General features: G+C 43.4%; 1 protein-coding gene across 3 annotated transcripts; it reads right to left on the bottom strand.

Annotated features, from left to right (window-relative positions):
- Window positions 1–33,665: 33,665 nt before the first annotated feature.
- Window positions 33,666–118,366, bottom strand: ACSL4 (acyl-CoA synthetase long chain family member 4). Of its 3 annotated transcripts, none has more exons than XM_088482852.1 (16): window positions 118,228–118,366; window positions 80,817–80,858; window positions 75,623–76,164; window positions 72,395–72,572; window positions 63,162–63,271; window positions 62,925–63,063; window positions 61,030–61,180; window positions 58,950–59,073; window positions 54,387–54,458; window positions 53,823–53,962; window positions 53,318–53,490; window positions 51,723–51,797; window positions 48,749–48,940; window positions 48,547–48,661; window positions 42,766–42,923; window positions 33,666–36,895 (listed from the first exon to the last, which is right to left on the bottom strand). In XM_088482852.1, exons 3-16 carry the CDS (start codon window positions 75,971–75,973, stop codon window positions 36,738–36,740), a joined length of 2,136 nt encoding a protein of 711 aa, XP_088338978.1. In that variant the 5' UTR covers window positions 75,974–76,164; window positions 80,817–80,858; window positions 118,228–118,366; the 3' UTR covers window positions 33,666–36,737. The 3 variants fall into 3 exon arrangements, with proteins under 3 accessions (XP_088338978.1, XP_088338979.1, XP_088338980.1); XM_088482853.1 differs by having other exon boundaries at window positions 75,623–75,862; window positions 118,228–118,365; XM_088482854.1 differs by lacking the exon at window positions 118,228–118,366 and adding an exon at window positions 85,872–85,895 and having other exon boundaries at window positions 75,623–75,862.
- Between the last annotated feature and the right edge of the window lie 25,813 nt (window positions 118,367–144,179).

Raw genomic sequence — 144,179 nt, 5'->3', positions numbered from 1 at the left:
TGTTCATTAAACAAAGTGGCGACAGTATAGAACACTGTTTTACGTACTTACCTGACTAGATTCTTGTAATCTGCTAGATATATCGTCTGTCAGTTGCCAGCATAAGGAGAAAGGATACAATACCCTTGTTCTTCATATTAAATACAAATGAATGTGCCCCTGGCGATTCGCTTATAGACCAAGCTATATAAATGGATCGTTCCAATGTGCGTATATAACCACAATACTTGAAATGGGTAAAGGTAAATCAATTTATTAAAATTATAAAATATCAATATGTGTCTATTTTGACACACACAAAATTACGTACACACATATAACAAAAAAGATATAACTGACAGTGCAACGTTATGTAGTGAGGGTAAGATACACCTTTGGGCGTTTTACTCTTCCCTCTTACTGAATGGAGATTCTCTCCTAACAATGGTCTTCACACTAAAGCATGAGTGTTCAAAGCAGTACACAGTATAAAGAGTCAGTGTCTTTGGTATAGATACTGTCTTATCACAAATATGGCAGCTGATACCTGAATCAGGTGTATATTCACACAGGAGTTGGAAAGAGTAGTTCTCACCGTTGGTTGCGCTGAGCTGGGTCGCTTGCGGATGGAGGTGCACGAAGGTGGTTTGCCGGCAAACACTTACCTCGCTGTCAACAACATGTTTCACCCAGTAACTGGGCTTCATCAGGATGGCGAGTCTCTCTAACCTCCACACTATATATACCTTAATAGGTCTTCTTCCTCACTGCACGTTTTCCTGTTGTCATTACCACCCTGCTTCAGCGCTGTTTGGTTCGTCCAGCGGTCTGTACTTCCGCCCAAACTGTGACGTCACTTCTGCCCTGATTCGGCGCTGGTCGGTCTGTCCGGCGGTCTGGACTTCCGCCCAAAATGTGACATCACTTCCGCCCGTCTCTGTCCCACTTTACTCCGCTAGATCTTAGATTGTATTGGTTCACGGTTAAGGTGGTGGGGGAGGTTTCAATGACCCTCAGCAAAGTCATCATAGAGACCGGTGACATATTCGATAAATGCCATCTTATATAAATCACATCTTGTAAGTGAATAAATAATTAATTCACTATGTTTGTGGACATCATATCACAATACTGGGACAATAACAGAGACAATAACACAGACAAGGACAATATTTAATATGGAAATATAAATTAATTATAATATAGAAAACTACTAATAGGTATAAACAATTGGTCTATGTGAAAAGGGGAAATTCAAACAAAAATAAAACCAATCTAATAGAAATTTCGGTATCAGAAGAAACTTTGTGATTTATACACTAAGTTAGAAATTCAAGAAATTAGACAATGGTGGGAAAGAACGACCCTATCCAAATATATTGAAAAAGGGATGATACCAAGAGGCCTTAGAATTATAAAAAAGGCCTCTTTCTCATAAAGAAATGAGGATTTTTAAAAAAAGTGGAATGAAACTTTAGATACATGCTCCTTCAAATTAATGAGACTTATAATAGAAGAAAGAGAATTATCAATTAAGACTCTAGAAGATGATATATTAAATATCCGCCGGAAGTTGAAACCACTAGAAAAACTACCAGACTTTAGAAATTTGGAAGAACTTACAAAGAATAAACTCCGGAAAATTGAGAATGATATAATAGAGCAAAAAATAAAAAAATTCACATGTGGTGTGGAAGATTACAAAGGGGACTATAGAAATTGGAATGAAAAAAGACGAATTCCCAGTCTCCATTCACAGAAGGGGACAAGAAATAATGAACAGGAACAACTAGATAAATCAAGATACAGGAGAAACATTCCCTACCAACCACGGAGTATAAGGCCGGATAACAGACATTTACAACCTCACTCTGGATCAGTCCCCTGCACATCACATCTTCCCTCAACATCTTGCCCTGCACTCTCTCTTCTCTCTTCTATATATTGATAGGAGAGAGACTTTCTTACCTAAGAACCCCCACGTCTTCAGGAAAGAAGCAAGAGATGAATCAAGAAAAGGGACTAAATACCCCACCACCAAAACCTTGGTCAATAGTTTCAATCATGGAAGAGAGGACCAACAAGAACAACTGGATTTATCCGCAAGAACCTTGATGACACGTCTGAATGTTGCCCACAATAAAGAGGAATCATGGAACTCAGAAAGAGGAGCAAAAGGTCCAGACCAAGTGGATGAAACTGAGGATTTTCTAGATGCTTTTTTAGAATTGGTGCACCAAAACGAAACATCAAGAAATCTAGGTACCACCGAGAAAATAAGTCCAGATATACAATCGAACAGAAAGAGGGACAGCAGAAAAAGAAGCTCCACCACACCAAGCATGGAAAGCGGGGAGGACAATAGATTAGAGCAAAGGATGAAAGGAAAAAAAAGAGATCAATAAAGAAAATAAAACGCAGGGGATATTCAATTTGAGGCAACATGTATTGACACCATCAGAACTGAATGTACTCAGAAAAGGACTGAAATTTTCCCCCTCCAACGCATTGAACAAATTCAACACCTTCATAGATCTACATAAGTTTCTAAGAAAGGTAACTTTGAAGAAATTCTTCAAGAGAAAAGAGATTTCAGTAACCATCCAACCAGATGAAGATGCCTTCAGTCATACAAACCTCAGAGATAAATCCACATTCTACCCCCAACACCTTAAAGGTGAACTGTTGAATAAATTTCAGAAACTAGTAGAAAGGGATACTCAGAATATACCTGAGTATCCTAGAAACTCTTCTAAACAGAATCTATCTCCAGCAGAAAGAAAGGCTCTCATTAATTTGAGTAAAAACGACAGAATTGTTATCAAAGCAGCGGATAAAGGGGGGGAATTGTAATCCAAGATAAAGAGGACTATATAAAAGAAGCAGACAATTTACTGAAAGAGCAAAACACCTATCAAACCCTAAAGGAAGATCCCACAGAAACATTTAGTAAAGAACTTAGAGGGATTTTAAAGAAGGGGAAAGAGATGAATATCCTGACCAAAAAAGGATATGAATATCTCCATCCGAAATGTCCAAAAATTCCTTTGTTTTACCACCTCCCCAAGATCCACAAAGACCCAATCAAACCACCGGGAAGACCCATTGTGGCAGGGATTAACTCCCTAACATCAAACCTCTCTACATATATTGATCAATTTTTACAACCTGTAGTATCTTCACAACGTGGACATCTGAAACATACGACACAAGTTCTAAAAATCCTTAACAACATTATTTGGCAGGAAACATATCTTCTAGCCACCTGTGATGTCAAATCCCTATATACTTGCATTGAGCACGAGAAAGGATGCATAAATGTAAAACAAATTTTGGAGAATAAATCTATACTCAAGCAAGAATAAATCAACTACAGTCAGGTGCATAAATATTGGGACATTGACAGAATTTTCATATTTTGGCCTCTATTCACCACCACAATGGCTTTGAAATGAAACAAACAAGATTTGCTTTAACTGCAGACTTTCAGATTTAATTTGAGGGTAATTACATCCAAATCAGGTGAACGGTGTAGGAATTACAACAGTTTCTATATGTGCCTCCCACTTTTTAAGGGGCTAAAAGTAATGGGACTATCAACTCAAAAGCCATTTCATGGACAGGTGTGGGCTATTCCCTCGTTATTTCATTATCAATTAAGCAGGTAAAAGGACTGGAGTTGATTCTAGGTGTAACATTTGCATTTGGAATCAGTTGCTGTCGACTCTCAATATGAGATCCAAAGAGCTGTAACTATCAGTGAAGCAAGCCATCATTAGGCTGAAAAATCAAAACAAACCCATCAGAGAGATAGCAAAAACATTAGGTGTGGCCAAATCAACTGTTTGGAACATTCTTAAAAAGAAAGAACGCACCGGAGCAACATCAAAAGACCCGGAAGACCACGGAAAACAACTGTGGTGGATGACAGAAGAATTATTTCCCCAGTGAACAAAAACCCCTTCACAACAGTTGGCCAAATCAAGAACACTCTCCAGGAGGTAGGTGTATATATGTCAAAGTCAACAATCAAGAGAAGACTTCACAAGAGTGAATATAGAGGGTTAGCCACAAAAACAGGAATACCAGTTTAGAGTTTGCCAAACAACATCTAAAAAAGCCATTACAGTTCTGGAACAACATCCTGTGGACAGATGAGACAAAGATCAACTTGTACCAGAGTGATGGAAAGAGAAGATTATGGAGAAGGAAAGGAACTGCTCATGATCCAAAACATACCACCTCATCAGTGAAGCATGATGGTGGTTGTGTCATGGCGTGGGCATGTATGGCTGCCAATGGAACTGGTTCCCTTGTATTTATTGATGATGTGACTGCTGACAAAAGCAGCAAAATGAATTCTGAAGTGTTTTGGGCAATATTATATGCTCATATTCAGTCAAATGCTTCAGAACTCATTGGACGGTGCTTCACAGTGCAGATGGACAATGACCCGAAGCATACTGCAAAAGCAACCAAAGATTTTTTTAAGGCTAAAAAGTGGAATGTTATGCAATGGCCAAGTCAATCCCCTGACCTGAATCCGATTGAGCATGCATTTCACTTGATGAAGACAAAACTGAAGGGAAAATGCCCCAAGAACAAGCAGGAACTGAAGACATTTGCAGTAGAGGCCTGGCAGAGCATCACCAGGGATGAAACCCAGTGTCTGGTGATGTCTATGCATTCCAGACTTCAGGCTGTAATTGCCTGCAAAGGATTTGCAACAAAGTATTAAAATGTGAAAGTTAGATTTAGGATTGTTTAGTTTGTCCCATTACTTTTGGCCCCTTAAACAGTGGAAGGCACATATAGAAGCCATTGTAATTCCTACACCATTCACCTGATTTGGCTGTAATTACCCTCAAATTAAATCTGAAAGTCTGCAGTTAAAGCACATCTTGTTTGTTTCATTTCAAAGCCATTGTGGTAGTGAATAGAGGCCAAAATATGAAAATTCTGTCAATGTCCCAATATTTATGCACCTGACTGTATATTATGGATGGCATATACTTTATACTAACACACAATTTTTTCTGGTTCCAAGATAAATTCTATATTCAACGAAGGGGTACAGCGATGGGAACTGTTTTTGCACCATCGTATGCTAATTTATTCCTCTCACAAAGGGAGAAAGAGAGAATTTGGTCCAACAACACATACCACAAGAATCTAATTTTATGGGCACGTTAAATTGACGATGTCATAATCATATGGGACAGTGAAGAAAATAGACTAGAGGAATTCATCTGCTCTATAAATTGTAATTAAGAAAATTTAGAATTCACAAGTGAAATAAGTAAAAGTAGTATAAATTTCCTTGATCTTAACATATTTATCGAAGATAACAGAATAGAGACAAAGGACCTCATTCAGAGTCGGTTGAAGCGGCCGCACGGTCGTACGCCACCGATGCTCGCTATACTGTGCATGCGTAAAGTTCGCAATGCGCGTGCGCAAAGTAGCCGCTATGATCAGAAATTTCTCTCTCCTTGAACACAGCCAGGTCGGTTGTTTGAGTGACAGATTGAGGCGTTTGTGGGTGGTAACAGGGGAAGGTGCTTGAAAACGGGGGAGTGGAGATCCGAACGCAGGCGTGCCTAATTATGCGAACGGCATTTTATGAGGGTGCATACAGTTTATGGGAGTGCATAATTAACAAAGTAGTGTCATGGCACATGTGACATGGGAGGTTTTTACACTGACATGATCGTAGAGCTTAAGAGAGGGTTGGTCAACCTTAAGCTCTACGACCAGTTCCGATGGTCTCGATTAATCCTTATGTGCCCGGAGATGATGTGCAATGCGTACTAGAAGGGGGCATATTTTTTTGAATTCCGGCCGCTTCCTCCCCTTGGTCGGCCAGCTACCGATCCGAACTTAGGGACGCAACTTGCGAGGGAATCATTTGCATATCCGGCCCCTTTTCCCGTACAACCATGCGGCCGCTTAGACCGACTCTGAATGAGGTCCAAAGACCTATATCAAAAAAGTGGATTGTAACAGTTATCTTCATGCTAAAAGTAATCGTCATCGCCAATGGATCTCAAACATTCCAAAGGGTCAATTAAAACAAATTCGAAGAAATTGCTCCAAAACAAAAGACTGGGAGGAACAGTCCACATATCTTTTGGACCAATTTACAGAGAAAAAATATGATTGATCTAAGCTAGAAAGAGACCTACTGGGAACTCACATATGTTTGACGACAAAGTTATTTTCCTTACAGAATTTTCCGGACAAAACGCCCTGGTGGAGAAATCTCTTAAAAGACACTGGCACATATTCATGGCGTATGATGAATTAAAAAAACTGCTACCCAAGACTCCAAGAATCATTTACAAAAGAGCACCCACAATAAAAACAAGATTGGTCAGAAGCCACCTAACAAAAACAGGAAAGGAGAAAAGGGACACATGGCTTGAGGATAACACTCCAGGATTCTACCACTGTGGAACATGTAATGCTTGTAAAAAAAACCAATATACATACTACGAAACCAACTCAACAAATCACTTCATATACAACAGGCAAGGACTTCAAAATAAGATAGAAACTTACCTGTCATTCTAAAGCAATAATTTATCTCATCGCCTGCCCATGCGGTTATCAATATATAGGCAAAACCATACAGAAGTTATCGGTATTAATTAATGAACATCTTAATAATATCAAAAACATGAAAGAAAATCACAGCATTCCAAAGCACTTCAAGGAATTTCATAACCGTGATCCATCTCAAGTTAAATTTGTAGGTCTTAAACAACTGAAAATCCCATTGAGAGGAGGAGATCTCAACTACAACCTCCTTAAAGAAGAAACAAAAATGATTTTTGAAATCGGAACCCTAAAACCAAAGGGCCTAAATATCGATTTCAAACTTCTAACTTTTATTAAAAAAACGAAAGACTATAAAATCCAAAACCATTATATCAAATTTAAGACAATTATACCTACTGTATATAGCATAGTATAAATGTCCCCCTCCTATATAAGAAGGGGAACATATTCGATTCTCCACACAGTCCTGTACACTATAGATCTTTCCCCATAGACCAATTGTTTACACCTATTAATAGTTTTTTATATTATAATTAATTTATATTTCCATATTAAATATTGTCCTTGTCTGTGTTATTGTCTCTGTTATTGTCCCAGTATTGTGATATGATGTGCACAAACATAGTGAATCAATTATTTCTTCACTTACAAGATGTGATTTATATAAGAAGGCATTTATCAAATATGTCACTGGTCTCTACGATGACTTTACTGAGGGTCATTGAAACCTCCGCCACCACCTTAAACGTGAACCAATACAATCTAAATGACTTTTGAAGATCTAGCGGAGTAAAGTGGGACAGAGATGGGCGGAAGTGATGTCACATTTTGGGCGGAAGTCCAGACCGCCGGACAGACCGACCAGCGCCGAATCAAGGCGGAAGTGATGTCACAGTTTGGGCGGAAGTACAGACCGCTGGATGAACCGAACAGCGCTGAAGCAGGGCGGAAATGACAACAGGAAAACGTGCAGTGAGGAAGAAGACCTATTAAGGTATATATAGTGCGGAGGTTAAAGAGACTCGCCATCCTGATGAAGCCCAGTTACTGGTGAAACATGTTGATAACAGCGAGGTAAGTGTTTGCCGGCAAATCACCTTCTTGCACCTCCATCTGCAAGCGACCCAGCTCAGCGCAACCAACGGTGAGAACTACTCTTTCCAACTCCTGTGTAAATATACACCTGATTCAGGTATCAGCTGCCACATTTGTGATAAGACAGTATCTATACCAAAGACACTGACTCTTTATACTGTGTACTGCTTTGAACACTCACGCTTTAGTGTGAAGACCATCATTAGGAGAGAATCTCCATTCAGTAAGAGGGAAGAGTAAAACGCCCAAAGGTGTATCTTACCCTCACTACATAACGTTGCACTGTCAGTTATATCTTTTTTGTTATATGTGTGTAAGTAATTTTGTGTGTGTCAAAATAGACACATTGATATTTTATCATTTTAATAAATTGATTTACCTTTACCCATTTCAAGTATTGAGGTTATATACGCACATTGGAACGATCCATTTATATAGCTTGGTCTATATGCGAAGCACCAGGGGTACATTCATTTGTATTCTGGTTCGCCACAATTTATAGGGAAGGTGAATCCCTATTCACCCCCAGGCCTGCATCGCATATAGGTCATATAGGTGTAGCGCAGCCTTAATCTGTTTTTCTTCATATTAAATAGACTCTAATACAGACTGCAGTACTGCTAGGATTCAAATTATTGTGACTTCAGAAAATATCCCGGGCACCGTTTGCAAACACTATGATAAGCAGACACTCTCTTGCATGCAGAGGTAGTGAGAAATTATTCTTGGTTTTGTGCACAAAATAATAGAGTGTTAGAATTGATCTAATATGGGTATTGCATATTTTCTTTATTGGCCGTTTGCATGTCTATTGCTTAACCCTTCTTTCAGCATTCGGATCCGAGATTCCAGAGTTGCAGTCATAATAAAATACAGGTTGAGTCTCCCATATCCAAATATTCCGAAATACGGAATATTTTCAGCATGGCTGAGATAATGAAACTTTGATTTTTGATGGTTTAATGTACATAAACTTTGTCTAAGGCACAAATTATTAAAAATATTGACTAAAATAACCTTAAGGCTGTGTGTATAAGGTGTATATGAAACATAAATTAATTTCATGTCTGTACACAAACTTTTTTTGATGCACAAAATTATAAAAAATATTGTATAAAATGACCTGCAGGCTATGTGTATAAGGTGTATATAACACATAAATGCATTCTGTGTGTATATTTGGGTCCCATTCCCAAGACATTTCATTATAATATGCAAATATTCCAAAATACGGAATATTCCAATATCCAAAATACCCCTGGTCCCAAGCATTTTGGATATGGGAGACTCAACCTGTATATACGGATGTCAGCGTACTTTCCGGTTTTAAAGTGTGTGTTTGTAAATTGCATTGTACATTGTTGAACTATGTTTCTGATGTAGAAGTTGACATTTAGCCTAACTTATATTGTTGAATAAATGTACAAACTGTTTGCCCATTATTGCCTGTATCTATTTTGTAACATTCTGGAAGATCCCAAGGTGATCCGGAGACAGAGTACATGGTAAGGAAACACCCTAACACACCACTCTTAGAACAGTACACACTTAGCGGGGTGTCACACTTGTATCGGACTTCTGTTCTTTGCCATTTTTTACCCAGACTGCATACTTTTACTGCATATTGCATCTTATTTCAATAACAGTTTCCTAAGTACTTGGATTTACTATTTTTTACTGACCCTTTTATACCCGACACTACATCACTGACCCCCCCTATACCCGACACTACATCACTGACCCCCCCTTATACCCTAAAACTACACGACTGACCCTTCTATACACTACACTACTTTATTGACCTTTCTATACCCTACACTACATTACTGACCCCTCTATAACCTACATTACATTACTGACCCCTCTATACCCTACATTACATTACTGACCCCTCTATACCCTACACTACATTACTGACCCCTCTATACCCTAACACTACATTACTGACCCATCTATACCCTAACACTACATTACTGACCCCTCTATACCCTACACTACATCACTGACCCCTCTATACCCTACACTACATTACTGACCCCTCTATACCCTACACTACATTACTGACCCCTCTATACCCTACATTACATTACTGACCCCTCTATACCCTACACTACATTACTGACCTTTCTATACCCTACACTACATCACTGACCCCTCTATACCCTAACATTACATCACTGACCCCTCTATACCCTACACTACATTACTGACCCCTCTATACCCTACACTACATCCCTGACCCCTCTATACCCTACACTACATCACTGACCCCTCTATACCCTACACTACATCACTGACCCCTCTATACCCTACACTACACCACTGACCACTCTATACCCTACACTACATTACTGACCCCTCTATACCGTACACTATATCACTGACTATTCTATACCCTACACTACATCACTGACCAGTCTATACCCTACACTACATTACTGACCCCTCTATACCCTAACACTACATTACTGACCAGTCTATACCCTACACTACATTACTGACACCTCTATACCCTACACTACATTACTGACACCTCTATACCCTACACTACATAACTGACCCCTCTATACCCTACACTACATTACTGACCCCTCTATACCCTACACTACATTACTGACACCTCTATACCCTACACTACATCACTGACCCCTCTATACCCTACACTACATCACTGACCCCTCTATACCCTACACTACATTACTGACCCTTCTATACCCTACACTACATTACTGACACCTCTATACCCTACACTACAAACCCTAAAGGAAGATCCCACAGAAACATTTAGTAAAGAACTTAGAGGGATTTTAAAGAAGGGGAAAGAGATGAATATCCTGACCAAAAAAGGATATGAATATCTCCATCCGAAATGTCCAAAAATTCCTTTGTTTTACCACCTCCCCAAGATCCACAAAGACCCAATCAAACCACCGGGAAGACCCATTGTGGCAGGGATTAACTCCCTAACATCAAACCTCTCTACATATATTGATCAATTTTTACAACCTGTAGTATCTTCACAATGTGGACATCTGAAACAAGTTCTAAAAATCCTTAACAACATTATTTGGCAGGAAACATATCTTCTAGCCACCTGTGATGTCAAATCCCTATATACTTGCATTGAGCACGAGAAAGGATGCATGAATGTAAAACAAATTTTGGAGAATAAATCTATACTCAAGCAAGAATAAATCAACTACAGTCAGGTGCATAAATATTGGGACATTGACAGAATTTTCATATTTTGGCCTCTATTCACCACCACAATGGCTTTGAAATGAAACAAACAAGATTTGCTTTAACTGCAGACTTTCAAATTTAATTTGAGGGTAATTACATCCAAATCAGGTGAACGGTGTAGGAATTACAACAGTTTCTATATGTGCCTCCCACTTTTTAAGGGGCCAAAAGTAATGGGACTATCAACTCAAAAGCCATTTCATGGACAGGTGTGGGCTATTTCCTCGTTATTTCATTATCAATTAAGCAGGTAAAAGGACTGGAGTTGATTCTAGGTGTGACATTTGCATTTGGAATCAGTTGCTGTCGACTCTCAATATGAGATCCAAAGAGCTGTCACTATCAGTGAAGCAAGCCATCATTAGGCTGAAAAATCAAAACAAACCCATCATAGAGATAGCAAAAACATTAGGTGTGGCCAAATCAACTGTTTGGAACATTCTTAAAAAGAAAGAATGCACCGGAGCAACATCAAAAGACCCGGAAGACCACGGAAAACAACTGTGGTGGATGACAGAAGAATTATTTCCCCAGTGAACAAAAACCCCTTCACAACAGTTGGCCAAATCAAGAACACACTCCAGGAGGTAGGTGTATATATGTCAAAGTCAACAATCAAGAGAAGACTTCACAAGAGTGAATATAGAGGGTTAGCCACAAAAACAGGAATACCAGATTAGAGTTTGCCAAACGACATCTAAAAAAGCCATTACAGTTCTGGAACAACATCCTATGAACAGATGAGACAAAGATCAACTTGTACCAGAGTGATGGAAAGAGAAGAGTATGGAGAAGGAAAGGAACTGCTCATGATCCAAAACATACCACCTCATCAGTGAAGCATGGTGGTGGTTGTGTCATGGCGTGGGCATGTATGGCTGCCAATGGAACTGGTTCCCTTGTATTTATTGATGATGTGACTGCTGACAAAAGCAGCAGAATGAATTCTGAAGTGTTTTGGGCAATATTATATGCTCATATTCAGTCAAATGCTTCAGAACTCATTGGACGGTGCTTCACAGTGCAGATGGACAATGACCCGAAGCATACTGCAAAAGCAACCAAAGATTTTTTTAAGGCTAAAAAGTGGAATGTTATGCAATGGCCAAGTCAATCCCCTGACCTGAATCCGATTGAGCATGCATTTCACTTGATGAAGACAAAAATGAAGGGAAAATGCCCCAAGAACAAGCAGGAACTGAAGACATTTGCAGTAGAGGCCTGGCAGAGCATCACCAGGGATGAAACCCAGTGTCTGGTGATGTCTATGCATTCCAGACTTCAGGCTGTAATTGCCTGCAAAGGATTTGCAACAAAGTATTAAAATGTGAAAGTTAGATTTAGGATTGTTTAGTTTGTCCCATTACTTTTGGCCCCTTAAACAGTGGAAGGCACATATAGAAGCCATTGTAATTCCTACACCATTCACCTGATTTGGCTGTAATTACCCTCAAATTAAATCTGAAAGTCTGCAGTTAAAGCACATCTTGTTTGTTTCATTTCAAAGCCATTGTGGTAGTGAATAGAGGCCAAAATATGAAAATTCTGTCAATGTCCCAATATTTATGCACCTGACTGTATATTATGGATGGCATATACTTTATACTAACACACAATTTTTTCTGGTTCCAAGAAAAATTCTATATTCAACGAAGGGGTACAGCGATGGGAACTGTTTTTGCACCATCGTATGCTAATTTATTCCTCTCACAAAGGGAGAAAGAGAGAATTTGGTCCAACAACACATACCACAAGAATCTAATTTTATGGGCACGTTAAATTGACGATGTCATAATCATATGGGACAGTGAAGAAAATAGACTAGAGGAATTCATCTGCTCTATAAATTGTAATTAAGAAAATTTAGAATTCACAAGTGAAATAAGTAATAGTATAAATTTCCTTGATCTTAACATATTTATCGAAGATAACAGAATAGAGACAAAGGACCTCATTCAGAGTCGGTCGAAGCGGCCGCACGCCACCGATGCTCGCTATACTGTGCATGCGGAAAGTTCGCAATGCGCGTGCGCAAAGTAGCCGCTATGATCAGAAATTTCTCTCTCCTTGAACACAGCCAGGTCGGTTGTTTGAGTGACAGATTGAGGCGTTTGTGGGTGGTAACAGGGGAAGGTGCTTGAAAACGGGGGAGTGGAGATCTGAACGCAGGCATGCCTAATTATGTGAACGGCATTTTATGGGAGTGCATACAGTTTATGGGAGTGCATAATTTACAAAGTAGCGTCATGGCACATGTGACATGGGAGGTTTTTACACTGACATGATCGTAGAGCTTAAGAGAGGGTATGGTCAACCTTAAGCTCTACGACCAGTTCCGATGGTCTCGATTAATCCTTATATGCCCGGAGATGACGTGCAATGCGTACGAGAAGGGGGCATATTTTTTTGAATTCCGGCCGCTTCCTCCCCTTGGTCGGCCAGCTACCGATCCGAACTTAGGGACGCAACTTGCGAGTTAATCATTTGCATATCCGGCCACTTTTCCCGTACAACCATGCGGCCGCTTAGACCGACTCTGAATGAGGTCCAAAGACCTATATCAAAAAAGTGGATTGTAACAGTTATCTTCATGCTAAAAGTAATCGTCATCGCCAATGGATCTCAAACATTCTAAAGGGTCAATTAAAACAAATTCGAAGAAATTGATCCAAAACAAAAGACTGGGAGGAACAGTCCAAATATCTTTTGGACCAATTTACAGAGAAAAAATATGATCGATCTAAGCTAGAAAGAGACCTACTGGGAACTCACATATGTTTGACGACAAAGTTATTTTCCTTACAGAATTTTCCGGACAAAACGCCCTGGTGGAGAAATCTCTTAAAAGACACTGGCACATATTCATGGCGTATGATGAATTAAAAAAACTGCTACCCAAGACTCCAAGAATCATTTACAAAAGAGCACCCACAATAAAAACAAGATTGGTCAGAAGCCACCTAACAAAAACAGGAAAGGAGAAAAGGGACACATGGCTTGAGGATAACACTCCAGGATTCTACCACTGTGGAACATGTAATGCTTGTAAAAAAAACCAATATACATACTACGAAACCAACTCAACAAATCACTTCATATACAACAGGCAAGGACTTCAAAATAAGAGAGAAACTTACCTGTCATTCTAAAGCAATAATTTATCTCATCGCCTGCCCATGCGGTTATCAATATATAGGCAAAACCATACAGAAGTTATCGGTATTAATTAATGAACATCTTAATAATATCAAAAACATGAAAGAAAATCACAGCATTCCAAAGCACTTCAAGGAATTTCATAACCGTGATCCATCTCAAGTTAAATTTGTAGGTCTTAAACAACTGAAAATCCCATTGAGAGGAGGAGATCTCAACTACAACCTCCTTAAAGAAGAAACAAAAATGATTTTTGAAATCAGAACCCTAAAACCAAAGGGCCTAAATATCGATTTCAAACTTCTAACTTTTTTTTAAAAAACGAAAGACTATAAAATCCAAAACCATTATATCAAATTTAAGACAATTATACCTACTGTATATAGCATAGTATAAATGTCCCCCTCCTTTATAAGAAGGGGAACATATTCGATTCTCCACACAGTCCTGTACACTATAGACCTTTCCCTATAGACCAATTGTTTACACCTATTAATAGTTTTTTATATTATAATTAAGTTATATTTCCATATTAAATATTGTCCTTGTCTGTGTTATTGTCTCTGTTATTGTCCCAGTATTGTGATATGATGTGCACAAACATAGTGAATCAATTATTTCTTCACTTACAAGATGTGATTTATATAAGAAGGCATTTATCGAATATGTCACCGGTCTCTACGATGACTTTACTGAGGGTCATTGAAACCTCCCCCACCACCTTAAACGTGAACCAATACAATCTAAATGACTTTTGAAGATCTAGCGGAGTAAAGTGGGACAGAGACGGGCGGAAGTGATGTCACATTTTGGGCGGAAGTCCAGACCGCCGGACAGACCGACCAGCGCCGAATCAGGGCGGAAGTGATGTCACAGTTTGGGCGGAAGTACAGACCGCTGGATGAACCGAACAGCGCTGAAGCAGGGCGGAAATGACAACAGGAAAACGTGCAGTGAGGAAGAAGACCTATTAAGGTATATATAGTGCGGAGGTTAGAGAGACTCGCCATCCTGATGAAGCCCAGTTACTGGGTGAAACATGTTGATAACAGCGAGGTAAGTGTTTGCCGGCAAATCACCTTCTTGCACCTCCATCTGCAAGCGACCCAGCTCAGCGCAACCAACGGTGAGAACTACTCTTTCCAACTCCTGTGTAAATATACACCTGATTCAGGTATCAGCTGCCACATTTGTGATAAGACAGTATCTATACCAAAGACACTGACTCTTTATACTGTGTACTGCTTTGAACACTCACGCTTTAGTGTGAAGACCATCATTAGGAGAGAATCTCCATTCAGTAAGAGGGAAGAGTAAAACGCCCAAAGGTGTATCTTACCCTCACTACATAACGTTGCACTGTCAGTTATATCTTTTTTGTTATATGTGTGTAAGTAATTTTGTGTGTGTCAAAATAGACACATTGATATTTTATCATTTTAATAAATTGATTTACCTTTACCCATTTCAAGTATTGAGGTTATATACGCACATTGGAACGATCCATTTATATAGCTTGGTCTATATGCGAAGCACCAGGGGTACATTCATTTGTATTCTGGTTCGCCACAATTTATAGGGAAGGTGAATCCCTATTCACCCCCAGGCCTGCATCGCATATAGGTCATATAGGTGTAGCGCAGCCTTAATCTGTTTTTCTTCATATTAAATAGACTCTAATACAGACTGCAGTACTGCTAGGATTCAAATTATTGTGACTTCAGAAAATATCCCGGGCACCGTTTGCAAACACTATGATAAGCAGACACTCTCTTGCATGCAGAGGTAGTGAGAAATTATTCTTGGTTTTGTGCACAAAATAATAGAGTGTTAGAATTGATCTAATATGGGTATTGCATATTTTCTTTATTGGCCGTTTGCATGTCTATTGCTTAACCCTTCTTTCAGCATTCGGATCCGAGATTCCAGAGTTGCAGTCATAATAAAATACAGGTTGAGTCTCCCATATCCAAATATTCCGAAATACGGAATATTTTCAGCATGGCTGAGATAATGAAACTTTGATTTTTGATGGTTTAATGTACATAAACTTTGTCTAAGGCACAAATTATTAAAAATATTGACTAAAATAACCTTAAGGCTGTGTGTATAAGGTGTATATGAAACATAAATTAATTTCATGTCTGTACACAAACTTTTTTTGATGCACAAAATTATAAAAAATATTGTATAAAATGACCTGCAGGCTATGTGTATAAGGTGTATATAACACATAAATGCATTCTGTGTGTATATTTGGGTCCCATTCCCAAGACATTTCATTATAATATGCAAATATTCCAAAATACGGAATATTCCGATATCCAAAATACCCCTGGTCCCAAGCATTTTGGATATGGGAGACTCAACCTGTATATACGGATGTCAGCGTACTTTCCGGTTTTAAAGTGTGTGTTTGTAAATTGCATTGTACACTGTTGAACTATGTTTCTGATGTAGAAGTTGACATTTAGCCTAACTTATATTGTTGAATAAATGTACAAACTGTTTGCCCATTATTGCCTGTATCTATTTTGTAACATTCTGGAAGATCCCAAGGTGATCCGGAGACAGAGTACATGGTAAGGAAACACCCTAACACACCACTCTTAGAACAGTACACACTTAGCGGGGTGTCACACTTGTATCGGACTTCTGTTCTTTGCCATTTTTTACCCAGACTGCATACTTTTACTGCATATTGCATCTTATTTCAATAACAGTTTCCTAAGTACTTGGATTTACTATTTTTTACTGACCCTTTTATACCCGACACTACATCACTGACCCCCCCTATACCCGACACTACATCACTGACCCCCCCTTATACCCTAAAACTACACGACTGACCCTTCTATACACTACACTACTTTATTGACCTTTCTATACCCTACACTACATTACTGACCCCTCTATAACCTACATTACATTACTGACCCCTCTATACCCTACATTACATTACTGACCCCTCTATACCCTACACTACATTACTGACCTTTCTATACCCTACACTACATCACTGACCCCTCTATACCCTAACATTACAACACTGACCCCTCTATACCCTACACTACATCACTGACCCCTCTATACCCTACACTACATCACTGACCCCTCTATACCCTACACTACATCACTGACCCCTCTATACCCTACACTACACCACTGACCACTCTATACCCTACACTACATTACTGACCCCTCTATACCCTACACTACATTACTGACCAGTCTATACCCTACACTACATTACTGACACGTCTCTACACCCGACACTACATCACTGACCCCCCCATACCCTAAAACTACACGACTGACCCTTCTATACACTACACTACTTTATTGACCTTTCTATACCCTACACTACATTACTGACCCCTCTATACCCTACACTACATCACTGACCCCTCTATACCCTACACTACATCACTGACCCCTCTATACCCTACACTACATTACTGACACCTCTATACTCTACACTACATTACTGACCCCTCTATACCCTACACCACATCACTGCCCCCTCTATACCCTACACTACATTACTGACCCCTCTATACCCTACACTACATTAGTGACACCTCTATACCCTACACTACATCACTGACCCCTCTATACCCTACACTACATCACTGACCCCTCTATACCCTACACTACATCACTGACCCCTCTATACCCTACACTACATTACTGACACCTCTATACCCTACACTACATTACTGACCCCTCTATACCCTACACCACATTACTGACCCCTCTATACCCTACACTACATTACTGACACCTCTATACCCTACACTACATTACTGACCCCTCTATACCCTACACTACATTACTGACCCCTCTATACCCCACACTACATTACTGACCCCTCTATACCCTACACTACATTACTGACCACTCTATACCCTACACTACATTACTGACCACTCTATACCATACACTACATTACTGACCACTCTATACCCTACACTACATTACTGACCACTCTATACCATACACTACATTACTGACCACTCTATACCCACCCTACGTTACTGACCACTCTATACCCACCCTGCATTACTGACCCCTCTATACCCTACACTACATTACTGACCCCTATATACCCTACACTACATTACATTACTGACCCCTCTATACCCCACACTATATTACTAACCAGTCTATACCCTACATTACATTACTGACCCCTCTATACCCTACACTACACCACTGAAACCAGGGGAACGATGTTCTATAAGCTGCATGTGAGGTGCTCACCTCACTTGAGAGAGTGGTTCCCTGTGTGGTTAGGTACACAGCCGCCTGCAGTCTGTCTCAGGAGTGATGCTGCTGTGGTCTCCTTGCCTGGCTGTGCCAGGGTGGTTTGTCCAAAGTAGCAATTTTCAGTCAGTGAGCAAGATAGTACACAGTACTTGTCCAATTACCGGTATTCATTAAATGGGCGCAACATACTGAGAGGTGAGAAGCGCAGTAACCTTAACGCATTTCTCTGCATGCAGCAGTTTCTTCATAGATTGTAAGCTCTCATGAGCTGGGCTGTCTTCCCTCATGGACCCTTAATACCCTCACTTTTGCCATTGTCTCCCCCTATGCTTACAGTAGCCTTGAACCTGTCTGCTGCACCCATCAACTATGGTACAGGTTTCAGCCAGCACTGACATTGTTATTATGTCTGTATGTATGTACGATTGTTTATATATTATCTAGTTTGTTTGTATCATAATGTTATGCACTATGGCAGTGGTTCCCAAACTGTGCGCGTCAGCACCCTGGGGTGCCTCAGGTTGGTGGTCCAGCACCAAATCAAATTCTTTATGGTCAATGTAATGTAAATATGTGCACAAACAGACACACAAACCTGTCCACCACTATATAACCAAACCTATGGATGACAGGTAAGCACAACTTACTTCACTGTACTACTTCATACATTTTTTTCAGTATTTCTCAACAACAAACTTTTGGCTTAGGGGTGCCGTGAAAACAATGCTGATGCACCAGGGTGCCGTGATTCAAAAAAGATTGGGGAACCACTGCACTATGGGGATGATTTACAGGTGGAATAAAGCCATCAGGCGCAACTTGCCGATGGTTTCCCTCTGCGGATGCGCCCAATGGATACTGCACAGAGACGCAAGTGAAAGTGGCATGCAGATCAATACAATTTCAATGGGCATTTATGGGTGGTGACTGGGGGGATGACTTACAAACACGGACGTGTCGGTGTCTGTGACTGTGTCTAATGTCCAATGGTGTGGCCAATGATGCGCCAATAGTGCGTGTTTGTACACACATCGGCGGATTGCACCTCAACCTGTGGGCGTCTCAATAGGACACTCATCGGCAAAATATTAGAATAAAGACGCAGTCACAGCTGCGACAAAATACACAGCCGCTATTGTAATAGTGTGCACCACTGAAACAACCCTTATCAGAGCCAGTTTAAGGGGTTGGGGGCACAGCGAGCAAGTAACTCCGGGCCCCCCTTGACCCATTGGAACCTCTCAGTTCCCAAAATCACGTAGCTGCATTGCTGGCTGCCATCATAGGAGCTGGCACTGTCCTTCACACTCTGCCACCAATGGGCTGCGGTGAGGATGTCTCTGCTCCATACTCTCAGCTGAGACTCCGCCCTTCTGTGAAGCCCTGACCCTTTTTCTCATCTGCCCTATGTCTGGACTTCTCCTCCCCTAGTCTTCACCCATTTCTCTCCTCTCCTTACCCTGTCTGAGTCAGGCTGTCTGATTGCTCCTCCAGAGCTCTGCAGTGACAGTGGGCCTGATCATAGGCGAAACTAGACATTTGGTAATGGGTGGTACCCCTTCCAACCCATTACCAGAACTTTGGCACTGTGTTTTGTGATCATTATTTAGGCAGCTAAGACATCTAATGTTATTCCTATTAGTGTTCATGTCAGACTGGGGGTAGGGCAGGGAGCTGAGGTGGAAGCAGTCTTCATGTGTGCGCCGAAGGCGCGCATGCTCCCGGAAAGGGGGTGTGGCTGACTGGGAGGGGATGTGTCCTTATGACACGCCTCCAATTAGTCACTCTTGAGGACAGGGAAACTGAGGTGTAGTTACAAGAAGGGTGTAGGCAGAGCACTGAGGTGAAGTTATGAGGAGGGTGAGGGTAGGGACACTGAAGTGAAGTTACAGGGAGAATCATTATAGAGACACTGAGTGGGAGCTACAAGGAGGGTGAGGGTAGGGGGACACTGAGTGGGAGTTACAAGGAGGGTGAAGATAGGGACACTGAGGGGGAGTTACAAGGAGGGTGAGGGTAGGAACACTGAGGGGGAGTTACAAGTAGGGTAAGGATAGGGACACTGAGGGAGAGTTACAAGGAGGGTGAGGATAGGGACACTGTGGGGAATTTACATGGAGGAAGAAGGCAGAGGCACTGAGATGAATTTACTATGAGGGAGAGGGTAGGGACACTGAGGTGAAGTTACGAGGAAAATGAGGGTAGGGACACTGAGGTGAAGGTACAGGAAGGGAGAGTGCAGAGACACTGAGGGAAAGTTACAAGGAGGGTGAGGATAGGGGCACTGGGGGCTTACAGGGAAAGTGAGAGCAGGGACACTGAGGGGTACCTACAGGTAGGGTGAACACAGAGGCACTGAGATGAAGTTACAGGAGAGTGAGGTCAGAGGCACTGAGGTGAAGTTACGAGGGTAAGTGCAGAGACACACTTAGGGGGAGTTACAAGGTGGGTGAGTATAGGGACACTTTGGGGGACTTACAGGGAGGGTGAGGAACTGAGGGTACCTACAGGGAGGATGAAGGCAGAGGCACTGAGGTGAAGTTATAGGGAGAGTGAGAGCATGAACGCTTAGGGGGGAATTACAGGGAGGGTACTCAACACATATATACTGTACATATATACACACTAGTCCACAGTTCTGCTGACACTCATTCTAACATAAGAACTGTGTCCAAATAACCGTATGTACCACTCAACAAAAAACGGCACTAGAGAGCACTATTTAAATGTATTAAAAAGTTGTTTTGACAAGGCCATCAACGTTACCGAGCTGCCACTCCGTCGTCAGGACCAAACAGATTATACAAATTAATAACATAACACTAACATATATACTAACACCAAACACTTCCCGTCACTGTTCCCACGCTGGTGTCCTGCTTCCAGAAGAGTCAGCAACAAGCAGACTTCTGGTCATTCACCCGGCCATAACCAGAGGAGCCGCAAGCTTGCGTTCCATCTGGTCCAATCGGGCAGGTTCCAGATCGCTCCCCAACCTCCACCCACACAGGAAATCCCAGATCAAAAATTAGAACAAGTAAATAAATGCTAGCTGTTTGGTCCTCACGAGTGGCAGCTCCGAAACATTGATGTCTTTGTCAATACAACTTTTTGCTACATTTAAATAATGCTCTCTAGTGCAGTATTTTCTGGAGTGCTAATATGTATATAAAATGAGGAAAGGTTGTCTCACTGGGACCTTACCTGCTCTGCCGACCTTGGCGGACACAGAAGGGTACCCTCTGCGCCAGCCCTTCTCTGAAGAGGTCAGCACCGCTCCTCAGCATGCCAAGCGCTGGATCCGCCTCTTGCTCAGCGGTAGCTTGACTTCACCGGCTACTTGACTCACGACGGCTTTAACGTGAACAGCAAAGAAGCCGTTATAAACGCGCTCTCGCTTATGTGCCCTCATTCCCTCATCTCACCCACACTGTCCTCCCTCTTCCCTTATCTTACCCACACTGTCCTCCCTCTTCCTACCCACACTGTGCCCTCATTCCCACATCTCACCCACACTGTGCCCTCATTCCCTCATCTCACCCACACTGTGCCCCCCTTCCATCATCTCACCGACATTGTGCTCCCCTACCTTCATCTCACCCACTTACACTGTGCCCTCATTCCCTCATCTCGCCCACACTATGCTCCCTCATCCCACCTACACTGTGCCCCCTTTCCCTCATCTCACCCACATTGTGCTCCCTCATTCCACCTACACTGTGCCCTCCTCCCTCATCTCACCCACACTGTGCCTCCATTCCCTCATCTCACCCACACTGTGCACCCCTTTCCCTCATCTTACCTACACTGGGCCCCCTCCCCTCATCTCACCCACACTGTGCCCCCTCCCTCCCCCCTCACTTACCAATAACAACGCTGGGCAGAGAGTGAACTTCTTAGTCCTGCTCCTCTGAGCCTGGCTGCTCCAGCAGCCATCAGGTAGCCGGGCTCCGCCCCCACTCCAGTGCTGCTCTGCTTCTCCAGGACACGGACACACAACACGGCTGCTGATGCTGGCCTATACTGTCTGGGCCGCAGGACCCCCGAGTGTCCGGCCGTTATGTAGGCAGAGCCGGAGGGCGCCCCCCAAGTGTCCGGCCCGGGACTCTAGTCCCAGAATACACCCTCAATGGCGGCCCTGAGTGGCTACATTCCGCTCCGCACAAAAGATTTTGATCGCGCACGGCTCAACGTCATGACATCACCGTGCGGTTGTGCATCAACAGGATGACTGATCCTATTGGTGCCGAATTCCGATGCAGGGGAGGCAGAGCTGGAGAAGGTCCTCCCGGTCAGGAACGGAAGTAACGCCTTCCTGACCGGGTGCCCATTATTTACAAATAAAATAAAATGTTGAATTGGCGGTGGAGGCTAATGGGTGGTCCGGTACACCCCCGGACCACCCCTTAGTTTCGCCTATGGGCCTGATTCAGACCCGTTCGCTAAGCTGCGGACGCTCGCTATGGGCGATTATCGCACGTTTGTGCATGTGTATGCGTCAAAGTACGCATGCATGAACCAGTCACTGCGGCCGGCAATCGTGCGCTCATAGTACACAGACTGGACACTACTTTTAGTGACAGATAGCGCCGTTTATGGGTGGTAACAGGGGAAGGTGCTTGTGAATGGGTGATTGGTGGTGCGAACACAGATGTGTCTGGCCATCAAAACGGAGTTTTATGGGTGTGCATAATTAGCAAAGTACACGTCACTTGGTTGTTTTTCAGCCTGCAGTGATCGCAGTGCTTGCAGCGGGTAAGGTCTACCTCAAGCGCTGCGTGCAGCTCCGATGGCTGTCCATGGTTACGATTGTTCATATACTTCCTGGAGATGACGTGCGCAAGTGGGCATCTTAAGATAGGCTGGTGGGCGTCTGCATACACAAAGTGAACGAACGGCAAGACATAGTGGGCGTCCTTATGCGTTGCCGTGCGATCGCCTGCATTGCTGGGTGTGTTCCGAATTTGCATGCGCTGGGTGCAAGCGTAAGCATCTAGCGTGCGGGTCTGAATCAGGCCCAGTATCTGCTGAGACCAGACAGCCTACTTCCAGCTGAGGTAAGTATATGGGAAGGTGTAGGGGGGCATATTAATGCAGTCTGGGGGTGGGGTGTATTAATGTTATCTGTGGGGGTAATGTTAATGGGATGGGTGTGTATAAATATTATGGAGGGTACATTACTGCTACAGTATCTGGGTGGTGGGATGGGGGGGGGGAAGTAGTAATACTGGGCCTGATTCAGAAGTGGGTGGATCTTCAGTAGCATCTGCGACAAAGTGGCAGCCAGTTCTTTATGCTAATGTCACGCTCGGTAGGCATCCTATTGAGACACTCACTGGCCACAACGCGAATCCGTTGAAGTGTGCATGAAGATGAACCATCAATCGAGCATTGGCTGCACTATCGGACATTTGAGCAACCCCATGGTTGCTCAGAATGTCTGTCGGATCTCTGCAGATCTGGAGGCTCGGACTTAGAAAACAAACTGTCCAGAAGAGGAGATAGGTGGATTAGAGCAGATGCACTCAGTTGTAAGTAGCTGTAACATGCACCCACTCACATATTATATTGTAAAATAAAAAAAAAAAAAAAAAAAAATCATACAAACTTATTTAACTTAAATAGTGTGGTAGGCACTGCAGATGCTTGAGTGACGTGGATTGAAGCCAATTGTTTATATACAGTTTTTGTGGTCACACTCTCTACGGCTCCCCATTTCCCATATGCAAGTCCAATTTAGTCAGCCAATTCCCCAGGTGCTCATTAATTGATAGGCTTGGGTGAGGTTCTGCCTCTTTAAGCCAGTACCTGAACCCCATTGAAGGAGCATAATTTGTATTTAAAATCTGTGAGATTGCTGGAACCAAATGTGACAGAGCAATGCTCATATTTTTTAGGTCTGTGTAGGGACTGACCAGATGGGAAGACCATGACGTGATTGGACAGCTTGACAAATTATTGCAATATTTTGGAACTAACATTCCCCAAATTTAAATAATTACAGTTTGGAAGTAGGTGAGTGCAGGTTTGTATGATTATTCTTATTTATAGTGCAGTCACATACCAAAGGCACTTTCTTATGAGCATTGGTACCTTGGATTGTACTCCATGTTTTCTTGCTTTGTTTGAAATAATCTAGTGGGTATTTATATATACCAAGGCCCGGTGGGCTGAGTGGGCAATTTCTGTCCTAATGTTATAACTGCATAGGAGTTGCTATGGATCGCATGTCTTCAAAAAGGTCTTTTAACTGGACCGAAACGTTGATGCTGTACTGCGACCAGTGATTGTCCATTTGGAAATAAAACTCTAAAGCATTAATGGACAAGTCTGGTGAGTGCACTTGGATATCACTATTGGTGATGAATTTTATCAAGAGAGAGATTTGCAAATTCATCTACCTACCTATTTAATAAGGGCCCCCCCCCATAGCCTTAATCCGGCCATGCCCCCTATATCTGGTTACGCACTATGTAAGGTACTGTGAACCCTTTGTGACCACCTATAAAGGTTAATAATAATATTCTGTACAGTGTAGTATTCAAGCAGTAAGGTATAATGTGGAATATCACCTGAGACGGTTGTCCTTACCATCCATGCCATCCACTGTTGTGTTTTTCATTTGGACCTTTAAAGATGCTGATATGGAGCCCAAAAACCTTAAGTCATACACCAGCCTGGAATTAAAAGTTTTAGTGTGATTTTCAAGCACGAGAATTCAGGAGACCATGATGTGCTGCAGAGAAGGCATTCCTGCACTTGGTATAGGTACGTTCATAAATTGGTTTAGTTGCATGTGTTTTTGTTACCTGTGCATTTTATATTTTCATTTCATATATGTATTAGCTGCATGTTAACATGTGTATTTTATGAAAATATGGTAACGGGGCAATTCATTTGATTTAACATGTTACCTGTATATTTGACTAAAAAGGTGTTAGCCTCATTTATTGTTATCACAAATATGTATGTAAGTATATGTTTTAATTAGTTTATTGAGACATAAGAGGCTGGTAGATCACCTTGCAGTGAGTGAACCCACAGTAGAGATCCCATACTACTAAACACCAGCCACCCCTGCTACATAGTATGATGGGAAGTTAAAAGCAAAAAAATTAAAAATAAAGAAACCATATAATGCAGCAGGTGGCGGGAGAGAGCCATCTGCAAGCACAGCCACCTCTAACTATGAGCTCTGTCTGATTAGCAGGAAACCTGGCTTTGAAAGATTTAAAAAAAAAATTCTGACAATTGTATTTAATTGTACATATACAGATGTGTCCTCATACACTATTGCCCTAGTCACACCAAACAGCCCTTCTCCACGCCAGGCCCTATGGGACTCAGCTTGCGACAAGTGTTTGTTTGTTTTTTGCTCAAAAGTGTATTTTAGTCGCAACACAATTTGACAAAACTACTTCGCAAGACTGCACGGATTAATTTGATATGTCACACACAGTGCTACAATGCAGATTCAAACTCAATCGCACACAGATATGCAAGTGTGAAATTAATCAGTGCAGTCTTGTGAAGTGGACTTGTCACATCGCGTCGCGACTTACGCTGGGTATACACTGGCAGATATATTGGGCGAGCAATTGATCGGCCAATATATCATGTTGTCAACCAGTGTGTACCAGTGATATGTCTGTAAACGACGTATCGCATTGGCTGTGCTGCACAGCCAATGGCAGATACATCCGCTTATCATGCTGTGTGTACGGACAGTCGACTGCCCGTACACTTGCTGCAGAGGCCGTGGGCGCGGCGCCACCCACAGATAGATGATGGTTGTTCAGTGTGTATGAAAAATCAGTGAAAAGAAGCTATATCTCTTAGCACAGCTCACAGGGCGTGCTGCAGGATCTGTTAAATTATCATTCATAGACACCAATAGGAAAGTGACAAGTAGTATAATCCATCATAGACTATAACCATCAGACAGCAAATACCTTTCTGTGTGGCAGCAACAATCAGGGCCGGCTCTAGGGGTGTTCGACCAGTGCGGTCGCACAAGGGCGCCACCCCTAGAGGGCGGCACGCTTCCCCAGCATCCCGATTTCAGCGGGACAGTACTGTCCCGCTGCTCCATCCGCGGGCCGAATTGGCTCGCGGGTGGTCTAATTGGGAGGTTGGGGACCCCCGGAGTGTGAATGGCGCGCGGCATCCATTCTCTGACGGAAGAGGGCAGAGGGAAGCCCAGCCAGTGACGGATTGCTGGGCTTTACCCCCAGCCAGACGTTATTTGGAGGCGTGTCATGCGGGTACGCCTTCAAATAACGTCACATAGGGGGTGTGGCCTATGGTGATTAGGCCACGCCCCCCAATTCGGTCACGCGCTGCTTCGCCGCGTGCAATGAGAGCGCGCCATGTGATGGGCCGGCACAGGGTGCTCTGACCCCTGGAGCCGGCCCTGGCAACAACAGATTGTAAATCTACAGCAGTAAGCTCACTATGGGCCTGATTCAGCAAGGATCGCTATTGCAATTCCGAACACAAGCAGGCAATAGTTGCGTTCTGCGCATGCGTGAAAACTCCACTGCGATCAGGACTGCGACCGCAATGACTACGCAGACCCACCGTAGAGTGATTGAGAGGAAGCACCGTTTGGGGGGAGATGACAGGGAGGGGGGGGATGTGGTCGGCGAAACACAGATGTGCCAGTGCGTTTCAACGCCGTTGCAGGGGCGTGCATAAAATTAGCCACTGCATGCTATGAGGTTAGCAATTTCTGAGTAGGGTCAGAGCAAGTGTGCGTGAGGCTCATTTTGTACTCAATGTTACCGATGGTTTCGCAGTCTTGACAAGTATTATGGATGTGTGTAATGTAAGGTGGGTGTCCTTATGTTATGCTAATGATTGCAATGCCATACGCAGCCTATCTTCGCAGTGAGACTGCGTGTGCGATCGCAATAATGATCCTTGCTGAATCAGGCCCTAAGATCATTCATATTATTCGCACTGGGCAAGCTATGTGTATCAACATCTATTTCCCTATTGCTTACAAGCAGGGCCATCTTAACTTTGTCTGTCTGTTACTACCCAGTTTTGTTCTATTAATGTTGTGTCCAATTGTAAATCACAACGGAATAGGCTTCGCTATATAAGAAACTGTTAAAATAATAAATAAGCAGTTACTAGTGTTCTGTAAATTCAATAGATGTAGCCAAAAAAGGGCACCAAATTTGTGGCAGACTAATCTATAGTGGAGCTGAAGGTTTCCATAAATCCACGGTATTGTGTAACGGAATGGGTATGAAATACCGGCGGCTAAACAGACGCCTGAAGACTAAACATCCCCGACTGGGGCTGGTAAGTATGCAAACCCTCTCCTGGACCCCTCTAACACTAACCCCCCCTTCCCGCACCCTAAACCTAACTGTCCCAGGGGGGTGCCTAACCGTAATCTCCCCCCACCTACGGGGAAACTAGTATACTTACCAGAGTGTGGCCACTCGAGATTCCGGTGGTTCGGGATGCTGCCGCCGGTATCCTGATATCCTTCGGGATATCAGCGTCTGCATTATGCTGGTCGGCATCCCGTCCGTCGGCAATATACCTGCATATAAAAAGTCACATTTGTTGCATCAATGACAACATACACCACATGCCTTCTTTCCTTCCACGGCACTTGGCCCAAAGGTGTTTAGCATTAGAAACAAAACTTTACCCAAGAGAGAAGCGCACCCCAAAAAGTTACAGGTGCCTGAGCAACTTCTATAAAGGAGGTCAGGTAGTATAGACCTGCTCGTGTGGGAGTGTTGCCCTGACGCTTTCTCTGTTATTGGTGTGTAAGTAATAGAACTTCCTCTCAGCAATGTGGCTATAAAAAGAAATCAAGATCATAGGGGGCATATTCAACTGTGTGCGAGAAAAGCAAAACACCCGCACCTGCAAGGTTTTGCCTGCAGGTGCCGTTTTTTTGCTATTCAATTAGGTGCGTTTTTTATTCTATTTTGCGCGCCAGGAGGTTTTTATTCTCGCACCTCCAGAGCAAGTGTTATTTTTTCTAAAGTCGCTAATTTTAGGAAAAATCAGAGGGACTTGCTCTGGGACCCTGGCAGCACCCCTCCTAATGAGTAGTTCAGCTTTTGGAAGTTTCCAATTAGCTTAATTACAACACTTTTACACCGAATTCCGAGTTGGCAAAGGAGTTCCAATCTGGATCAGACCTGGAATTTCCCCAGCGCCGACCCAAGATATTCCTGAGGTGGCGCCATTCACACCGGAGCCGGGTCTGCGGCTGTTGCGGCATTGAAGTGGACGCTTGGAGATGACGTCATCTCCAAGCGCCACTGAGGCCGGAACAAATCAGGCGTCATGTGGCGCGCTACAGGTCGGGACCAGGAGCACGCCGTTCACACTGCAGGGTTTCACCTCTCCAGTGAGAAGATAGAGGGGAGGCCACCGGGCAGGTAAGTGCAGATTTTTTTTTTATTTTTTTATGCGGCGCATGGTTTTCAGAGCTGAAAACCCCACGACCAATTTTTTTTTTTTTAATTGGCTACCGCAGGGAGCGCGCATACCCGCGGTAATCCAAAATTGGGCACAAGGTTTTTTTTTTACCTCACGCCCAATTAAATATGCCCCATAGTGTATACTGTTGTACAGTTGTGTCGGTGCATGGTGAAATATAAAAACTCACCATATAAATGACAATAGGTAGGCGTTCGACAATCTTAACACACTTGTCCTGCAGTGGTTGCTCAGCAACAGAGTGTCCTTGTTACATCTGGGGGTTCAGTATCGGTCCAATATTCCTTAGTGAATATCCAGCAGCCTTGCATAGGAGGACAATTACATAACTTCTATGTTGACTGTTCTTGTGCCATGAATGACTGTTCACATTGCCATTCATTTCACCTAAGTATTCAAAGACTACAGAAGCCCAGATGCTTTAGCCAACATCCTTAACCAGGTCGATCTCATGAGTTAGTGCCGTCCTGCCGTCTCCCTCTTGTGTAATGGAGGAAATCCGTTCTGTACATGTGCAGAACAGATTTCCTCCTCCTGCTTAGGCCCCCTGGGAGTGATGCTGCAGTCTATGACTGCGGACATCATTCCCGAAATCGTGCCCCAGAATGCCATGCTCCTAAAGTAAAAGTGCTGTGCAGAGATCAACTGCGCTCTGCAATAAGGCATGGATATGGGGTGGGTCACCTGTTGGCACTGGGGAAGGGTTGGTTATGCTACCCCACAAAATATTTTTGACACTGGCGGTGAGGACTCTTCCACTGGGATCTTATCACTAGGGGGATGGGGGCTGATAAAGCTTTTGCCACTAGGGGAGCTATTTCTGGTGGGGGTTGGGAAGTGATATTACAATGGGGACTTATGGATATGGGGGTACAAAAACACCCTCTAGGATATATATTTTGAAATAAAATATTTAAATATATTTTAAAAAAATACTTTTTTAAATTTAAAAGAAAAAAAATAAATTTGAGTAGTTTTGGTGAAATAAATGTGTCAGTTAAGGATTTATTGTTGACAAATACGCTGCAAGTGGTTCCAGCAGAGCAGTGTTAGGAATGCAGTTTCCTCCCTTCATGATCAGATAATCTTCCAGGGCTTTCAGAAATCCTGGGTGTCAGGGAATTGGACAAGTTCAATGGTGTTTGCAAAGACTATAGCACACCAACAAAGATGGATTGGAAAGAATTATCTACATGTGCCTCACTGATCAAATTCTATATGATGAAAAGGCATGACCATTACAAATCCATTTCCTTTAGGTTAGCCACCTCCGAGAACTTTATCCAAACTATTAGTTGTATTTTTTGCAGTACTAAAATATCCACAATAACCTTCAAATCAAAGTGAACAGTCCAATCCAATTACACGGCATCTTTGAACAGTTATCTCAACTCTTGAGAATCATGGAGGTCACTTACACCTCAAAAAAAAAAAAAAAAAACTGCAAACAACCTAGAGAATCCTTTATTTTGGTTTTATGCTCAACTCGTGTCTTAAAGAAGATATAACTACTTGGCAAACAGACTGATGTTATGGTGTTCGCCCAGTACTTCTGTGTGCACTCAGCCAGAAAATGCCAACAGATAACAAAAAATGGCAAGATAGACAAAGACCCATGTCAGGCCAATAACATTCACATTCAACCCATTGGAACAGACACTGAAAGCATCCAAACAAATACATACCCACAAAAACCTGGGGTCAAGGGGCAGGCTAAATTAGTTCAGCAACCTGAATGTAGAACTGTCACTTCCCAAATGCCAACCATTCTGGACATTCTGCTCACCATGCAGCAGAAACTGATTTGGTCTCATGTAGACAGACTGTCAAATTCTCTCTGATTGGATGAATTCATATTTAAACAAGGAGGCACAAAGATTGCTGCTTTGTGGTGTATCAGTTTAGAAAGCCTGAATCGGCTAGAAACTAATTTATGAACACTAACATTCATTATATTTCACTAGAACAGTGTTTCATCCATGGCAGCTGGCTCAGGTCAGTGGCAAATCAAGGTCAACATATAACAACAAGATACTATATAGTTTCCAGATTTTGACTCCAAAGCTCTGAATTTAAATGCAACCAATATACTTTGAAATCTCTGATTTACCAATAGATTTTCACCAACTCCCTTAATTCCAAAGCTGGTCAGCAAGACAATGGAGAACAGAGCAGAGACCATCTACAGTCAGGTGCATAAATATTGGGACATTGACAGAATTTTCATATTTTGGCCTCTATTCAATGAAACAAACAAGATGTGCTTTAACTGCAGACTTTCAGATTTAATTTGAGGGTAATTACATCCAAATCAGGTGAACGGTGTAGGAATTACAACGGTTTCTATATGTGCCTCCCACTTTTTAAGGGGCCAAAAGTAATGGGACAAACTAAACAATCCTAAATCTAACTTTCACTTTTTAATACTTTGTTGCAAATCCTTTGCAGGCAATTACAGCCTGAAGTCTGGAACGCATAGACATCACCAGACGTTGGGTTTCATCCCTGGTGATGCTCTGCCAGGCGTATTCCTGCTTGTTCTTGGGGCATTTTCCCTTCAGTTTTGTCTTCATCAAGTGAAATGCATGCTCAATCGGATTCAGGTCAGGGGATTGACTTGGCCATTGCATAACATTCCACTTTTTAGCATTAAAAACCTCTGGTTGCTTTTGCAGTATGCTTCGGGTCATTGTCCATCTGCACTGTGAAGCGCCGTCCAATGAGTTCTAAAGCATTTGACTGAATATGAGCATATAATATTGCCCAAAACACTTCAGAATTCATTCTGCTGCTTTTGTCAGCAGTCACATCATCAATAAATACAAGGGAACCAGTTCCATTGGCAGACATACATGCCCACGCCATGACACTACCACCATCATGCTTCACTGATGAGGTGGTATGTTTTGGATCATGAGCAGTTCCTTTCCTTCTCCATACTCTTCTCTTCCCTTCACTCTGGTACAACTTGATCTTTGTCTCATCTGTCCATGGGATGTTGTTCCAGAACTAATGGCTTTTTTAGATGTTGTTTGGCAAACTCTAATCTGGTCTTCCTGTTTTTGAGGCTCACCAATGGTTTACATCTTGTGGTGAACCCTCTATATTCACTCTTGTGAAGTCTTCTCTTGATTGTTGACTTTGACACATATACACCTACCTCCTGGAGTGTGTTCTTGATTTGGCCAACTGTTGTGAAGGGGTTTTTCTTCACCAGGGAAATAATTCTTCTGTCATCCACCACAGTTGTTTTCCGTGGTCTTCCGGGTCTTTTGGTGTTGCTGAGCTCTCCAGTGCGTTCTTTCTTTATAAGAATGTTCCAAACAGTTGATTTGGCCACACCTAATGTTTTTGCCATCTCTCTGATGGGTTTGTTTTGATTTTTCAGCCTAATGATGGCTTGCTTCACTGATAGTGACAGCTCTTTGGATCTCATATTGAGAGTCGACAGCAACTGATTTCAAATGCAAATGTCACACCTAGAATCAACTCCAGACCTTTTACCTGCTTAACTGATAATGAAATAACGAGAGAATAGCTCACACCTGTCCATGAAATAGCTTTTGAGTTGATAGTCCCATTACTTTTGGCCCCTTAAAAAGTGGGAGGCACATATAGAAACCGTTGTAATTCCTACACCGTTCACCTGATTTGGATGTAATTACCCTCAAATTAAATCTGAAAGTCTGCAGTTAAAGCACATCTTGTTTGTTTCATTTCAAAGCCATTGTGGTGGTGAATAGAGGCCAAAATATGAAAATTCTGTCAATGTCCCAATATTTATGCACCTGACTATGTTCTACCATTGAGACAATGGGCTCGATTCAATTCAGCAAGACGCTGTATTTAGACTAAGAAGAGTGCTAGAAGAGCATATGGCTTCTTTGATGTGTTGGAAAATAATATTTTTCCTTTCCATGATCACTTTTTTTTTAAGAACAAGACAGTTACAAATGCTTTGAATAATATGGTACAGGATCGAAATCTCAACATAAAGGATCAAAATGAGGGTGCCATGCCTAAAGCATAGGGAGAAAACAAAAATAAAAGAAAAGGTTCACTCCTAAAGCAGTTCATTTTAGATTGCTGTAGGGTTTATATATTTAATATTCCAGGAAATTGAAGTATTACATGTACTGTTCTCTTGTGTGTTCAGTTTGTTCCAGCTGGAAGGTTCCCGATTGCTTGGTAACTGACGGTAGAGCAGGAATACCAGGAAGAGCTCTTTCAGAATGTTTTGAACATTTTGCTATTGGAATGTAGTTATGGAATGTATCATTTCTGATTAAACCTCTAGTGATGTGCTTAACCAGTTGTTGCTCTTGGACCTGTAATCACTACATATGCTGGAAATTCCTGTGCAAGATCACCTCATATCACTTAAGATGTAACTACATGTTCAAACATGGTTAACAGTGGTGTAGTTATTTTATATAGGCTTCTACATCTACAGTATATGGGTGCAGGCAGTTGCAGATAAACACGTCTAGACTGGTGTTTTCCCCACAGAATGTATGGAACATTTTGCTACATGATTTGCATAGATCAGCATAGGAAATAATGATGACCTAGTGCTATACAAATTATACTGGCTAAAAACCCAATTGAGCAAGCCCTGATAAGTCTGCATTTGAGACATAATAGACATCGTGTGTACAAATCAATGAATGGAATCTGCCAGGATGTAGAAAACCCTTGTAAATTCAGTTATAGACAACAAAAAGTAAAAGCTTTGTTTCTGAGAATTAAAGAAGTATAAGAGATGGAAATCCTAGTGCTTTGTATACATACTGTAGATCACTATATATTTAGCCTGCAGTTGTGTAGGGAGTAAAATGGAACAATATTGATCATAAGGACATAAAATAAACACACATAGCTTTGTAACCAATTGTAACCATTTTATTCATCCTGGTTTGAATGCATGTTTCACTTTCCTGTCCTCAATGGAGGCATTAATCCTGAGACAATCCGAAATATAGACACACAAAGGCAGTTTTTAATACACAATTTGTAAAAAAAAAAAAACACAACCTCTCGAAAAAGTCAAGCATTTTACACTATCAAATGCATTCATGTCATGTCAATGACATGCTAACATCTGTTCCACCATATTCATCTAAACCTGGAAAATTGTAATAAATTAACAGGTAGGAAAAGACTCCAATTACTCGATATGTTCAGAAAACAAAAGTACACAAAACCATAAACCCTTTTGTTTTTTTCCCCTTATAAGTTAAAGTGGTCCCTTCTTTTGTGGCAGTGGTAAATATAAAAATCAGTTCCATTTATTATAAAAAAAAAAATGGCTGCCTGTTTTTCTTGAAGCTTACAAGAACACCAATCATCTATACACAGTGGAAGCAATAGGACTAAATAATATTCACAAGACCACTGGCTATCAATAAAGCAGGAATTAGTGACATCACCACGGCACTGCAGGACTAATTCTCATGAGGCCGGACATTCATGAGTCACTCGGTCCTAGATAATGGTCATGAATTTCAGTTACGACAACAAAATGGCTGCCTCCATTATGGGTAAATGACTGGTGCATTTTAAGGGCTTGTTTTGACTGCAGATTTTACACCATTAGTCACTGGTAAGGAAAGTTCAATTACATCTTAATGGTATAAAGGTTCATTCTGATTTTTGTGTACACCCCCCACAGACTAACCGATCCCTTTAAGGGCCATTTAAATTAACTTGCTGTCCCATGTGGTTGCAACAGGCATCAAGAACATCGTTTGACTCACGTTTACTCAGAATACAGTACTACTGGATTAGTTTGGGGAACAAATAAGGCCGCACTGTTTGTTCAGAACTTCCGGTAACTAGTCTGTAAGAGAGAGGTCCAGCTATAGGGTAACTGCAGCAACAACTATACTTAGCCAATGGTGCACCGCGAGTCGTAACAAACCTCATTGGGTTGCCAAAACTCGTACTAGAACAAAAGCTTCATATTAAGTACAGACTAAATATCCTAGTTAAATACTGGCTATAGAAGATACCATAGAAAATATGTCCTGCTTCAGTAACAAACAAGTAAAAAAAGGGAAAGCAAAACAAAAATCCATAAAACCCAGTTTCTATACAGTGACAATAAGACATTTCAAAACATCATATACATATGATTTTAAATAGGTTTCAAAATATACTCCACCCTAATAAATAGTTTAAGATCTTACAAAGACATGTTCTGTGGCTAGCGGAAAACTGTACAAAATCATTACAACACCAGTAACAATCCAGCATCAGAAAAGTGCCAAGTACATCTGCATCAAGAATCATCCTGTTTTACAGCAGAGGTAGGCTAGCTATGATTTGTGCTGCTGTTGAGTGGCTGGCTGGCAGGGTATGCTGGGAGTTGTAGTTCAACAGCAGGGGAACATCAGCTAGTCTAATCCTGTTTTATATTATTTAAATTCTTCACATGTAAGATACTAACTACAGATGATGGCTAAATTAGACTATTGGAACCAATATAAAAAAAAAAAAAAAGATAAGCCCATCAACAGGGAGAATTGTTGGCCTATGTAGCCAGCAGTACAGCAGCCCCTATTAACGTGGGATTATCTCAATGTACAATACACACAGAATTTCCAGTCTATATACACACACACACACACACACACACACACACACACACACGAACAACAACATTCTAGTGATTGAGCTTTGCAGCAAAACCCGTAGCAGTCTCTTAAGATTTGCAGACCTATCTTTGGGATATTTTGGTTCATATAATGATCTTCTCATTTAAGATTGAACTAAATGGATTTTAGAAGCAGTACTATAGAAACATTGTCAGTCCAGATATGTAAAGTCATAAAATAAATACAGTAATACATAACATAAATTGGTTACACCCATATCTCGAATGAGCAATTATTGTTGTGTTTCAATGTTTTGTCTCAAAAAAGTTACCAATTATTTGCTCATTAAAAAGCACAGAACACTTTGGGATGCCCCATAAAGCTGCTCCTTGTTTTTCTTAAAGCCATCCTGTAAATAAATGATCATATTTTCAGTGTATTACATTCTGCAGTGTTATGGAAACGACAGTTACTGAATATCTGGTAGGACTGGCAGTAGGAAGAAGATCCAATGCAATAATAAAAAGTTATGATCACATACGAATCTGTAACAGAAAACACACAGCAAATGCTATGATAAAGTCATATTGGGCTATAAGACGAGCATTGATTATCTTCCATTTAGAATGGCAACAAAAGCCCATACCCTGTACTGCACAAGGGGATTGTCTATTATGGTGCCAGCATCATGCCAGTGATAGCCAACACAGAATGTGCTGCTCCTCAGAAGAATCTGCATATGTAGTATTTCAGGGCAGGTTAAGCACAGAATATCATAAAATAGATTGATCACAAAGTGTGGATGTTTGAGAACACTGCCACCATATACATAGCAAGCAAAGACTACAACAACTTTGAAAACCATATGCTTCCACATAGTGCAACAGCCAAGAGTCAGTCAGTAAAGGTTTTGCAATCCCTTTCTCCCTCTAAGACCTAAGACAGACCTAGAAACAGATTTGGAATGCACGTAGAACACTTTTTTGTATTCCACACACACATTTAGGCGTGTTTGGTAGAAGGTAATGAGAAAACAACAACAAAAAAAAAAAAAAGATTTCCATAACCCAGACACTTGTGTTTAAATACCCTTAACTAACCAGTTATTTTTATGACTGCAGAAATAAAATGTTACTTTCATATTGGTAATATAACAAGTTAAGGTGGAGGGTGTTGTGTGCAAAGGATTTGTTCAAATAAATAACCGCTGACTAGTTCATTATTCAGGTGAAATCATTTTACATTTGAGTCATTAAAACCTATAATAATTATTCTTCACTTTTAACTGCACAAACATGCATAGTCACAACGTTCCCAATAGATGTATATCCAGGCTGGAGAAAGTCACACACTGTTACTCTTCTATTTTCCTCCATACATCCGCTCTATGTCAGTTAGATAGTGGTTTTTCAGTTCTTTTCTCTTCAGTTTAAATGCATCTGTAACAAGACCAGTTTCAGGAGTCCAGGGATCTGGGCTTAATCGTACCTTGATGGGAATCTCAAACCGTTCCAATTTCACTGCAAAACAAGATAAATACAATTTAGTAAGAAGCAGTTATGGAACTTATCACCTAGGTCATATTTAGGAACAAAACATTGGGTACAATGCAATTGTGTATAATTTTTTTTACCAAAAAGATTATTTCCATATAGTTAGGACACCAAAAACTTCATATCTACTAAATAACTAGGTTTAGTCCCTAATGAGGGTTAGTGTCTTACATTCACAGAGATGAGCCTATAATTCCACTAGGAACCAGTGACTCTAGGCGCTTTATGCCCAGTACTTATGAAGTACTGGTTCTTCGCCAAATAGATTACAGTGATAGAGTAGGCATGGCCAAATCTGGGAGGCGTAACCACAACCATCCTCTAAGAAAAAATAGTAAAAATAGCATTAACTCTTTAAATGTTGCATCAGAATTTACATAAACATGGATGATCAATCTCCCTTGTAGTCCACTCTATCCACCTCCTCAACCCCATTCAGCTCCAGGTTGCAGTAATCTACCGCCTCCCCCAGTCCCTACTCACACTTGCAAGATAACTATGCTGCCTGGCTTCAGCGCTTCCTTTCCTCCAACCTTCCTTCTCTTATTCTGAGTGACTTCAATTTCCCTCTGGACAACCCCATGCATGCCGCTGCTTCCAAGCTGCTCTCCCCTTAACTCCTCATTTGACCTCGCCCAATAGACATCCTTCCCTTCCCACTCCAGTGGTCACTCACTTGAACTAGTCTCCCATCGTTGTGATATCTCAGCTATCACCAAATTTCCCCCTCCCTTTCTATGACGCCATCTTCTCTTCTTTAGTCTCTGCCTCCCACCTTCAGTTCCCCCCTCCCAAGGTCATGCTCACCTTGCTGCTCTTGACCGCACCCTCTTCTCCTCCTCTCTGGACACCCTCTTCTCTCCCACCTCCACCCTAGCTGGCCCTGACCAAGCTGTCTCACACTATAACTCAACCCTCCTCCAGCCATTATGCTGGGTCTTCCCTAGTCTGTTTCCCAGCCTGGACACTCTAAGTTCACATCATACCTTCAGACAGGACAGCTGAACAGTATTGGAGGAAATAACATTCACGTTTATTAAATGCATTTCAAGTTAATGCTCACTTCCTCCGCTCTGTCTCATTGCTTCAAATCTCTTATCTCCTCCCAATCCCCCAACCCACTCCATCTCTTTGCTACCTTAAACTCTCTCCTCTGCCCTCCAGCTCATCAGTTTCCCTCCTCCCTCTATACACTTGACTGTGCTACTCACTTCTCTACAAAAATCAAAGCCATCCACAAAGGTCTCTCTTCTCTCCAACCTCCTACCCCCACTACCTGCCTTCCCCACCCCTAACTGCCTTCCACCAGCCACCCTAGTTCCTGACACCTCCCCGCATGCTTGCTCCTCCCATACCCATTTCTTTAAATTGATCCTATATTCTGGCTTTCACCATTTCCTTCAAACATGAAGAAAATAATACTGCGCCTTAATATTTAAGCTGGGACACCAATATAGCATACATTTTATATCTATAATATTTATGTGTAAGTATTTTATTCAAAGGCTAAATAACATGCAAATCACACTGAATGTGTAAATGAATAATTAAGAACAATTAGCACAATGAATCCTGTTACACATAAAAACGATAAATACATTCAGCAATAAGAGTTGATCAGACTCTTATAGAGAGTATGCAAAGAAAGAGAAAAATGAATAAAAATCAGTAGAAACATAAAAAATATATCCAGAGTTTGATGTAGCCAAAAATGTATCCAATTAAGGAATATGTATCTAAATGGCTGATACAAATTAGTGACTCCAGCTGGTAACCCCAGAGATCCTTTCAGGGGAATGAGTGTGTAACGGTTCTCCTCTGATTAGTAATGATAAAGATAGCCCGGAATTAATAAATTGAAAAATGTGCAGTCTTATAGGAGAGTCTGTATACTTATATATCCACTGCTGGGTATTAGAGTCTCGTATATCTGTATCTGACCACAGCAAATAGTTAGTAGTGAATACTCACTGACACCCTGTAGTCAAGGCTGTACCATAAGGCAGGAAAGGACGAGTCCAGTATATCATCCGCCACAGGACACTCAAGGACTCAAAAGAAGGCTGCGGCGCAAATGTAATTGTTTGCTGCGGGACGCTCACAGCCACTGTCTTGGTGCACTGGAGACAGCGTGGGCAGCACAGCGTGGAGGGCTGCTCCCACACTTGTGAACCGGAGATCCACATTGGGCTTGTTACTTTACACTGACCACTACCTGACTGGCTGACAGACTGATGCTGCAATTCTACCCCAGCCTGAAATATAGAGCGACTGGGCAGCTGTGACACGTGAGCTACCCTAATTCAGGGCAGCTCTACATGATCAGCGCTTCCGGCTCCCTCCATGCTATGCTGCCCACGTTGTCTCCTGTGCACCAAGATGGTGGCTGTGAGCATCCCACGGCAGACCATTACATTTGTGCCGCAGCCTTCTTTTGAGTCAAGAGCCGTGAGTGTCCTGTGGCGGATGATATACTGGACTTGTCCTTCCCTGTATTATGGTACAGCCTTGACTACAGGGTGTCAGTGAGTATTCACTACTAACTATTTGCTGTGGTCAGATACAGATATACGAGACTCTAATACACAGCAAAGGATATATAAGTATACAGACTCTCCCATAAGACAGCACATTTTTCAATTTATTAATTCCGGGCTATCTTTATTATTACTAATCAGAGGAGAACCGTTACCCATTCATTCCCCTGAAAGGGGCTCCGGAGTTACCATCTGGAGTCACTAATTTGTATCAGCCATTTAGATACATATGCCTTCATTGGATACATTTTTGGCTACATCAAACTCTGGATATATTTTGTATGTTTCTACTGATTTTTATTCATTTTTCTCTTTCTTTGCATACTCTCTCTATAAGAGTCTGATCAACTCTTATTGCTAAATGTAATTATTTATAGTTTTTATGTAACAGGATTCATTGTGCCAATTGTTCTTAATTATTCATTTACACATATTCAGTGTGATTTGCATGTTGATATTTAGCCTTAGATATAAAAAATTTATAAGTATTTTATTCAATAATATTTGTGTGTGTTATATGTTATATTGGTGTCCCAGCTTAAATATTAAGGCACAGTATTATTTACTTAATTTTTGTATGTGGGGTTGACAAGAAACTCTTTCTTTATACTGCTGCATTTTTATTTGATCCCCTTGCTCATTTAGCGCTAGGTTAATCTGTCCCTTTATTTCTTTCAAACATGTCATAGTCCAGTGGTCTCCAACTTGTACCAATTTTGGTAGCTCACCTAGCTGCAGTACTGCCTAGTCAACTGACCTCTGACGTGTGCTCCCCCCGTGGCATCGATGCCACGGGTGGAGTCACGGGGAAACAAGTCAGGTGATTGCAGCAGCTTCTACAGCAATCACCTGACGTGCTTACCCGTGGTTCCATCCACAATATTTACGCTACGGTGGAGAGAGTGACTCCCGCCCACCCCTGCAGGAAAATCACACAGCAGCCCTGCCTATATCTTCTGCTCCTCTACTGCACTTACCTCTTTGGAGCCGGTAATTAACAGTGAAATGTGCCTGTGCTTACATTTTATTTACAAACTACAACAATATCACTGTAATAATTAAATGCATTGTTATTTTCTATAAAACATTTTTTTCATTTTCATTAAAATTACCTTCAGTTGTTCAGTTATTAGCCAGATATTTATTTTTCTACAATTTTAGTAGCTCTTATTTTCCTAAACTAGTTCACACCTCAATTAACGTTGGAGACCACTGTCATAGTCTCACCTATCCTTAGAAACACTCACTTTTTCTCCTCCATTCCACTAAAATTTGCCTCACAATGTTTATGCTCTCTCCTCAACCTGCCATCTTTGACACTCCGCCAACCTTCATGACTCTGTCCTTTCATGGGTCATTTATTGGTGTCACCCAATGGTCTGTCCTCAGCCCTCTTTTTTTTCTTCTCAATCTATAACTCCTTCCTTGGAAACCTCATCAACTCCTTCGGCCATCAATACCAACTTTACGCTGATGGCACTCAAAGCTACCACTCCTTTCCTAGCCTCTCACCCTCCATTCTCTCACGCGTCTCCCACTGCCTATCTGCCATCTCATCCCATCCCAGCACTTCCTAAAGCATAACATGGCCATGATCAAAATTATTATTTTTCCCCATTCAAGGGAACCCTCCATCTCTCCCTCTTGCTCTCTGTTGATAATATCACAATCTCTTCTATCATCCAAGTGGGATGTAGTCAAAATACCAATGGCCGGGATGCCATCTGTTGAAATCCTGGCGTCGGAATCCCGGCCCGGGACTAAACATGCGCTGCATAGATGTGGAGTCTTATAAATAAGTTATTAACATATCCTCTGCATAAACTATGCGCTGCATAGATGTGGAGTCTTATAAATAAGTTATTAACATATCCTCTGAACACAAATAAGTACGTTTTCTTCCCCCATGGTTTATGGTACATAGGGACAGTTCTATTTCTATATGGTATATGAGAATAGGAGCATATGAACTATATTGGGAGCAGAATGATGATGATATGGAACATTATATAATTAAGCTACATGTTACAAAGTGGAAGCAGCAATGTTATACTGGGAACAAAGAGATAGATTTATCTATCTATTAGTCGGTCGGTGGCACTCTGGTCAGTCAATAAATGATCACAAAAGTGTTGATATTACTTAAACGTTTCAGCGCGTGATCATTTAATGACTGACCGGAGTGCCGCCGACTAACTATACATATACCATTTCAGCCACCCAGCTGTTTCTACGGAGGCCAGCTGGGGAAGTAATATATGGGAACCATTTGAGTGACAGAATGTACGTATATATATATATATATATATATATATATATATATATATACACACACACACACACACACATACATATATATATACACACATACAATCCAAGGGTGGCATTCCCAATAAACAAAGTAGGGAACGTCCAGGTGCCCTCCAATAAGGTCAGACAGCAGTCTGCCCAAATATAACTCTGGTGTGGCTGCACTCTAGTCAAAGATAACAGCTGGACACAGGGATATCACAATGTTTCGGAGCTATTTACTGCTCCATCATCAAGGTCAAGATTATATATATATATATATATATATATATATATATATATATATATATATATATATATATATATATACACACACAGAGAGAGAGAGAGAGAGAGATAGATATATATATATATATATATATTTATTTATTAGTTTTGCACAAGGGGGGATCCACAGATGTTATATACATATTCAGACAAGCAGAGAGGTCATGGGAGATCATATATATATGCTAAACTGCTTTATTAGTTGTAGCATTTTTACTAAAGATTACACTGATGAGAATATATAATATCTTAAAGTAAATCTTCATTTGTGCAATCTTTCCTGATAAGCATCATTGTCCCCATGATGTGATATGTTAAATTTATGAGGCTAATCTATAACAGAATCTGTGTTTAAGCTGCTTTGAGGGAGTAATATGTACGGTGTACATGATTATGACGACATGATTAATAGTACTATGTCTAGGAGATCTGATATGGCATGTTTTTGAATAGATTATGGAGATCTATACAATTAACGCAACGAGATTATAGCCAGAAAATATACATTATGTCAGAGTAAATTGCTTTTTGAGTGGTTATTATAGGTGACAAGGTCAAATTATTTGACTTAAAATTATGATATATTTCAGATACTCTGAGCTGCCAATGTGAATAATAATTATTATTATTGGGAAGTTGCATAGGGCACATTTCTGGAAAGCATTAGCTTGAAATAACTAGGCCAAATCAAGCAAGAGATTGAACAAACAGGATGTCACTTACTTGAGCTTGCTACTTCTTTAATCTCCTTTAATACTTCTGCCTCCATTGTCGGATTGTTACAGATTTCCTCCCAGGTTCCTTCGATCGCTTTCTGTAGTGCTAAACTAGTCAGCTTCTTCTGATTAGGAACAACAAAGCTGATCACATAAGACTGGTAACTGAAACAGGATACAAAGGAGATTAGTCACTGTCTCCAAAGCACAGATAAATGGTGAAAACATCCCACTGAGTAAAGAACAGCAAAAACATGGAAGGTGCTTTTTTTTTTTTATCTTAAAGGACATTTTTGTCACATATTCATGTGACTACATAAAATGAATGACAATATGACCAATGAAAAATATTACTGCTCTTCTATCTATAAACTGCTATTGTGCTGTAATGCATAACCGCCAATCACTTGTCTGCTCTTTCTAAACTGCACTGCAAAAATGATTAGCACCTGCTGCTGCAACACATTTTGGAACATAACTTCCAAGTATTATCCCAATGAGCTTGCATAGAAATAAATAATTTGAAAGCATCTTATAATCACACTGTCTAGAAATGTTCTTGGCTGCAGACGACATAGCCAGGAGACCAAAAAAAAACAATTTTTTTTTAAAAAGAAATTATATGTATATACACATGTATACAGAAATATACAATATAATATATATTCATAATCCGCTCCAACGACTTGAGCCTTGCCCCTGACTGCTGCACTATAGCACATGCCTCCCAGTCCCCACCCGAAGTCCAGTGAAGAAAGTCTTGCGAGATGATGTCATCATCTCGCAACTTCAGTCAGTAGCTCTTCAGCGGCAGGCACAGTAATCAATAAGTGACCACAGAGTCCCGGTGACGCCACTGCCCTCGTAGAATAAGCAGACACCCTGGCAGGTGCCAGTCGTCCTGCATCAGAAAAGCCCAGACAAATGACTGATCGGATCCAACGTGCGATGGTCTGCTTCATAGCCGGCCAACCACACTTCTGAGAGACGTAGAGTACCAGTAGGGAATCCGTCCGACGGAGGGCCGAAGTCCTGTCCAAGTAGATCCACAGGGCACGGACGACTTCCAACAGTCAGATTGTCCCGATCCCGGGAAGTCTCCGATGAGGAAAACACAGAAAAAGTCCTTGTTTAAGTGGAAAGCCGAAACAACTTTCGGTTTCAACGAAGGTACTGTTCAGAGTACCGCCCTATCGTCATGGAAAATGAGGAACGGTGGTTTGCAAGATAAAGCCCCCAACTCTAAGACCCGCCGAGCCGAGGCAATGGCCATAAGGAAAACAAATTTTCACGTGACAAATCGAAGGTCCACAGAATCCAAAGGCTCGAAAGGGGCCTGCTTAAGAGCGGAGAGGACCAAGGTCAGATCCCACAGAGCCACCGGCGGCTGAAACAGAGGCTGAACCCACAACATTCCCTGCAATAAAAATCAGAACCTCTGGCAGGAGGGCCAGACGTCGCTGGAAATCGGCAGAGCCAAAATCTGAACTTTTAAGGAGCGAAGCCGCAAGCAGGCTTCCAGACCTCCCTGAAGGAAAGCTAAAAACCTTGGCAGGCAAAACCGGGATGTGTGATCCTCGCGCCGTTCACACCACAAGATGTAGATCTTCCAGACCCTGTGATAGTTGCGCGACAAAAATCGGTTTCCGGGCCTGCAACATAGTACGGCCACAGAAGGGGAAAACCCCTGAGCCCTTAAGAGCTTCGTCTCAAAAGGCAGGCCGTTAAAGCCAATTGAGGAAGGTCCTTGTGCTGAAACAGACCTTGCAGGAGCAGATCCAGCCTCCGCGGAAGGCACCAACCTGGACCTACGGCCAGCTGGAGAACGGCGGCGTACCACGACCTGCACGGCCAAATTCGGAGCCATAAGGATCACTAAAACCGGTTGCTCAGTGATCCGCCGGAGTATTCGAGGTAACCTGGGAATCGGAGGAAAAAGATATGCCAGCCGAAACTGCCACGGGACGGTCATGGCATTCACTGCAAAGGCCAGTGGGTCCCTGGACCTCGCACAAAATCTGGGCACCTTGTAATTGTGCCGAGACGCCATCAGGTCTACCTCTGGAAGACCCCACCTCCGTACCAACTGGTGGAAGACCTCCGGATGGAGAGACCAGTCCCCCGGCAGGAAGGTGTTCCTGCTGAAGAAGTCCGCCTCCCAATTCTCTACTCAATAATAAACACTGCAGAGAGTGAGGGAACAAAGGTCTCTGCCCAACTGAGAATGTGGGCCACCTCCGCCATTGCTGCCGCCCTGGTAATTCATATACACCACCGCCGTGGCGTTGTTCGACTGGATACGCGCCGGCCTGTCGGCTAGGATAGACAGGGCTCCCAACAGAGCCAGAGAGATGGCACGGAGCTCCAGCACATTGGTCGTCATCTGATACTGCCCTGTCAATCAAAGACCCTGAAAACAAAGGTTCGACGTCACAGCTCCCCAAACGAGGAGACTTGCGTCTGTGGTCACAATGACCCAGTCTGGAGTAGCCAAGGAGCGACCTCAAAACAGGTGATCGAAAACCAGCCACCACTGAAGGGATTGCAGAGTGCGGTCAGACAGAACCAGATGCTGACAGGAGAGGCCTTCCATGCGACCCGTCCAATTGTGGAGAATTTCCCACTGGAACTCCTGCAGGTGGAAACTGGCATATTGGATGGTCTCGAAGGTGGAGAACATCATGCCCAACAGATTCATGCACAGCCGGATGGACGGGCGAGGTACCGACAGCACAGTCGTGACCAAATACTGAAGGGCCCGGGCTTTGGACAGGCAGGAAGACTCATTGGAGAGAGGTGTCGAAGAGGGCTACTAGGCACTGGCAAGGCGTCAGGTAAGATTTCTCAAAGTTCAGGATCCAGCCATGATCCTGAAGCACCTGCACAGTGTGGTGCAGATGGGCCTGCAACTGGGAAGTTGAATCTGCTTTTACCAGCAGATCGTCCAAATAGGGAACGACCGTTATCCCGTCCTTGTGCAGCAGGCTCGTCATAGCCGCCATGATCTTAGTGAAGACGCGTGCGGCTGTTGCCAAGCCGAAAGGCAGAGCCTGGAACTGATAGTGTGCCAGGCCGACTGCAAACCTGAGGAGAGAACGATGATCTGACCAAATAGGAACATGGGAGGTACCCATCCCAGACGCTGAGAAAGGCCAAAAACTCATTAACAGACATTCCCTTGATCACCGAGCGGAGAGATTCCATGCGGAATTGGTCCATCCCCAGTCTGGTGTTCAAGGCCTGTAGATTCAAGATCGGGTGATTGGTGCCGTTGGGCTTCCGAACAAGGAAGAGGTTGGAGTAAAATCCCTGTTTCCGTTCCAACGCCAGATCTGGAACCACAACGCCTTCCGCAAGCAGAGAACTAATGGCTGGTCGAAGGGGAAGGGCCGTAGCGAAGAAACGTTGCAGCGGCTGACCCGAGGTCGATGACATATCCTTGGAGACAATGCTCCGCACCCAGGCATCGGCCATCGACGCCACCCACCGGTCCCTGAACTGGAGCAGGCATTAGCCTACCCCTGACCGGACTGGGTGGGCCAAGACCCCGTCAGGCACCAGGCTTCTCCAGAGCCCTGGCTCCTGAGAGAACCTGCCCTAAGGAACGGAACCCCTGCTGTGGAAAAACCGGCCCCGGGCAGACTGACTTCTAGTAGATGCTCCCCCTTGAAGGAGCAAAAGGCCCGAAACCGTGGGCCCCGCTGTTTTTGGACCACCACGGGCAGTAAGTTCTTTTATCCCCCGTAGCCTGGGCAATAATGGTGTCCAACTCAGCCCCAAACACAATTCCTCCGCCGAAGGGGAGAGATTCTAAAGACTGCTTGGATTCAGCGTCAGCCTCCCATTCACAAAGTCAGACTGCCCTCCGAGACTAAATGGCCATCGCCGAGACCCTGGATGCCACCTGAGCACCGTCCTGGACGGCCTCACACACATATTCAGCTGCCCTGCGAAGTTGTTCCGCCAAATCCATTAATGCCTCTCTGGACAAGTCCCCCTTAAGTCCAGCAACAAGCTTGTCGGCCCAGGTTTCCATGGCCCGAGCGACCCACGCTGAGGCCAGCATAGGGCGAATAACGACCCCCGAGCCAATAAATATGGACTTAAGGAAACCTTCCAATTTCTTATTCAGCAGATTCTTGAACGCACCCTGAACGGGAAGCACTTGGTGACAAGGTCAGACGGAAGCGGGTAAAGGGACGTAAACTTGCGAGGGACAGAGAACTTCTTATCTGGGGCCTTCCACGCCTCTTCCATGACATCGGAGAGATCCGGATAAGTAGAAAAGGTAACTGTCCTCTTGCGCCTGAACGGTCCCACCGCTTGGGCCTCCAAGTCCAGGCAGTTTAGAGACTACCACACTGCAGCAATTAGATCTTCCACGCCATGATTCAGAGAAGGCTCTGGGTCCTCCCCTTCGGGGGGAAATGCCTCTTCTGGTAGTTCACCTTCCTACTCCTCGGACTCGGAAACCTCTAGCGGCCCCATGGAAGAAGACGCTTCTGCATTTTGCGCAGCTTAGGATCCTCAAAGAAACATTCCATATAAGAGGAAACTTTCTGGAATCCCGCCGAGCGTTCCATGGTACGAAGCCAAGGTGATTCGGGCTGCAGCAGAGAAGCTGCACCAGCTGCCACTGACAATCCAGAACTCTCTATGGCCGAAACGGTTGCAGCCACCGCAAGAGCCTGTTCCTCCTGCTGACGCGTCATAAGCTGCACCAAATCGGAGAATGACCGACCCATAGACTGTTCTCACACTGGCGCGTCCAGAGGGTGGACATGGTGCCACCTGACGGCTGCGCACGTGCCTGACACGCTGCACACAGTGCCCCGGACTCCACATAGCAATATTGCCTGACAATGGGCATGTGTGAAAAAACGCCATGGTAGTGCATTTTGCTCTGACCGCCTTCAGTTTATCCGCCATAGTCTCCACAAGGTCACCCTGATTACAGTGGACGCAGGCCAGGTCACTGGGAACGGTTATCCCAAACCCTGAGCAAACCATATAAATAATGGGATACTTATCTGTCCTTGACAGGCTAGCAGCCGCAGAGGAGCTGAAGGAACCACCACCGGATAAACACTGAGCCCGCAGAGCAAAGTTCTCTCTCTTCCAGCATCCTATGCAGTCAGTAAGACTGAACCAAGCAGCCACAAGCAGGGGGGAGTCCAGCGGTGACAGGCTCTGCGCCCTGCACTATGCATCCTCTCCTTGCACTCTCCAGTCAGCAAGTGCTACTCTCCCCCCTCAACCCCCCCTATGTGGGGAAAGCACTTGGAATGCACCACCGTGGGGTAGCCTGTGGTCTGGCACGCCTCACAAGGGGGCCGCCCTAACAAACCTGGCAAGATGGCTGCAGCCATCCAGGACAATGCAGCTGCCTGGCACCCTCTATAAGGGTAAGGGGCGTGCTTTGTGCCCGGGTCCATGCACTCTCTGAGGAGAGTGGAGTGCTAAGGGGGGAGCCGCAGTTGCGCACCCCCCTACTGGCACCCGCCGAGCTATGCCTTCCTGCCGCACTGACACTTTAGCAACTCTTGCTAAACTTAATAAAAACATGCAGAGCAGCCCCTACCACTGCCGAACTTCTCAGGCACTTAATTTACACTGACATCATGGGGTTGCAGACGTGAGGAGCTTAGGGTTAAAGCTACAGGTTTAATTTAAGTGCCAGCTCCTGCAGTCCCAGCTACAACCTCATGGTCCAGTGTCCCCCAACATTGAGGAAAGAGAAATGTAATTTGGGGGAAAAAAAATAAAAGGAAGGTAAGGGGTATCTTACCTGTTGGCATAAGCACAGATATTGTCAATGAGTGGACAATTTTTCAAAGCAGCTTCCACTTTGCCCAAAGACACATACTCTCCAGCTTGCAACTTCACAAGATCCTTCTTGCGATCTGTAAATAAAATGACACAAAAGGCAAGTTTAGCTTCTGCAATGTCTAAAAATGAACAGCAGCTATTGGTACAGCTGGATGACATACCAATTATCTGCAAGCAGCCATCTGGGTGGATCTCGCCGATGTCCCCAGTACAGAACCACCTCTGCCCATTTACATCCACATAGAAATCCTCTAAGCTTTTTTCTTCATTTCGAAAATAACCCATCGAAACATTTTGCCCTCCAATGACAATCTCTCCCCGTGGGTGTGGTTTGTCTTGATTCGTATAGCCACCTATGAGACCATCAACAGAAGAAAACAAAATAAACTGTTTAGTTCTAGCTGTGAACAACAACATTTGTATACAAAGTTGTTTTTTAGGTTTTAATTTTATTACGGTGGCATTTTCTAACTTTCATGCACATATGGAGTCACACTGGTATGCTGGCCCTTGTACCGCCTTACTGGATGCTTTTGGTGTATCTACTGGTAAGTTAGCCCTTACTTTCTAAATCACTTGAGTGAATGACTTAATATAAAGACTCATTACTTAGAGTTAGGACCACTCTTACCAGGAGTGCTATGAAGTGGCTTAGCATATATGTGCAAATGTGTGTAACAAAGTCAGCAATTTATTTACAAGTTGGTTCACAGCAATGTACTATGGAGGTTTCCATCTGTGTTTATTTTCTAGATAACCTCCACTTTCTAGCACCTGCTGCCACCTAAAAATTCATTGAGCAACTTCCACTGTGTACACATGGTGTTTGCCAGAGCCCCAGAGTAACTTATTCAACCTACTTTGTGAGGAATTTAGAAACTGGAAGCAGATATGGATTTTGCATAATGCTCTATCTTCAGTATGTTGTGCATTAAAAAAAAAGAAAGAGTTAATCTCGATCAAAACCAACCAGTATGGCTGCATTGAGCATCTGCTATAAGTGCAACTCTGCACAATGATGTTCCCCAACATGTCATTTCTGGAGTGCTTTGCTAATCAGTAACTGGGAAATCGCACATCCAGCCACTGAAGGTGTTTAGGGCAGGAAGACCCCCTTTCTGGATTGCATATCAAACATAAATTGACACAGCAGAAGTATTCTGATATTTATAGACAGATGAGGTTATTTAAGGCACAATAAGTGGATGTTGCCAGGAAGGCTGTTTCTGCAGTGTCCTAATAACACATGAATAGAAGTTAATATAGGAACTAAGACAGCACCAGCAGAACACATACATCAAAAAGAGGAACAAACGCGGTTTAAGTTTTAAACATTTTTGAAAGTGATAAAACAGCAATGACTGAGTTGTGTCTGTATTACCAGCTTTAGTAATGAGGCTTGTGTGTATACTGCCTCCTCTTCATTTACAAATGCTTATGTGGGAAACAATAAAATGAAATGTGTTCTTTACCTTCTCTCATCAGAGAGCCCTAACCAATGATTGCTAGCTGTGCCACGACAGGTGCATATAGCTCACAGCGATTACATATTTTCAGTAAGAGGGTTTACACAAAAATTTAGAGACTGGAATAAATGAAATGCTGGACACTTGAACAGGATTTTATACAAAGGTTTTCTGTTCAAAATGAATCCATTATGCTGTTCTGTGGAACCCTGCACCGCCAGTGTTAACCCGACACCTTCCCAATATCTACTCCCACACAGCCCTTCCTGTGCCAACAGTGCACTTAGATCAAACTCATCCTGAGCATGTTTATCCTGCCATTTATAGTTACCTAGGTGCCCTAATCCCAAGACAATTATATTCTGACCCCCAGCTATTTGGATCTATTCCACCCTCACCCTCTTCATTTCTTTGGTCTTCTAGCCTGATTATTTTGTCTGGTAACTAGTTTCAAATTAACAAATAGTAACATTACATTGGGGCATACTGTAGGCTGTACATGCCACACCCACGTTTCCACTACGTCACGTCTGCCACACGCATCAGGCGACATGTAGCAGAAACATGCATTGTACTGCTGCATGCATCTCTCTCATGCTACCAGGTTACAAAATATCCCCATCTGACAATGGGCGGGATACAGCAAGGGGAGAAATGTGGTCAAACCGTGAAAATGCGGCTTTGACCGCATTTCTCATATGCACCAAGCCCCGCAATGTGATGACTCCGGGGCTTGGATGCGGTGGGTAACACCATCTCCAGATGGCCTAAGGACTTCTATCGGGAGAGTGCTGTAAGAGGGATCCAATCTGATCCCTCCCAGCACCCCCCGTGGCGTGTGTGTCCTTCCACGCATGTGCAGAAGGACTCCAGAGGGGCTTCTGGGTCTTAGACATGGAAGTCCCTAATTCGCAAAGGGCCGCTCTTACATAGAGAGCGGTCCTTTGCGTATTCCTTCATGCATACCGGCATTACTAACGACGGCATGCATGCGAAGAGCGGCGGGATGCATCACATCCAGATATCTTACATACGCTTTTTGCATTCTCCCTTTATCACATTTGCAGCGGCGACGGGAGGGGGCACGGTGAGCGGGTAGTAATTATCTGGACTTGTTGAAGAGACCTGGCTGGAGCTCGGTTCAGTCACTCCTTCATTACCTGTTAGCACCAGCAGCCAATCACCCCAGCTCAGCACACGCAGTTGTGAGGTGTCCAGAAAGGTCGAACATACTATTTTTGAGATTTTTCTTTCTGTAGGGGCCATGGCCACACCTCCACAATTAGTCCATGTCCCCACATTACCCAGGCCCGGCCACATTCTTTACGGCCCTGCACATTCACTTCAATACCTAACCTCCTTCTACAGAGATCTGGTCTTCCCAGCACTTCCCACCGCTGCTGCATGTAGGAAGGAACTCCAGAACCCCTTATTCTTCAGGGCAGTGGAAGAATCTGTCCCTATTATAATACGTATTACTGGAATCGGTCATTCCTACCAAATTACAATACAATACACCTAATTTTAGTTCAGTGCCTAAATTCAACTACATAAATTGCAGATTGGCAGCTATGGTTCACCTTCATACAAAGTGAATAAATGAACTACAATGTTAAAAACCACAGTAACTATTTACAAGACAACAGAACATTAACAAAAATCGGCCTACCTTCCAGCCAGTCTCGCAGTTTAAATTCGCAGCAAGTAAGAGGAGCGCCCACTCTGCCAGTGCTGTAGTCACATACTGAAGATGAAAAGGAAAAGAATAAGGTTTTATTTCACTGCTTGCCAAACAAATCAAATCTGCCAGAGGAATGATATATTGTTTAACGTGAAGTGCAAGCAGGTATGAACAGATGGGATATGGCAAGCTGTAAGGTATGCACATTAATAAATACAACAATGCAGAGGAAATCGGCACTGAGCAAGAACTACAAGAAGAAAAACATGATCATTTTAGATGTCTTCTTTAATTAGAACGTAAGTAATCACAAGCAATAGTGATATTACTCATAAAATTCTATACAAACCCCTTTTTGGATTAGCAGCACTTAATGCGAAACCACATGGAACAAAACAGGAGTGTGCCACCTGATACATTCTTCCAGCAAGGGATCTATTGATCCCTATGCCATGCAGTGTACATTGTACGCATCTATTTCACATAATTACTTCTATGTCACTTATTTTATGGTCTATGTGGACACTGTGTAAACTGTATAAAAATCAGTATATCTCTTGCTGAACATATTTATCGAACGGTATCAGGAATGGAAATCGAATGAGGTTTCATTTGAACCATCGATGGATTGGTTCCGATGGGTAACTCCTAAATGATAAGGATCCTATGTTAAATCAATTTTCTACAAATGTATTGAAGGGCTTGGCGGACAGCTCATTTCATAGGCTCCCGCTCCTAGCGGCTAAGACCATACGTACAGGAGATGTGTATCATTTAGTTAAGTCCATCGCTTAAACTGACAATTACAACTAGCTTCATACAATTACTATGCTTGCAACACAGGAGCATATAGCTCATGTGTTAAGTGTCTGACTGTGGTGTATGAGGTTAGGAGTTTGAGTGCCCTGTATGGCATACTGAGCATTGAGTGTTTTAAGTACAGGGGGCTTTAACCGAATGACAAGGTACTCACAAACTACACTAATTATTAGCTCACAAGTTAGGTGTATGAATATGGTACATCAGGTTTCGTGTTCAAATCCATTGCCTGAGTGTTAAGTAGCTAGATCACTTAAAAACAAGTACAGTAGAAACATCGGCTAATATCAAAAATAGTCAGTGTTCCCAAAACACTGTTTAAGAATAATTGTTTTTGGCCAATATTAAAAACATCGGTACTACCAATGTTTTCTTTTGAGGTCTCATCCCTAGGCGGTATGCTTCCAACACATTCTGCTGTGCTTGTGTAGAAAAAACAAAAACAAAATAAGGCCCAAAACCTTAAATTGCAGCTAGTCCAGGAACTGAAATTATGAATTATAGTGAATATGATTTGACAATGTACTCCAATAACATAAAAACTTACATTACTACTGTGCAGGCAGGACAATTCGTTTGATTTACATATTGGAGAAATACTAAACCACTGCCTACAGCATTTTTTCACTGCTAGTAGCAGGAAGTGAAGTATTATTGTTGTATACTTTTCTGTAACCAAATTTAGCAGTAGGAAGTGGTTATTAATCATTAAACAAGGCAGTCATTGTTAGTCTTGTAGCCAGTGCCTATAGAGACGTATTTACCTTCGGTGATAGTACCAGCTCCACATGTTTCTGTTAATCCATAACCCTGGCCGACAGGACAGCAAAAACAGATATTCATAAATCTCTGGGTCTGTGGAGACAAAGGAGCACCGCCACACAGCATCATGCGCACATTCCCTCCTAATAAAGCTTTCACTTTTTTGAACAGTATCCTGAAAGGGAAAACACAATGAAACAATGAATTAGGAGAGGAACATATTTATTTATAAATGTACAATATTAAGGATAGTAAGATATACAGTAAGTGGTTGCTATATGCAGTTCAAAAAATTAAATTCCCATCTCTGTTTGAGAAATCGGATTGGCTGATTAATCTCATACCAATTACAGTTATCATAGTAAAAATCCTTGTGATGAGGCTGTAATGTAAAATCCACAAGACAAACAAGATCATAAAGCCAAAATGTGTCTGTCTTTACCAACTGCCTCAATGTGTGTGGCCAGCTGCAACACTATACAAATTGCACAGAACTGCTTTGCTTACATATTGCATAATGGAGCATCATATCCCTTCTTTATCTGCTCCAGCTTGTAATCATAGCCCAGCTTAAACAATGTTCTCTGGAAAACATTCATTTCTTGCACTTTGCTCATGACATTCTTATAAATGCGATCCATGATTTCCTGTGAGATAACAATAACTTATTAGAGTAGCAGATGAGTTTGCAGACTGTTCAATTCAAGACACATTAGTGCACCAACAACCATGAACCATCAATGTCTGGGTAACGCACATGTGAGTAGAGCTGTAGGAAGCAGGGTCACTGTGGTTACAAATTAATGAGATCATAATAAAGCTGTGAGTATGGCTTATGTGATACCTTTTCCTACCCGACTAACCCATATTTCATAGATTCACTCCCTTACAGGGCGCCCGAGGAGACCTTAATTTCTTTACAGAGTAAAAGAGGACACTTGGCCACAAACGGTCATGGTTCACTTATTTTATCATTAGTGTACAATTTAGGACAGCGGGTTAGTAGTTACCAGAATGCCCCTATGTTTGTGTTCATGGTCTGTCAGACAATACACACAGTACTACACTTACAGGAACAGCAGCCATCAGGGTGGGCTTCAGAACTGTACAATCACCTTTGCTTCCCTTCTTAATTTTACTGGACTGTAGAGACAAAAGAAAAATAATCAAAATTGAAAACCCCATGTGATTGGCGCAAAGCAGTTTCAGAGTATTGGGCTCTGACAAGATCATTTTATGAATCATGTTAACAATTGGCTCGGTCCATCATCACATCTACCAACAATTTATATACGGTAGTCACAGATAAGGACAAGTCTCAACTGTCTTCATAGATCGCCATGTACTTCAGGATTTTAGACGTAATACAGCATAATCCAATCTTATTAAAAAATAGCTTCAGATGACCGCTCACTCAAATCCAGAAATATACAAAAGGTAGAATACAATGGCTTGGCCTGGCTGCTTGTGTGCCTTAATAACATTTTCCGTGACACCAGCCTACATGCGAGACCCAGAATTGGGGTAACTAGGATTTCAGTCCATGTAAGAGACGGGCAAGATTTATGAAATCTCTAACATGGCATTTTAACGAAGATAAGGCATCTTTTACATTATATAGCATATAAAAGAAAATAAAGCGCATTAAATTGTATACAGGACACTGCTACACATAACCAGTAACACTAGCAGATCATTTCTTTCCTCATATTCCTTAACTGTACTAACATATGAAAAGTTGTAGCCTGATTGCAGGCTTTCCCACATATTTGTGACCTTTAAAATCTACAAAGGGGAGTATCCTATTACCCGCAGTAATTTGTCACATGGGGAAAAATGATATAAGCCCGATGGTCATCATTGGGCTATCCAATTATAGCCCTTTTTTCATGCTGAAAATTACCGTTTCGCGCCCGAAAACACATAGGATCAGTGAAAAGCCGCATACTTATGTGCTTTCGCGGCACTGACCGCCGAAAAAAAAACCTTACTTATTGGAATTTGGTTTGCCTGAGGCAGGCAAAACAAAACCCCCCTTAAGTGCTGGCATCGGGGCTAATTGGATTGATTCATCGGGGTAATTAATTGCCACAGCTAAATAGGGTATCGCACTAAATGTTATCAATGGCAAAATATAAAGGTTCCTATTATCAAAACAACAAGTGTAAGTCAGACCTAAAATACAGTACTAGAATCCCATAAACAATTTTCAAGGGTCAAAATAATGGCAAGAAGGAGTTTGCTGTTGAAGGGATAGAACTGCTAGATCCATACACACACACACACACACACACACACACGTAAGGCAGCATTCCATTACTGTATATGTCCCGGAGGGTGGGGGGGGGTTTGGAGAAAGAGAGAGAGAGAAAGACACACACACACACACACACACACACACACACACACACACACACACTAAAGAATTTTCCAAGCAAGACTTAGCCTGTCAGAGAGCGTAAGGCTGAGAACAGTGTGAGCATATTGCAACATGGAGAACTAACAAGCCTGCTGACATTCTCTAGGGGTCTTAGCATTTTACAAAGTGCAAATGTTTAGTAATCTAAAAGGACATCACTTTTCTGGTGAGCTGCCGTTGGGTGAATCACTTGTTTTGGATACACACTTTTTATAGACCGAGATAACGCTATTTATACATCAGCAGAGCTGAGGTTAGACACATTAGACTTTTTAAAACAGTTTGATAGGAAAGAGTGCATTAAAGTTGCTTTATGAAAGGAACCAAATGCTCCAGCTGTCAATTCAATAGTAATGTAGGAGAACTGTTGTTAAGCATACCATCTCTAGACATCTCAATACAATTGGCTAGCAGTCGCTTTCTTAACAGACATTTTTAGTGTAGTAACAGGAGTAAATATTTCAGGAATCTCCCCTTCAACTCTGGTTGTGTGCACCGCATGGTAATCTAGCTCCAGGGTGGTTATCCATTTTAAAATATTTATATCCTCCCCCTTCCTGGCTGGCAGAGAGTCCGATTATTCTGCTGGTTTGGCTGTAGTATAGAGCTGTGTGTAAAACCAGCTATCACACAAACACACACACACACACACACACACACACACACACACACAAACACACGCCAGAGAAAGAAAGACTGATTATTCAGAGGGCTAGTCGATGAGTGAAGACTTTCTTCTGGGTAAATTTGGCTTTGTGCCTTGAAGTAGAGACACTTGCCACATTCTAGTGCAGTGTACGAGAACAATGATGCCCTTCACGCCAGGGTGCATTGTAAGGGTGCAGTTCAGAATCAGTTAGTCAACCTTCTCCTACACAAGTAGAAATGATAAAGACCATATAGTCCTGAATGTCTTTTGACTACATTAGGCCACATCTGTATATGATGTACCCTGGACATCAAAATTAAAGAGAGGATGATTCAATGTATCTCCTTGCCAGTGAAAATACTATACAAAGACCTGGTTAGCTGCTTTATGCATAGCAAGACCAACACACCAGAAATAAGAAAAACCATATCCATTCAAATGACACAATTGTGCTGTAGCCACAATATGTATTTATTTCTAAATAAAACTATTTAAAGAGGCAGCTAAGAAACACCCCAATCACATGAACAGCATACTGCCATTCGCCAATCATGACCACCTATAGGGGGCAAGAACTGTTAAGCTAAGTTATGAAGAGAATGGAGGACCGACCAACTAATGACAATAACAATAAAAATAACAGATTAACAAGGAGAAGACCATGCATGCAATGCTATAACAAATTATACTAGATCAACATTTCTCATCAGTGTACACGTTCACAACACACCTGCCCAAAGAGAAACACTGAAGCAGGAAATATAGATTATTATTATGACCATACCAGCCCCACCAGCCTTTCCCTTGTGTTCATTGTCATTGCCAGACTACAGCAAACAGGGGTGGGGCAACCATATCTAAGCAGATGATGACATTTAGGGCTTAAGAGGCGAGAACAAACCTGTCCCAAAATTGCAATCTGGAATTGTTGTTGTTGTTTCCTCCTTTAGGGAGGTGTCGCACGGATACCTTGAACACCATGGTTAACTCACAGCATAGTACTGCTCCAAATGACAATAATTCAGGCGTTTAGTGAGGAGGACGTAACGCGAGCATTGAATCACTGGAACAGTTTTAAACAATGACAGAAGGGTCCACTCTACAACTGCAATCCATTATATTCACAGCATTTTAGCTGCCCAGTAAAAGTTGCGAGTAGTAAAAGCTTTTCCAGCCACAATAAATAACTAGGCTTGAATGCTTCAGACACTGGAAAATTGCCCATATGCCCTCAATTTCATTAACCAAAGACATACACAAGAAAGCTTACACCAGAGATTCTGTAGTCAATATAGAAAACAGAACATGTGTGATATACAGATCATACAACAAGGGATACCCGACTGGTTAATGATATATGCCTGTAATGAGTATATGGATTCTAATAGTCCATTAATATGTATTTCGTATTCACATATGTGGCAGCTTTCATTAATATTGCAGTCAAATAAAATTTTTGAATACCTTCATACCTTGGAAAAGGGACCAGGAGTCCCAAAATGCGTTGGCAGACAGTAGGAAGGGGCTGCCATTTACACCAGGCTGATGCAGGTTTGAGGAGATCCGGACCACCTCCTTGCTTTTTACGTCAATGCTCGTGACTTTCTACCATCTGGTAAAACAGCCACCCGGCAATATATCCATTTTGCTACACATATGATTTTTATATGCTTGATGTTTTTATGCTTTTTGTTCTCATGTGTATATGTCACATTAAATAGTGCATGCTTTTATTCAAATATCGAATTTGACTGCGATATTAATGAAAGCTGCCACATATTTGAACACGAAGTACATATATTAAGGGACTATTAGAATCCATATACTCATTACAGGCATATATCAGCTACCAGTCAGGTATCCCTTGTTATATGATCTGTATATTACACATGATCTCTACTCTTAAGGGTAGCGCCTAGGAACGATTTACCTACATGTTTTTCTACTGCCTATAGAGGTCTTGGGTAGACCTAAAATCGTTTTCTGGGCTGCTCTCCGTCATAACTTTGCAGCCCTTAGGAACTCCCCTGAACAGCTTTATTTCATAGAAAACAGAACGTCTAATGTCAAAAAGCAAGTACTTGGCTTTATCTGCACTGACAGAGGATCTCTGGTTAAGTACCCACCTTGCATCTGTAATGTCATTGGTCACTGCTGTCCGCACAGAACATTCACACACCACGACACCCGCGTTACCTAGCCATATCTGCCAAGTCAGTTGCTGATAACAGACTTTATTATGAATGTGCTGCCAATATTCTGTGCATTATCCTTTTTTTTTTTTTTTTTTTACAAAAGAAAAGCACAATACTGCTAAAGGCTTATACTCTGCTGTTTTGGAAGACATGGGGGCATGAAATCCAGACACCAATGCAGTCACCATACATTCAAGTTACCAACAAAGAACACCACATCAGATTATTCCTTTCCCCCATCATATTAGTCCAACACACCAGCTCAGAAGTCATTTTAAAGTAATCTCTCCAATACTCCTGTTAAAAGGATCAATGATCAAAAGAAAAGATACAAATAGCATCAATCAACTTCAGAGAATACATGTTCCCACCTGGTCTGACAGTGTTAGTGGAGAGGAGTATCCAATCCTACAGCCATAGGTTACACATGATATCTCTGCAGTCATCTCTAGCACATGTGCTAAAGGCAGGTAGCCAATGTAGGTATCTTTGGGCCTGCAAGAAGAGGAATATGAAGATTATTATTATGTTCATGTATTTTTAAGAATAAATGGATAAAAAAAAAAGCAAAAAACAGAACTCAGACGGAGCATTTTGTAGAAATAATCCTATGATCAATATAAATACCATTATAGTGTTTAACCAATTATTTGTACATACTTTGATATGCTTTGTTACAGTTAATAGATATTCACTCATGTAACTATATTCTGTATATAAAATGTGTCAGACGTGTGCGACGTTGGGAGGAGTTTCCATAAAGGAATTCGGCTTTAAGTTCTGTAATTGTACAGAAACTTTTACATATGTAAAACTGCCATAGGCACTTTAAGGGCTAAAGAGAAAGGCTCAAGCTTTGTGTAAAGCCACAGAAATGCAGATTGCTTTGTGCAAAGAATCCAATATCAACAGATTTATAGAAATCGCATTTAGCCATTCCTAAGATTTTGTAAAAATAGCTAAACTGAAAATGAATACATAATGTTTATTTAGGAGAGAAAAAATAAAAACAATCCCAAAAAGTAAATGGAATGCCACAAGTAACTATGGTCCTGTATGTTTTCTTCAATACTTTATTGCTTTACAATAAAGTTACTGTCAGACATGAAGAAAATGGACTATAAAGTTATTACTAAACAGTAATAATCATTAGCAATAATTCAGAGAAGTTGGTGTTGATCATTGAGTCTGGCTCCTGCCAGTAAGAGATAGAGATAGAGATATATATATATATATATATATATATATATATATATATATATATATATATATATACACATATATATATATATATATATATACACATATATATATATATATACACATATATATATATATATATATATATATACATATACATACATATACATACATACATACACTTTTTTGCAGCAGACTGAAACACTTGTCAGCAGTATTTTGCAGGAGTGGAACAGGATTATTGCTTCTGAGCAATCCTTACCTGGGAGTATAAATCCATCCACTATATAAAGTGCGTCTACTCTAGTTTATTCTCCGCAAACAGATCTTAGGATCGTTTAATCAGTGTTCACATTGTCCTGACTATTAATAGGACTGATAATACAGTCGTTTGATGATGTACCCTTGATGAAGTCCCATGTGGGGACGAAATGCGTTGGGTTTCCATCGTATTTTGACTAGTGTTTGATGTAAGCTCATCAGATTCACTGATTTTATTGAATAAATATTGTTCTTTTTTATTGAGAGTGAAGTGTTTTATTCAAATAATAATAGTGGCCTTTTGGGTGTATTTTTGGTGGAAGGGTATTTTTCAGCAACATCACAAGGAATCATTGCTAAACCCTGAAAACAGGATTTGTGACCTCTACAAAATCATTTAAAGACCAACAAAGGACTCATTAAATGTACTCTCTGTGAAACGAAAGGGAGATTCATCCTTTGTGTCGACATTTAGGACTGATCATTGTAGTAGCTTCATTGCTGCATTAATTGTTGATTTTTTAATTATTCAGTTTGTGTTATTTACACATTTTGTATTCTAATATATTTTAAATTTTGTACATTAGAGCGCCCTTTCTCTTCTTTCTTGGTTTCCATTTCCCTCCATATCTGTCTAACAGAGATATTAGGTGAAAGGTGCAGCCATCCACTGTATTAGATTTAAGTGTTGGTTACATATCAGTATCATCAATAATTTTAGCTCAAATAATAGGGTATCTTTGTGTATGTATGTATGTATGTATGTATGTATATATACATATATACACATGTATACATGATATGTGTGTGTGTGTGTGTGTGTATGTATATTATATATATATATATATATATATATATATATATATATATATATATATACACATACATACATACATACATATATACACATACATACATACACACACACACATATCATGTATACATCAAGATAAAGCATTATAAAGCAAACATGCAGAAGTGGAAATTTACCCCAGCCCAGGTATCCGTTCACACTGTCCTGCCATGCCAGCGATTAAATTACTATGAATCATCATCACTCCTTTGGGTCTGCCAGTGGAACCGCTGGTGTACATTACAACTGCCAGGTCTGTAGGCAGCGGTCTGTTTGGAGGATTGTTCACTGTGGACAAAAAAAAAAATATATATCCCCAATTATTGTTAGGGGAGCTAGTGAAATATCAAATTATCAAACTCAACTTATTTGGTCATTTATGATTTATAAGTCATGAAGTGGAATATTGCATGCATAGATATACCAAGAAATAACACAAATCAAAACCTGACATGAAAGATCCACAGAAGTACAAATATTGCCAATAAATAGTACAAGATCACTTTAAGACACTACAAACTGAGGGCCTGATTCAGACCCGGTTGCAAGCGCTTAGCGCTCGCAACAGGGTTGATGTTTGCCCACTGGGCATGCGCACGACGGAGCCGGCTCCGTCGTGCGCATACGCGATAACCGGCTAGCTACGGGTGCTCCGTCGCTCCGGGTCTCGCACCAAAAGGGGAGAGCTGTCGATGGCGAGTGACAGCTCACCCCGTTTGGTAGGCGTGGCCGAGGTGTGGCTTCACAAACGGAGGCGTTCCCATGCTAACGCTTGCCGTTTGTGGACGGACCCACTGACATCACCAGTGATGTCAGTGGGAGAGCTTCCGGCTCTATTAGAGCCGAAAGCGCTCTGGGGCTTGCGGCCACAAGACCCTACCACAAGGGTCTCTTCGCAAGCCCGATTGTCGCGATGGTCTTGACCATCGCGACCATCAACCTGGCCGTTCGCTATAGCTGTGGGTGGTCAAAAAAAAAAAAGCCCTGATTCAGAGCGAGCGCTCTTTCAGAGCGTCCGTCTCTGAATAAGGCCCTGAGTCCACTGGGAATCAGCAACTCAAAAGTTGCTACATAATCAATTTCAGTGGTTCTCAAACTCGGTCCGCAGGACCCCACACAGTTCATGTTTTCCAGGTCACCCAGCAGGTGCACAGGTGTATTCATTACTCACTGACACATTTTAAAAGATCCACAGTTTGGAAATAATTATTTCATTAATTCTGTGAGGAGACCTGGAAAACATGCACTGTTTGGGATCCTGAGGACCGAGTTTGAGAACCTGTGATCTATTTCATGCATTAAATGTACTCATTTTTGGAACAACCTGTATCCTGTTAGTAAAACATTTAGCAGTCTATCTGCCCCAGCACATTCATACACACACTAAAATCACACGGTGTGTTTTGCATGGAATGTACATGTATCTATAGAATACATCAGTCCTCTGGCTTACACTAAACAAGGTGTGCATTTAGAAGACCCAGACACACCTAGTTGAGGACACATAAAACAGCAAGTGGGTTGTGAGATGTACAGTATGTACGTTTCAGTAAGACTAACTTATTCGGCTCTGTACATTGCATTGCCCAATGTTCATATAATTTACATAGAAATTAAAACATTGTGGGTGTCAATGTAATTATATTTTACAAGTCTATCACTTTGCTACTCTTCATTAGTTAAACTCATGTGTTCCAGTTACAGAAGATTAGGGGCCTGATTCAAAGCTGCACACAGCTGCGAATTTTTCGCACTGCACATATATCCAAGGCCGTCGTGACAATCTTTGTGTAACTGTGGGTTTAATCTGTAACACTAGAGTCAGATCTTTCACACATCTATGATAGGGCTGGTACATATCTGTGTGTTCATAGCTGCTCTCACAAACAGGTGTATAGTGATGGGGTGGCTAATTGAATACAGGCGGAAGACCATTGCTATTTTGAAGCAAGCAATACTACTTGGCATGGGGCTCGGTGTCCAGCCTTAGAAGAGTTGTTCGATATATTATAGAATATATAACCATGCTTACAATTCTCAGGTTTGGCACCCATATCTTCCACTGCTTCCATGTTATGGATCTCTAAAGCTGCAGGATATTCCGATTTGTCTAGGTTTTTCTTTCCCACATAGATAATGTGCTTAATGTTGCCGATTTGTGACAGTACACTCTGCGAACGCAAAGAAGGACAATAAGGCACCCTGGCTGTATAGGTACCAACAATGACATACAATACTTGTGTACATTACTCAATCTCATGTAACATACCTTCAGCTTAGTTTCTAGCAGCTCGGCACTGGTAATGAGGTGCGTGGCTCCAGATTCATTCAGACCATAGGTCACCGCTTCCTCGCCAAGTGTAGCGTACAAAGTAACCACTACATACAAAGAAAAATATAGCACCTCAGTCAGATTCTATGCATAGTGCCACTGGGTAAGTTGTTTCCTAAAGCTGTCAGATATACACAGTATGACCAATAACTTGTAGCACATCAAAATACAAAAACTTTTATAGAAATAAAAGAACAATTTAGAGTTATGGGAAGACTAAAGACAGCTAGGTAACATTTGAATGCACATGACATTTGAGATCTCTTCATTCTATGCAAGTGGTACCGAACATAAGAAGGGATAAAAATATTGCTTACTGGGGTAACACAATTATTGGGCACCACAGGAGAAGGGTAATGTACATTATTACATTGTGTTGGCATGTGGATCAGGCAAGGGATTGTCCTGCGAGTTCACAGGAATAGTTAGGGTGGGGGATTTGTTACCTCAGCAGATTCTACAATACATACTTATGTGGAGTTTGTCATTTATCAGGTCAACAGTGTTACCAGATCAAGCCCATACCTTATTTACTTTATTTGACTATAAACATGTGTATATTGCATTGACTGATTTGATCTTTTCAGGGATCTTTGTAATGCTGGGCATGCATGGTCAGATAAAATGCCTGTCAGACCGACAGACATTTTATCTGGCAGCCTGCCAGCCGCAGATGTCGCCGGCATACACTGAGATTTCTCTCACAGTGCATCAGCCCGACATCCGCGCTCCGCCCCCGGGGGAGGAGACATTTCCGTAGGAAGGAACACAGGAAATGTCTGTCTGTCGGCCACGGCTGGGCATACACTGCCCGATGCGGCCGACAGTTTACCGGTAAATATCGCATCGGACGGGCATGCTGGACAATCCGGCATGCCCAACCGAGCAATATTTAACCCTCGATCGTCCCCCCACACGCTACAATTATCGGGGGGATCCACCGATATCAGGCGGATCGCCCCGATAATTGTAGCGTGTATGGCCAGCATAAGAGAAGCAGAATCTTGTGAGTTGATGCAATTTAGCAGGAAAAAATTTATCAGTCTGAATAGTTTAAGAATGTAAGGATTGCATCATTTTTCCATGATTAGTCAGACTAGACAATATCATTCTGATCAGAATTCCAAGACTGTTAATGTTAAAACAAACATCAGCTTTAACTTTTACGAAATGCAGTCACCCGTACATTTTAAAGGATGCCATTTGTGACCAAGCGTGCAGATGTTACATTTTACTGAATGTCTAATTCAAAGCATATAAAAAGGGAACTGAAGCCTGACAGTGACTGGTCTGTTTTAAAGAATGAGGAAATCTGTGGAACTGAAAGTTCCTCCAGTACAGAAATTACACACGCGAAAAAAAAAAGTAGACCACTGAGTATGAAGCATTTGGCCTCAGATAAAGCAACTTTACATAGGTAATACTGGGCATACACTATATAATTATCTGTCAGATATCTGTCAAATCTGTCTGGTGGGAAGGAAAATCTGGTCCATTTTCTAGTGTTTGGGAGCAAATTTCTATTGTCATTTGCTCCCATGCATTACCAGGTTTTCATTCCAACCAGCCAGATTGGACAGATATCTGACAGATAATTGTATAGTGTATGCCCAGCATAAGTGTCTTGGCACCAGAGATAGTTTATGGAAATTTTTGGGCCATGGGTGATTTTTCTATCATGCAACAACACACATTGGTCATTCTGGACTTAGCGGCAGAAAACTGGTTTCTTTACTTATTTTATTATTCTTATTTAAAACTAGGGATGTGCAGGCTCGGATACGTTCGAGTTTGCACGCAGAGTTCGGATTTTTCCCTCCAAAAAAACGGAACTCAGAAAGAGGCTAAACGTCATCTTGCATGGACAAACATCATCATTCCTGGACAAAAGTCCTTGGGCTCCCCTATTTGCTCACTGTGTTTGACGATCACAGAGTCAGGAACACTGCTGGTCACCTTTAGCACAGATTGGCTCTCTGTAGCATGGTAGATCTGGTACAGTGTCTCCTTGCGGTTTTCAATTATAGCCACTGTGTGGGATCTCCCCAATTACAAAATTAGACAAGCATTCCGGCAGGTGATTGGCAAGTGCAAGGGCTTGTTAAATATAGTGTTTCTCCTTGGATTCCACCAAAGTATTAGGATTCGTAATAGAAAGGATTTAGACAAAGTATTTTTTTTAAATGAAAAGCCCCTATAAGAACTACAAATGTAAAATTGTATATATAATGTAGTAGGTTTAGTGGTTACTTAGCATTTCAATTGAAGTCAAGTAAATGATTGTAGGGAGGTTGTGTTTGGGTTAGTGATGTCCAGCTGGGAATAGTTTTGTTTTATAGCAGTAGCCAGAGTAACAGAGGAATCTTATGATGAGATCACCAAATGCAGAAAGACACCCAAGTTAACAGACTGGGTAGGCAAGCATTATTATTTATTTTTACTTTCTTCATTGCAAACATCCGTGACGGCAGTGATGAGAATTTCCTTTTTACATCGCACTTATAAACTCTTGTAACCTTGTGACTCACAGCCAGTTAAGGCAATAACCAGTGATCCTGGAACCACAGATTTAATAAACTGCTTGAGGACATAAATATCATTTACAAGTAACAACCTTATAAATGGCCTAACATGGGAATCGCTTTAAGGGTAACGTTATTTGTGATTGTATTTCAGACTATGAACTACAGTGGGGATTAACGCAGAATCTACCATTTTGTAGGACACGTAGAGGGTGATACTGGGCAGTGGTTTAGTGCACGAATGGAGATGGTCCATCTTTTGCCGCAATAGCGGCTAGATGTGTGGGTCCCATTACACCATGATTCAGAACTGGGTGGAGTGGAATAAAATCAGTAAGTAGAATGGAGAGTCCATGACAAAAATAAATAGTTGCATGTATTTTTCACATTCTGAACTACTTTAAAAGGCATACCCCCACACAGGTTAGACAGGCAGCGAACATGTATTACATAAGGAGTATTTCTTTACTAGAAACTAAAATAATGAACCCACTTAAACTTGATATCCTATCTTGTTCAAACCTAGTATATTATAGGTACTGTTTGAAGTGAAAATATTAAAATAAGAGCATGGTTGTTATGCTACATTAAGTGTTCTTAATGTATTAGTGGGTTTCAGCTTCAAAGCTGTTATAAGACCCCACCCTCCCCTTCTTGGTTCTAATACTAAAGGAGGACCAGTTACCAGAACTGGTGACCAGAGATGCCATTGGTACAAACAGGAGTGGTATAATTGTGTGCAATTTTTCTTGTGCAATATTCATATCCTTATTATATAGTGAAACCTTTGCTTGTTGATTGTTCAATGTACACAGACCACGTTTAAAGCAAAAATTATTTAAAATATTGTCTACAATTACCTTGAGGCTTTGTGTATAAGAAACATAAATTAATTACATGTATGTACGCTGAGTCACAAAATTATTGAAAAATAAAATTATATATATATCAAGGTTTCAAGACTTTAATGGTCTCGTCATCATCCTGATGACGAGACCATTAAAGTCTTGAAACGTTGATGTTTAAGTAACCAGCTGTGTACTGGCATTTATTTCCGAGTGCCGCCTGCGACCCTTTACTATATGTTGGATCCGGACTGGATACCTAGGAGGGCACCAGCTATTGGTATTATATCTGGAAGGGAGTGCTGCTCACCTGCATTGTGGATAGATTATATATATATATTAGGGGTGAGCGGGTTCGGATTTCTGAAATCCGAACCCCCCCGAGCCCCCCCGATCCGAGTCAGGCTCGACTTTTCCCGCCTGACTCGGATCTGAAATCGAGGCAAAACGTCATCTTCCCGCCTTCCGAGTCTCGCGGGTTTTGGATCCTATATAAGGTACACACGTCGGCGCCATTTTCTCACTCGGCTGTGGACAGTGAAGAGGGAGGGTGGGAGTTAGGGCTGTGTAGTGTAGTGTAGTGTAGTGCTGCTGTTGTCCACTACTTCAAAGTCCATAGGGGCTGGCTGTGTTGTGCTGTGCTGCTGTTGTTAATAGGGGCTGTGTCCACTACTTCAAAGTCCATAGGGGCTGGCTGGACTGTGTTGTGCAGTCAGTTCTCCATAGGGGCTGTGTCCACTCCAAAGTCCTGTGCAGTGTCCCAGCCCTAAAGGAGTGCTGTAGTGTTGTCCAGGGGGTGCTCTGTCCATCAGGGGTGCTCCCCCCAAGTGCTAAAAAAATAATATATTTTCTGTGTTTGTGAATTGTGTGCGCAGTAGCCGCACGTGCATCAACAAAGTAGTGCCAATCGTGCGCCTGTGTCATAAGTAAAGGGCCGGCTGGCTTGACCGTTAAGGGTGCTGTAACCCCCGAAAGTACACTCCAGTCCAAACCAAAAAAAAAATTATTTTCTGTGTTTGTGAATTGTGTGCGCAGTAGCCGCACGTGCATCAACAAAGTAGTGCCAAGCGTGCGCCTGTGTCATAAGTAAAGGGCCGGCTGGCTTGACCGTTAAGGGTGCTGTAACCCCCGAAAGTACACTCCAGTCCAAACCAAAAAAAAAATTATTTTCTGTGTTTGTGAATTGTGTGCGCAGTAGCCACACGTGCATCAACAAAGTAGTGCCAAGCGTGCGCCTGTGTCATAAGTAAAGGGCCGGCTGGCTTGACCGTTAAAGGGTGCTGTAACCCCCGAAAGTACACTCCAGTCCAAACCAAAAAAAAATTATTTTCTGTGTTTGTGAATTGTGTGCGCAGTAGCCGCACGTGCATCAACAAAGTAGTGCCAAGAGTGCGCCTGTGTCATAAGTAAAGGGCCGGCTGGCTTGACCGTTAAAGGGTGCTGTAACCCACAAAGTACACTCCAGTCCAAACCAAAAAAAAAATTATTTTCTGTGTTTAGCCGCACGTATATATCAAATCGATATAACATAAATGGAGGACCAAACTTTCTCCGATAAAAATAAAATAGAGAAAGATCAAGAACCACTTCCTCCTAGTGCTGAAGCTGCTGCCACTAGTCATGACATAGACGATAACATGCCATCAACGTCGTCTGCCAAGGCCGATGCCCAATGTCATAGTAGAGGGCACATACAATCCCAAATGGCAAAGTTCAGGAAAATGACCTTGAAAAAGACATTTAAATCAGCTGAAGAGAAACGTAAACTTGCCAATATGCCATTTACGACACGGAGTGGCAAGGAACGGCTAAGGTCGATCCCTAGTATGTTCATGACTAGTGGTTCAGCTTCACATGACGATGGAAGCCCTCCTCCCACTAAAAAAATCAAAAGAGTTAAGCTGGCAAAAGCACAGCGAAGAACTGTGCTTTCTAAGAAGATATCACAAATCCCCAAGGAGAGTCCAAGTGTGGTGGTGGTTGCGATGCCTGACCTTCCCAGCACTGGACGGGAAGAGGTGGCTCTTTCCACCATTTGCATGCCCCCTGCAAGTGCTGAAAGGAGCACCCACAGTCCACTTGCTGATATGCAAATTGAAGATGTCACTGTTGAAGTACAACAGGATGAGGATACTGGTGTAGCTGGCGCTGAGGAGGAAGTTGGCGAGGAGGATTCTGATGGTGATGTGGTTTGTTTAAATCAGGCTCCGGGGGAGACAGTTGTTGTCCGTGGGATGAAAAAGCCCATCACGGTCATGCCTGGGCAGAAGACCAAACATTCCACCTCTTTGGTCTGGCAATATTTCTATCCAAATCCGGACAACAACTGTCTTGCCATATGTACCATATGTAAAGGTGAAATAAGTAGGGGTAGGGACGTCAACCACCTAGGAACATCCTCCCTTATACGGCACCTGCAGCGCGTTCATAAAAAGTTACTGTCAAGTTCAGAAACTTTGGCTAAGACCGTAAGCAGTCCAGGGACACCTAAATCCCGTTGTCCTGTTGTATCCAAGCGCCTGCAAACCACACCGTCAACTCCCTCCTCGTCAATTTCCTCCTTAGTCAGGATCGGAAGTAGTCCTGCAGGCCATGTCACTGGCATGACTGACTCTCCTATCCGGGATTCCTCTGGAGGATCCTGCATTGCTACGCCTACTGCTGCCGCTGCTGCTGTTGCTGCTGCTGGGAGTCGTTCATCATCCCAGAGAGGAAGTAGGAACACCACTACTTTTACTAAACAATTGACCCTCCAACAGTCCTTAGCGAGGAGGATGAAGTACGACAGCAGTCATCCTGAAGCAAAACGTATAACTGAGGCCTTGACTGCTATGTTGGTGTTAGACGTGCGTCCGGTATCCGCCATTAGTGCAGTGGGATTTAGACAATTGATGGAGGTAGTGTGTCCCCGGTTCCAAATCCCGTCTAGATTCCACTTCACTAGGCAGGCGATACCGAGACTGTACAGAAACGTCAGAAAAAGTGTCCTCAGTGTCCTGAAAAATGCCGTTGTACACAATGTCCACTTAACCACGGACATGTGGACAAGTGGAACAGGGCAGACTAAGGACTATATGACTGTGACAGCCCACTGGGTAGATGTATCACCTTACGCAGCAACAGCAGCAGCGTCACCAGTAGCAGCATCTCAGAAACGCCAGCTCGTTACAAGGCAGGCTACGCTGTGTATCACCGGTTTCAGTAAGAGGCACACCGCCGACAACCTCTTAGAGAAACTGAGGGAAATCATCGCCCAGTGGCTTACCCCACTTAGACTCTCCTGGGGATTTGTGATATCTGACAACGCCACCAATATTGTGCGGGCATTACATTTGGGCAAATTCCAGCACGTCCCATGTTTTGCTCACACAATAAACTTGGTGGTGCAGAATTTTCTGAAAAGCGACAGGGGCGTGCAGGAGACGCTTTGGGTGGCCCGAAAAATTTCTGGCCACTTTCGCCATTCAGCGACTGCTTGCCGAAGACTGGAGCGCCAGCAAACACTCTTGAACCTGCCCCGCCATCACCTGAAGCAAGAGGTTGTGACGCGGTGGAACTCAACCCTCTATATGCTTCAGAGGATGGAGGAGCAGCAAAAGGCCATACAAGCCTATACATCCACCTATGACATAGGCAAAGGAGGGGGTATGCACCTGACTCAAGCGCAGTGGAGAATGATTTCCGTGTTGTGCAAGGTTCTCCAGCCCTTCGAACTTGCCACACGTGAAGTCAGTTCAGACACTGCCAGCTTGAGTCAGGTCATTCACCTCATCAGGCTTTTGCAGAAGCAGCTGGAGAAAGTGAAGGAGGAGCTAAGACGGAGCGATTCCGCTCGGCATGTGGGACTTGTGGATGAAGCCCTTCATTCGCTTTGCCAGGATTCCAGGGTGGTCAATCTGTTGAAATCAGACCACTACGTTTTGGCCACCGTGCTCGATCCTAGGTTTAAAGCCTATGTGGTGTCTCTCTTTCCGGCCGACACACGCCTGCAGAGGTGCAAAGACCTGCTGGTGAACACACTGTCAGCTGAAGCGGAACGTGACACGTCAACGGCTCCTTCTTCATTTTCTCCTGCAACTGGGGCTGCCAGGAAAAAACTTAGGTATCCTAAGCAACCCGCTGGCGGTGATGCAGGGCAGGCAGGACCAAGTTTGGACATCTGGTCCGGACTGAAGGACCTGGCAACAATATCTGACATGTCTACTGTCACTGCATATGATACTGTCACCATTGACAGAATGGTGGAGGATTACATCGGTGACAGCATCCAAGTAGGCATGGCAGACAGTCCATACCTGTACTGGCAGGAAAAAGAGGCAATTTGGAGGCCCCTGTACAAACTGGCTCTATTTTACCTGAGTTGCCCCCCCTCCAGTGTGTACTCCGAAAGAGTGTTTAGTGCAGCCGGGAACCTTGTCAGCGAAAGGCGTAGGAGGTTGCTTCCACAGAATGTGGAGAAGATGATGTTCATCAAAATGAATTATCAGCTCTTCCAGGGAGACCAGCCTCCAGAAGGTACAGAGGGACCTGTGGTGGTGGATTCAAGTGGGGACGAGTTAATACTTTGTGAGGATGAGGATGTACACACTGAAGAGGGTGAGGAATCGGTGGATGAGGAGGATGAGGATGACATCTTGCCTCCATAGAGCCAGTTTGTGCAGGGACACATTAATTGCCAGCTTGTTTTGTGGGGGCCCAAACGAACCAATCATTTCAGCCACAGTTGTGTGGCAGACCCTGGCGCTGAAATGATTGGTTTGTTAAAGTGTGCATGTCCTGTTTATACAACATAAGGGTGGGTGGGAGGGCCCAAGGACAATTCCATCTTGCACCTCTTTTTTTTCTTTGCATTATGTACAGTTTGGGGCCTAGTTTTTCAAACTGCCATCCTGTCTGCCACTGCAGTTTCACGCCTAGATGGGTCACGTGTTTGTGCCGCCCACTCGTGTCGCTTAGCATAGTCATCCAGCTACCTCGGTGCAACGTTTTGGACATAAAAACACTATTGTGAGGTGTGAGGTGTTCAGAATAGACTGGAAATGAGTGGAAATTAAGGTTATTGAGGTTAATAATAGCATAGGAGCAGAAAAACCTACAAATTCTGTGATTTTAGCTGTTTTTATGCTTTTTTAAAAAAAAATACAGATCCAAAACACAAAACCCAGAACCCAAAACACGGAAGGGTGGTTTTGGCAAAACCAATCCAGATCCAAAACACGAAGAAAGATCCAGATCCAAAACACGAAAAGTGGCCGGTGCACACCCCTAATATATATATATATATACACACACACACACACACACACACACACACACATATATACATATATACACACACACACACACACTCTCTCAAGGATAAAGTGGATCACAATATAAAACAGGTTGCTCAGCTTAGATACAGTTTGTAAATTCAATCATTGGGGGGGGATTGATTCAAATGTTTCTCGCATCCCCTGCTGGCCATCTATACGAATAGACGCCCGACGGAGCAATTTAATGGTTTCTTTGTTTGGCACCCAATAGTACTTAACACTGCTACAAGAGCCAGGTTTAGCTGCACAAAAGCGGCTAAACCAGTCTGAAGTGGTTAGGTCGCCCCCCAAAAAACAGACTTTACACACATTTCTTCTCACACCTCAGAAGGCTGCGAAAAATGTGTCACCCCGCACCTTTTGGTGTCCGAACGGAGCAACAATTGAATTGCTCTGTCGGGCCTAACCAATTGATTCACCCCCCCCTTGAAGTGAAACTTATTAATCAAATATTAATAAAATATAAGCATGGGTTCTGTGCTACTTACAAGGAAAGTTGTATTTAAAACAGGCTTGTGCGGTTATCATCCACTCTGCTCTGGTCTCACAGAATATGGCAACTGTGCTCTTCGGTTTCAGCCCCAGTGCAGCCAGACCACTACCAAGATGGCTGACTCTTGTGTTAACCTCTTCATAAGTCAGCCATTTATACTCCCCTAAAATTAACTGAAAGAAAGTACATTATAATAATTGTTTAAACACACTCTATAAAGTTTAGAAGTAACTCAATAGCATAAATTATTGTTTTTTTTCATTGGGTAGATGTACTAAGCCGAGGAGAGAGATAAAGTGGAGGGAAAGAAAGTATCAACCAATCAGTTCCTAAACGTCACTTTGCAGGCTGCGTTTAAAAAATAAGTTAGGAGCTGATTGGTTGGTACTTTATCGCTCTCTCCAAGGCTTAGTACATCTACTACTTAAGATCATATAGATGCATAAAGCAATAAGAGCACAGCTCCAAAAGGGGCCAATATTCTATGGAAAGGTGACAAAACAAATAATTGTGTAACTTTCACTTTCAGTCCAGCAGCTAGGGTCCAATCCACAGGATCACCTTTTCTATAAGCATACATACAACAAAAGGGGAAGGTCACCAGTGCTGATCTATAAAATATTTCACAGACAGGCAAAAGAAAAGAAGGTCTTTAGTAAACGTTCATAAAGGTAGGTTGAATCGATGCGGTATCCTATTCAGAACAATGCTCACCTGAAAAAGGTGAACTATATGCACAAAAAAAAAAAAGTATCTTTGGTTTTCTCTTGCAACTGAATAACGTTCTTTTCATGTGTAAACAAGCCACTTTAAAAGCACTTCTACTTTATGAAGAACCTCCAAAAGAAACCATGAACAGACAACCTCTCATGGTGTAAAACAGTATGAGCAATTTATTTTCAATACAAATAAATATAAAATCGTGCAAATTTCTCAGAACGGCAGCGGTCCTCCCCACACCTCTCTCAGAACGGCAGCAGTCCTCCCCACACCTCTCACAGAACGGCAGCGGTCCTCCCCACACCTGTCACAGAACGGCAGCGGTCCTCCCCACACCTGTCTCAGAACGGCAGCGGTCCTCCCCACACCTGTCTCAGAACGGCAGCGGTCCTCCCCACACCTGTCTCAGAACGGCAGCGGTCCTCCCCACACCTGTCTCAGAATGGCAGCGGTCCTCCCCACACCTCTCTCAGAATGGCAGCGGTCCTCCCCACACCGTGCCTTCCTCTAGGCCCACTCTAGTATACAGGATTTCCCTTAGGAAATGGTTCATACTGTTTTACACCATGAGAGGTCGTCTGTTCATGGTTTCTTTTGTAGGTTCTTCATAAAGTAGAAGTGCTTTAAAAGTGGCTTGTTTACACACAAAAAGAACGTTTTTGAGATGCAAGAGAAAACCAAAAGATATCTTTTTTATGTACATAATCTCACCTTTTTCAGGTGAGCATTGTTCTGGATAGGATACTGCATTGCTTCAACCTACCTTCATGAACGTTTACTAAAAGAACTTGTTTTTTTCTTTTGCCTGTCTGAAATTTTTTTATAGATCAGCGCTGGGTGACATTCCCCTTTTGTTGCATGTATTCTATGGAAACGTGTTGCAGTAATAAGGTGACGGCTGTTATAATTGATACCCAGAGTCAGGATGAGGCATTTCTATGCCTGAAACTGCTACTCAGAATTACTCCACCACCAAAGCCCAAAGAAAGTAATGTAATAAATACTATATTAAACCCAAATCTAATCTAGTAGAACTTAAAAGGCTGATCTGGACAATCAATATTTGTCACGTTGCACAAGCTCACACATTGGATTAAACACGTCTCCAACCGTACTTTTGATGCTGTGTAAGCTACCGGTTCCTGGAAACGTACAACGGACAGCATTGAGTTTGCAGCTATTACTGAGCAGAGATTTTATTACAAAACATTACTAGAACACACACAAATTTATGTTGTACCCTATTCCTACTTTGTACCAATCTTGCCCTGCTTCTACCAAGTTCTTCCTTGCTCAGCAAATAGTGGACAGTGGTTCAGTTCTACCTTAAACCATCACTAAACCCATTCACTACATTACTGTTTCAACATAAAGCAATAGCAAATCCTTCCATGGAAAACACATCAGATATTGGGAACAAGATCTCTCTAGCACAGAGGCTCTCAAACTTGGTCCTCATGACCCCACACATGTCACGTTTTCCAGGTCACCCAGGCGGTGCACAGGTATATTCATTACTCACTGACACATTTTAAAAGATCCAAAGATGGAGCTAATTATTTCACTTATGATTGTGAGGATACCTGGAAAACATGCACTGTTTGGGGTCCTGTGGACAGAGTTTGAGAACCTGTTCTCTAGCAGATGACCCTGTGCAACAGTCACCCACCCATTGGAGGCTCTCTGGCATGCTGGCAACGAAGACTCTCTATACAGGGGAGAAATCGCATTTTGCCCTGAACTAACGAATTGGTAGCCACGCAGATTAAATCACTGAAGATACTATTTAATAGCTATCTCATAAAACATGTCCTTATCTGTGAATACCACGATGGCTTAAGGTAAGTTTAAACCCCAGTACTACAAAGTTTTGAGATATGAAGTCTGTTGGAAGTTGTTGAATAATAGCAGCTATATAGCTACAGGTTAAATAGAAAGAAAGGGCTGTCACCGCCAATTATCCTCTATATATGTTACAGCGTGAGGAAAAGGGTTGAAGCCTCGAGCTTTAACGCCCGGAGCTATTCAATTAGAAGCCCCATTCCTCACGCGGTAAATGAACGTGCGTTAACCCATATATTCTGGGATAAGTACCTGGAGCTATGGGTTAACGCACTTGCAGTGGCACGATAAGGGCAGAAAGCCCAATTTACCGTGGATTTCTGTTCAACTCCTCCTGAGGCTCGAACAAAAATCAATGTTAAGTACAGCCTGCAGACTTATCGCGAATGCAATTGAATAGCCCAGATGCAGCATCGTGACTAATCCTCACTTTGAGAATAATTGAATTCGGCACCAAGATGCAAATATATGAATAAAAACTCTATAGGTATACACATGCACATTGTATTGTGCCATTATTGTTTTTTTTCTACACAATTTAGCTACAGCTTATCTATTCGCTGTAAAGAGTTAGCACCTAGTAGACACATTGCCATGTATTCTATTCCTCCAAAAATGAGCTCTTCCAGTTGTGAATACAAAGGAAATATGGAACAATTACCTTTTTAAACACTTTGCCATTTGGCTGCTTCTCATTTTCCTCACTCAGCAGCTCCCGGGTGCCCAGACAATCTTTTGTGCCAAACTTGGATACCGCATGTTCAAACAGTTTGTCCAGCGTGTCCGCTCCTGGAATGTCTATGGTGGCCAGTGAATCGAAGTGGCTAACAGCCCGGTAAGGGCTTTCAGGTGTGTCCGAGACAGGTTTTGCTTTTACTCTTTTTGCCATAGCCTTTCTCTTCTTTGCATTAGTGAGAAAATACCATGGTATAAATGTGAGAGTGCTGTACACAAACATTAACAGGTAGATAGGCAGCAATACAAAGGTGTACACTTCTGCTTTAAGCTTCATGATGGTGGTGGTATTAAAATATGGGGTCTGTGCTTGCCTCCACAGAATATTCTTTGGGTTGGTAAGGCAATACTGAAAAGCGGCAGTAGTAGTTTATCAAAGGCAGCAGTACAAACATATAAGCATTACTTATCACTCTGCATGAGCGGCAAAACTACTGTTAGTTTGTGGAAGCCGAGACTTGTGAGCATCTGTGCAGTCAGCCAGAAAGCAGGAAAGAAGAGAGGGGAGAAATTAGTAAAACTCTGTGCCCATTAATGATCTAACAAAAAGGTGAGGGATGGCAACATAACCAGGCTGTGTTTCTAAAGCACTATCTGCAGAGGTGACCTTGCTGTTCTCCAAATCTCCGCATATATTTACACTCACTGGTGCTGTCCCAGTTCACATTTTGATGCTTTTTAAAGCTCCTGTAAATGGTGGAGGAGGTATAACGGATGTAGCCATGAACTCCAGACAAGGATAAACACTGACAAAATGGTTAATATTAAGGAAGTTAAATATTTATTCTAATCACAAAATCATGTGGTGAAGTTGGAGCTCCAGTTTAACTCATGCTAAAAAGAATGTTTTTTACTCAATTGTTCATTGAAACACATACGCCTGAAGCTGCACTCCTCCAAGGTACAGAGGGAGTTAACAGCCACCTCCAGTTTTGCATGTGCAGTAATACTAAACAGGACAGCAGATGTACTTCCACCCGGCAGTGTATAAACAAGTCCTCCCTTTGCAGTTTACTAACTATACGCGAGCACATCTGGATGCTTCATCCATGCTTTTAGCTACGCAGGCTTGTTATGTGCCCCAGTCACGGCATAACAAGCACAATGTCATGCATTCATAATTCCAGCGTTCTCAGTACTATACAGCATTTACAATGATTGGGGCTTCTAGGGAAAGGTTTTCTCTCTCTTAAATATCAAGCAACATAAACAAAAAATATTCTAAGTGACATAAAATGACCCCACTCACCCGCCACCCGCCATGAGAAAAATAATACCAGGCAGAGAGTTTAGCATTGCTCCTCCTGGTCAATATAGGAGAGCATTGATCAGGTCAATATTACAAAGCCATGGAGCAGCAGCAATTATTAAAAGCTTTTGCCCTTTCGGGCTCTTGATAACTGGTTTCTGGATGAGAGATCGCATACCTGTAGTAATAAGTTATCCATACATGCAAATATGGCACAAAATATGCTCCTGTCCACCCAAAACACAACTTTATGGTGAAATGCTGCCCATTGCTGCACAAGCCCTGCTCCTTTTGTATCCCGCAGGACAATTGGGAGGATTGGAAACTTTGCCTTTTACATGCAAAGAAAATGCAGCTCCACAGTTTCCATAGAAGGAAACACATATTTACCCATTTAAATTGGGAAATATCTTCTTATTTTAATGTACTTTAAACTATTTTCCTAAATATAACATGTACTCTTTTACAGTCGCAGTTAGCAGCAATATTCAACATGTTTGATTTTAGGGATATTCTAAAGCGGTTTGAGAGAATTCAATTCGACAAACTACAGATAAAACATCTGTCAAAACCAATCCCACAGCAAAATGACAAACATCCAATTACACCATGGGACATGCTTAACTCACATGCCAGACAGTATTTTATCAAATGGAAAAAAAAAACCCCTATAAAAAGGAAGCAGAGGTTTCATTTTTCACAATATAAGACATGACAAGTTACAGAACCCAAATGTGGTATTCATATCTGCAATTAAATGGAATTGGTTGGTTGGTTGATTCAAATTAAGATTGCAAGATATAAAGTGTTACTAGGAAATTACACACAACCGGTTTATCGAATATACTAGTTGTGAAAAGCAGCTTTTGGCAGAAAACATTCAGTAACCAGCGACAGACTACATACTAGTTCTACATCTGGGGAATTGTGCTGTGTGCTAACCAACAGTGTAGCTAACCTACTTTTTACATGTCTTAAGCTGACTATAGATTGTGTAGTATATGGAGGCGCTCCTATTATCATGCAATGTATATATCGGCGATCTCCATTCACTGCCTGGAGTTGGCCGTACAATGGTTAGGACTTTGAAGCTACACCTGCTGTAGGGCTGGCACAAGCTTTGATGGTACGACCGACGGTGCGTCAAAACAAGCACCAATCAGTATTTTAACATCTATGAACGCGGAAAGTGGGAATCTCAGTCCTTGCATATTCGGACGCAAGGGTGTACAAGATGGAAGAACTTTATAGCAGCACTTGCATAAAGTCACAGGCGGGCGACCACACATTGATGCAGACTCGGACAAGGCAGACTCCTAATCAGCCCCTGTATGGCCACTTTAATCTGCCATTGTGTCTGTATGACCAACACTTTTCATTTAGGGCTATCCGGAGAAAACCTTCTATATATAATGCTAGCTGAATCTGACAGTACATCAATATTAATTCTTCTCAGATTAACATCAATAAGAAGACCTGTGAAAGATGTATCTATATGTATCTATGTAAAATAGCAGTATATTTGGATATTAGTGAGGTCACATAACTTCTTCTGAAAGGCCAATGGAGGGAACACACTTAAGCTGGGTAGACATTAGACGATATTACAGACGATCCTACAGATCAGTCCGATATTGTCATTATCGTTTAATGTGTATGCTCTAGGTCGGGCCATGTGCGCTCTCATTAGCCGCATTGTCAGGTTGTCCCTACATGCAGGTCAATCTGACGATGCAACTGATGACCCAATGCAGCGGGATGCAGGAGGGTCGACAAATCAGGCGGTCAGGCACCGGATAGTCTAAAAGGTGCGTATCCACTAGCAGATAATCGAACGACAGTACTATTACAACATTGTAATCATACAGTCATTCCTCTTCCCCTGCAGTGCCTACACTGAATGATATGTCTATCAGTGCAGGCTCACTCCCCTCATCCCCGTACATGGTCAATCTGTCATTATCAGCAGATTGACCAGCATGTTCAGGCGATGAGTGATGTCGGAAACGACCAGCAGGAGCGCACATAGCTGCTCGCTTCAGACATTTTCATGCCCGATTTGTGCCCGATTAATGAGCGATTAAACGATAGCGTTAAATCACTCATTTTAAATCGGCAAGGGGATACCCGCCTTTAGGTGTCACTGGGTACACATCGTTTAATGTGTACCCATTTTAAGATTATCTCATTCTGTTTCAAATTGAATAGTGTTACAAGGAATAGTCTACCCCCTTACCATACAATAACAGTATAATTTAATGTAGTGTCAGGACCACTGCTTGCTGGCTTCTAATATCCTTGTTTTATAATTGAGGTAAATTATTCCCATTACATGTATTCTTTAAGACCTACGGCTTCAAATTACTGAACATTATCCTAATCTTTCATGGATATAAATGCACCTAGCAGTGGGAAGACATACTTGTTATGTACGCCACTGGATAATAGATTAAGCATTTCCAGTCCTGGTTATGTTGTTCATCCCATCAAGTACAATAAAGTAAGCACATTTCTATTTAACTGACAAATTAACTTCACACAAAAACAAGAATACTCGTCTAAAATGTATTTGTTTATATACAGCTAAACACAACACAACCACAAACAGAGCCCAGAGGCCACCCACGAAGCAGGTAGGAGTCAGTCAGCAAAGAACAGCTTGTGGAATAGTAGGAGTCAGTGAATGGGAACAGTGTCTAGAAAGGGCCCATACAGGCTGTGATATTGCATCATGTATATGAGGAAAACTACTATGATCTATGACAAAGACCATCTAAATTCCGGTTACGGTAAAATGCAGTAAGAAGATGACCATCGATATCCCCTATTGAGTTGTGTACGTCCATCTGACTGCATAACAGGCAGCAAAGGACCCTGATATATCCGATTCCTCACCCAAGGATTTTGGCCAAATTAAACAATAATCTTGTTACTGAACACTAAGATAGTCCCAAGTGCAGCAAGCTTTAGTTACAGAAACTAATTAAGCTGATTATATGCAGGTCCCCATTAAGATCTACTGAAACAATTAACAAGTCCAGTTCCTCCAAGTTATATATTGTTTTGCTACATGATTTTTACATTTTTTTTTTAAGATCTCAAAAACTAACTTTAGTTACCACAGCTTACAGTGTTTTGTGTCTCCCCCCAAAAGAAATATTACATATAAAAAAAAAAGTCCCAATAGACCACATGAATAAAGTTATTTTCACATGGCATTACCAATTCCCGAGCACAGTTGGTAATTTGTCATTTACAGAAGAGACCTGCATGTAACAGGGAAAGCAAATTCCCCCCCCAAAAAAAATTGACCAGGCAAAACAAAAATCCTGCTTTGTCACATGAGACGAAAGCCCCCCATACACGGTGCGATATGCACCTTACCATGTGATAAGGTTTCCGACAGCCAACATAACAGGCGGTCCCCATACACAGTGCGATCGAGTGGCCGACCATCCGATATGCCGGCACCCCCCGTATAGCGCTGCATGGGATCGCACATCACATCCCCAGATCAACTGAACCTGCAGTAAGATCTGGAGGTGCGATTAACGACCCCACGGGTGCGCGCACTGGCTGATATCATGCCATAATCGTACCAATCCGTCAGATCAGCGGCTATATCGCACAGTGTATGAGCACCTTAAAATCAGTATGGTCTTTTATGGGAGTTGCCCAAAAATCCAAATAACTTACTAAAATATAACATTCGTTCATAATAAGGGACATGAATAGTTCTGTATACACATTATGCTGAGATAGATTTTAACTACTACAGCCTATGAGGGTCACTAAGACCATGGCGCACATGACTAGTATTCTGCCATAATCAACTCAAGCAAAGCAGAGACAATGGTTAAGATATACTTACAGAATTGTCTGCACAGATTAGTCTTCAAATATTTTGTGGAATCTAAATAGAAATAAGAAACATTTCAGATATTATATAGAGAACACATCAAAACATTTTCAGTTGCAAACACTAACTAGTAGCAAAGAACATTATTGGAAGACTTGTATGCTAATATTTACAATGTCAGGTCAATTAGTCCTAGCAAACTTAGCTTTGCAAATACTCAGTATCAGAAAGTAAACTGCTCTATCAGGTGAGGTTAACCCATTGGCCGTAGGGCATGAGCCTCAGCCAATCAGTGCAGTGTAGCGAGGCTTGTGAGCACCCTACAAGAGAGAGAGACACACAGAGACAGGCCAGTGCCACACACAAAAGAGCCACACGAGAGAGCACTAAATGTACTCCCTAACACTTGCAGATTTTACAGAAATGCTTCCCCTCCTCTAACAAACTATAAAAATAGTTAAGCAAATCATGATAAATCAATGAGAAGGAGGAAAAGAAAGACTTCTATCTTGGTATCAAAATGGATTTTACAGGAATTCTTATCAAAGGCCAAAAAAATTCCTTATACCCTGTGAACATAAACACTAATAATGACATTTTACCACTATATGGGCTAAATGGCTGGACTCCCCCGATTGCATCTGCCCGGACAGGCTCAGGTCTGCTCTCTGCAGTTTTGAAAGTGGACTCTGGACATGTCTGACTCCTCGCTCTCTATTGCTACTGTTTTAGGTTTTATTATCACCTGGACATGCCAATACGTCATCAGTATATTTGCCTTAATGGCACCAAGTTTTCCCATCCTCTTAATTTTCTTTTAATTTATAACTGATTACAACTAGTTTACTTTGCTATATGGTGATGTATACCTCCTTAATTTCATGTTAACTATACATTGTGATTGTATCATTTTATTTTTCTTATATGTAAGATTAAAATGGTCAAAGATTGAAATTGCAAAAAAAAAAAAAGTATATATCATAATATTCCATTATTCAGAAGTCTCATACTTCATTGGAGTCCACTTGTGTACAATTAAAGACGTGTGTGTGTGTAAATATATATATATATATATATATATATATCTCTCAATGCGGTGCGACTTATTTGCCATGTCACAATGTCAGGCGGCATCTGGAGGCACATATAGCCGTGGCCAAGAACAGTTTGGTAAAGAACAATGCCAGCATGATGGAGCACCTTGCCATAAGGCAAAAGTGGTAACTAAGTGGCTCGGGAACAAAACATCAAAATTTTGGGTCCATGGTCAGGAAACGCCCCAGCCCTTAATCCCATTGAGAACTTGTGGTCAATCCTCAAGAGGCTGGGGGAAAACAAAAACCCACAAATTCTGACATACCCCAAGCATTGATTAGGCAAGTTCTGTATATGGCCCAGAAGTTGATTGACAGCATGCCAGGGCAAATTGCAGAGGTCTTGAAAAAGGGACAAAACTGCAAATATTGACTCTTTGCATAAACTTAATGTAATTGTCAATAAAAGACACTTATGAAATGCTGGTAAATTTACTTCATTATACCATAGTAACATCTGACAAAAAGGTCTAAAAACACTGAAGCAGCAGACTTTGTGAAAACCAATACTTGTTTCATTCTCAAAACTTTTGGCCATGGCTGTAGAGTATGGCATTTCCCTTCACGAACTACGGCACAACCCAACCGACCCCCAACGGTCCGCGGAAAATCCTGGCCTATTAAGTCAAAGCTCACTTTGCAGATTATTTTTGTGGCAAACCATGTTGGACATGGCCTATTAAATCACACTTCTCATCTTTTATGGTTTATGTGATTAGAACACATTTAAATGTTATGATGACAGTTTTGCTCTAAATCAAGCATAATCACATCTGATAGAAGGGCCAAGGATCAGTTCAATGCCAGCCAAACACAGATGACAAATGTAAGCCAACAGGTCAAGTGTTTCAAGAACAACCATTTAGTCACTGTCATTTGACCCTGCGTTAAATAGGCAATTTTAAAAATGAACCATGAAAATATTAACCATGGCCAGGTCTTGAGACACAAATTGCTCATAGAAGTGATAGTTTAGGTAAGCAAGTTCTCATTAGATGAAACATTGCATGTGTTTGGATATATGCAGAAAGTCATCACAAAGCTTTTGAAGTCAAGAGTGCAGCCTTTCTTTTGAGATTTGGTAGACTATATATATATATATATATATATATATATATATATATATATATCTCAAAAGAAAGGCTGCACTCTAAAGTGCAAAAACTAGCTGTGCTTTATTCAACGTTAGATTAATTAGTTAGACAGATTTAAAGAGAACATTTTCTCATATTTATTGTTTTTTATTTTTCAAAGAAATGGCTTTGTAATACTGTTCAATTAAAAAAAGTAAAGAAAAGCTCTTATGTAAGGTGTTCATCTTTCTGTGTTTTTAACTTTTCTATATACAAGTATAGAAACATTAATTGACTAATCCACCAGGTAGATACAAACAGCACTATGGAGGTGTGCTATGTTAAATTTTATGATGCTCCCCTCCCCAATAGCCAAACTGATAGTCAAAGCTGGCTAGCTCTACAGTGGGTAATGTAATTTGTAAGTGGGTCATGCTGCCTATTTTTAAAACTTTTTTTTCTTATTGACAGCACTGATCCTGTGTCAAACAGTGGTGCTTCAACATCAAGGTACTTCTATTGATATAGGTCACAGGTTCTCAAACTCGATCCAAACCGTGCATGTTTTCCAGGTCTCCTCTCATAGAATCACAAGTGAAATAATTAGCTCCACCTCAGAGGCATTTCTAGAGAGGAGGGGGACCGTGTGCAGTCTCCGTCATGGGCCCCCTCCTCTCCATCCGGCAGCGCACTGTGCAGGGTGCGCGATCAGCTCCGCACTTATAGACTCTGCGCACTAGAGTCTATAGCGCATGCGCAGGTCACTGTGAAAGTGGCCGTGGCGGGCATTTACCCTGTACAGCTTATACGACAGGAAAATGGGCGCGGCGGTCATTTTCCAGCAGTTTTTTACAGCGCAGGCACCGGCGCCGATGTGGGACTCCAGAGAGGTAAGTATAATACGGGTGCAGGGTGTGCGGTGCGGGCCCCCCCTGGACCCAGGGGCCCGTGTGCCCCGCTCACCCTGCACCCATTATAAATACACCCCTGCTCCACCTGTGGATCTTTTAAAATGTGTCAGTGAGTAATGAATACACCTATGCACCTGCTGGGTGGCCTGGAAAACGTGACCTGTGTGGGGTAATGAGGACAGAGATTGAGAACCACTGATGTAGGTAATAGAAGAGCATACTTGCTGACTTTCTGGTAGGTAGGCGATGAGGGGGCGTAGATTAAAGGTTGGTGTTGCTGTAGCTGAACAGAGATTGAAAACTGTGTGGCCTAATATGTAAAGGGGGCATTACTACTGTGTGTGGCCTAATATGTAAGGGGGCATTACTATTGTGTGTGGCCTAATGTGAAAGAGGCATTACTACAGTGTGTGGCATAATGAGTGAGGGGCATTACTACTGTGTGGCAAAATGTTTAATAAGCACTACTACTGCATGGCATAATGGGGCCTATTCACTAAGCCTTGGAGAGAGACAAAATAATGGAGTCCCAGCCAATCAACTCCTGTAATTTTTCAAACATAGCCTGTAAACTGGCAGTTAGGAGCCGATTGTCTCTATTTTAGCTCTCTCCAATTCTTTGTGAATAGACCCTAATGTGTTATAAGGAACTACTACTGTGTGGTGTAACGTGAATAAGGGGCACTACTTTGCGGTGTATGTGCCTAAGGTTGAATTAGCGGTACTATTAAATGCCAGGGCCTATTTTTAATGTGCTTTAAATGCCAGGGCCTATATTTAGTCCCAGTCCGGCCCTGGCGCCCCCTGTCCTGCAGTGCCCTGTGCCATGGCACAGGTCGCACCACCCTAGTTACGGCACTGGCTGTGATACTTGTAGTTTTAGCCAACATTTGTACAGTACCACAAACTTTCCAGTTCGGCACATGCCAGTCTGCTGCTAGAGTTCTATTAGTGAACATTAGACAAGTCCTGTGTACAGAAACATGCTCCTTGCAGGAGTGCTGATAGGTGACAGTAGTGTACAGATAGCCTAATTGATCTTCTGTGCTTTATGTACGCACAACAAGGATGTCGGTCATGTGGTCATCACTCACTCGAGTGAGTACGTTGACCTCACAATACCAGTACCTTACAGCATTTTATCCATGCGGGTGTTATAGCTTTAAACATGCCGCTTAACAGCATGGTTGATGTTATAACACCTGCACGGGTAAAATTCTCTAAGCATTAAACCCCAGTTAGTATTTTGAAGCACTTAATACAGATGAAACACAAATTGATAACAAAATGCAACTACTGTGGTCTTGTCCAAGGAAATTAATTGCACAGTTTACAACAGTATTAGTAAAGCATTGGTTCACCAGCCTGCCATGCTGCCCGCCTCTAAATGATGGGATTTGGGGATCTCCACCTGTGAAACCAGCTCTGGTATACAAAATAAGGGACCAGCAGAATACCTAAAACTTGTTCTACTGGTCTACAAAGGGCCTTTATTAAAGACTACATTTTCCTTTACTGCTGAAGGTTACTATATACTTTACATAACTAAAACAGACTAGAAGCCAGTCTGACAATTTAATTGCTCCATTAATTTGCTTTCAAATGGACGATTATATAAATGTTGAAAACCAGGTTATTCTAAAATTTCCTCTCTAACCAGCACACATATAAAGATGACACAAGTATGACAGGAGTTATAGACCAGCCATGTTCTTGTCCATTTACATGTGCTACAACTGGATACAAATGTTAGCACAATATTTCTGTTATTGATGTTTATTTAATTTGCTTCAAAGTTTAGTCGAGAGAGAGATGAGAGACACACGAGAGAGAGAGACGGACGAAAGAGTCAAACGAGACATACAAAAGAGAGACACAAGACACTAAATGCTTCACTAACTCTTGCAGCTAATGAAGTTGAGCAACATGAATCAGTAACAGTCTCATGTTTAGAGGCAGCAGAGACAGAAAGCTGCAGCGTCTACTCACCGATGCCTGTGTACTAAGTATGAGCCGACAGTGACCAGCCTCTGACATGGATAGACTTATAAGGGAAAGGGACCGCCCACTTCTGAATCCTCGTAAGAGTGTTTAAACTTTAAAGTAACATTACCCCCAACTAGGTGAAAGGCCAGCAGTGGAAAAGTGTTAAGGGAAATGATTCACTTCAGTTTTTATCCATGACGTCAAAGTGCAGACGAGAAGGGATTACCTGTTACAGAATGTGCATTCGGCCCCTCTGTAACCAAGAACTGTCCTTTCATTAGTAACCTCTATTAAGTAAGATGTACAAATCTTCAGACAAATTAACCCTTTATATGGCAAGCATTACAAATTCCAACTTTTTTTAAATTATATTTTCACCTACAGTAATTGTGAATGTTGGATCTTCTGAAACTGCAGCCTGATCTAAAAGTGCACTGAACTGTAACGATGAGACAGAGGACAAATTAATCATAAGTGTACGGATAATGACTAATAGTCACTGTCTCTGGACAGCTTTTTAATGACAGACTGCTAGAGTGTCAAAGACCACCGGTACAACTATTAATATGGTGTAGGGTGAAAAGATATTTCAGCAGAGGTCTATCTAGGGGTCCGAGCGCCCCTAGCAAAGTAAGGGCCTGGCGCTCCCCCCCATATTTTCAGAATAATTACACAATGTACTTATAACGTTACACAAAAAAAATATTAATGTAATACCCTTATACATGCTACACCACACATATAATGCTCACAGTAGTAGTGCCTCTTATGCACATAATGCCCACACTAGTAGTGCTCCATACCAGTGGCGTAACTTCATCCCAGGTGCCCGGAGGCAAGATAAATGTTGGTTCGCCCCCACCCCCCCCCAACCTAAAATGTACCACCCCCCAGCACCTATGCCACCCTTATGCAGTTCCTTTTATATAATGTCCCCAGTAGTGGTCCGCCTATGTAGTGCTCCAAAGTAATGGTCCCCCTATGCAGTACATCCAGTAGTGAGCCCCCAGTAGTGAGGCCCCTTGTAGCTGCCCCCTGTAGTGAAGCCCCCTTGTAGTGAGGCCCCTGTAGTGAGGCCCCCAGTAGCGAGGCCCCTATAGTTGCCCCCAGTAGCGAGGCCCCTATAGTTGCCCCCAGTAGCGAGGCCCCTATAGTTGCCCCCAGTAGCGAGGCCCCTATAGTTGCCCCCAGTAGCGAGGCCCCTATAGTTGCCCCCAGTAGCGGGCCCCTATAGTTGCCCCCAGTAGCGGGCCCCTATAGTTGCCCCCAGTAGCGGGCCCCTATAGTTGCCCCCAGTAGCGGGCCCCTATAGTTGCCCCCAGTAGCGGGCCCCTATAGTTGCCCCCAGTAGCGGGCCCCTATAGTTGCCCCCAGTACCGAGCCCCTGTAGTTGCCCCCAGTACCGAGCCCCTGTAGTTGCCCCCAGTACCGAGCCCCCAGTAGTGATGGCCCCCACCGCGCGCGCACACACAAAAAAAAAAAAACACTTACCTTTATCCCCGCTGCAGTGCTGCTGCCGTCCATCCCTGGTGTCTGCTCCTCGGCACTATGGGAGTGACGTCATTACGTCACTCCCATAGTGCACTGCGGGACCCGGAAGACGGAGCTCACTCCTGAGCTCCGTCCCCGGCGTCCGCTCCTCGGCACTAAGGGAGTGACGTTATGACGTCACTCCCATAGTACACTGCGGGACCCGGGAGACGGAGGGAGCTCCGTCCTCCGGCTACCGCCAGAAGGATAGGAGCCGGGCGCCCGCTGGTAACACACTCAGCGGGCGCCCGGCAAATGGAGGGTGCAGGGGTGCGACCGCACCCCTTGCACCCTCCGTAGTTACGCCAATGGAGGTGGAGCGCCGATCAGCGGCGTTCCTTCTCCATGCAGCTCCCGGGGACAATGGAGCCAGGTGCCCCCTTCAGGGCTGACGCCCGGCGGCAAATGACTCCATTGCCTCCGGGAGTTCCGCCACTGCCCCATACACATAACGCCTACAATATGCTGCTTACACATTATGCAAACACAGACCCCTCACTGTACTTACCTGAAGTCATGCTCCTGTATCCGCCGCCATCTGACAGCTCCTTATGCTTGGCACTATGGGAGAGACGTCATGACACCTCTTCCTACACACACTGCAGGAGCCGGAAGGCAGAACTAAGGAGTGAGCTCCAAACAGCAGGGAAGGAGGCAAAAGCGAGTGTTCATTCTAACACCCTGCACCTATCACAACCTGTGCAGTTCCTCTTTCCAACCTGCGGTGTCACTCTGTTCTGGTGCTTCCAGCACACTCAGCTGAGGCAACAAACTAGACCAGAATGTGCTAAAAGCACCAGAACAGAGAGTGACACCCCAGGTAGGAAAGAGGAACTGCACGGGTTGTGACAGGTGCAGGGTACTAGAACGAACACTAGCAAAAGCCCTAAATATCCTATTTGCACCTGAACACTATGTATTAGTAATCACAGTAGTGACAAGATTATTACCAGTCTGTACTGTGTCATATAACATTTTTTTACATTTACAGTTATCCCTACTATGTATTCAAAATCTCGTCAGGGACAGTGGTTTGCGAAACTGCCCCTGCGCAAAACATCCTGGCACGAAATGAAAGACTCTTCCTCACCATTGGACACTGCGAATGTGCATTGTGTAATGAGGAGTGCAGACTGAAGTGCTAATTAGCCTGTTGCAGGAGATTTCTGGACAATTTTCTGCATGAGGCTGTTGCTCCGATACTTAAATCATGCGGAAAATGCAGTTTCCACGTGATTTTAGTTATAAAGGGCTCGATATATATATATAGACTCCTCTGTTAAGATTTCCTTGATGAGTGGAAGCTGCTACATTAAACACTGCTTTATCTGTATGTACTCTTTGACCTTCAAATGGATGTGGCTACATGGGAAATGCAGTATTTGAACATAATAAAAGCTGCAATGGGAGATTGTACTCACTTTAAGGGGTCACAATAAAAATCAACTTGCTTAAAACAGGTCAAATGTGTAAAATTCAATACAAGTAACCTTTTTGCCTTTTATGTTAAACCTTAGTTATGCCATACCAGACAACAGTGTATAAAAGTGCCCAGGGAAACAGTAGTGTGCATACCAAATAGTGGTCACGTTACATTGGGAGCAAGCAATACCCCTACCCCTAGAGCGGCTTACTTAGCTTCTGTGACCAGAATAAAGTCCATCACAGCTGCCTTGGAAGTCAAAGTGGAGCCTAGTCATATTCTGGGTCAATGCCAGAATGATCTCGCTAACAAATGCTGGGTCTCACTACGGCTGAAGGAATGATCCTCCACAACTGCATAAGAGTGTATAACAGTAACATGTGTGTCATAACATGGCACAAAAATACTGTAGTTTTATATGTCGAGTGTCTCTGTAGTACTTCCCAGGGGTTGTAGGTTGTGCATCACCTCTTTAAAAGGTTAGACACCGGTGTGCACGAATTACTACATACCAAAAGCTAAAAAGTTTAGAATCTTGCATGACAAGTGTTAAGCAGATAAATCAAATATACTATACTACTCATGGTTTGCATTTGAACTTCAGGAACTGGCTGCAATGTGAAAATTGCTCTCCCAGCATGCAAGTAGTGCTAACAGGAGAAAGGGTGGTAGATTGCCGGCACTCGGGATCTCGGCGGTCAGAATCCCAACGCCAGCATCCCAACCAAGTTACAATACTGATGCCTAAAGGTAAGTACTCCTAACCTAACCCTACCCGGTGCCTAAACCCAACATCCCTCCTAGTGCCTAAACCTAACCCCTCCCCCAACCTAGTGCCTAAACCTAACCTCCCCCCCAGTGCCTAAATCTAACCCTCCCTCCCCACACCCTAAACCAAACCTTCCCACTAGTCCCTAACCCCTTACCCTCCCCCTAACCCCAATACTTACCTTTGGGATTCTGGCGGTCGGGATGCCGGTATCCTGATTAGGGTCGAGACTCCCAGCATCATCATTTTGACTGTCGGAATCCCAGAGGACGGGATTCTGACTGCATCCCCACAAGCTGCAGTAAAAGTTACTATAAAGTCTATGGTATATTTTGTTGTCCTATGGAAATGGGGTTGTATTAGATCAGTGGTTCTCAAACTCTGTCCTCAGGACCCCACACAGGTCATATTTTCCAGGTCACCCAGCAGGTGCACTGGTGTATTCATTTCTCACTGACACATTTTAAAAGAGCCACAGGTGGAGATAATTATTTCACTTACAATTCTGTGAGGAAACCTGGAAAACATGCCCCGTTTGGGGTCCTGAGGACAGAGTTTGAGAACCTGTGTATTAGACAGATCACAAAATACTAGGCATTTTCTCCTCGAGACCAAAATAATTGTAAAGCACCAGCAGGATTATATAAAGTTTATTGCTTATAGTCCCATGTCTTAGTGTTCGACTCCCCCAACCCATTTTTGGGTTCATTAAGAGAGTACCAACGCTGAACGTCAATATACAATGCTAAATAACAGGCAACAGAAACACGTGAAGTTCCTACTCGCAGGGTCATTCGATGACGTGGAATGGACCAAACTGGCGGATATCGCATCCACAACTATCCCCGTCCTTTCTATTCTATGGAGAAGTAAAGAAGGCACCGGAGGTGTCGCCTGCACATCGAGAACTTACTGAAGCGACTTGGGTTTCGGGCGCGCATGCGCGAAGAGCAGAGGTGACGCCATGACGAGAGTGTAAAAGCCGGAGGAAAACTATGGGCATCACACATCCTGGCGAAAGTGACGCCTGAGCGAGAGGACCAGGGATGTAGTCGCACATACTGGCGGAAGTGACATCGGGACCCGGGGCGCTAGACCACGTGGTTTTAATATTTATTTTTGGTTTCCACCTTGAATTTTACCATCCTTGTCATAGCGGCCACTGATATTTTTGATCCCATACCTAATATATTATGCCGACACTTATTTTTTTAAAGAGGAGCTAATGGGATGGAGGCGGGCACCGGTAAAGACGCTTAAATTTGACCTAATCAGCCCCTATCAATGGGGTATAAATATGGAGACACCCCAATGAAGCAATATCCCCTTGATGAAGTCTGTTTGAAACGAAACACGTTGGGAGCTCCTATCACTTGCCTCATGAACTTTTGTTATCTCTTGAACTCAGATCAGCATACCTACCCCCCCCTTTTTTTTTTTTTTAAGATACTTATTTCCTTTGTGTACAAATAGTATTTATGCCGGTCTTTGCCGCTACTTTGATCCAATAGTCAATGAATTGTTTATTTTATTATTGTGTCTTACTTGTAATAAAGTTACATTGTTACATTTTATTCTTAATTATTTCTTATTCACGCTTTGCACTTTGTCCACTCTTGATTATCACATAGTTGTATATGTATATATTTGGTAAACACGCTGGTCGCTTTGTAATAAATATATTATATACATATATATATATTTATTAGCTATGGTAAGAACTTACCCTTGTTATCTCTATTTCTGCAAAGTCCATAGGGTTCCACAGGTTACCTTGGGGTATAGGCGGATGATCTCAGACATTGGGCACCACAGAGTTAAAGTTTTAAGCCTCCCAGGATGCACTGGGGTCCCCCTCCTATACCCTGCCCCCCGAGCCAAGGCAAACCAGTTACGTAACAAGCCATATGCCGGAGGAGGAGAAGAAAGAAGAAAGTCTGGAACACACAAGAATCACATTCTCACCAGAAGGAGACGGAAAAACCGGTGACCAGATCAAAGCCCATCTGCAGTACTGGTGCGACAGGGCGGGAGTCCTGTGGAACCCTATGGACTTCGTAGAAAGAGATAACAAGGGTAAGTTCTTACCATATCTCATTTTCTACTAAAGGGTCCATAGGGTATCCACAGGATACCTTGGGGATATCCCAAAGCAGTATCCTTTAAGGGTGGGGACGCTCCTGTGCTGGAAGGAGAATACGCCGCCCGAAGGAAGCATCCTGAGAGGCGAAAGTAACGAATGCATAATACCTTACAAAAGGTATGGACAGAAGACCAGGTGGCTGCCTTGCAAAGCTGAACAGCAGAGGCACCATGTTGAGCTGCCCACGAAGGACCCACAGACCTAGTGGAATGAGCCCTAACAGAGGATGGAACAGGAAGGCCTTCATGAATATAAGCTTCAGAAATAGCCACGCGAATCCATCCTGCTAAAGTTTGCTTAGTGGCAGGCCAACCCTTCTTACGGAAGCCATAGAGGACAAACAAGGAGTTCGACTTCCTAAAAGAACATAAATCCTTAGAGCCCGTACCACATCTAAGGTGGCCTCACCAACCGAGGGGTCTGGAGAATTAAAGCACTATGACTTCCTCGTTAATCTGAAAACCAGATACCACCTTCGGGAGAAAACTAGGGTGAGTGCGAAGCACCACCCTGTCCCTATGAAAAATTAGAAAGGGAGGCCAACAAGAGAGAGCGCCCAATTCTGAAACCCTTCTGGCCGAAGCAATGGCCAGAAGAAATACACAGTCTTAGCTGTAAGCCACTTCAAATCCACTGAGCCCAGTGGTTCCTTGGAGAGCCCTCAGGACCACAGCCAGATCCCAAGGAGCCACTGGAGGAACAAAGGGAGACTGAACACGAAGTACACCTTGCAGAAAGGTGCGGACATACGGAAGAATAGCAATCCTACTCTGAAACTACACTGACAGGGCAGAAACCTGCACCTTCAGAGAAGCAAGGCGAAGACCGTGATCCAAGTCCACCTGCAGGAAAGCAAACACCCTGGATATCCGGAACACCTGAAGATCATAGCCTCTAGGACTACACCATTCAAAGAAAGTATGCCATGCTCGATGGTAAATTCTTGCAGACGCAGGCTTCCGAGCTCTGAGCATGGTGTTAACTACAGAGCTGGAAAAACCCCTGGACCTTAAGAGGACAGTCTCAACAGCCACGCCGTCAAAGACAGACGACCCAGGTCTGGGTAATGGCAAGGACCTTGAGACAACAGGTCCGGATATAGAGGCAACAGCATCAGAGTGTCTACGGAGAGACTCCGAAGATCGTGAGTACCAGTGCCATCTGGGCCATGCTGGAGCTATCAGCAGGAGCGTGCCGCCTTCTTGCTTAACTTTGCGAATCACTCGAGGAAGAAGGGAAAACGGAGGGAAGAGGTACGCAAACTGGAAAGTCCACCGGACCGACAGAGCGTCTACCAGAAGTGCCTCTGCATCTCTTGACCGTATACGGGAACTTGGTGTTGTGTCGGGAGGCCATGAGTTCTATCTCTGGAAGGCCCCACTTGTTCAGCAGCAGTTGAAACACCTCCTGGTGAAAAGACCATTCTCCTGGATGCACGTCTTGACGGCTGAGAAAGTCTGCCTCCCAGTTGAGGATTCCGGTATGAACACTGCCAATATGGCAGGGAGATTGCCTTCCGCCCAAGCTAGAATGCGGGACACCTCCATCAGGGCCGCCTGACTGCGGGTCCCTCCTTGGCGGTTTATGTAAGCCACTGTGGTGGCGTTGTCTGACTACACCTGAACGGGTTTTCCATGCAGGGCATGTCTTGCTTGCTGGAGAGCTTTGAATACTGCCCGAAGTTCCAAGATGTTTATCGGAAGCGCAGATTCTGCTGTCGTCCACCTTCCCTGGAAGAAGTGCGGACCAGTCACCGCTCCCCAGCCTTGGAGACTGGCGTCCATTGTCAGAAAGACCTAGTCAGCAATCCAAAAGGGGCGCCCCTTGTTCAGGTGAGCAGTGTGCAGCCACCAGGCCAGAGACAGACGTACCTCCAGGGAAAGCACCATTGTCTGTGTCTTTATCCGATGGGGCAACCCATTCTATCTGGAGAGGATCAACTTCTGCAGAGGTCTGGAGTGAAATTGGGCGTACTCCACCATGTCGAACACAGTAACCTCATTGCCGAGTGAATAGACACCTAGTGACTCTGCAGGCAACTGCGTACCTTTGTCTATAATGCAGAGATCTTTTCCTCCGTCACAAAGATCCTCTGTTGGTGAGAGTCCAACAGGGCTCCGAGATGGAGCATCCTCTGTGAGGGAACCAGAGAGGACTTCTTCCAGTTTGCAAGTCAGCCGTGAGTCTGCAATACAGAGACTGTCAGTTGCAGATGGCACTGATGTATCTCTGGAGACCCTGCCAACAACAGGAGGTCGTCCAGATAAGGCAACAAGCAGACCCCCTGCATCCGCAAGTGGGCTGCCATAACTGCCATGACTTTGGTAAACACTCGAGGTACCGTGGCCATACCAAAGGGTAGCGCCTGAAACTGGAAGTGTCAGTCGACCACTGCAAACCTGAGGAAACGTTGGTGTGCTGAAACAATGGGGACATGCAGGTAAGCGTCCTGAATATCTAGCGACACCATAAAATCCACAGGCTCCATCGCTAAAACGATGGAACACAGGGTCTCCATTCGGAACCCTCAAGCATTTGTTGAGGGATTTGAGGTTGAGGATGGGCCGGTAAGACCCTTTGGGTTTCTGTACTAGAAAAAGATTGGAGTAATACCCCGATCCCCTCTGGGACAACGGAACCGGCACTATAACTCCAGCCTGGAACAGATAGAGTGTAACACCTTCCGGAATTCCAGTGCCTTGTCTTGATCCGACTTATGGCCAGTGGTGAAAAATCGTCTGAGAGGCCTCCACCGGAAGGCGAGGGCGTACCCCCGAGAGACCAATTCTCTTACCCAAGTTTCCGTGGTGGTGAGACACCAGCACTGGGCGAACTGAAGAAGCCGGCCTCCCACTTTGGGGTCCCCCAAAGAGAGGCCGTCCCGTCAGGCAGAAGCCTTATCGTCCGACTTGGGAGCAGGACGTCCTGTACTCCAAACCTGCTTCTTAGGCTTGGCAGATTTCTTGACTCCTGACTGTCTAGGAAAGGACTGTACTTTGGACTTACCCTGGGCCCTATAGGGCCGAAAGGACGAAGAACCCGACCCTGATGGGACTGTAGCCGATGGCAGACACGCAGACTTAGCTGCTGCCAGAGTGGCCACAATTTTGTCCAGATCAGGGCCAAACAGGACCTGTCCATTAAAAGGCAAGCATTCCAAACACTTTTTGGAATCCACGTCCGCTTTCTAAGAGCGCATCCATAGTGTGCGGCGAGCCGCCACTGCTGCAGAGGAGATTCTGGAAGTGAGGAGACCTATATCCAAGGCTGCCTCATTAATGTACGTGGCTGAGCCTCTGAAATTACAAACTAACTCCACCTGCTCAGGTGAAGAGTCAGTGTCCAGAGACGCCTCCAAACTATCAGCCCAACGCTCCATGGCTCTGGCAACCCAGCACACGGCCATAGCCAGTCTGGACACCCCCCAGCAAGGGAATAAATGGATTTCAGGCATATTTCAACCTTGCGATCCATAGCATCCTTTAAGGAGGACATGGAGGGCATGGGCAATGTAGCACTCCTCACTAGGCGTGTGACATGAGAATCCACTTGCGGAGGAGATTCCCACTTGGAAAAATAATTATCCGCAAAGGGGTATGAAAAAGCCAAACATTTTTGAGGCTGGTACCATTTACCCGGATTTTTCCACGCCTCCTCTAAATGATCCACTAACTGACCAGATAGAGGAAATACAGTGGCATCTCCCTTAATATCCTTAAAGAAGGCGTATTTGGATTTAGCAACGGGGGATAGTCATCCTCAATAACCAAGGCCGCACGGACTGCCCGTATAAGGCCAGGTATATAGACTTTAGACTTAGACTCCACCTCCTTACTACGGAGGGGCTCCTGGTCTGAAAAGTCAAATATCTCACAGTCATCAGACACAGCATATCATCCTCATCATACTGACCCGTCTAAGACACTAAAGGCCGCAATGACGACTCCCCCTGTAAAATGTCCAACAGGTGTTGCACCGTATTGGACAATGAATTCACCCACACAGGCTCCTGCAAGACCTGGGGGGGGCGAAAGCGGGAGACACTGGGGTACCATCAACTGTCTGGGGAACCCCTGCATGGATGACGACACAACCGACTGCTGTGATAACTCCATCTGGGGGAACGCAGGGGGTGTCGCTAGCTGGCCCACAAGGGTTGTAAGTGCCTTAGCAAAACAAGCACAGGCGCAGTGACAGAAATTGGGCGTGATATAAGATAACACGCCCTACATAACCCCTCAGTGTTTCCATCACCCTCCGCTAATGGTACATTACATGTGGTACACTTTAGCTGAAGAGGAAAATCACGTTCACTCTCAGACATGATGAGTGTATGTGGCTCCCCTCACAGATAAATGATTTTACAGTGAGGCAATGAACACCCTGCAACACCGTACCATAAGGGTTTTAGCAGAGGAAGAACAGGGATAGTAAAATGGCTGACAGTCAGAAATGAAAGTACAGGCAGCAGCGCTAGCAGTAAGTCACATACAATGCAGAAATGAATCCCTGCACTACAAGCACTATAATCAACTACACAGACACAGAAATACAAGTTGGAAGCTGCTCAATCACTTCAGTAATATCACTCAGGTGCATGTAAGGGAGGGGTTAGTCTATACAAGAAACAACAAAAAGTATTCCCCCAGCACTCAGAATGATAGGGACCTCCGGTATCAGAGACGCCGTGACGCGGCCCGGAGGCTTAGCCATATCTTTGCAAATATATGCAACTGAGATCTCTGAATTATCTACCACCATGTAGTTTTTCAAATCTTATTGCTGATTTCATTCTGAGTGCTGGGGGAATACTTTTTGTTGTTTCTTACACAGACACAGAGCCTGGTAGGAAACAGTGCTGCATACTCTCACCTTAATCGCAGGAGAGGTATGCGGGGGGGGGGGGTACCCGGACCGCAATGCCACCTGTAAATTTCCGCCGAGGAGCAGAGAGGAGACGGGCACGGGGGAGGAGCGCTGACCCATCCCACCAGACCGCTATGGAGAGGCACTGTGCAGCGGGGGAGGCGCGCTCCCCTGGCATGCAATTGACCCCTGGGATGCCGGAGCTTTGCCGCTCAGCCGCGGCCCGCTGTCCCTGGTGGTCTAGTGAAAGCACAGGTTAATACCAGGCTCCACGTGCAGACAGTCCCCAGGGAGCCCTCTGCCTGGGGACTTAGGTCTGTATCGGCTGGTACCCTCCGCGGGACCCCGCCGCTTACCTGCCCCCTTGAATCCGGCCACAGTCCAGGTAATCCAGGGTCACCGCTAGCTGTGAAACCAGACATCCACCAGCATCCCCGGAACAGTAACGGCATTGTGGTCCGGCGGGGTGGAGGAGCGACAACATAGACGTCAGTACTGACTGTCTATGCTGTGCAGCTCATCTTGTGCAGCCACAGATGCCTTAAAAGAACTTCAGGGGCCATTATAGCCCCCCTCTGTTAAATGGTGATCCGACTCAGAGCCGGGCACCTTCGAAACTGGTTTGCCTTGGCTCGGGGTATAGGAGGGGGAACCCAGTGCATCCTGGGAGGCTGAAAACTTTAACTCTGTGTTGCCCGATGTCTGACGTCATCCACCTAGACCCCAAGGTATCCAGTGGATACCCTATGAACCCTAAAAGTAGAAAATATAATATATCTCTCATTGTTGCAAGTAGCCAAGCAAGGAAATGCAATCTGCAGACAGAAAGATAGCTTCTGTGACACTGAAACACAATGCTATCTGGGATATTAGGTTACCTTTTCTCTAGATACATTCCTTCAAATGCTCTGTGTACTCCTTGTAATCTATGTTGGTTCAGTCATTAGTTGCATCTGATTTTCATCCACTTGGAAAAGTGATGCAACTGGCAAATGTAACTCACAAAACAGCAATAGTTATGCATCAGAATTGGTGGGCAAATTCCAATTGAAGGTGGTGGCAATCTTGCCAGATTATTGTGTTCCCTATGGGGCGGATTCGGAGTTATTTATTTATTAACAGTTTCTTATATAGCGCAGCAAATGGAGCAAAGCGATAAAAAGCAAGTAATTGTAATAAAACAAGATCAATGTTGCACTGCAGGTGGGGCAGATTTAAAATGAGAGATTTAGATTTAAGTGGGGAGTGTCCAAACTGAAATCTAACTTAGTGTAAAAATAAATAGGGTTCGTTTAAGGTGGATAGTTACTTGCTTTTTTTCCCCTTTGCCTCCAACTCAGAATCAACTCTTATGCCTTTAACCCAGTGATCTACTCTGTCCAACCTCCAGTGTACACCTGGCTTACATCCCGGACTACGATTTTTATCTACTCCACAGTATTCAGCTATTGCCATCTCCCAGTATTACACTGTTACATTCCTACAGCGCTCCATCAATCTCAACAAAACTTTAATTGGTTGCACGATAACAGGAAATATCTACAAATAATTCCCTAATAATAAATGCATGCATCCAAAAGAGATAGCTGAAAATATTACCAAGAAAAGGGAAAAGTCCCATGTATCAAGACACTGGCGCATGAAGTTAAGACTTACAGGAAATGTTATGAAGCAAAAACATTAGTAAGGTAAAAGCGGATGTGAAAATCATGTGAGCTGTGGAATAGCAGCATCACTGATAAAGACTGTTGTACAAATGCTAACATCTGTATGGCTGGTTGCAGACTGTACTGTCCATAGCCCAGGAAGAGGTATGTACCAAATTGTGTAACCTGCATTAAAATATAAGATGCAGGTTACTGTTCTTGTGGCGTTTGGGTGATGCAAATTTCTGACAAAATTCTGATGAAAGAAAAGTATCACAACATCCTGCCAAATGATGGACATATTAAACCAAGATTGTGTATACCTTACGTGGAGAACAAGAAGGACGATGGTGACAAAATGATGCAGTGGCCGAGTTAGATAGTCATGAACATTCTCAAATACCTTCATGGGCTTTATCTACCAAGTTGTCACAAGTCAATGATTATGGTTTGGTATATGACAAAATTGCTGTAGTAAGCACATTGTATTTTTACTATAATCTTCCTTAAACATCCCATATCTTTAGTCAGCAATTAAGCAATCAAGACTCACAGTCATTAATTATATGTATGCCAAAGGGCATTAGAAGTAAAATAAGGCTACATGTCATACATAACCAGACAGCCCAACACACTGAAAACAATACAAAGGTTATTTTCATTTGCAAATAAGTTACAACATTAGTTAATGTCTTTTATGGCCCAGACTTAAAATGTCTAATTACTCTACCACAAACAGTATTGGATAAACTAGATAAGGAGATCACTTTTGAGTATGATCCTGTTGCTTAGAATAAATCCTATGATTAAACTGCTTTAGAGTACTAACTAATTGTACAGTACTCCTATATATTCGTCATTTGCAGGGAAAACATTTGGTAAGGCCACAGAGCCAATGGAATGGTAAATACAGCCCTGGAGAAGACGCAAATTGATGCATGTGTGATTGAGAGCAGCAAGCATTACTTTGCAAAAGAAATGTACTAATCAATATTTAGCACAGCTAACAGTTGAAAACTAATGCAGTTTATACTTCACTAAATATATCCAGGGTGATATGTTCAATTTAAGATCTTCACTGGCCATATACTTTACAAGCTACTTAGTTTGTATGCTTACCACATTATTTTGTCTAAATTAACATTATTATGCTGGGTAAATACTGCCGATTATAATAACTTGTGAGATTTGAAATGGGACGTGTTTGAAGTCACCTATTGTCATCTGAAAGACTTTGCTGCTCAAGTGAGACAGATCGGTTGTAAATAGTGGACTATCCTTAGCTACAGAGGTAACCATGGAAACAGTTATTTATAACATCTGTCAAATGAGGGGAACAGACTGAAGTCACACCTGCCAATTTCACGTATCAGGAGCTATTTAAAAAAAACTTAAGTAACCAACATAATTTTAATAAGGGAAGATATTTTTTTTCAAAAAGGTAACTCCACTCAAAAATAAATGTATGGACGACAAATCGAGTCAATACAGATCACAAATGAGTGATATATCCACACACGTGCCTGATTATAATCAGGTAGGTGTGTGTTCATGTGTGTTGTGTTTTTTTTTTAATTCTTACCCTATTAAAAGCTCTCAAAAAAAAATAATCATACGCATCATAAATGGAGTTTGGGTGTTACCCATGGTAAGAAAGCTGTAATGAGCAATATCCGTGCTTTTAACCACATACCTGGCATGGTCGCATGGGATGTGACTGCAGCCAGCTGGGCTTTCGCTGACATGGTTGAATCCCATGCGACAGTGTATGCTGCTGTGTCGGGGTGGACCCAGAAAGGACCTGGGCAATGGTGCAGTGTAAACGGTGCAACCCGGGTTATCCAACCTGGGTCATGTCTAAAATGAGCTGATTGGTGGTTGTGGATCAGTCACCTCCCACTTTATATGACCTCACAAGTTTAGCAGGGCAGACCCAGGTTCAGTGTGAACGGGGCAGACCTGAGAATAACCCAGATCGATGGTGTTGTGTAAATGGTGTCTGACCTGGGTCTGTCCTGGGTTGGAACCATATCTGAAAACCCAAGTCGGACCCGGGTTTTTGGTAGAAAAGAGGTATAAATAAAAAGGTAAAAAGGATTCACATAAATTCCTTTTGCGGTTGATAGCAATGCATATACTTACCAATGTCACTTTGTAACGTGAGCACGACCATTTTTTCCTAAAATCCATATTTTTAGGAAAAATGGTTGGGAATTGCTCTGGGGCCTCCGGGACACCCCTGTCCCCTAATGACTAATTAAGTAATCGGAAGTTTCCAATTAGCTTATTTAGTCCACTAATTACTCACCTTCTGGCAGCACTGTTCTTCTGCGCTTCCTGGCATGCCTGAAGCTGCAGTCTTTTCTCCGGAGTCTTCAAAAGCTGCAGGGTAGTGTTGTTGGTGCGCAAGACCCCCCTGTCAGTGTGTGTGTGACCACCAGGAGAATGTGCAGTCACTTACCTTCTCTGGTCGGCTTCCACGTTCATGCAGGGGAGCACAGAAGCTGGTCCAGCGGTCGGAGGATGCAGCAGCCGGGCACAGATGACAGCAGAGCACCCGTAGCAGGTGAGATGTTCTTTCCTTAGGTTTTCTCACTCTGAGGCGTTTTCAACAAAGAAAACCAGCGTGCATTTTTTTAAAATTGGAAACTGCGGGTATCAGGAACACGTATACCCGCAGTATTCCAAAACTGGTTGCGAGGGGAGGGGGGGGGGGGGAATTCATCACCACTAAGGGGTGGGAGGTAATTTCACAATAGGGGGCCTATGGGCACAGTGAGGATAGGGGGGTTATGAGAAACCCCCTAGGCATATATGAAAAAAAGTTTTCAATAAAATATTACATTTTTTTTTTTTGGATGACAATTGCTGGGTGGTTTCCGAAAAAATAAACCAGCTAAGTGGTTAAAGAATTCACAATTTGTCACAAGAGGAACATTTCATGTATAATCTGTTGGTTCAGTGACCTGCAATAACCCTATAGTGCTGGCAGCCAGGATGCACGCTTTCAGCTTTAATTGCATTCTCTGTAGCAACTTGTGTGTCGCCATTATGCAGAGTATATAAGCAGGGTCTTTAGTAAACAAAGTAGAAGTATCTTGTGTTCTATATACCTGCAAATGAGGAAACTAAACAGTTACAATATTTTCAAAATACAAATAAAAATGTTTAAAGCACTACATTCATTAGTCCGTGCATACAGTCATTGTAACAAAGTTCATGTTAATATATAACGGCAAGATTGAAAGAGATAAATAGGGGTATTCAATATGGGAGCGAAAACTCCATTTTTGCGATGTTTTCGCACCTATTACGTCATTATCGCAGGTTTTGCTTTTACACTGTATTCAATTTCAAAGATTTTTCGCAGGTTCGAAACTTTTCACCACTGAATAGGTGGCGAAAAAGTGCAGAATTGGGGTTTTGGGGTGCAGGCTTAAAAAAAATAGCCTGCACCCTTCAGAATGACCCCTTGAAACGATCTGTGTCAAAAAAAAAAAAAAAAATCAGGACACCCCAAAAAAAGCACTTCGAATTTTGGGTGCCAAAAAAAAAAGAAAAAAAAAATGTTGGGGAACAAAGTTAAACAATAGCGAACTTGACTCTGGGGGGGTCCCCAAGTATGCCCCAGGTGTTTTTTTCATTGCAGCTCCTTGCGACAGGTGGGTTTTTCACGATTTTTTCAAGTCTCTTTAGCAACTTTAAAATATGCTGACCCCCATTTTCAAGTACCCCAAATTTGCTGGGCATAGTTATTTCCCCCCCCCCCAAAAAAGTCTAAATGCTCTTCTGCACCACTTTCTTCAAAGTCGCATTTATGCACTTGCTGCGGCTATTAGAAACCCCGACTTCCTTCAGGAGTTAAAAATGGGGGTACCCATAGTGATCCCCCATGTGTAGACATCTTCAGGGGGGTCCCTAGAATATTTCCCGAAAATTCCCGTTTTTGTTATCCTGTAAGAAAAAATTAGTAAAAATTTACAAAAAAAAATAAAATAAAAAATAAATGACATAAGGTCCCCACCCCAAAAGCCAAACCAGCCCCAGGCTTGCAGCCAGTGGTGGTTTCTAAAAATACGGGGAACAAAATGTGTAGGGTTCCACCGTATTTTAGAAACAAACACCAGGCTGCAGGGACTAGTGCTGGTTTTAAATATAGGGGGCAAAAACGACGTGGGGTACCCCCTATATTTAAGACCAGCACCAGACCCAACCGACCGGGGTGTAATGCCACAGCCCGGAGACCCAATCACCGGGGCTCCAGGTCCAAAGCATTACACCCCAAGTCGGTTAGCGCAAGCCGGTGATCTCGGGGGAGTTGGGGACCCCCCAAAAAAGGGTCCCCCCCTCCCGAGTACCACAGGCTTACGCTGAAGCCTGGGGCTCATCCCCATACCCCTGGAGCGGTGGGTATGGGGGTAATAGGGGGGCCAAATAATGTAACACTATTGTACTTTACTGTGGAACTACAAGTGTCAGCATGCCTGCCATTTTGCACTTGTGGAACTACAAGTGCCAGCAGACATGCGGCACCTGTAATTTCAAGATAAAATAAATAGTTAAAAAAAGACAAAACACACACACCGTGCTCAGTATAAGTTTATTACATACACCTACCCATTCACACATGCTTAACTATACCAGAAGTTTCTGTCCCCTTCTCCAGTAGATCCTTACAACTTGGCCCTGCAAGGAAGATTTCATACTCGCGTACATCCAGCGCTGGTCTCTGCAGTAATCTTATGGGAAAATACGAGCGTGCAAATCTGTGAAATTTAACATGTATAAATTTCACTGATCCTCTGATGGATAGTGGAACATCGATGGCAGCCAGTCGGCATTTCCGATTGGCGGATCAGTGTTAACGATCCAATCGCAGGAACGGACAATCATTCGTTAGGTGTATAGTGCAGACTAGCAGTGTATTCACTCAAGATTTCACACAAGTTAATTTCTACTTATACTGTGTATGAAGTTTCGCCAACAGCACTGTCATATATAAAACACCATCATATCAATGTTTCTGTATTGCTAAGTGTACAGAGAACACAATGCATGTCAATCAGCTCACACAAAACCCTAGAACACGCTACAGGAATGTGGCGCAGCCATAGTCAGAACAACAGGAGGTATGACAACAGAATGATACCCAATATATGGGTGTCAAGCTGCAGGCCCTTGCCACAGACTTATGGCAACATCAGATCTTCCTTTAAGACAGTAGTGGGGAACCTTTCTACTGCAGAGGGCCATACTGATATATATAAAAAAAAATTCTGCAGCATCCTGAGGATGCTCTGGGGAGCTGTATAGGCAGCTGTGTGACCGTCTGAAGCATCCAAAGGAAGCTCCAGGTGGCACTGCTGCATAGATTCTGGCTGCAGGGTGCCATTCTAAGCACCCTGCTAGCCAGATGAGGCGAACAGAAAAAACTCTGAGGGCCACACCAAATGATTCCGGGGGCCTTATACGGCCGCCCCAGGCCTGATGTACCACATCCCTACTTTAAGAGGCGACAGCGCCGCACAAAAAGTACTCCTGCTTTCTCCACCCCACATATACAGGCAACAGCTGAGAAGTACCTTTTCCACAAACTGCATGGGAACTGTGGTACTGAGAAGTACAAAGTCTTTGGCTCCTCAGCACCTAAGGCTGCAGCTCCCCACATTGCTTCAATGTAGTAGCTTTGGGTTATTAACTAGCTGACAATAGCCCTCTCTTAATTGGGAGTTCCCTCTTCCTATGGCACAGACTGTAGCTGTGCACACACTTTGACCAGATACGTGGGGAGTTACACAGCTGTACTGCCTGCAAATATATGTAAAGAAAAAAAAAAATACTTTACTTGCATTTTTAACACCTAAAAAAAAAAAGCACGTTGTTCGTATCATTTCAACATATCTAACCATGTATTTTACTTGCGTTTGGGTTCATTGCAGTTTTACAAACATTTCTTACTCCATTTATTTCTATAGCAGAGGTTCCCAAACATGGTCCTCAAGGCTGCCCAATAGTTCATGTTTTAGAGATATCCATGGCTGAGCACAGGTGACTTAAGGTGCCCATACATCTGCAACGGATCGTCGCGATGTAGCGATGGAAGCGGAAATGCTGATCCGCCGGTCGGAAATGTCGAACGGGGCCCATCGATGTTCAGCGATCCATCACAGGATCGCTGAAATTTCACATGTTACATTTTTCCGATTTGACAATCGCGATCATGTTTTGATCGTGATTGTCATATCGGTGAAATCCAACATGTGGGATTTCTGCGATCCTGTGATGCCAGGTTGCAGCATCGCGGGAATCCATTGCAGATGTATGGGGCCCTTTAATTAGCACCAATTTGATTTAACTACCTGTGCTCAACAATGGATATCTCTAAAAGGCCCACCCAATACATCAGCAATCTGAAAACCACAATTGAACATTTTGAAGTTTTGTTGCCCGATCTTAGGTTTTCCCAATCTAGCAATCCGCGCCCATACATTACAGATCTTTTTCAGTTATTTGCAGATCGATTGCAGCAAACAAAGATCTGCCAATCTTGAAAGGCCCATCATTTTACTGGTAACGGTCTGCAAATCTGCTGATCATGTCCATACACTAGCAATTTACAGCCCCAATCCATCTGTGAAACCCAACATGTTGGACAATCTGTTTTAACAATTCCAATCACTTTTTGGTTGCAATCTACGATCTGTGAAGCCCATATATTGTAGATTTTCATACACAAATCGATTGCAAATTGCAGAATTGCCACAATCGATTGCTCATGTATGGAGGTCTTAAAACCTGAACTGATGGAGAGCCTTGAGGACCACGTTTGGGAACCTCTGTGCTATAGTATGACATACCAAACTCATGTAGAAATGACAAATGCAAATCGGAACCCCATCAAATATAATGTACATGAAAATACATCATTTGCATGACATGTGTCATGATATTATATTATATTAGAACTTAACCAATTGTAAGTCATCACTACAGCTGGTCATTCCTATATTATTGTGAATTGCAGTCTCTGAGGGGCAGACATTTAACAAGTTATAACCATAGTAACACACAGGAAACTGCTATGTGCTATTTTAATACCTACAGTTTCAACTATTAAGTTAAAATGATGTGCTTAGTATGAGTGGGGACAGAGTAATCACCTTATCAAGATCATCATGTTCAAGAACAAGCTGTAATGAATAGAACAGAGATGCCTATATAGACAAGCTTATATTTCACTACAAAAAAATATTAGCTTCGGTTAAGAACAAAAGAGCAAATCTGCTTGGCTTAAAATTAATGTCAAAGGTAGCTTAATCTATAATATATTTTGCTCATTTTATAAAGGAGCGGTTACGAAATTTGCATGAAACTTAGAACTACATTTCTCTTACCAAGTGTACATACCATATCAGATATACAGTACCTCACAGACTTTGTACAGATTTACACCATTTGCTATTTCAAGGTCACTGCCTGTGGAATGAACATTATGAAGTTGCCCACTTGGATGGGATTACTAGTAGGCGACCTATGAGGCAAGTCCACCACTTAAAGTAGCTTTATTAAATGAGAAAAATAAACCATTAGAAGGAAGTAAGGATCAAATCCTGAGATGGAAGGGAGGAGTCATAGGTCTGATTATATAGGCTGTCTGGCGCCATAAGTTAATGGTAATTAATGAGGACGCAGCTATAATGATAGTGCGGTACAGTCATCTCTTTGCTGCACTCTCACTAGTGACTCAGCCTCAATCACCAGGGGTCAGAGGAGGATATGCTGAAACTTGATTGGAGGAGTTCAACATATGCTCCTCCAACTACTGGAATGGGATAACCTTTTTTTTTTATTTTAGGGGGTGTGGGGCACCATGCTATTTCCATATAGAGACAGCAAATGAAAACTCTGTTTACATAGGTGGTACAGACTCTTCCTGTGCTCAAGCACAAACTATGACCACACCAGTACTTCCTACTCCACTGGGTACGTAGGGCCTGACTCAGACCCGGTCGCAAGCGCTAAGCGCTCGCAAACCAGGTCGATGGTGGCTCACAGCGCATGCGCACGACGGAGCCGGCTCGGTCGTGCGCATGCGCAAGACCCGGCTAGCGACGGGCAATCCGTCGCTCCGGGTCTCGCACCAAAGTGGGCGAGCTGTCGATGTTGAGTGAGAACGCATGCCGTTTGGGGGCGGCCCCACTGACATCACTCGTGATGTCAGTAGAGAGATTCCGACTCTGTTAGGGCCGAAATCTCTCTGGGGCTTGCAGCCACGAGACCCTACCACAAGGTCTCGTCGCAAGCCCGATGGTCGCGATGGTCAAGACCACCACGACCATCATCATGGCCGCTCACTATAGCTGTGGGTGGCAACCCACAGCTATGCGAGCGGCCAGGGGGCCGCTCCATAAGAAAAAAAAAAGACGCCCTGATTCAGAGCGTCAAGCTCTGAATCAGGGCCACAGTTCCTGACCTTCTCTTTCCACCCCGCTTCTTTCATTGTTGCATTAGCTGAATTCACCATTGCTGCCTCCCATCTAAATGGCAAATTTATCATAAACCATGAGTGTTGTATCTCAATATACATAATTCAAAGGCATACCACGGGATGGATACGGGATGCCGGCGTAAGTATCCCAACCCTCCCCCTCTTCCTATCCTAACCGGTGCCTAAACCTAACCCTCACCACTTGGTGCCTAACCCTAACCTGATTCCACCCCCTAAGCCCACTACTTGCCATCAAGATTCCAGAGGTCGGGATGCCGGCGCAGAGATTCTGACAGGTTTTGGGATTCTGGCACCGGCCAGGGGCGGAACTAGCGGCGGTGCAGCCGGTGCCTTGCACCGGGGCCTGCTGTGGTGCAGGGGCCCATGGAAGCCTGCATCCGACAGCGCTGCTGCCCGCCGACCTGGTCCCCATTACCTAAATGGTTGGAGCTGGAGCGGGCCCGTTTTGGCCGCTCCAGCTCCAACGTGAGAGACACCCGCTGCGGCCCGGCCCCTTGCTCCAGCAGCCGACCCCTTGTTATGACACAGCACACGTGACATCATGATGTCACATGCGCCGTGTCATAACAGGGGGCCGGGCTGCTGGAGTAAGAAGATCGAGAGGAGCAGAAGAGGAAGAAATAAGATAAGTGGTGGTGGTATGCAGGGGGGGGGGGGATGGGTGAAAGACTGACACACGCTGACACGCTGGCGCTGGGGAAAGAGGCTGACACGCTGGCGCTGGGGAAAGAGGCTGACACGCTGGCGCTGGGGAAAGAGGCTGACACGCTGGCGCTGGGGGGGGGAAAGAGGCTGACACGCTGGCGCTGGGGGGGGGGGAAAGAGGCTGACACGCTGGTGCTGGGGGGGGGGGAAAGAGGCTGACACGCTGGGGTTGGGACACACGATGGTGGGAAGAACGAGGCAGAGACATGCTGGGGATGGAGGGAGAATGAGGCTGACACGCTGGGGCTTGGGGGGAGAATGAGGCTGACACACACGGGCTGGGCAGACTGAATTTACTGATTGGGGGGGCAGTGAGGGGTGGTGAGAAAACAAGGCTGGGCAGCAGGACAGACACTATTTAATTACTGGGGAGGGGTGAGGGGTGGTGACAAAATGTTGGGGTGCCAGGAATGGGTGGGGGGGGCCCAAAGAATATTCTTGCACCTGTGCCCACCACTCTCTAGTTCCGCCACTGGCACCGGCATTCTTACCACCGGAATCCCCGGGGTCAGGATATTGACCGCATCATCCCCTTACCATAACTGATATTCATGCTATCGCCAAGAATAACTTAGTATGAGCTTAGATCTTCCTTTGCACGGGGAAGCCTATTCAAGACCACTGAACTTACAATCCTGCAGCATGCACTTCTACCCAAGGTTTTCCCCTACATGGCCAATGCGAACATTACTTTAGATACAGTTGTTCTAAAATGATTAGCAAGCTGAACTCTCCTAGTCACTGATGATACAGACAAATGTGCCCAATAGTCATCTCTTCTTCAGAGTCACTGTTTCTCTTGCATGCATGCTTGCCATAATTATATACAATCAGGGCAACACAACATATTTGTAAAGACCATCCGGAATGTTTTGCTTAATGCATGCATGACCCACACCCATGTGTAAGCCCTGGCTTTTAGTAATTTCCACTGTTCTGAATGTGTAATAGTTAGATTACTAGAAACAAAAGGGTGCCCTTGACACTACTCTTAGCAGCAAGTGATAACTAGACTACATTATATTATAGATTAAGAACCTAAATTGTTATTTTAATTTGACAAACAAGGGGGAACTATATGAACTTGGATTCTGCCATTAATGTACAACTTTGTGACCGCTTGAATGTAAAAATAAAAAAAAAGATTGTACTATGACACATTTTGTTTTTTCTTTACATCCACTAATCAATTCCAAATAAACTAATCAAAACACTAAGGGGTACATTTACTAAAGTGAGTTTTTAGAAGTGGAGAGGTTGCCTATAGCAACCAATCAAATTCTAGCTATTATCTGCTAGAAGTTGCTAGTTACATGTTAAGTAGAATCTGATTGGCTGCTATGGGCAACTTCTAAAAACTCTCACTTTAGTAAATTTACCCCTATGCCTCTCTATTATACAGTGCATCCAGAAAGTATTCACAGCGCTTCACTTTTTCCACATTTTGTTATGTTACAACCTTATTCCAAAATGGAATAAATTCATTTTTGTCCTCAAAAAATTCTACACACAATACCTAATGACAATGTGTAAAAAGTTTGAGATTTTTGCAAATTTAATTAAAAAAAAAAAATACACACCTTAGAAATCACATGTACACAAGTATTCACAGCCTTTGTTCAATACTTTGTTGATGCACCTTTGGCAGCAATTACAGCCTTAAGTCTTTTTGAATATGATACCACAAGCTTGGCACACCTATCTTTGGGCAGTTTCGCCCATTCCTCTTTGTAGCACCTCTCAAGCTCCATCAGGTTGGATGGGAAGAGTCGGTGCACAGCCATTTTCAGATCTCTCCAGAGATATTCAATCGGATTCAAGTCTGGGCTCTGGCTGGGCCACTCAAGGACATTCACAGAGTTGTCCTGAAATATCTTGGCCGTGTGCTTATGGTCGTTGTCCTGCTGAAAGATGAACAGTCGCCCTAGTCTGAGGTCAAGAGCGCTCTGGAGCAGGTTTTCATCCAGGATGTCTTTGTACATTGCTGCATTCATCTTTCCCTCTATCCTGACTAGTCTCCCAGTTCCTGCAGCTGAAAAACATCCCCACAGCATGATGCTGCCACCACCATGCTTCACTGTAGGGATGGTATTGGTGAGGAGCGGTGCCTGGTTTCCTCCAAACATATGCCTGGCATTGACGCCAAAGAGTTCAATCTTTGTCTCATCAAACCAGAGAATTTTGTTTCTCATGGTCGGAGAGTTCTTGGTCATCTCCCCGACTAGGGCCCTTCTCCCCTGATCACTCAGTTTAGACAGCCGGCCAACTCTAGGAAGAGTCCTGGTGGTTCCGAACTTCTTCCATTTACGGATGATGGAGACCACTGTGCTCATTGGGACCTTCAAAGCAGCAGATATTTTTCTGTACCCTTCCCCAGATTTGTGCCTCGAGACAATCCTGTCTTGGAGGTCTACAGACAATTCCTTGCTTGGTTTGTGCTCTGACATTCACTGTCAAGTGTGGGACCTTATATAGGCAGGTGTATGCCTTTCAAAATCATGCCCAATCAACTGAATTTATCACAGGTGGACTCCAATTAAGCTGTAGGAACATCTCAAGGTTGATCAGTGGAAACAGGATGCACCGGACCTCAATTTTGAGCTTCATGGCAAAGGCTGTGAATACTTATGTACATGTGAATTCTTAGGTTTCTTTTTTTTTTTTATTAAATTTGCAAAAATCTCAAGAAAAATTTTGCACTTTGTCATTATGGGGTATTGTGTGTAGAATTTGGAGGACAACAATTAATGTATTTCATTTTGGAATAAGGCTGTAACATAACAAAATGTGGAAAAAGTATAGAGCTGTGAATACTTTCTGGATACACTGTACATACCTTGGTATGTAGAGACGATTTTAGACAATTTTTTTCATAAAATTGACAATGATTTCTTATACTGGACTTATATAGTGTAAAGGTGGATTACCTGTAGAATAGGATCAATGATACAGAAAATATTCTATTCAACAATCTTACTTCATACCATAGGTTACTTATTTTATTGTTTCTCATTGCTGCTCAATGTATTAATTCAGCTGCTCATTTTCTACTTTCCAGAGTTCTTCAGGTCTGATTAATTTTCTTTTATATTTAGGGTTTGTTATCCGCTATACTTTCTAATAGACAGTGGTTATTTTCCCTCCTATGAACAGATAATCTTCCTTACAAACTATATCATAGGATATCAGAAGCAGTGTATCAGCCAAACTAATCACGTTATACATTTTGGATTCAACAGAGGAAGGAATAGAATGGTTAAAACCGGTGTGGTGGGAACGGAAAAAGGTATGCAAGTGTGTTTTAGGGGAGGCGCAAAACCTGAAATAAAATTCGAACTATATGCATTTACATATGTGTTCAAAAATCTAAATGTAATAGTGAATATGCATTTTTCACTAAGCGTGCACATTTTTTTTTTATTTTAGTCAAAACCAAAAGTAAGAACATTACAAAATGAAAGCGTGCAGATCGCTTTGTGGAGAATTCCATTCACAGCTGCTTTGTGTCTAGCAGTACATACAGTGCTCACACACATGACTAAAGTCTCCGGGTGTATAGTATTAGGAATGTTTAAACAAATCATCAGAACTACTTGTAGATTTAATATACTTATGCTAAAAATATACAGTTACCTTCTTGGGAGAAATAAAAATAGTTAAAGTTTAAAAAGGCGGTTCTTTGTGTAATTATCATCTTTAAAAAGATCAGCAAGGCCTGCTATATTCCTTGCACTAATAGTGGAATGTGTAATGTGCCAGCTGCTTTTAGCATATACTACTTTGCAGGCAGAGGAATGATAACCTCAAGCACTTGTTGAGGTTGCTTGCCAGGAAGTGTAGATATGTAACTAGATGCAGCTATGGATCACAAACTGCTGTATCATCAATATCTAGGTAGCCATACACAACAGTGTGACTGCAAAGCGTGATGTGGACCTTAAATTGTGACAACACACTTGTACAAAGCATTCCTACGTTCTCATTGTATAGTCTCATTGCTTCTATCGTATGTCAACTTTTCGAGCCATTACAAATTTTCAAGGACATTCACTTTCCAATATGGAGTACACACTAGATCTGGATGGTTCCACACGGTCAGATTTTCCTTCAGATTTGAACAATAACGATTTTAAAAAAACGTTCATATCTGAAGGAAAATCTGACATGTGTCCCTGCACAATGAACGATGCGCGTTCCCGTTTGTCAGATAACGATATCTGACATCTGATGTGTTTGCAGTCAGATTTGGACGATACCATTCATTTTATTACTGTCAAAAATCATTCAAATAGTTGGTAAAATCGTTCATCTGACCATGTGCATGCACCATAAGGGAGCGATGGGTGAAAGTACTGCCCACTTAGTTTCTACTCAATGTTTAAGACAAGCACTCACTGGTTTGAAGTATCAGTTGGGTGGCAGCGATACCTACCAGCCAAATTACAACATTGTTTGCTCGTGTGAAGCCTGGGAGGAGAAAAGGATAATAAATTAAGAGCTATAAATAACCTGCTGTTATGTATTTCTATGTGACCTACCATCACGGTTATACAAATGTAAATATTAATTCTGTAGATTCAATAAGAGAAACTGGTTATGATTTTTTTGCCATCAAAATGACTAGAACAGAAGAACACAAGGACGCAATGAAAACCACAGTAATAAGGTATAAGATCAAATAGTCTGCAAGGGCAGTTACGGATGAATAGCAAATATTATAAAATGTATGAGATTAAAGCAAGCCGGGTAGCATTAAGGGTGCCAGTGAAAGGCTTCAGGAGAGAGAGCAGAGTGGGGTTCTATAATTGCTCCTCCTCTTTTCTATCACCCACCATGGCTGCTGCAGATATGACATCATGAAGGGACTGTCCCCTGTGTGGTCACTGCAGTGTACAGAGTGACAGCATGCAATGGCTTGTACAGCAAACAAGAGTCCACTACAGGGGGCGTTTATGACTAAAGATAGAGCTAGCAGGTTTCTGCACACTGTGGTGGTACATAGCAGGGGGAGATAAATAAAGGGTATGGGCAGAGACCTCTCTCCTACATATGTCACCAAGATTAACTGCGGTAAATTGGTGCAAGAAACGTTATATATGCACCAATAGTGCGGACAACAGTGCTTCATATATACCAATACAAAGAGCATGGCAGATGCCACTTAGTAGCCACAGAACCCAACAGTCTGCAACTTTTGAGAGTTGATTTACATGTATTTCAGTTGGGTGCCCATAATTGCTTGCTTCCTTAAACAGGGTGTCAGGAAAGCCTTTGTGAGGTAGAGAGAGGCTTTGAGAAGAACCTAGGGTAGATATATAGCTTCATTTAAAAAAAAAAAAACATGAATTGTATTTTCATTGAAAATAAAACATTTTCGAAAACCAGTCATTTAAGTGAATTTGTATTATAACATAATGCCTGGCTACTATATGCATGTGTAGAACAAACTTCAGCTTTTCTATGCTCCACTGACCAGGTAGACTCTACCATCAGCATGAAACCTGCAGCATGTACCATGATTTGCTATGACAGCTGGATGCATAAACTACACAACTCCTCGATAGCTTTGTTCATATATTTCCTCAATCTCACAAGAACTTGACACACAAGCAAATTCACCCTGGGTAAGGAGTATAAATCAGCACCGTGCCAGGCTGCAAGGTATGCATGATATGTGCACACTGTTTTTCTATATATCTATCTCAGGGGTCTATTTACTAAGCAGTGTTAGGAGACAGAGTGAAAAGTGATAAGGTGACAGACAATCAGCTCCCAACTGTCATCTCACAGGCTGTGTTTGAAAAATTACAGTTAGGAGCTGATTGGCTGGCACCTTATCACTTTTCACTCTGTCTCCTAACACTGCTTAGTAAATAGACCCCCTCGGTCTGTTAGTGGAACATAGTGTTTCCACCCCACATTTACAGATTATTAAATATAATAATTTTTGTGTACTGACAGTTTTAAGATTTACCATTGCTTTTACATGCATTTATAGTGGTCAGGACTGCGGTTTTATATGTATAATAGATTTAAGGTTTGCGGTTCACAAAATAAGAATGTGTTGGCTGCTGCCGCTATTTCAAAAGTTTACGGATTCAGTTATCAGTTCTAATCATACATATATAGTATATAAATACACAATGAAATAGTGCAATTAGTGGGCTGTTTATATGAGGCGTCTTGAACTGATAAGTGACAAATGCCAGAGCTTCATACGACCACTAACCTGGCAGAGGTTGCTTTGTTTATTTTATGTCTATTTACCAGCTTGGCAATCCAAACTGCTATCAAACAGCATGGATAACATGTAGCGGTCACATTGACAGAGGAATAAAAATACCTTGGAAACCAACAAAACTATGCAGCTTAAGCGTCACATTTCAAAATAATTTAAAAGCGATGTAATAATTAAAGTTATAGTGGTATATTAATAAAACTATAATAACACGGGTAGAACCAAGCCTGTAGTAAACCACAGACACAAGAACACATTACTACATGGTCTGCTAACTTGTATAAGGCTTGCATAAATAAGGGCTGCACGGAACACTTGTCCTATGTCAGGCTTTCCACATAGGTAGTCTGCACAAAAACACCCAAAGGGATTTTTTCTTTTATTATTATTACAAATTTCCAGTAGTAGCAGTTATTTACATATAAATACTTATTGCTCAAGCCTACAATCCGCTTTAATGTTCTCTCCATAATTTATTTTTTTCCACAGGAAATGATTACGTCATATATGCTAAAAAAAAACCAGTATATTTCAAAACAAAAATTACACAACCCTATTAGTAATTGTTCTAGTCATAGGCACAAAAGTGTCAAAAAAAAGGAGACCATCCCTGCAATGTGTAAAAGTGGACGCTGTTGCGTGCCACTGAGCATGTGCCATTTCCTGACCAAGCATGTGCGAGCAGTTCGTGCGGGAGGATCCTTCTCCCGGTCATTCCTGCGTAATACAGCCCATAGGCCACAACAGCGGAAGTAAAATGTAAAATATATTATATATATATATATATATATATATATATATCTCAAAAAGTTATTTCTAGGACAGGAGTATTTTCTTCTTCAGGGTCCATTGGGATCCACAGGGATAATGTGGTTGGAGTGATCCAGGCACCATACAGTTAAGCTTTCAGCTCCCAGGATGCCTCATTTTCATGTGGATGGCCAGATGTATATGCGTCATTTGGGTTGCGTACAGAATGCTGGCCCTTGGGATCCCAGCGGTCAGAATCCTGACGCCTACAGCCCAACCAGGTTAGAATGCCGACGCCTAAAAGCAAGTATGTGTAACCCAACCCCTAACTGTAACCCTCACTTCCCTAGTACCTAAACCACCCTCCCCTCACCCTAAACCTACCCCACAGCCTGACCCAAACTCCTTAGCCTAAGCCTCCCCCTAACCACAGTACTTCCCTTCGGGATTCCAGCGGCAGGATGCCGGTGCTGGTATTCTGACCACTGGAATCCCAGCGGTCGGGATTCTGACTACATCCCGCATCATTTACCTGAGAAAGAGACAGCACCAAGGTGCACTATGGGAAGAAGGCAAGTCGGCAGATGCATTGTGATACTCTGTGCAATCTTCTGCTGGTAAACCTTGGGTCCTGGCATTCATGTGGATGTTACTTTGACACGTATCACATACCCAAACATTATTGCTGACCAAGGACACCCCCCTGCATGGCAAAAGTATAATGTGCCATGCCACACTGCAAACATTGTTCAGGAATATTTTGAGGAACATGACAGAGTTCAAGGCATTGACTTGGCCTTCAAATTCCCCAGCTCTCAATCCAATTGAGTATATATGGGATGTGCTGGAAAAATAATTCCAAGCCATGGATGCCACACCTCAATTTAAAGGATTTGCTGGTAACATCTTGGTGATAGATACCACAGGACACCATCAGAAGCACTGTGATTGGTGCTGCGGGGGGGCGGCTATGTGACTGAAAAATCGGTGCTCAGTGACAGCCTCTCTAGTACTGTGTGGTGCTTTGGGCTGCCGGCTGGCTGTATTCATTTCTAACAATACTAGCATTCTTGACAATGACTCAGAATCTGAGTCAGTGCCACTGTTGGAGAAGAGGGTACGGAAGGCCTGTGTCGGGAGTGGGTCGAACTCATCTCCTCGGCTCAGCTGTTCTCAAACCTGCCTCGCAGGCCACCCCGCTCCTTGCTCACTGCCACTGGTGTTGCTGAGTAAGACACTGACTGCTGGGCTGGCAGAGTGAAAGACACTTAGGTCAGCCAATTAGCAGCAGCACATAAGACGAGGGGCAGGCTGGCACGCATCTACTGGTAATTGACCAGTGAGAGAGTGTCAGTCACTCCGTGGGTGTGCTATATCTATATATAAACACTGTAAGCCTCATAAGAATGAAATCAAAATTTATTAGTGTATTATATGTTTAAGTAGCCAGTTAACATAATAAAAAATTAAAACACTGGTTAACCTCGGTTCTGGAACCAATGTTTAGAACTAAACAATGTTAAAAACATTGGTACTACTGATGTTTTCTTTCAATGTCCCATCCCTATCTTATACAACTGTAAAGGGAAAGGGCTCACAAGCAAATGCCATTTTTGAAACAAGCTCTTCTAGAAGTAGAAAACTTAACTCCTAAAGAACAAATATATATTCACGACTATTTCAGGCCTCTTTTCCTATACACTAAAAGTAACTTCTGGTTAAATTGTCATTTCCTCAAACTACTACAGGTAATCCCCAGATGAACCCAAATAAAGTAGACTACAGTTGCACGGACATGCTTTTCAATCAATACATATTTAGGGGAAAACACCTAAACAATATTTATATTGATTATTAATATAGCCCCCTATCCATCTGTAGTATCCAGTGTTCACTCCTCACTGATGTATTTAATGGAGTTTTTCTGCTGCTACTTAAATGTGGATGTCTTACTGCTAATCCGACAGCTCTATTTAATGTACAAATCACCTATCGGAGGCTATATTCTGTCAGCTATACAACAGAGGGATTTACAGTACCTGGCACATGCACCATCTGGGATACAAGTGACAACCTCCAGGATATAACACAATAATGAGCTTGGTTTAAGGAATGAATGATACAAACCATTCATTTATAGTCAATGTTATTCAACCCCTTCAATAAACCAAATGAGTCACTCGCGCTGTTTTGCATTTAGGTGCTTTTGCTTATGATACCAGCCAAATATGATTACTAGACGATAATTATTATTATTAATCATTAGTTAAATCCACACTAGCAAACAGTACGCATAGTACACTAGTTAAAAAATGTAAACTATCCAAAAGCAGTAGTATAGCAGTGGCTGGCAACATGCAACACTCAAGCTGCTGTGGGACTACACATCCCAGCATGCCATACCACAGTTTTACTGTTAGGGCACACTATAACTGTAGCAGGACATAGTGAGCGGAATTAAATTGTTTTAGCACACCCGATCTCCCGTCTAAAGTGACTGAAGATCGCGGACGCTATTCAATTGATTACAATTATCACACCGATCGTTCCCATAGAAGTCAAGTTTAGATGCATAAAACAGCTAAACTTGGCCAAAGTGCTGAGCACAATCGAGAAAAGTGCTGTTTGGGCACCCAAACGGGTCACATATTTGCACATTTCAGGTCGCCACCCATCCGAAGGGAGCGAGCTGAAATGCCGATGCTGGCAGCTGATCGCGTCCGGCAGGAACAAAAATTGAATAGCTCCACCTGGCACGAGGCGGGGGTGGGGATGGGAGTCAGCTGCCGGCAAAAAGAATTGCGCCCAATGTTAGGCGTAGTTCCACAGCAGCCAGAGTGTAAGATGTTGCAAGACCCTGGTCTATAGTTCTTCCAAATGGTTTCTGTTCTATTTCAAAAAGACTACCCCAATTTTAAAAATCGACAGAGCATGTGGCACAATTACATCAATATTCTGCACCTGAGTAGCATTGTTACCAGAGAAGTCTAATGCTTAACTGATGTCCTTATCCTCTGGGTGAATGATTTACGTATCGGACAAAAGGGAAATGTTAATGTAGAACCAGCATTATGCAGCACAGTAAAGCACCGCACATGTAGCACAATGGGGGCTATTGAATTAGCAGCGAGGATCTGTGGTATCCGGCATCCCAACCGCCAGGATGGTAACTACATCCTGGAATCCGCACATGTAAGGATTGTCTAATAGAAGGTACTTAATTAGCTAATTTTTGCTCACACCATGAATACCATAAATCATGCAGAAACATAATGTTGCAGCTAACTGAAGCACAATAAAAAATAAGTTTATAACTAATTATTTAGTGAGATGCATTCTATTACTATTAGCACTGCTCCCATATATTTATATAACGAGGAAGAGCAGCATTTGGCAGCCAACATTTGATTGCCAGTAACAGGTGTCAGTAAGGTAAGTGTAAACTGCCCTGGCATCACCCAGATATAGCACAGGTAGTGTGGCACCGACCAAAGACAACTCAGTCATCTCTCAAGAATATATCATAATATCAGTTTCTGACAGATACCTGAACAAAGCCCCTAACAGGACCATGTGACTATCTGCCAGTAACAGCCTCATAGTAAGCTCTCCCAGCATCTTCCCAGTACAGCATCCTGCCCCCGGCATCCCTGTACCAGGTAACTGCCGTCTCCGCCCCACACCCTACCTCCCACAGCCATGTGACTAATGGCCCGTCACCGATCCGGGTCACACCGCCCTGTAACACCATCACCCTGACCCCAGCTACTATGTACGAACCTATGAGCAGCAGCTGTGAAGATAAGAGATAGGTCAGCAGTTCTCCCAGGCAGTACTGCAGCTCTGTATCACGGTCACTACGATCTCCCGGTACCCCAGGCGCCGCCTCCTCAGGTAAATGACCGACAGTAACCCCCAACTCCGGAAACCCGCCGGCACGTCATCTGATTCGATGGGGGGCAGCCAATCAGCGTCACCCCCTCACTCCCGCCCTTTCATTTGCCATCGTACATCAGCAGAGGGGGATTCCAGTACGCGCATGCGCGGTTCCGCTATGTCATATGGCGTGAACACTAGACAGACAGAATGACCAGCACTCTATCGCTCTGCCTGGCTGCGTGTGTAATAATCGGTATATACAGATCATGTTGCTGGATTATTCCCACAGGAGCACAACGTCCTACTACTGCTCCTTTCCCATTTGTCAATGTTCCTGCTCTTCTTTAATTTATTCACACGTGATTGCTGCATGTAATAACCATAGAAAGGACCTGCACACCCAGGCGCTATAGAGCAGAGCTATTAAACTTATTCATTTATTTATTACCAGTTATTTATATAGCACACGCATGTTCCAGAGAATATTTCACCATTCACATAAGTCCCTGCCCCAGTGGAGCTTACAATCTATATTCCCTACCACATACACACACACACTACGGTGAATTTTTTGTTGGGAGCCAGTTAACCTAATGGCATGTTTTTTGGAGTGTGGGAGGAAACCCATGCAAGCAGAGGGAGAATGTATACAAACTCCACACAGTTAGGGCCAGAGTGGTAATTGAACCCACAACCTCAGTGCTATGAGGCAGTAATGCAAACCATTGTAGCTTCTTAAATTTTGAGCTGATCACGCTGAAAAGTTTTTGAGATGTTGGGGTCCACCAGCATTTGTCACATATCCCCATGCACATCAGCCGGGCACTGACAGTATTGCCCCTTAATCACATTATGCCACACAGTAGTAGAGATGGACATTGGAAGGTGATGCCAGGCTTCCGACATCAAATAATGCGATGCGATGGCAACTAGCCATTGCACTGCAACAATTCATTAGCATCGCAATGGTTATACTAGCACCGAAAATTCGTGTTGAGCCTGTGGGAAAGGGGTGGAGCCTCGTGGCATCCCCCCCCCTCACGGCGGAGGCGTGCCCAGCACTCCGAGATACTGTGCTGCCCACAGACTCCCGCTACACTGAGAATAGATGCCATGCGCATGTGCACTTCATCTACTCTCCTGCTGCTTACCCTCTCCCACAGCCAGCCATCAGATGGATATTGGAAAGCTGCATACAATGGCTTGCAACCATAGAATTCCCGGTATTCGATGAAAAAAGTATTCCTTCAAATCGGAAACATCGATGGTTGCTAACCATTGGCTTCTGATGTCCATCCCTACACAGTAGTGCCTCTCATTCATGTTATGCCACACAGTAGTGCCCCCTGTAATATATTACATTGACATTAGCATGATGTCAAATGTTTACCTTTACGTGTCTGGAGAATGCACTGCAACCAGGGGCGAATACGAAGATCATCGCATGCCCCGCTATTTGAAGTTCGCACTGTCCTGACCCCAATTCACCTACATGCCTAGCGTGAACACTAGTAAACTAGCGCCAGGCAATAGAGGCTGTTACATGTGACAACATAGATATGCATTCTTAATAGTGCCCTACTGTATATGCCTTTACAGAAATGTGCCATACTGTATGCCCCCATACTGTAGTGCCCTTATATGCCAATGCCCACACAGTTCCTCAAAATTCTATTACACACAGTGCCCTAAGATGCAAATTCCCCCTCAAGTGCTCCTACAGTATATGCCACTGACCCCATAGTAGGATGGTGGTTAGTCACAACATAAATAACAAGTAAGTGCTAAAGATAGCCAAAATCAAAATAACAGACATACCTGAAATTCTCTTCTCCTGAAAGACTTAGCAGAGCTGCAAGCACAAGATAGAATAAGATGTCATTGCTGCTCCAGTGTAAAACAGAGACTGGCCGGACTGCCTTCCTGGCTCCTCCTGCATCCAAGACTGGCAGGGGCAGATCTTCTTTAATGTCATTCTGATGTGTTCCTGGCTAGGAACACATCAGAACGACGTACAAAAGACGAAATGGTCGTTCCAATTCTCCTTAATTCCAGAACACACAATATAGGGTGTACACGCTATGCAATATTCTGAATGATGGCACAATATATCATGGGGATGCAGTCAGGAAGCCGACGTTCGAAATGCCGTCCGCCAGCTTCCCGACTGTCAAATCCCGGCAAGTTACTGACAGGCGTCAAAATCCCGACGCCTGTCATTAGACCTACACCGGGAGCCCAATGCCCGGCATACCGAACGAAGTTAAGCCGGGCACGGACAGCCATGGGGGGGAGGCTTAGGTTTATGGCTCCCAGGGAGACTTAGGGTTAGGCACCCCCCTGGCGGCTTCGGGGAAGGGGAAGTTAGGGTTAGGCACCCCCCCGGGAGACATAGGTTTAGGCTGCTGGGAAGGGCGGGTTAGGGTTAGGCACCCCTAAAGGAGGGTTAGGGTAAGGGGTAAGGTTAGGGGTACTTACCCAAATTATCAATCAGGATCTTCACACCTCCCGGGTTTCCGCTGTCGGGATTAGAACCGCCGGCCGCATTACATACTGATTCCATATCATGACAGTGCATTGTATCCAATTAATATTTTCTCCTGTACACACTGTGCAATCATTGTGTAGATCACTGGCAATTCAGGTGATGTCTTCAGAGGTAATATTGGACCAATATATCTTGTAGTCTTCTGGTTGAGCATGATACTGCACGATGTGCACCATATCGTTCACGACATCTTCCCATATGATGTGCACCACATCAGATGAGAAGATGAACGGTGCACGTGATAGAGTGTACAAACTATGCAATGTAAACAATATGTCATTCCAATTTGCCTGAAAACGACATATCGTCCAATATATATATAGCTTAATGTGTACCCAGCCAAAGACTTGCAGACATCAGCAAGATGCTGGCAAGTCTGCCCAATGTTTTAAAGTGGCAATCATTTTAAAGGCAAAACCAACCTGGTCATCGCAGGCCCCATAGGGGCCTGCGATGAGCCGGTTGGTTTTGCCTTTAAAATAGGGCCTATTTTTATGGTTGGTTTTGCCTTTAAAATAGGGGCCTATTTATGGTTGGTTTTGCCTTTAAAATAGGGGCCTATTTATGAAAGTATATTTGCGACATATCCCCACAAACATTAAGTATCCCCAAGATGTAACAAGGAAGGAACACAGCAGATATTTTTGATATCTACAGCAGTCCTTCCATTGCCGCTAGAAACAGGAGCCCCTATAGATCTCCAAATGACGTTGGCCTATAGTAGCCTATGAGCTATCATTCTCAGTTTTTTCAGGAGAGGTGGTTCCTTTTGTGCATGCGCAATGTGATCACTTTATTTCTAACTGATCGCTTGGACCAGGGGTCAGGGAACTTTTTTACCTTTTACCCCAAAATATATTTAGATACGCCGACGTTACCCCCTTGATGTCACGACCAGGGTTTCTAGGCATGCCGGCCAGCAGGTATTACCTGTGAGAACGCTATGGCGAGGGGCATCTGGCGGTGGCGCTGGTATCTGGCGGGGTGCATTGGCTGCGCGTAGTCCTGTGCGGGCATCCTGTCACTTTGGTCTGGTTAGGCCTGGTGGTGCTTCCGTTCCGCTCTGGCATGGGCGCCGCCATCTTGCCTCCGGTCATGTGACCTAGTCGCCCTATCCTAATGTGTCACATGCTCCCTATGGCCTGTCACAGTGCAGCATGGGGTATTTAAGGGAGTGCCGAGCTCCCTCTCATTGCCAGTGCAACGTGTTTCTCAGCGAGAGCTGAGAGAGAGAGTTCCTGTGCTCATTCACCTGTCTGTTGGGATCATTACCTAGCCTGCTTCACCCTGCCTGTTCCAGCCCCGCTGGCTCCTGCCTCCCCCTTTGCCTCTCCCTTGCCTGAGTACCTGTGTCAGCTGTTACCCTGCACCTTGCCTCCACTTGCAGTTTCCCTGGAAATTATTTTTCAGCCTGCAATTCATTTCAGACTGCCATTCACTTCAGCCTGCCATTCACTTCAGCCTGCAACTCACTTCAGCCTGTAACTCACTCGGTATGGGATCCCGGCTGCCGCATGACCGGCAGTTCGATTCCCGGCTGCGGCAGCCCGACAAAACAGCAGAGCCCGGCAGCGGAAACCCGACAGCGCTGGAAATCCTGATCGTCCCTAAGGTAAGTATAAACTAACCTAACCAACCCCCCTAACCCTCCTTAGGGGTGCCTAACCCTAACCTCTCCCTCTAGGTGCCTAACCCTAACCCCCCCTTCCCCGCTGCCTAAACCTAAGTCCCCCGGGGGGGTGACTAATCCTAAGTCCCCCCCGGTGGTGCCTAACCCTCCCTCCCCCTAGCCTAACCCTCCCGGGGGGGTGCCTAACCCTAATTCACCCCCGGGTGCCCTAAACCTAACCCTCCCCCCCGCGGCTGTCCGCTCACGGCGCCCGGGATGCCGGGCGCCTGTCTCCTGGCGTCGGGAAAATGTCAGGCGTCTAGATTTTAGACGCCTGTTATTTAACCCTAGGCGGGATAGAGGATTCGGGAAGCCGGCAGTCGGGATTGCGGCCGCCGGCTTCTTAAACGTATCCCAATTCACTTCAGCCTGCAATTTACTTCAGTCTGCAACTCATTTTAGCCTGCGATTCTTTTCAGCCTCACAAACCCTGGAATACTGGACTACCTTCTGTTATCACTACCTGGACTTTTCCCCATTGCATCACTACAGTTTCCCAAGTGCACTTTAGTGCTATACCCGGACTTTTTGTTTTTCCACATTCATGTCTGTTAAGCCACTCATTAAAAACTCCAAGTTTATTTTTAAATCTGCTTCAGTGTCTGCTCCTTTTACCACCCCGGGCCCACAACAAAACCAGAACCTCACACTTGATTTGAAGGGAAGGAAATCATATAGTAGTGCCCCCATATAATGCCCCTGTAGTAGTGCCCCCAATGTAATGCCCCTGTAGTAGTGCCCCCATAGTTATGCCCCTGTAGTAGTGCCCCCATATAAGGCCCCTGTAGTAGTGCCCCCATAGTTATGCCCCTGTAGTAGTGCCCCCATATAAGGCCCCTGTAGTAGTGCCCCCGTATAAGGCCCCTTAGTAGTGCCCCTGTAGCAGTGTCCCCGTAGTAGAGCCCCCATATAATGCCCCTGTAGCAGTGCCCCCATATAATGCCCCTGTAGCAGTGCCCCCATATAATGCCCCTTTAGTAGTGCGCCCATAGTGTCCCTGTAGTAGTGCCCCCATATAATGCCCCTATAGTAGTGCCCCCATATAGTGTCCCTGTAGTAGTGCCCCCATATAATGCCCCTATAGTAGTGCCCCCATATAGTGCCCCTGTAGTAGTGCCCCCATATAGTGCCGCTTGTACAAAAAAAGAAAAAAAACACTTACCTTAATCCCCGCTCCTGCATCCGCCGCCATCCTGTCCACCCGGCTGCTCCTCGGAACTATGGGATAGTGCCCATGGGGAGAGCCGGAAATTGGAATTCAGAAAAGAACTCCAGCCTCCGGCTAACGCGGCGCTGCATAGAAGGACCCGGGCGCCCGCTGGTAATAACATCTCAGCGGCATCCGGCTTGGAGCCTCCCCTCGGCGCCGGGCTGGAGGTCACTGGCGCCGCACCCAGCGCCAGTGACCTCCATTCCTAGAGGTAATGGACGGACAGCGGGCATGCAATGATTAATATGCATGCCCTGCTGTCCGTCCATTACCCCCAGGAATTTAATTTTTACCCCATTTGGGGTAATTTACCCCTGTTCCCCGACCAGTGGCTTGGACGATCGGACTCCCTGTCCCGGCCATTCAATAATGATGCATCTGGAATAATAAAAATTAATTATTGCCATGAATTGGCTGCAAATAACAAGGAATAGTGTGATTGATGCTGACATTCCTGTTATTCATATTGAATGCAGTGTTTGCTGTACATCGTTACCCTCTGGCCTTCTTAACCTGGTATTTATGAATATATATATATATATATATATATATATACAGTACACATTGGAACTGCTAGTAAATTACATTACAAATTCACAACATATAATGATGGAATGGTAGTCCTCAAATGGCAGTCTAGTGTGTGAGTTATATAATACATGATGTGCTGAGAACCACCAGATTAGCACTGATATGTGCCTGGAAATTATTTGAAAGCATTGGCAACTATGCAGCATGGGGCAATGACAGAGCCTCGTCCACATTCAACATAGGAATCCCTGATGTACCTGGCATCTACCACCAGAAAAAGCAATATTTATCCCAAAGTCAACTCCATTTTGACTCAATAGGTCACAGGTTGTCAAACTGGGTCCTCAGGACCCCAAACATTCCATATTTTCCAGGTCTCACAAAATCACAAGTGAAATAATTAGCTCCACCTCTGGATCTTTTAAAATGTGTCAGTGAGTAATGAATACGCCTGTGCATCTTCTGGATAACCTGAAAAATGTGAATTGTATGGGGTCCTGAGGACCAAGTTTGAGAACCACTGTGCTAGGTCATGCATTAACCCAGAAGTTCCCAAACGCGGTTCTCAAGGCTCCCCAACAGTTCAGGTTTCAGAGATATCCATTGTTGAGCACAGGTGACTTAATTAGTACTTCAGTTAATTTGATTTAACCACCTGTGCTCAACCATGGTTATCTGTAAAGGTGCGTACACACTAGACGATTCGCTCCATGATATCATTAACGGCTTTGAGCACAAACACTGAACGATATCATGAACAATATCGTTTAGTGCTAGGCACCCTCCCTCATCCCCGAACATGCAACAACCTGACAAAATCATCAGGTTGGCCTGCATGTTTGGGCGATGAACGACAATGGCCAACAAACCCATGGGAGCGTGCATCGTTCGTCGTTATCGTTCATCGTTTTAGCGTACACACTGGCCGATATAGTGAACGATAATGATATTGTTCATTCGTTCAAAATATTGGCAAGTGTGTACGCACCTTTAAACCTGAACTGTTGGGGAGCCTTGAGGACCACCTTTAGGGGGATGAGGTCAGCATTCCAGCATGCGGGATGCAGACGGTCTAAATAACGGCGACAGAATCCCTATGCCAGCTCCAGTATCCCAAAGGTAAGAATCGGGGGTTAGGGAAAGGTTAGGGATTAGGGTTGGGCACTAGGGGGAGGATTAGGGTTAGGCACTAAGGGGGGAGGGTTAGGTTTAGGGTGTGAGGAGGGGGAGGGTAGGTTTAGGCATCGGCGAGGGAGGGTTATTGTAAGAATTAGGGTTAGTGGTAGAATACTTACCTGCGGGTGTCGGGATTCTGACTCTTAGGATGCCGCTGTCGTTATTCTGACCGGTGGCATCGACTGCCGGGAACCCATACCCAACCTCATTTGGAACCTCTGCACTAACCCATATAAACAGGCTTTCACATAAAATAAAGGCACAATATGATGTTGTGCTGCGAGGTTGCAGTTTAGCAGTTGTAATGTTTTATGTAAAGAACAAAAGTCTTAATTAGAAACATAAATAATGTCATATATTGTACTAAAGAAACTTTGTGTACACAGAATATTACTTATAATACAGTCAGGTGCATAAATATTGGGACATTGACAGAATTTTCATATTTTGGCCTCTATTCACCACCACAATGGCTTTGAAATGAAACAAACAAGATGTGCTTTAACTGCAGACTTTCAGATTTAATTTGAGGGTAATTACATCCAAATCAGGTGAACAATGTAGGAATTACAACGGTTTCTATATATGCCTCCCACTTTTTAAGGGGCCAAAAGTAATGGGACAAACTAAACAATCCTAAATCAAACTTTCACTTTTTAATACTTTGTTGCAAATCCTTTGCAGGCAATTACAGCCTGAAGTCTGGAACACATAGACATCACCAGACGTTGTGTTTCATCCCTGGTGATGCTCTGCCAGGCCTCTACTGCAAATGTCTTCAGTTCCTGCTTGTTCTTGGGGCATTTTCCCTTCAGTTTTGTCTTCATCAAGTGAAATGCATGCTCAATCGGATTCAGGTCAGGGGATTGACTTGGCCATTGCATAACATTCCACTTTTTAGCCTTAAAAAACTGTTTGGTTGCTTTTGCAGTATGCTTCGGGTCATTGTCCATCTGCACTGTGAAGCGCCGTCCAATGAGTTCTGAAGCATTTGACTGAATATGAGCATATAATATTGCCCGAAACACTTCAGAATTCATTCTGCAGCTTTTCTCAGCAGTCACATCATCAATAAATACAAGGGAACCAGTTCCATTGGCAGCCATACATGCCCACGCCATGATACTACCACCACCATGCTTCACTGATGAGGTGGTATGTTTTGGATCATGAGCAGTTCCTTTCCTTCTCCATACTCTTCTCTTCCCATCACTCTGGTACAAGTTGATCTTTGTCTCATCTGTTCATAGGATGTTGTTCCGGAACTGTAATGGCTTTTTTAGATGTTGTTTGGCAAACTCTAATCTGGTCTTCCTGTTTTTGAGGCTCACCAATGGTTTACATCTTGTGGTGACTTTGACACATATACACCTACCTCCTGGAGAGTGTTCTTGATTTGGCCAACTGTTGTGAAGGGGTTTTTCTTCACCAGGGAAATAATTCTTCTGTCATCCACCACAGTTGTTTTCCGTGGTCTTCCGGGTCTTTTGGTGTTGCTGAGCTCTCCGGTGCGTTCTTTCTTTTTAAGAATGTTCCAAACAGTTGATTTGGCCACACCTAATGTTTTTGCTATCTCTCTGATGGGTTTGTTTTGATTTTTCAGCCTAATGATGGCTTGCTTCACTGATAGTGACAGCTCTTTGGATCTCATATTGAGAGTCGACAGCAACTGATTCCAAATGCAAATGTCACACCTAGAATCAACTCCAGACCTTTTACCTGCTTAATTGATAATGAAATAACGAGGGAATAGCCTACACCTGTCTATGAAATAGCTTTTGAGTTGATAGTCCCATTACTTTTGGCCCCTTAATAAGTGGGAGGCACATATAGAAACCGTTGTAATTCCTACACCGTTCACCTGATTTGGATGTAATTACCCTCAAATTAAATCTGAAAGTCTGCAGTTAAAGCCCATCTTGTTTGTTTCATGTCAAAGCCATTGTGGTGGTGAATAGAGGCCAAAATATGAAAATTCTGTCAATGTCCCAATAGTTATGCACCTGACTGTATGTACCAAAACATTGGTATTATTATTTTCTATACAATATCATAGGTTTTAATAACTTTAACATATTCTGCAATTTTTTAGTCTGAACTACTACTTGAAAAAGAGAAAAATCATTCTGGAAATGAAAATTGTTAACATTTATTTATAACTAATATATACATAAAAACATCTTTACCACCATGTTTCAGTTTTTCAATGCTGTTTTTATTATAAATATTATTCTTTTTTTTTAATTTGTACTGAGTAGTACAACTGTGTGTTGTATGACCAGTCATGGTGACCATGGAGATTTGCAATGTGATACTTATAAATAAATAATTACATTGATGGTTTCTGCATTATATGTATGTTATTATGTATTCAATGTTCAGTGATCTTGGTATTGGTATACGGAGCTTTCAGATACATTTATTAAGTATTCTTAATGAAGCACAGCTGTTTATATCTATATAGCTATTTATTTGGTGAGGTCTGTCCTGTCTCCAAAATGCACACACCCCAACAGCTCCCCCTGCTAGGGAGACAAGAGAGACCTTAAGCTGGGTACAAACTTACCAATCATTCTGCCGATATGACTGCACTGTCAGCGCTGACATCACAACTTGGCGGGTATCTGAATTTGCACGCCCAGTTGAGATGTCAAACACCGCTGGCACCCTTCAGCATGTGTACGAGCAGTCGGCGAACCGCCCGTACACACAGCCAGATGTGCCAATATATCTGCAGATATATATCGGCCACAGGGCTTAAAGTGGTCCTGGAGAGGTGGTGGAACTCCTCTCCTTTGCCCCCTCCCCCCCCCCCCCACGCTAGGCAGAGCTAGTCTGAGAGGCCAGAACAAGTGTGAAAACTGTTCTTTACACACACACACTGTTGTGTATAGGAAACTGTAAAGTGAATGGCTGGGGTTCTTGGGGGTCACCTAGGCCCCAAGAAGCTTTAGGGGCTATGACAGTGAAAAATAAATTTTTGATGCTTTTTTAGTACTTATGCCTTCAGCTGAGACTACAATGTTAGGTCACTTAAAAAGAAAACGTCTAACCAGCATCATCCCCCTGCGTCTCACCAGGTTTATCCTCCATTCGCCTCTCCAACGCATCCCCCCACCGTCTCTTCAGCACCATCTTCCTGTTTTTCACAAGCATTCACTCTAACACCATCCCCCTGTGTCTCTCCAGCTTACTCCCTTGTGTCCATCCAGCAGCTCCCTGCCCCTGTGTCCCCCACCAGCAGCTCCCTGCCCGTGTCCCCCACCAGCAGCTCCCTGCCCCTGCGTCCCCCACCAGCAACTCCCTGCCACTGTGTCTCCTCTCCCACTAGCAGCAAATCCCCTCCATGTCCCTCTAGCAGCAGCTCCCAACCCCTGTGTCTCATATCCCACCAGCAGCTTATTCCCCCCCCTCCCCTCCTCTACAAGCAGCTTACCTTTGTGCCTGCACTGGTCCCTGCTCCTCTCCGTGTCTTCTCAGTGCACTATGCAGCAGTGGTGATGGCATGAGGTCAAATAAGCCATTCCTCAAAAGGAGTCACCGGGATGCAGGTTGGCCCCACAAAGTGAGTGAGAGGAGGGGCAGACTGCAGGCGGAGGTGGAGGCGGAACATGGAGCCGGAAACTGAGGAGGGGTTGGTGGCTGCCTCCAGACAGAGTGGCTCTCTGTCTGTGGTACTTCTGTGCAGGGACGTGGTGGAGGTGGAACTAGTTCCGCCTACCATTAGAGGTGATGGACCCCAGTTCCACCCCGTTCCAGCCCACTTTAACCCCTGATCGGCCATCAGCTGTGCTGCACAGCTGACATTATATGTCTGTGAACGATGTAGTTCACAGATATATCAGGCCGATATATTGCTCGCGGTATATCAGCCGACCGATTGAACAGCCAAAATATCACCCAGTGAGTACCCAGTTTTAGCCTAGCAGGAGAGGAGGAATGCGCCACTGAGAACACAGTAAGTAGGGGGGACGAACGTAATGACAGAGGGTGGGATACAATGGAGCAATTGCAGACTATATAGTTTTCATTTTTTTATTATTATTTTTATTATTATTATTATTTTAAAGAGTTCTTTAAATTGTTTTCCCATATAATTCATTTATATTTTAAGAGTGTTAACAAATTTGAACATTGCAGGTAATGCTGAAAACTGATGCAAGGTAAGAAAAACGCTTGTCAGAAAGAGCGCGTGTTCATGTCCATGCGCTTTCATTTGTGCACCAGTGTTACAAAGTGATTACTGGGTTTTATTGGCATGCGTTGAACGCCTGATTTCAATGCTCATGTTTACAAGCCTTGACTTCCATTTTCGGGAAGAAAGCAATGACTTGTACTGTAGATTACTGCAGAAGCATTCATGGGAGTTATCTCAGCATTGTTACACATTTTTATATATATTTTGGTTAAACTGCAGTTTCATAATGAAAGTATAATGTAAACAGTATGAACTGAAGAGTCATGTGCTGTATGGCTCTATGTTGTGTCACTGTGTTTCTTGCAATCCTAAATCATGCCATATGTCATTCCTTATTGTCCCATACTCCCTTTGTTCAGTGCATGAAAGAGGACACATGTGACTTATACCATCTGCAAGGCAGGAGAGAGGCTTCCAGTAGATTCTGCCTATCCCAGCCCCCCAGCTAAACCTTGTCTTCTTTACTTTAGCTTAATAGTTTCACCATCAGTGTGATACATTTTTTATCAATTAATATGCCGTAGGGATGGACATGGGAAGACCGACATCAAATGTTTGCCGGGCTTCAGACATAATGTCAAGATATGCGCATCAAAACTATTCCATGGTATAACCATCAATTTTTACTATTTGCACAGAAGCAGTTGGAGATTTGTACATGTGCACATAAGCTGAGTTGCGGACACCACTTTCGGGTCTTTGAAGCTGCATACATGCTGTCAGCCATCGTATGGGTAACGGAAAGCAGCATCCGATGGCTCCTATCCATCAAATACCAAAAATTTGATTCAGAAAGTACTTCCATCGGATCTGGAACATCGGTTTTCGATGTCCATCCCTAATATGCCATTCTTTATGCAACACAGCTTAAATGGGCAATCTGATATATAGCATTATTAATTACATTTGGCCTTATTCAGAGTTGTACGCAGTAGAAATGTTGAGCGATTTTTGCTGCTGCACATGTGTGAAAAATCCATGAAACCATTACTGCGTACGCACGAACCAATGTGTGCAATAGCGTATGCATTGGGTATGACATCGCTATGACTTGGGACAGCATTTGCAATCCTTGGGTGTTTCTGGATGGAGACTGGGAGGTAACCTAAAGTGATCACAAAAAGAGGAGGCGGCATGGGCGTGTTATGAGAGTGCCATGAGCAAGTTGCAGCATGTGTCTGCGTTCTCTTTTGCAGCACTGCAACAACAGTGGCAATATTTTGAGAACGTTACATAGAAGGCTGTGCGCCAAGCAGGGGCTGCTCGAGGAGTCGATATTGCAATCGATGGTGCGTTGATGGAGTGATCGGTGCCACCAGTGCAGTTGACCATTGCTCAGATATGCAAAGTGGGCGTTGCCTGGTTTGCTCAGTCAATTGCATGGAAGTACACAAAAGGAACGCTTTTCAATCCGTGAGAAATGGCAGACACACATAAACTGCGTGCACTTCTGAATCAGCCCAGCACAGATGGTGTAATGGTTAGCATTACTGCCTCACAGCACTGAGGTTGTTGGTTCGATACCCACTGCTGCCCTAACTGTGTGGAGTTTGTATATTCTCCCTGTGCTTGCGTGGGTTTCTTCTGGGTGATCTGGTTTCTTCCCACACTCCAAAAATATACTGGTAGGTTAATTGACTCCAAACAAAAATTACCCATGTGTGTGAGCATGTGGTACGGAATATAGATTGTAAGCTCTGCTGGGGCAGGGATGGATGTAAATGGCTGAATATTCTCTGTGAAATTTGTGTATAAATAACTAAAAAGAAAAAAAGGGGCCCAAACGGTGACTTTAGAGATAAATTTAGGCTAATCATATATTAATTAATTGACATTTTTTTGTCATCCTCTGAGATGGGAAGCATCAGGGGTAATACACAGAAACAGAATATAATAATGAATTGCAACATAACAATAATTGGGTTTATAATCATTTTATTTATATAGCTGTTTTATCCAGCAGGACTCAAAGTCACTTTGCAAGCATTCAAAAGGATAGCACAGAGGTTTAGTATCACAGGTAGAAGAAAACAAACCAAAAAACAATGAACATAGTGGAAATAACAGGGACAATGAACTATATGTAGGGTTAGTGCAGCCATGTAGGGTAATCAATTCCACAGGTTACGTAACCCATAAGCGCATGCAGTGGGGGGTTTCTGAGTACCCAGAACCCCCCCCCGCCCCCGCCCACCAATCCACCGCCGCACATCAAAGACCGGAGCTCAGACAGGCAGGGGCTGATTGAGCTGCCGGGAAAGCGGGAGAGTTCCTGCGGGGCCGGTCCCAATCTCCCTTCTTCAGAACTGGCTCACCTGTCCCTGACTGATTCATAAATCGGTTGGGCCGCCTGCAAAGCTTCCTGGATTTGCGTTCTGCTGTGAAACGCAAACCGGAAGCTGTAAACAGTTTTCTGCTCCGGCTAACTCCGGGAGCAGAGCAGCCTGCCTGGCTCAGCACATGCACGGTGCATCATGGGAGTTGTTGTGTTCTCTTCATTCCACGGAGTGCTAGAATGTGGCTTGGGAAACTATTTCCCAGCCTGCTCCGGGACCCGGCAGCTTGCAAGAGCTGGCACATGCTGTAACAGGAAGAAGTGTCAGGCAGCTGCCGATCTCACTACACACAGCAGACTACCTGATATGCACAGCCCTTTTTATGTAAAGCTGGCCACAAATCTACAGATTATCTGTCCAACCAGCCAACTAGTGTTGGAATGAAAATCTGGTAACGTATAGGAGTAAATGATGATCAGCAATTTGCTCCTAAATGCCAGAAAACAGATGAAAATGGTCGTTCAGACAAGTTTGTTAAATGTTTGATCTAAGCAATTTGTTCAAACAACAGTTTTTGTCCATTTTCCGGCGTTTGGGAGCAAATTGCCGATTGTCATTTGCTTTCATACCTTACCAGATTTTCATTCCAACCAATCAAGAAGTTGGATGGTTGGACAGAAAATCTTTACGTGTGTAGCATACACACGTCTTCTGGTCAGGAGCACTTTAGTAAATGTGATTACAACACTCTCAACTCAGCTCTGTCCCGCTCTGCTATATCTATCATGCTCTACTACACATTATCCTCCTCTACTATAGCTATCACTCTATGTTACACACTATCATCGGCCACATCTATCACCCTGTTACACACTATACTCTCTGATACAGTACCCCATTATCCTCTCTGTTACATCACCCTCTGTTACACACTATCCTCTCTGCTACATCACTCTCAGTTACACACTATTCTCTCTGCTACATCACTCTCTGTTACACACTATCCTCTCTGCTACATCACTCTCTGTTACACACTATTCTCCTCTATTACATCACTCTTTGTTACTCAGTATCCTCCTCTGCTACAGCACCCTGTTACACACTATCCTCTCTGCTACATCACTCTCTGTTACACACTATCCTCCTCTATTACATCACTCTTGGTTACACATTATCCTCTCTGCTACAGCACCCTGTTACACACTATCCTCTCTGCTACATCACTCTCTGTTACACACTATCCTCCTCTATTACATCACTCTTTGGGCCTGATTCAGAGCCGAACGCTCTGACCAGAGCGCTCGCTCTGAATCAGTGCCCTCCTCCATGAAAATGGAGCGGCCTCCTGGCCGCTCGCATAGCTGTGGGTGACCACTCACAGCATATGCGAGCGTCCATGATGATGGTCGCGATGGTCTTGACCATCGCGACCATCGGGCTTGCAACGGAGACCCTGCGGTAGGGTCTCGCTGCCGCAAGCCCTGGAGTGATTTTGGCTCAATCAGAGCCCAAATCACTCCCACTGACATCACTAGTGATGTCAGTGGGGCTGGCTTCAGACGGTAGGCGTTCCCATGAGAACGCCTCCGTCTGGCAGGCATGCCCCCGGCACGCCCACCAAAGGGGGCGTGCTGTCAATCAACATCGACAGCACGCCCCCTTTGGTGCGAGACCCGGAGCGATGGAGAGCCCGTCACATGCCGGGTCTCGCGCATGGCACGACGGAGCTCCCTCCATCGTGCGCATGCGCAGTGGGGGAACATCGACCCGCTTGCCAGCGTCCTGCGCTCGCGAGCGGGTCTGAATGACCCCCTTTGTTACACACTATACTCTCTGCTACATCACTCTCTGTTACACACTATCCTCCTCTATTACATCACACTTTGTTACTCACTATCCTCCTCTGCTACATCACTCTGTTACACACTATCCTCTATGTTACATCACCCTCTGTTACACACTATCCTCTCTGCTACAGCACACTGTTACACACTATCCTCTCTGCTACATCACTCCATATTACACACTATCCTCCTCTGTTACATCACTCTCTGTTACACACTATCCACCTCTACTACATCACTTTATGTTACACACTATCCTCCTCTGCTACATCACTCTCTGTTACACACTATCCTCCTCTGCTACGTCACCCTGTTACACACTATCCCCCTCTGCTACATTACCCTGTTACACACTAACCTCTCTGTTACATCATCCTCCGTTACACACTATCCTCCTCTGCTACATCATTCTCTGTTACACACTATTCTCTCTGTACATCACCCTGTTACACACTATAATTTCTGCTATAGCACCCTGTTACACGATATCCTCTCTGCAACATCACTCTCTGTTACACACTATCCTCCTCAGTTACTTGACTCTTTGTTACACACTATCCTCCTCTGCTACATCACTCTCTGTTACACACTATCCTCTCTGCTACATCACTCTCTGTTACACACTATCCTCCTGTTACATCACTCTTTGTTGCACACTATCTACCTCTACCCCATCACTTTATGTTACAAACTATCCTCCTCTGCTACATCACTCTCTGTTACACACTATCCTCCTCTACTACATCACTTTATGTTACACACTATCCTCCTCTGCTACATCACTCTCTGTTACACACTATTCTCTCTGCTACATCACTCTCTGTTAACCACTATTGTCTCTGCTATATCACCCTGTTACACACTATAATTTCTGCTACAGCACCCTGTTACACAATATCCTCTCTGCAACATCACTATGTTACACACTATCCTCCTCTGTTACATCACACTTTGTTACACACTATCCTCCTCTGCTACATCACTCTCTGTTACACACTATCCTTCTCTGCTACATCACCCTGTTACACAATATCCTCTCTGTTACATCACCGTCTGTTACAGGCTATCCTCTCTGCTACAGCATCCTGTTATACACTATCCTCTCTGCTACATCACTCCCTATTACACACTATTCTCTCTGCTACATCACTCTGTACACACTATCCTCGCTGTTACATCAGCCTCTGTTACACACTATCCTCCTCTGCTACATCACTCTCTGTTACACACTATCCTCTCTGCTACATCACTCTCTGTTACACACTATCCTCCTCTACTACATCATTCTCTGTTACACACTATTCTCTCTGTACATCACCCTGTTACACACTATAATTTCTGCTATAGCACCCTGTTACACGATATCCTCTCTGCAACATCACTCTCTGTTACACACTATCCTCCTCAGTTACTTGACTCTTTGTTACACACTATCCTCCTCTGCTACATCACTCTCTGTTACACACTATCCTCTCTGCTACATCACTCTCTGTTACACACTATCCTCCTGTTACATCACTCTTTGTTGCACACTATCTATCTCTACCCCATCACTTTATGTTACAAACTATCCTCCTCTGCTACATCACTCTCTGTTACACACTATCCTCCTCTACTACATCACTTTATGTTACACACTATCCTCTGCTACATCACTCTCTGTTACACACTATTCTCTCTGCTACATCACTCTCTGTTAACCACTATTGTCTCTGCTATATCACCCTGTTACACACTATAATTTCTGCTACAGCACCCTGTTACACAATATCCTCTCTGCAACATCACTCTGTTACACACTATCCTCCTCTGTTACATCACACTTTGTTACACACTATCCTCCTCTGCTACATCACTCTCTGTTACACACTATCCTTCTCTGCTACATCACCCTGTTACACAATATCCTCTCTGTTACATCACCGTCTGTTACAGGCTATCCTCTCTGCTACAGCATCCTGTTATACACTATCCTCTCTGCTACATCACTCCCTATTACACACTATTCTCTCTGCTACATCACTCTGTACACACTATCCTCGCTGTTACATCAGCCTCTGTTACAAACTATCCTCCTCTGCTACATCACTCTCTGTTACACACTATCCTCTCTGCTACATCACTCTCTGTTACACACTATCCTCCTCTACTACATCACTCTCTGTTACACACTATCCTCTCTGCTACATCACTCTCTGTTACACACTATCCTCCTGTTACATCACTCTTTGTTGCACACTATCTACCTCTACCCCATCACTTTATGTTAAAAACTATACTCCTCTGCTACATCACTCTATGTTACACACTATCCTCCTCTACTACATCACTTTATGTTACACACTATCCTTCTCTGCTACATCACTCTCTGTTACACACTATCCACCCCTGCTACATTACCCTGTTACACACTATCCTCTCTGTTACATCACCCTCTGTTACACACTATCCTTCCTCTGCTACATCACTCTCTGTTACACACTATTCTCTCTGCTACATCACCCTGTTACACACTATAATTTCTACAACAGCACCCTGTTACACAATATCCTCTCTGCAACATCACTCTCTGTTACACACTATCCTCCTCTACTACATCACTCTCTGTTACACTATCCTCCTCTACTACATCACTCTCTGTTACACACTATCCTCTCTGCTACATCACTCTCTGTTACACACTATCCTCCTGTTACATCACTCTTTGTTGCACACTATCTACCTCTACCCCATCACTTTATGTTAAAAACTATACTCCTCTGCTACATCACTCTATGTTACACACTATCCTCCTCTACTACATCACTTTATGTTACACACTATCCTTCTCTGCTACATCACTCTCTGTTACACACTATCCACCCCTGCTACATTACCCTGTTACACACTATCCTCTCTGTTACATCACCCTCTGTTACACACTATCCTTCCTCTGCTACATCACTCTCTGTTACACACTATTCTCTCTGCTACATCACCCTGTTACACACTATAATTTCTACAACAGCACCTTGTTACACAATATCCTCTCTGCAACATCACTCTCTGTTACACACTATCCTCCTCTGCTACATCACTCTGTTACACACTATCATCCTCTGCTACATCACCCTGTTACACAATATCCTCTCTGTTACATCACCCTCTGTTACATGCTATCCTCTCTGCTACAGCACCCTGTTACACAATATCCTCTCTGTTACATCACCCTCTGTTACATGCTATCCTCTCTGCTACAGCACCCTGTTACACACTATCCTCTCTGCTACATCACTCCCTATTACACACTATCCTCTCTGCTACATCACTCTCTGTTACACACTATCCTCCTCTGTTACATCACTCTTTGTTACACACTATCCTCCTCTGCTACATCACTCTCTGTTACACAGTATCCTTCTCTGCTACATCACCCTGTTACACAATATCCTCTCTGTTACATCACCCTCTGTTACACACTATCCTCCTCTGCTACATCACTCTCTGTTACACACTATTCTCTCTGCTACATCACCCTGTTACACACTATAATTTCTACAACAGCACCCTGTTACACAATATCCTCTCTGCAACATCACTCTCTGTTACACACTATCCTCCTCTGCTACATCACTCTGTTACACACTATCATCCTCTGCTACATCACCCTGTTACACAATATCCTCTCTGTTACATCACCCTCTGTTACATGCTATCCTCTCTGCTACAGCACCCTGTTACACACTATCCTCTCTGCTACATCACTCCCTATTACACACTATCCTCTCTGCTACATCACTCTCTGTTACACACTATCCTCCTCTGTTACATCACTCTTTGTTACACACTATCCTCTCTGCTACAGCACCCTGTTAAACACTATCCTCCTCTGCTTCATCACCCTCTGTTACACCCTATCCTCTGTTACCTCACCCTCTGTTACACACTATCCTTTCTGTTAGATCACCCTCTTTTACACACTATCCTCTCTGTTACTTCATCCTGTTACACACTATCCTCTCTGTTACATCACCCTCTGTTACACACTATCCTTCTCTGCTACATCACTCTCTATTACACACTATCCTCTCTGCTACAGCACCCTGTTACACACTATCCTCTATGTTACAGCACCCTGTTACACACTATTCTCTCTGCTACATCACCCTCTGTTACACACTATCCTCTCTGCAACAGCACCCTGTTACACACTATCCTCTCTGCTACAGCACCCTGTTACACACTATCCTCTCTGCTACATCACTCTCTGTTACACACTATCCTCTCTGCTACATCACTCTCTTTTACACACTATCCTCTGCTACATCACTCTCTGTTACACACTATCCTCTCTGCTACATCACCCTGTTACACACTATAATTTCTGCTACAGAACCCTGTTACACACTATCCTCTCTGCTACATCACTCTTTGTTACACACTATCCTCCTCTGTTACATCACTCTTTGTTACTCACTATCCTCCTCTGCTACATCACTCTCTGTTACACACTATCCTCCACTGCTACATCACCCTGTTACACACTATCCTCTCTGTTACATCACCCTCTGTTACACACTATCCTCTCTGCTACATCACCCTCTGTTACACACTATCCTCCTCTGTTACATCACTTTCTGTTACACACTATCCTCTCTGCTACAGCACACTGTTACACACTATCCTCTCTGCTACATCACTCCCTATTACACACTATCCTCTCTGTTAAAATAACTCTCTGTTACACACTATCCTCTCTGTTACATCACCCTCTGTTACACACTATCCTCCTCTGCTACATCACTCTCTGTTACACACTATCCTCTCTGCTACATCACCCTCTGTTACACACTATCCTCCTCTGTTACATCACCCTCTGTTACAAACTATCCTCCACTGCTACATCACCCTATTACACACTATCCTCTCTGTTACATCACCCTCTGTTACACACTATCCTCTATGCTACCCCACATTGTTACACACTATCCTCTCTGCTACATCACTTTATGTTACACACTATCCTATCTCTTACATCACTCTCTGTTACACACTATCCTCCTCTGCTACATCACTCTCTGTTACACACTATCCTCTCTGCTACATCACCTTCTGTTACACACTATCCTCCTCTGTTACATCACTCTCTGTTACACACTGTCCTCGTCTACAACATCACTTTATGTTACACACTATCCTCCTCTGCTACATCACTCTCTGTTACACACTATTCTCCCCTGCTACATTACCCTGTTACACACTATCCTCTCTGTTATATTACCCTCTGTTACACACAATCCTCCTCTGCTACATCACTCTGTTACACACTATCCTCTCTGCTACAGCACCCTGTTACACACTATCCTCTCTGCTACATCACTCTCTGTTACACACTATCCTCTCTGCTACATCACACTATCCTCTATGTTACAGCACCCTGTTACACACTATTCTCTCTGCTACATCACCCTCTGTTACACACTATCCTCTCTGCAACAGCACCCTGTTACACACTATCCTCTCTGCTACAGCACCCTGTTACACACTATCCTCTCTGCTACATCACTCTCTGTTACACACTATCCTCTCTGCTACATCACTCTCTTTTACACACTATCCTCTGCTACATCACTCTCTGTTACACACTATTCTCTCTGCTACATCACCCTGTTACACACTATAATTTCTGCTACAGAACCCTGTTACACACTATCCTCTCTGCTACATCACTCTTTGTTACACACTATCCTCCTCTGTTACATCACTCTTTGTTACTCACTATCCTCCTCTGCTACATCACTCTCTGTTACACACTATCCTCCACTGCTACATCACCCTGTTACACACTATCCTCTCTGTTACATCACCCTCTGTTACACACTATCCTCTCTGCTACATCACCCTCTGTTACACACTATCCTCCTCTGTTACATCACTCTCTGTTACACACTATCCTCTCTGCTACAGCACACTGTTACACACTATCCTCTCTGCTACATCACTCCCTATTACACACTATCCTCTCTGTTAAAATAACTCTCTGTTACACACTATCCTCTCTGTTACATCACCCTGTTACACACTATCCTCCTCTGCTACATCACTCTCTGTTACACACTATCCTCTCTGCTACATCACCCTCTGTTACACACTATCCTCCTCTGTTACATCACCCTCTGTTACAAACTATCCTCCACTGCTACATCACCCTATTACACACTATCCTCTCTGTTACATCACCCTCTGTTACACACTATCCTCTCTGCTACCCCACACTGTTACACACTATCCTCTCTGCTACATCACTCCCTATTACACACTATCCTCTCTGCTACATCACTCTCTGTTACACACTATCCTATCTGTTACATCACTCTCTGTTACACACTATCCTCCTCTGCTACATCACTCTCTGTTACACACTATCCTCTCTGCTACATCACCTTCTGTTACACACTATCCTCCTCTGTTACATCACTCTCTGTTACACACTGTCCTCGTCTACAACATCACTTTATGTTACACACTATCCTCCTCTGCTACATCACTCTCTGTTACACACTATTCTCCCCTGCTACATTACCCTGTTACACACTATCCTCTCTGTTATATTACCCTCTGTTACACACAATCCTCCTCTGCTACATCACTCTCTGTTACACACTATTCTCTCTGCTACATCACCCTGTTACACACTATAATTTCTGCTACAGCACCCTGTTACACACTATCCTCTCTGCAACATCACTCTCTGTTACACACTATCCTCCTCTGTTACATCACTCTTTGTTATACACTATCCTCTTCTGCTACATCACCCTGTTACACACTATCCTCTCTGTTACATCACCCTCTGTTACACACTATCCTACTCTGCTACATCACTCTGTCACACACTATCCTCTCTGCTACATCACTCTCTGTTACACACTATCCTCCTCTGCTACATCACTCTCTGTTACACACTATCCTCCTCTACTACATCACTTTATGTTACACACTATCCTCCTCTACTACATCACTCTCTGTTACACACTATCCTCCTCTGCTACATCACCCTCTGTTACACACTATCCTAAACTACTACATCACTCTGTTACACACTATACTCTCTGTTACATCACTCTCTGTTACACACTATCCTCCTACTACATCACTTTATGTTACACACTATCCTCCCCTGCTACATTACCCTGTTACACACTATCCTCTCTGCTACATCACTCTCTGCTACACACTATCCTCTCTGCTACATCACTCTCTGTTTCTGAGTAACCAGAACCCCCCCTGCCCACCAATCCACCGCCGCACATCAAAGACCGGAGCTCAGACAGGCAGGGGCTGATTGGGCTGCCGGGAAAGCGGGAGAGTTCCTGCGGTGCCGGTCCCAATCTCCCTTCTTCAGGACTGGCTCACCTGTCCCTGACTGATTCATAAATCGGTTGGGCCACCTGCAAAGCTTCCTGGATTTGCGTTCTGCTGTGAAACGCAAACCGGAAGCTGTAAACAGTTTTCTGCTCCGGCTAGCTCCGGGAGCAGAGCAGTCTCCCTGGCTCAGCACATGCACGGTGCATCATGGGAGTTGTTGTGTTCTCTTCATTCCATGGAGTGCTAGAATGTGGCTTGGGAAACTCTATTTCCCAGCCTGCTCCGGGACCCGGCAGCTTGCAAGAGCTGGCACATGCTGTAACAGGAAGAAGTGTCAGGCAGCTGCCGATCTCACTACACACAGCACACTACCTGATATGCACAGCCCTTTTTATGTAAAGCTGGCCACAAATCTACAGATTATCTGTCCAACCAGCCAACTAGTGTTGGAATGAAAATCTGGTAACGTATAGGAGTAAATGATGATCAGCAATTTGCTCCTAAATGCCAGAAAACAGATGAAAATGGTCGTTCAGACAAGTTTGTTAAATGTTTGATCTAAGCAATTTGTTCAAACAACAGTTTTTGTCCATTTTCCGGCGTTTGGGAGCAAATTGCCGATAGTCATTTGCTTTTATACCTTACCAGATACATCACCCTCTGTTACACACTATCCTCCCCTGGTACATTACCCTGTTACACACTATCCTCTCTGTTATATCACCCTCTGTTACACACAATCCTCCTCTGCTACATCACTCTCTGTTACACACTATTCTCTCTGCTACATCACCCTGTTACACACTATAATTTCTGCTACAGCACCCTGTTACACACTATCCTCTCTGCAACATCACTCTCTGTTACACACTATCCTCCTCTGTTACATCACTCTTTGTTACACACTATCCTCTTCTGCTACATCACCCTGTTACACACTATCCTCTCTGTTACATCACCCTCTGTTACACACTATCCTACTCTGCTACATCACTCTGTCACACACTATCCTCTCTGCTACATCACTCTCTGTTACACACTATCCTCCTCTGCTACATCTCTGTCTGTTACACACTATCCTCCTCTCCTACATCACTTTATGTTACACACTATCCTCCTCTACTACATCACTCTCTGTTACACTCTATCCTCCTCTGCTACATCACACTCTGTTACACACTATCCTCTCTGCTACAGCACCCTGTTAAACACTATCCTCCTCTGCTTCATCACCCTCTGTTACACCCTATCCTCTGTTACCTCACCCTCTGTTACACACTATCCTTTCTGTTAGATCACCCTCTTTTACACACTATCCTCTCTGTTACATCATCCTGTTACACACTATCCTTTCTGTTACATCACCCTCTGTTACACACTATCCTTCTCTGCTACATCACTCTCTATTACACACTATCCTCTCTGCTACAGCACCCTGTTACACACTATCCTCTATGTTACATCACCCTCTGTTACACACTATCCTCTCTGCAACAGCACACTGTTACACACTATCCTCTCTGCTACAGCACCCTGTTACACACTATCCTCTCTGCTACATCACTCTCTGTTACACACTATCCTCTCTGCTACATCACTCTCTTTTACACACTATCCTCTGCTACATCACTCTCTGTTACACACTATTCTCTCTGCTACATCACCCTGTTACACACTATAATTTCTGCTTCAGAACCCTGTTACACACTATCCTCTCTGCTACATCACTCTCTGTTACACACTATCCTCCTCTGTTACATCACTCTTTGTTCCTTACTATCCTCCTCTGGTACATCACTCTCTGTACACACTATCCTCCACTGCTACATCACCCTGTTACACACTATCCTCTCTGTTACATCACCCTCTGTTACACACTATCCTCTCTGTTACATCACCCTCTGTTACACACTATCCTCTCTGCTACATCACCCTCTGTTACACACTATCCTCCTCTGTTACATCACTCTCTGTTACACACTATCCTCTCTGCTACAGCACACTGTTACACACTATCCTCTCTGCTACATCACTCCCTATTTCACACTATCCTCTCTGTTAAATCACTCTCTGTTACACACTATCCTCTCTGTTACATCACCCTCTGTTACACACTATCCTCCTCTGCTACATCACTCTCTGTTACACACTATCCTCTCTGCTACATCACCCTCTGTTACACACTATCCTCCTCTGTTACATCACCCTCTGTTACAAACTATCCTTCACTGCTACATCACCCTATTACACACTATCCTCTCTGTTACATCACCCTCTGTTACACACTATCCTCTCTGCTACCCCACACTGTTACACACTATCCTCTCTGCTACATCACTCCCTATTACACACTATCCTCTCTGCTACATCACTCTGTTACACACTATCCTCTCTGTTACATCACTCTCTGTTACACACTTTCCTCTCTGCTACATCACCTTCCTATACACACTATCCTCCCCTGTTACATCACTCTCTGTTACACACTGTCCTCGTCTACAACATCACTTTATGTTACACACTATCCTCCTCTGCTACATCACTCTCTGTTACACACTATTCTCATCTGCTACATCACCCTCTGTTACACACTATCCTCCCCTACTACATTACCCTGTTACACACTATCCTCTCTGTTATATCACCCTCTGTTACACACAATCCTCCTCTGCTACATCACTCTTTGTTACACACTATTCTCTCTGCTACATCACCCTGTTACACACTATAATTTCTGCTACAGCACCCTGTTACACACTATCCTCTCTGCAACATCACCCTCTGTTACACACTATCCTCCCCTGCTACATTACCCTGTTACACACTATCCTCTCTGTTATATCACCCTCTGTTACACACAATCCTCCTCTGTTACATCACTCTTTGTTACACACTATCCTCTTCTGCTACATCACCCTGTTACACACTATCCTCTCTGTTACATCACCCTCTGTTACACACTATCCTCCTCTGTTACATCACTCTTTGTTACACACTATCCTCCTCTGCTACATCACTCTCTGTTACACACTATCCTCTTCTGCTACATTATCC

This window comes from Taudactylus pleione, unplaced genomic scaffold (genome assembly GCF_031769625.1).
Source record: "Taudactylus pleione unplaced genomic scaffold, aTauple2 ptg000296l, whole genome shotgun sequence".
NCBI lineage: Eukaryota > Metazoa > Chordata > Amphibia > Anura > Myobatrachidae > Taudactylus > Taudactylus pleione.
Note: the sequence above shows the minus strand (reverse complement) of the source record. Positions and strands in the feature narration are given on the sequence as shown.

Bases quoted from the DNA above. Each gene is read 5' to 3' on its own strand.
- ACSL4 (XM_088482852.1), bottom strand. From the start codon at position 75,973: ATGAAGCTTAAAGCAGAAGTGTACACCTTTGTATTGCTGCCTATCTAC. The intron at 54,459-58,949 runs GTGGGAACATGT...TTGTCTCTACAG, and splicing joins CACTAACACTGTCAGACCAG to TCCAGTAAAATTAAGAAGGG. The intron at 48,662-48,748 runs GTATGTCATCCA...TTTTATTTACAG, and splicing joins TGGCTGCTTGCAGATAATTG to ATCGCAAGAAGGATCTTGTG.